Source organism: Myotis nattereri (genome assembly GCF_964212035.1).
Source record: "Myotis nattereri genome assembly, chromosome: 1".
Lineage (NCBI taxonomy): Eukaryota > Metazoa > Chordata > Mammalia > Chiroptera > Vespertilionidae > Myotis > Myotis nattereri.
Window position 1 is genome coordinate 10,892,045 of NC_138075.1, and position 125,358 is coordinate 11,017,402.

Sequence of the window (125,358 nt, forward strand, 5' to 3'; positions counted from 1 at the left end):
CGGCCCCCGGCACGCACCCGGGAGGCCCCGGCGGGGGCTAGTGCCCGCGCGCTCCTGGGGGGCGCTTTGCCCGGCTTCACGAAGACGCGCGCGCGCAGGGAGGCGCCACGTGCTGGGGCCCCGAGCGCGCGGAGGCTGCGCTCGGCGTTGGCGCGCCGCGGCGAACCCACGTGCGGGCAGCCGGGACCCGCCTTACGGAAGCCACCTACCGCCACGCACGTGCGGGCCGCCGCCCCTTCCCCGCGCCCAGCTCAGCCCCACTCGGCCCAGCGGGAACCGGATCCTGGTCCCGGCACCGCGAGGCGGCGCACCGGCCGCCTAGGGCAGCCGAGGGGCGGGGCCGCCCCCGTATTGTTCCTCCCCAGAGGCCGGCCCTCCCCTTCCCCAGCCCCGGGCGGGGCGCGGTGCCGCCGCAGCCGTGGAACGTGGGCTCGCGCCCCGCCTTTGTCTCCCGGCGGCTCGCGCCGTAGCCCCGGGCCGCAGTTCGCCGCGCGAGCCGCTCCGTGGACGCGGCGCGATGAGCTCGGGAAGCGGAGACGACGGGCGCAGCGAGGACGGGGGAAGCCTCGGGATGGACGTTACCGTCTCCGAGCTCATGGAGCTCTTTCTGCAGAGCCCGCTGGTGACTTGGGTGAGTGCGCCTGGCTCCCCGCCCCATTGTTAGTGCACCGGCCGCTCTCCCGCCCGCCTGCGGTCGCCGCAGACCCGACTCGCCCGGCCCCGGGCAGCCCCACGTTTCGGGGGTCTTAGCAGGTGTTTCGGGCTGGGGTCGGGGGTCCGTGTCCCGGGGTCCCGAGGCGTTTCCAACTCCAGAGCGGCGCGCCCGCTGCAGGACCCCGTAGCGCTGCCTGCCCTGAGAGTGGGTACACCTGTTCCCGCCGGGGCACTGGGCTGCCGGTGCAGGAGCGGACGGGGTCCGAGTGGCCCCCCGGCCCCTGTGGCTTTACCACTCGGGAAAAGGACTCACTTCCCCAGCATATCCTCGTGTAGTGTTTGAACCCGAGACCAGCCCAGCCGGTGAATGGCGGTGACGGGTGAGGGTGGGGGGAGGGGGGTGTCTTCGAGTGGGAACATGTGTACAGGCTGGGGTGGGTGCAGCGATTTCCAGTAGCTCTGAGACGTGAGAAATTGGTTGAAAAGTCCCTTCTATTTTTTATTTTCCCCCGCTCTGGGACGCTGGAGAAAAGTGGCGAGGAAGTTTTCCTCCTGCCGCCTCGCGGCTGTTGCCTGGAGCCGGGCAGGGAGACAGGCCCTGGGGAAAGGTGGACTTGGTGCCTACCGAAGCGTGGGTGGGGGTGGGGTGGGGTGACCCCTTCAGCCCACCCGGGCCCTCCCCGCCTTTGCCCTAAAGAGCTTCAAATGGGCGCGTGTGGGGTGACTTTTCCTGCCTTTTCTCTCCACATCCCCCTCCTCGCAGGTGAAAACTTTGGGCCCATTTGGAAGCAGCAACCACGACAACCTGACTATGTACATGGATTTAGTGGATGGCATCTTTTTGAACCAAGTCATGTTGCAAATGTAAGTGGTCTCCACGGACAAAGGACAGAAACAGTGCTTCTTCAGGAGGTTTGGTTTAAGGTCGTAGAGATGGAGCCTGAGGTTGCTATGGGAGGGTTCTTTGCACGTGGGGCCAATGGCATCTCAGTATCAAGTGCCTTTTTGCCGCCATTCGCCATTCGTTGGGGTAAGAAGAACTCCAGGACAGTGCAAGGTTGGCAGCTTGATTGATGAAGAAAATAGGGAATTGAAGGACTACCAAATACTTGAGATAGATGGTGCAATGAACTTCACACCACCTCATGTGATTTAAGCAACGAAATTTAAAAAAAAATAATGTCTTTAGGGAGCAGGGAACTGTAACGGACAGTGTCTGGTTACAGGAAGTGTCAGGGGTGGGTCGGGAGCATCTGTGAGTGACTAAGGTTTCACTCTTGGTTGGGTCGCCTGTGTTTCTGGGCTCTCTTTCATTTCGTCTTCCATGTTCAGTGGCCCCGTAGCCCGTGCCGTTGGTTAAGTCGCTCCTCATGAGCTGGATTGAAAGTCACTGCGTGAGGAGAGGCACAGGGAGTCGGAATGCCGTGGGACCGACTCGGAGCATGCCCCTTCAGCAGGGTCTTGGTGGAAGTTCTACTTGTTTGCTAGAATGTGTGACCACATCCTTTCTCTCGCTGAACTCTGCAGAGCCTGTCTGACTGCCGGCCCGCCACCTGTAGGTGTGGGCTCCTCCTGCTGCACTCTGCTTTTAACTCAGAAACGGCAGGGGAGATGCTGGAGCTTAGCGTCAGTGGCACTTGGTTCTTAGACTCTTGCAGGAAAAGAAAGCACCCTAGGGTTCTCTGGATCAATCCCTTATGCTCACCTGCAGCTACGTGTCAGGCTTGAGCATAATAAACCCTTTAGCTAAAGAGAATCAGCTTCCTTTGTGGCCCCCGCAGGAGGAGGAGGAGGAGGAGGAGGAGGAGGAGGAGGAGTTAGCTTTGGCATATTCAGAAAGTGATTTAAGTAGACTTACCTAAAAAGATCTGTTTGAAGACATTCCCCAAGAACATTGCTCCTTTTGTTTTAATGAGCCGTGTGGCATCGGGCTGTGGGAGAGACACTTCCGTTCTAATGGGGTTTTTTCAAAAGTACTACCAGTCGTACCAATCCTGTGTTTGATTAGATTCTAAAGGACACGTCAGTTGGCTTTGGCAGCACTTCTCCCAGAACGCTGACGACGGTGAGTTTTCTTGGGTTGTCTGGTGGTATGGTTGAGTTCTGGCAACTATTCCCCATTCCCTTAGAACCCCCCCCCCCCCCCAAATTACTGGATTCTCTTAGTGCGGTGGCCAGTGAAACTTCAACCTGTCCTTACCCAAGCTCAAGCCCAAGCCTGTTGATGAAAAAAATCAGCAGTATCCCCAGCATTTTCATTCAGCTTTCACACCCAGGCAGAGGGAGAACAAAAGCCTGGGGATTGTTTCTCTTTCTTCCCTGACCTTTGGAATTCCTGACGCTTTTACCACTTGCTTGTAAATCAGGAAAGCTTGTTGGACGTTCCTTTGAGAAATGCCAGCTCATTGCCCATCCACGCTGGGCCCGCGGCTAATTTCAGTTTGTAGGGCTTCTTGCCTCCTCCTTGAAAATTTCAAATGCTATTTTCTCCTCAGTGATTTGCCAAGGTAACCAGCCTAGAAGTGAGGGCTGACTAGTTTGGGCTTAAAGCCGTAAACAGGGCTTCTGGGTCTTTCTGGTCAGGGCCAGGCACAGAAAAGGGGCCACAGGGAAGCCGTTGGGGTGGCTTTCCAGAACGAGGACATCCAGGAGGGAGTGGCCCCAGCAGCACAGTGTACCTGTTGGTGCTGAGAATAACCCTGCTCCAGGTGTAGGAATGAGAACATTCGTTGCCTTTGGAAGTGGTGGGGATTGACTGGAAAAGGAGGGGTGCAGGAGAACTGGGAGGGGTAGAAGTTTTCTGTATAATGACTGGAGTATGTTTCATTTTTTAACTCATCAAGCTGTAACTTAAGATACAATGCATTTTACTCTATGTAAAAATTCCCTCAATTACAAAAAGAAAAGAATTCCAGCCCTAGTGTCAACACAGAGGGAGCCAAGCCAACCTGGGTTTGAAGTCCAGGTGTCTGTCTTCCTAGCTGCCTGATACCGGGCATGGCACTCATCACCTCAGTTTCCTCATCTGTGAAATGGGAACTAAAGTGCCTCCCTTAAGAGATGGTGGTGAGGATTAAACGGGATGATGTGTTAGCATTTAGCACAGTGCCTGCCACTTAGAAGGCGTTAGTGTCAGTTACTCAGTTAGGTATATACTGTCTTAATCCAGGAAGGATTTGAGGCATCCCGTATGCGTTGGGTTTCTTCCTTCAGTCTTTTCTCCCACATCTTATCTCCTAGATTGCTGGTAATTCTTAGCCTTTGCCCTCTCCCAGTGTGTTCTAGGGCAGAACTGGGCTCGCAGGGGAGGGGGGGGTTGGGGTGGAGGTTCGGGGGCGGGGGCACGTCCTAGCCCCACATCTGACACTGTACTTAAGCTAAGCTTGTGTTTTCACTTGTGCCAAATGGGAGAAATGTCAGCTACCCAGCAGGTAAGGCTGTTCTGCTGTACCACCCATGCTGGGAGCTTCGACTGTGCCGTTCACCTGCTTTGATCAGTTCTCCCCGGGGCTGGTAGGCCTGAGAAAAGAGAGCAGTGTGCTCACTGGCTTGCTGGAGCTCCGATAAGAGGCATGTTACCTGACACTTCAGAGCCATATGGAGGCTGCTGGGGCTCACGGGACTGCACCTGGGCATTGTCTCTGGCAACTGAAGAAGGCTGCGGTAGTAGTCTCCTGGCCCCGGCCTCCCGGTGAGGTGACATCAGTGCCGGGAAGCAGGAAAGCCCTGTGAGCTCAGCTTTCAGGGGAGGCCCGGTCTAGGAGAATTCCTGAATGGGAGTGAGGCGTTGGGTGGCGCGGATGGAGATGCATGGGAAACTTGCTGAATAGCTCCTCTGTCAATGCAGTCTCTGGGTACCTCCTGGTACCCAAGGGAAAAGAAGGTGTCTGGTTCACGGTGGACACATTTTTCACTGTCTCGTAGCAAAGTTACCTAGGAGCTTTGATTCTAGCATCAGGCAGGCAAGTTCAAATCCCCCCCTCTGCCACTCACTAGTTTTTCACTTTGAGCAAATTCCTTACTTCAACTCTAGATGCCTCCATTTCCTGCTCTGTAAGAAGGGGATGGTACTTTATAGATTTGGAGAGGATTAAAAAAGATCATGTATATAGAAAATGCCCAACAAATGTCATCATCGTTGTCATTAATGTGGGGCGCAGAACTCTGTGTGTGTGTGCGCGCGTGTGCTTGTGGGAGTGGACACGTTTGCTATGACCCAGATTGGAATCAGCAGGCCTTGATGTATCTCCCGCAGCACGGAGGGGAGGGGGCTACCCAGTCCCGGGCAGAGTGAGAACAGACCATACTCGGCTTGTTTTGATTTGGTTCCTAGTAACCTTCCTTTACCCTGAGAGCCTCAAAGGAGGGAGTATTAGTGATCGTGATAATTAGTTTACTTGCTCGCATAGTAAACGTCAGGGCTGTTGGGGAGTGTAGTTTCAGTTAGCGACCGCTCTTCAGAACTGATGGGAGAAGCAGAGATGGTCTGAGCCCAGGCCCCACCCTGGTGCGTGGAGTGTCTTCTAGGTGCGGCGAGCGTCCCTGTGTGTGCTGAGGCGCTGTGGCTCCTGGCACCCCTGGGGTGGTCCCCGTCTGATGTAAATGAAAGCTGAGGCGACAGTAACGACAAAACAGAAAAAGCCTTGCATGTTCCCTAAGTTCTGCTACGTTAAGAAGCACATTTGTCACTCTGAGAGATTGCTTGTTATCTTTTAATGTATCGTCGTCAAGGGAGAATTGCATCGTCAAGGTAAATCGTTTTGTAATGGTAGGTGCACTTCTGCAGCTGAAAGTGCCTTTGCCGTTTAAACTCTGAACGCCTCCTCTATTCCTAAATTAATTCCCACTGAACCGCTAACCTTTTTTTTTCTATGCACGAATGGCTCCATGAGGGACATGTAACGTGTAGCCTGGCCAGACTCTATTACTGTGTGGAGATAGTAAAAAAATGTTGTCACATGACAGTTGAAAAGAGGTCCTCTGGTTTCCCCACGGGACCCACTGACTATTTTAGGGGCTCTAGGGTGATTGAATAAGATCCCTGGCTGAGTATTGCACGTAATGAGTAAAGGGGTTCAGATACACACAGTGCAAGATGGGGACTCATAGTGCAGCTATCAAATATTCATGGCTGAGTTTAATTTAATTGATTATTTTTTTAAAATTAAAATGGTGCCATGTTAGGACTTCTGAAAGAACCAGCGCAGGAAAGATTGTTCAAACGGAAGACCTCTTCCTTCTCTTCAGCTAGGACAGTGGTCGGCAAACTGCGGCTCACGAGCCACATGTGGCTCTTTGGCCCCTTGAGTGTGGCTCTTCCACAAAAAACTGACTTCTGCGCATGGGCCACGAAGTTTCGATTGCACTGTACGTGCACGCCCGCACGTGGTATTTTGTAGAAGAGCCACACTCAAGGGGGCTAAAGAGCCTCATGTGGCTCGCGAGCCGCGGTTTGCCGACCACGGAGCTAGAAGATTGGCGGCTCCGCCACCTCCCCAGCTGCCCTTCATTGCTCCAAGTCCTTCTCAGATTTTTTCCTTGAGAATCTTTCTCTTCTCCTCTATTTTCTTTGATCTATAGAACTCTTCTCTGATCCAGCGCCGTGATGATATAAGCAGGGGTACGTTCAACCCGGGGAATGATACGTTCAGTGGCATTTACACGCCTGTTGGTTATTTCATAGCTTCATCCCAAGTAACAAAGAAGGCTGCAGCGAGGCTAGTTCCACCAGTGGTCCCATTGCTTCGGCACAATTCCTCAATTAATTAGCCAATTGTTCCCCACCTCTGGCTAGGCCAGTCAGTTCATTACTGTCATTTCCTTCATGGTAACGTTCAAATCCTGGCAAAGGGACCCCTGCTACATCCTCTTTCTTCACGCACATTTTCACGCGGGCTTCATTTACATTTTGGATAACTGCGGTGCTCAAGCCCCTTCCTGCTGTGAACTTGGCCTCAGAGCGAAAGGCAGCTTCTCTCATCACTTCCCCCCTCAGCGGTTTAGTCTCAGGCCCTGTAATCTCCAGGCTCCGTTGAAATCGAAGAGTTTTTTTTTTCTTTTTTTAAAAATATATTTTATTGATATTTTACAGAGAGGAAGGGAGAGGGATAGTTAGAAACATCAATGAGAGAGAAACATCGATCAGCTGCCTCTTGCACACCCCCCACTGGGGATGTGCCCCCAACCCAGGTACATGCCCTTGACCGGAATCGAACCTGGGACCCTTCAGTCCGCAGGCCGACGCTCTATCCACTGAGCCAAACCAGTCAGGGCGAGTTTGTTTTTCTTAAATGTACTTCCAGTGACATTTGAAATGATTTCTACTTGTAGTTTTGTGTTTTTTTCCTGTTTGTCAATTTTGTATTAATTATTGACTTCAAATGAGCCGAGTGTCATTGAGATTGATTTCTATACCAAACCCCCCTTCATGTATCGAGGGGGCGGGTTACCGCCGGAAGAGGAAGAGGCCTGCCTCTCTTCCATCAGACCAGCTCCCAGGAGGCTCAGCGCCCTTATCACAGGGCTAGGGTGACAGGCGAAACCATGAAGACAGCCCTCATTTGAATTCGACCTCCCTCCTGTGTCTTGGGACAGTAAGGCTGGGGGAGGGCTTTGTTAGGAAAAACAGGAGAGGTGGCAGCTGAGTTGTCCTGTTAGGTCTGTTCTCTTCAGATAGGAAACCTTCGTTATCACACAGAGACTGTTGAGACGCATCCTGTACAGACACAGATGAGTGAAATTATAAGTCGCTTGGTTCAGATGACTGCTTTCATCATGACCAGGCCGGACTTTTGCCCGAGAGCGGAAAATAAATGACGCTTTGGGGGTTTCCCACGTGCATCACTTGTCTCGCTATGGTTAGCATTTCCCGTAGGCTGTGTGGTACCCCAGATAGTGCCACGGACTGATGTATGTCTGTCCCGGTGGAATCGTGTCCCTAGAATGTAAACCACAGGCAGGATCAGCGTGAGACCGATGCTGGTGACAGAGGAAGGGAACCCATGTGAAGTAGAACATTAATGATGTTTATTGACTTAAGTCAGAGCATGGACCATTTTTTCCCCTTTTACTTTCTTGATGACTCATATTTTCGTGTGTTCAGCTTTTAACCTTGAAATATATTTTGGGGTAGGTTGTTGATTTTTACACTGTAACATTTTGGGTCTGCATTGCATTTGGTGGTGGTTGAGGGGTGCTGCTAGCAGTGGGAATGGAAATGCCATTGGTTAAGGGCCTGAGGAGGGTAGGGGCTTGTGGGAGCGGGAGTGATGTGTGTCGCGTCTCGGGTCCACAGCTCAGCAGGGGCGGAATTAGGGTTTGACTGGAGCCACCCTGGTTATAGCCCCACACTCACCTAGGCTTGGCGAGGACTGCCCGGCGCTGGGGAGGGAGGTGCGGTCAGTGCTGGGAGACGCCATTTCCATTCTCGCGTTTCTCCCCCTAGAGACCCCAGGCCGACTAATCAGCGCATCAACCAGCACGTGAACAACGACGTGAACCTCCGCATTCAGAACCTGACCATCTTGGTGAGAAACATCAAGACCTACTACCAGGTAAGGGCCGCTCTCTGCCCCCCAGGGGTCCTGTGCTCCTGGCAGTGCCGCCACGCAAACGGTTTCCCCACAGGAAGCCCGGAGGAAATGTGTTCACGGTCAGGCTTCTGCTTGCTGACAGCGGGTGTGTTTTCTCACTGGCATCTGTTTTTTGCATTGTGAGGAGGGTCAGATGTGAATTGCTTTACCTCATCCAGAGAATGTCGGTTGAATGGTGTGCAAGGCTTTGGGTCTGGTGCTGTGAGGTCCCCAGAGATGAGCCTCGGGTCGTCACTGTGGCCCCCAGCACCAGTCGCTCGGGGAGTGGCTGGCATGGGCACCGGGAGGGGCACCCTGATGTGGTTATCACCCACAGCTCAGCGCGTCTTTGTACAGCAGCAGTTCGAGGGGTTGCAGGAGATACGGGACCACAGAAGGGTTATGTTGGGGCAGGACTGTAATCGGCGAGCCTCCAGCTTGCAGACGGGAGCGCTGGAGTTCACACCGTGTGGAATGCCCGCCTGTCGGTGCTCACCACACCTCATTAGCAGAGAGTCCGGGGTAGGAGGACCTGATGGGGAAGGGCTGTTAAAATCCCCAGCCCAGCCTTGGGAAGGTGGGGTGAAATCTTTGATATTTGTGGTCTTTACATGGCCAGCGCTGATGCAATATGGACCGAAACTGCGCCTCAGGGCCCTGGCTTTCACACTTTTTCTGAGCACTGAAACTTCCCCCCTCCCCCCCATATGAGTTTTTTTAAGGTCTCAGGTGACACCCAATGACTCTGATTGACTTGGGGGTTGGGGGCCCCTGGTGCCTTCTGCTCAGCCCCCTCTCCCGTCAGGGCATCCCTGTGGGTTCCTGGGACCCCAGGGAACATGGTTTAAGAACCACTCAGTGCCCATCAACAAGCCCCAGATTCATGCCGAGGTTTCACCGAGATCCTGGGCCAGACACGGTCTGTGCTCATTCCATGGCCTGTTGGCCGCACAGCACCGTGACTCTCCGAGCAGCCTCTGGGAGGCTTACAACCAGCCCCATCCTTTCAGTTAGAAGTGCCAGCTGCGCTGAGGAGGGGCCGGGAGCCAGGGCGGGGCCTGGGAGAGCGGGGACTGTGGGACCGAAGTGGCTTCGTTTCTTTGTCTGAGGGGAGCCACACTGAGGGCCGGGCAAGCTACAGGCTGGGGGGTGTCAGCTAGCGCTGCCCTGTGACAGCCACGGGCAGGGGAAGCTGGGCAGAGGCGGTGGTGCTGCCCTGGAACTTGGGTCTGGGCGTGGAGGGGCTTGATTCCTGGCTGCGGGCACCATTCGTGGAAAGCAGGTGCTTTTGATGCTGTGTGCTGGTGCCAGGGAAGCGGATGGGGCCAACAGTGCAATAGACAAGAACCCTAACTCGGGCTGCATGGGGGGCATGTGGGAAGGCTTCTTGGAGGAAGAGGCACCTGAGTGGACAGATGGTACACAACGGAGTTTCCAAGATCGGTGGATTATGGGAAGGAGACAGGAGAAAAGGTGTTGAGATGGAGGAAGTCCGGGAGGCACAAGACAGTCCTGTCCTTTGTCACAGTCAGCACTTGCCCCAGTTGCTGGGACGAAGGCCTGTTGCTCCTGGTTTCAGATGAATCAACACCAGGGAGATGTCATCGTGGAACTCCTGACGGGCAGGCCTCCCGCCTCAGGTGTTGCTGGGAGGCCGTCGCCCCTCCCTTGTGGCAGCGATGAGGGCCTCGGGTGGAGGTGCGGTTTCTGAGGCTCTCCGTGAGCAGCCCGCAGTCGGGCTCGGTGCAGGCTGTGTGGCACGCACAAGCCGTCCACTGCTCCCGCGGCCTGGGGAGGGTGCACGCTGATGGTGGGCAGCAGCCCTGCTGGTCGGGCCTGGGCCGGCCAAGGGGGCTTGGCACTGCTGGGGACGTTGTCGAGTTGCAGGCAGTTTGCTGCTCTTGGGGGACTGTGTAGATGAGCTCCAGAGCACGGGAACCACTTCGGGAAGGAAAAGACGGCCAGTCCACCCTCAGGGCCCAGAGAGAATCGCGGTAGAAGGAGGGACCCTGCCTCCTAGCTCGGCGCCTGCGCTGTGGCTTCTGCGCCGAGGGCAGGGCTGGGGTGCGTGGCAGCCCAGCCCGGCGCCCAGTGTAAATGTTTGCAGAAGCACTTGCTAAAGGCCGCAGAGCATCCCCGCCGCAGTCCTGCTCACGCGGACCAAGCCTCCGCCGCAGGACGCTTGCCGCTGGGCTGACACCGGTAGGCGTGGGCAAGGTTGAGCTGTGTTGTTTTTTTCTTCTGATTTATTATAAAGTAAAGTCCTGGTCATATAAGTAGTACGTGCTTTTTATAAACGGCGTGGAAAACAAACAGGTAGCCAGAAAAAAGACCCACCCACGATCCCACCACTGAAAGGCAATCCCCGTGAGCAGTTTGAGCGTTTCCTCCCAGTGTTCCCATGAATAGTTTTTGTTTCACGCCGTCGTGGTCGTGCCTTGTACACAATCGCGTATCCTGTCTTTTTTCCCTCCCACCTGACATTGTGGCTGAAGCATAATTGGTCATTATTGTCAAGCGACATTCAAGCAAGTTTTCCAAAGAAGTGCTGCCCAGTGTCCCCTTTTGTGAGGGGCGTGGATGAAGTGAGATAAAACGTGCCTTACTCTGACCAGGGAGGGTGAGCGGTCATCCCCAAGTAGCGTGGGATGCCCTCCTGCCCCTGGCTTGTCAGTCAGACGCGTCAAGGTCACGGAATCCAGCCCTGGGCCTTGTTTGCCAGGCAGCGGCGCTCACCCTGTCCGTCCGTCCTTTCCTGCGGCACCGTGGGGCGGGGCAGTTAGGAGGGCCCGGGTCTCTCTCCAATAGCGTGGTCTTGTTGCGCAGGAAGCTTATGTTTTGCCCCTGAAAGCCTGTGGCGACCTTGTCCTTGACCTTTTTCAGAAGACAGAGGTGGGTGGGAGGCACACGGCCAGGCGCAGTCTGACCGCGGGTGTCAGCCAGGACCTCAGGCCTTCTCCTGGCCTGGGGCTTGGACTCCTCTGGGGTTGGGGCCAGGACTCTGCATTTTCAGAAGTTCCCCAGCTGCTGAGCCTTACCGTCCTTCCCATTAGGCTGGGAATCAGTGGGCTAGAGTAGTGGTTCTCAAAGGGGGGTTCCCAGCCCAGCAGGAGGGAACTTGTTAGAAACACATCTGGTCTGCATGTCTAACCAGCCCCTCCGAGGCCTGCTGTGGAGGTCCTGCCTCCGTCGTAAGCCCTGCAGAGGATGCTGCTGCGCCCTCACCTGGGAGCCCCGGGCTGCAGAGCGTGCCTGGTGATGTCTGGAAGAGCGCCTTCCGCCAGTTCCCCGAGGGCGGGGAGAGCTCGATCCTCCCAGTGGCTCCTCTGCATCACTTACCGCAGAAACACACCTCGTCGGCCCTGGGCAGGTGCGGTCCTTCTCTGGGGCTCTGAGTTCGCACCGTCAAGAAGAGGATGGGCCCTGGGAGTCCGATACTCCACGGCCCCACAGTGACCAGAGGTGGCCACGATGTAGAGTTATGACCACCTCAGGGAAGCTTTGTGTTATGAGTTCCTTGAACTTGGCTCCTCTGGCTTCTGGTCTCACCGTGGTTAGAAGGCGCAGCAGACCCAAACTATTGTTCGTTTTTCGGGGGCACCGAGTAGGCTTTTATTACATGTCAGCTGTTGCTATTAGCTGATGTGACTGTTTTCGTTGGGCTTTTAAAAACTTTTATTGTTGAGAGTATTACAGATGTCCCTCATTCTCCCCCTTTGCCCTCCCCCCAAATAGTGTTCTTGATCTCAGAAGAAACAGCAGAAGAAGTAGTCTGGGTTCTTTGTCTTCTGTGATCTGTTTTTTCCTTCATCGCTCTGAAGAATTGAAAATAAAACAGTACCAGTGTTTATCATGAGCACCTGTGTTATTCAAATGAATATGAACATATGTGAATATTTCTCTTGCCGTGTGTGTATACATATATCTGTGTACATATATGTAGGTGTGTGTGCATACATACGTGCAAGCATTACTGTGACATCTTCCGGTAGAACTTCCATACCTTGCCAGTACCTTTTCCCTACTCAGCCTTGTTTTTGAGACCTGTCAGCTCTGCATGGCCCTCATCTTAGATAAGCCTGGGCTGGCTACTAAACATGAGAAATATCTTTAGAAATGTGCAAGCTTGGTTTCAAAAATGAAAGACTTTTGTTCAAAAGTAAGAATAGTAGGAAGTGTACATTTGTACATTGTTGGTGGGGACGTGGTAAAGTCACGTAGCCCGGCCTCGTTCGTGTGGCCTGGAGGGTCGGTGGCAGTGAAGGTTGGCGGTGACAGTGGTCAGGGAGCTTATCCGCCACTTTGGCCGTATCTGCCGGTACCACCAGCATTTGCTTTGTGAATAACACATGGTATTAATTTGCAGGGGAGGGATTACTTGCTCTGCTTCTGACTTTAACGCTTAAGGAGGAGGAACGTGAGGTGGATACTATTGATTTTGTAGCCTGTATCTGTATTCTGAAGAGGAGTAGCCAATATAGAAGGGAAGGAGTCAAGAGAAAAAGGGGGGAGGAGGGATCAAAGTAAGATTTTGATCATAAAAATATTTTCTGATTGCAGATGGGGAAATATAAAGACGCTTAAATCCATTCATGGGTATTTATGCTTTCTGACGTCTTGTCCACGCGTATGTGTTTCAAGGTGTGGAGATCATTAATTGTAACCTTTCTTTCCTTTCACTGTGTAGTAAGCATTTTGCTGTGTCATTAAATACCCTTTCATAGTACGGATTTTAGTGTGTCCGTGACATTTTATCATATGGCTGTACCACTGTCTTTGATGCTGTTATTTCTGTCTCAGAATTATAACCAAGACTGCCATGAACACACTGGGTACATAAATTTTTCAACTGTTCTCGTTTCCTTAGGATCAATTCCTAGCATGGAATTCCTGGGTCAGAGGGCATGAATACTTTGAGGGCGTATGCCTTTTTTATAGGCCTTTGTTTTTCTCTGCTGGACGGTGTGACCGTGCCCTTGGTGCGTTGCGATGGCACCTGCGAGGTGCAGGGTTCTGGGTCCCTGCTGAGGGCTGATCCTGCCATGGGGAAGAAGGCCTGAGGTGATTTGTACTGTGTGTCTGGGCCACCGTGCTTGTGTCGGAGAGTGGCTGGATGCCGCTCTGGAATCGCCAGCAGGACAGCCACAGGCGAGCGGGCCCTGGTGAGAGAAGGCAGTGAACTGGGTGGTCCAGGACCAGAGAGACGCCCGTGCCCCCCGCCACCCCCCCATCCGTCCCCCATATCAGCCATGGGAGTCCTTCATCTGCCGTGGACCCGACCCAGGAGCGTGCTGTCCCCACTTGCCTGGGAATGTTTGCCTTCAGGCTAAAATCCAAGAGAGAGCCTTCCCGTCTGTGTGGGGAAGTGACCCTGAGGAGGGCAGTGGTCTGCGTGGACCCCTCCTTTCCTCTTTCCTTCCTCTCGCCTCCCGGCCTCGCATCCTTTCTACCCTGGAGTGATGAAACGAGGAAGCCACGGTGGCCTGGAGCGGTGGGCGTGGCTCACCCCCGTTCTTTTTCTTTCTGTCTCTTGTTCTTAAAGGCTGTTCTCCTGCCCGAGATGCTCACATCTGGTGGGTGGGAGAGAGGCCAGGTAGCCCAACTGCTGTAACCCCTGCGTGTGCACAGGACATAGGAGGGAGTTCCCCAGCCAGGGACGGGTGAACCTCACGGAGAGCTTTCTCAGGGGGGTGACCCTTGCTCCGAATCTTGAAGGATTGTCAAGGAGCTAGACTGGCAGAAAATGGGGTGCATGGGGTGTCCTGGGAGAGGAACAATACCTGCATACTATGGAGACATAAAACAGCCTGAAGACGAAGTCACTTCAGAGTGGCTGTGGGGAGCGCCTACGGGTGAGGCTGGAAAGGTGGCAGAGTTCCAGGGGGTGAGTGCCCTGCTAAGGAAGTTGAACTTCGCCCTGAAGACCTCGGGAGTCCTTGGAGAACCTTTACAAGGGGAAGTTTAAGAAAGAAATCATCGGTGCCCATAGTTAGAGTGGATTATGGGAGGAAGGAGGAGGAAGTCAGGGCAGGTGGTGGGGCCCTGGACCAAGGCGCAGGCAGAGGAGAGGGACTGAGTTCCACGAGACTCACGTGGGGCATTGGCCACGTGGGGGCGTGGACAGCAGCGTGCTCCGTGCCCCACCTGCGTGAGCATCTGCCAGGAGAATCCATCTAATCCAGTGATTCTCAACCTTCCTAATGCCACGACCCTTTAATACAGTTCCTCATGTTGTGGTGACCCCCAATTTCATTGTTACATAATTAAATTGAACATAATTAAAGCATAGTGATTAATCACAAAAACAATATGTAATTATATATGTGTTTTCCGATGGTCTTAGGCGACCTCTGTGAAAGGGTCGTTTGACCCCCAGAGGGGTCGCGACCCACAGGTTGAGAACCGCTGATCACTCGACAGCTGGGGGCAGGGCTCCCGGGGGCTGCGTGTCGTGGCTCTGGGCCAGCCGGACAGGCCACAGGCGGGGGCAGCTTTCAGGCCTGCCAGCGGCTTCCACACTAAGTGGAGGAAGGCGGTGACTCCTCACCTGCTGGCCAGGGACGGAGCAGACGGGGCTGGGGATGCCTGGTCACGTACTGCCTGGCCCCAACCTTTCCAGGGGCAGGTGTTTCTGCAAGACGTGAGCCCGCCAGGGGCACTTGCTTTCCTTTTGTTCTCTCCTTTGTGTGTTGAGAAGAAAAGCTGTCAGGACCTAGTGAACGGAGCTGAGAACCTGGGACTCAGCTCTGTGCCCCAGGCACCAGGTTGAGAGAGACCGCCCAGTGCCCGCTGGGAGCCCTGCGCTCTGCGGAGCTCTCTAGCCTCCTGTGAGGAAGGAGCTGCTGTCCCGTTACATGAGGAAGATAAGGAAACGGCCCCAGAAGCGACACGTTTTTGGGGCCTCAGTCACTTGGGGAAGCTTCTTTCTAAAACTCAGGCTCTCCACAATCACTGATGCAGGGGGGGCTTGCTGCCTTCTGGGGAGGTTGGCAGGATCCGCCCGACAGCAGGCGGCATGCACCCTGAGCCAGATGCCTCGCCTGCCGCGCCAGCCTAGGAGTGCCACTTCTGCGGGGGCTCCTGCTCGCCTCCCCCTTGTTAACCCGATTTCACGCCAGCCCAGCCCCAGAGGAAGGACTGGATTGCTTCAGGCACCTCTGAAACCAGCACTTCCGGGGTTGGGCCCAGGGTGGGACCCGGGGAGCAGCTGGCCCCAGACTTTACCCCGCACCCCCCAGAGCAGCCGGAAGCAGAGAATCAGGGCTAATGGCAGGGGCTGGGAGGGGTGAAAGGTGGGCCTGAGGTAATTAGCAGAGCTGGCATTCCGCCAGGCCATGGAGGCTTAAAGCAAGGAGATGGGGAGAGGGGGCTGGGGAGGAAGGAGGGTGTGTGTGTGTGTGTGTGTGTGTGTGTGTGTGTGTGTGTCCCTCCTCCTGGCCTGAAGTCCAACCCTGAATTGCTGGGGGTTTCCATTCTGTCCCTGAGCTGCCACTCCCTCCTTTGCCTGTATAGAGAGGGGGCAGCTCCAGAGTCTTACCTTTTGTGCCCAGGATGCCACCAGGGTCCCTGCGGGCTGCCCCTGTGTTGTGGTCTGTTCTGCACAAACTGAGCCCTAATGCCCAATACGCGGTGGCCCCAAAGACCCACTCAGATCCTCACGTTTCTACAAATCTGGACTTTCTCGTGTCTCTGATACGTGTGCCCTCCCCGTGTACTTACTTTTCACTTTTTGCTCAAGTTTTCTGTTAATTTGCAGCCTTTTGTTTAAAATAAAAAGCGGGCTGTTTTCGAGCCCGTCACAGAAGAGAGCAGCAAAGCTGTGTGGGGTTGGGAAGCTGGGCCGCCCACCATCAGGCAGGAGCTCCGCGTCGGCGCTTCGGGCAGAACGTGAGCTGAAGCCGTGACGGAGCAGAAGCTGCGGCTCTTTGCGGGAGCTCCTTGGCCTCCGCTAGGCCCTGTCCCCCACGCGTTCAGGACGGAGCGACCAGGTGCGAGGCTTGAGCGCGTCGCTGGGTGAATGAAGTTGCAAACACAGCTTCTCTTTCGGCATCCTGAGTGCCAGGGCGGTAGGAAGCGGTGAGAGGTACTACTTCCGTTTGTGACCAAAGGGAGGGAAATGGATGGGGCATGGATTCTTCAGGTTTTTAAAAAAGAAAAAAAAAATTGCCTCGCCTTTGCCTTGGGTTTTGGTGTTCCCTGCCAAGACCAGCGTGTTTGATGTTATAGCTGGTTTGTCAGAGGAGATCTGGAGAACCTGCCCGGGCAGGCTCTGCCCTCCGAGAAGCTGGCTGCGAGGCTCGCGTGGCTCATATCCAGGACTAATAACAGTTTTTGTTATTCATCTGTTCTTTTGGGAAAGGCAGAGTTTTCTGCTGCTTTGCTGTGGCGTTCGGGGACTTGGTCCTGTTTTTCTAGCGGTGAGGGGAAAGACAGTGATGAGGACGAGGTGCTTGTCTTCGGTTGGTGGGTTCGGCCAACACGGGGGCGGGGGTGGGGGGGCGTGTTGCAGAGGCTGCCCCTGTCTCCCGATCCTGGGTTTGTTGGTGCTATTTTGAGGGGGCGTGGAGCTTTCAGAAGGGCCACGAGGCTGCCAGCTGTAGGCTGCAGGGATCCCATTGGTTTGCGATTGGGTTGTAGCAGGTTATGCAGAGAGAGAGGGAGGGATGGTGTTCCCTCCCTCTCTCTCTGGGGGGCCACTCTCCGTGGGAGGAGATGGGGCGCAGCACATCTGGGGGGCCGTGAGCTGCCACCCAGCCTCCTGAGGAAGCGGTCAGGTTTGCTTTCTCAGCTGGGGGCCGGAGCTCAGCCCCTGCCCTGTGCTCTGTGGGGTGGCCAGGAAGGTGCAGCCAGCAGGGAAGGAGGAGAAGGCACGGGTGGAGGGGAGGGGCCAGAAATAAGGACGAGCTCCACCCACCACGTGGCTAAGCTGGGGCATCTAATTCTTTCAGGAATCCAGAAACTTGTGTGGCACTGGTACTAGCGAGGTGACCTACAGTGCATCCATCATTCAGCTCTACCTTGTAGGTTGTTGTGAGGCACAGATGAAGTCACGCCGGGTTTTTGAATCAGCGAACCGTGGCTCACTCTCGATCCTAGGCCCATTCTGCCAGGGGAGGGCCGAGTCCCTGTGTAATGGAGGCTGGGGAGACAGGAGTACAAATCCGAGCACGGAGTCAGAAAAGCCACGCCAGCCGATCTGCTTACGAGGCAGGAGGGACAGGCAGAGGGCTCCTTTGAGCTCCTACTCAGACTGTGGCCTTGGGCACCTTCATCTCCAGTGACGAGTGCCTGCCTCAGGGCTGTGGGGAGGGATGACCAGGGCCTGGTGCAGGTGCCCATGCCCATGGTGCCTGCCCGGCTGGGCAGAGGGGGACGTGGGCAGGCCCCCTCCCTGGGCCCTGCTGCACTCATCTGTTAGTGAGCAGATGATGGGAGGCCCTTCCAGGAGTTGCCCTCCGTGGTTGGGATTGGTCCAGTACCCACACACCTGTGTGCTGGCCTCCCGCCCCCACGGAGTTCTCCTGTACCGCGAGCTTTTGCTTTACGCTTACTGTGTGCTCGCAGCGGAGCGGGTGTCTGAGGCACGGTATCTCTTGGAGGCCTCAGGGTTTTATCTGCCGCAGCGTGCAGCTCGTGAACAGCAGGCCCTGCGTCTGTGTCACCAACGGGGAAAGGTGTCGGCCCTCAGCGTGTGTTGGTGACAGGAGAAGCCATGACTCACAGGAGTAAGTAGTTCAGAGACTAAGTCATTCCATTCAGAAAGTACATTGTTGTTCCGGTCCGAGGCCGGGCCCTCTGTCCAGGCTGAAGTGGCCTTTCCGAGCCCCTGGCCTGTTGAGTAGTCGGAGGGCAGGGCCTTGCTTTAGTCACGCTGTGTCCCTTGAGTGTCTGACACCTGTCAGGTACCCGGGACCTGACTGCTCTGGGGACCTGACTGCTCTGGGGGTCACGGGGGCACAGGGACGGAGATGCCGGGTGGGGGAGGGGGCTGGAGCCTTTGAATCCCACTCTCAGAGGCTCCCCTGCGGCTTTCACACCAACCTGCAGGCTTCTCATGTGGTGTTTGCTTTGTTGATGGAGATGCCATATGTCAGGTACAGGAGGCTCCGTCCCTGGGGGGTGGAAACGAAATTGATTGCTTTCAACTTTGTCTAGCCAGCCTGGCTCCCTGGAGCTTACTACTGTTCAGGCTTAATGACTTTAAAACTTTAAAAATAAACGCCTCCCATCCAAACCCCAGCAACCGAACAGAATAGTCTGTTCTCCTTCCAATGGGAACGGGCTGCTTAAGGAATCAAACTCTGAAGCACTAACTGTTCTCCTAACCCCCTCCCCCACCCCATCTCACCCCATGATGCCTAGGACAGCATCAGCTGTCCATCTTGCAAATAGCAGGCCTCCCCAGAGCCGCCTCCCTTCCTCTGCACAAGTCGCCCTGACCTGGGACAGCGTCCTGACTCCTCCATGCAGGTTCTTTTTGTCACGTGGGGATGACAGCGGGACTGGATGGACTCCCTGGTGGTGGCGATTCAGGGCTCACATGGTGCCCACTGAGGGCTGAGGAGGTGGGTGTCTGGATGCGCTGTCACCAGGGTGGGGCTGTGCTCCCTCCTCCCGCACTCCTGCGCCTTCCCTGGGCACTTTCTTCTGCCCGTGCGGACGCTCTGAACCTGAGTCTCATCATCTTTATCATCATCCTCACCACATCTCTCAGCTCTCGCCTGCTTTTCTCTGTGTCCCACACCAGTTTGCAGGCTTCCTCTGGGCAGAACTCTGGTGGGTGGCCTTTGCCTCCACCCCTGCCCCCCACCCTCACCCCCGGACTAGGAGCCCAGTAATTGCCAGTTGAAGGGTCGCCCTAATACTTGCTTGGGTTCCCGAGCCTTGCTGTGGTCCCATGAACTGTGTCCGAAAGAAGCAGTGCGACTGGCCCAACACCCCTGCCCAGGGCGTGTGGCAGCCCAGTACCCGGCTGGGAACCCCCGGGACAGGGCAGTGGGATGGGCTGCCCTCTGAAACGTTCCTACTTCAGCCCTGGCCGGTGTGGCTCGGTTAGTTGGAGCATCTGTACACTGAAAGATGGGGCGTTCGCTTCTCTCCCTGTCAGAAACAAACCTGGGTTGCAGGTTCTGTCCTCAGTTTGGGTGTGTAGCCTGGGGGCAGCCGATCAATGTTTCTCACATTGATGTTCCTCTCTCCCCCCTCTCCTCCCTCCCTTTCCTCTGCCCTCCCTCCCTCCTTTCCTTTCTCTAAAATATAAATAAAGGAACAAGTAAAATGTTCCTACTTAAATGCATCCCCTGTATTGAAGCTTTGGGACTTTATTGACCCTGGGATTCAAAGGGGTGGGATACATCAATTTCTAAAGGCAAAGCCACTTCGACAAGCCTTTCAAGCTTGTCCTTTTAAACTCAAACAGCCTTTTTAAACAGCAGGTAATTGGCAGTGTGACCAGCGAAGCCTTCCTCCTTTCTTTATCCCTTGGAAAGGATTCTCCTCTAGGTCTGGCCGAGGTCTCCACTGCTCTGGGGGGTCAAGTCAGGACCTCAAGTTCTGTGTCCATAACTACCCCCCACCCCCACCCCCAAATTTCCTGGGCTGGGTTTTTTTGGTGGGAGGTGGCACATGGCAGGAGCGGGTGATCCAGTGCACAGTTCATAGGCCATTTACATTCCTGTGTCTGTTTGAACGTCTCATAGGTACAGTCTCGGGAAGGGAGAGCTTGAGCCACTGGCGATGGCCCAGGTGGCAGGAGCGGGGTCAGCGGGGTGCAGCTGTCGCGGTGGACCCCGGGGGTGGGGGGCAGATGGAGTTGGGAGGTAGAATCCATGATAGGAGTTTGAAATCCAAGTCTATGTTCAGATTGGGTTGGAAAGAGTTTAGAAAGTGTGAGGGGTAAGTTGACTTTAAATTCCTGAGTAGACCAAAACTAAAAAAAAATAAGAGGGAAATGGTGTGCTCAGGAAAATCCAACTTTGCGTCTGTTAGATAGCGGCCTGATTTCAGAAGTCACCTTTGACTTTAAAAAAGCGAGGAGCTACATCCATAGTCAGAGCAGCATTACTCACAAAGGTGGGAGCACACAGGGCCCGCCAGTGGGCGAGAGGATTAACAAACTGTGGTGCACACATGCAGCGGAGTATTATTCAGCCTGAAAAAGGAAGGAACATCTGACACAGGCGGCAACACGGGTGACCCTGGAGGATAGCGTGCTGGCTGTAATAAGCCGGCCACGGAAAGATAAATATTGTACGAGTCCACATCCATGAGGTCCCTGGAGTGGCCAGATTCCTAGAAACCATGTAGCGTGGTGGTTGCCAGGGGCCGAGGGTGGGGGATGGGGAGGTATTGTTAACCCATCAAAACCAAAGCTTGGTTTTCCAGGATGAAAAGAACTCTGGAGGTCACTGAACCTGACTCTTAAAATCGGCGAAGATGGTAAATGTTAGCGTGTGTTTCATGTGGCTTTGTGTTAATGTGTATTCTCCCATAATGCCACCGGGAAGGGGGCGGAACCCCACGCCCTTTCTGGAGGCCTCGTTTGCTCCACTCTCCGGTGCAGGTGGGTGACCGGTGACTCGGGCCAAGGAAGCAGGACGTTTCCACTCCATTCTCTGGACTTTGCAAACCTCTGTGTCGATGTGGATTTTTTGTTTGCTTGTTTTCTAACTTATTCGGACCTGGGAATCCTGTAATAGAAGGAGACCGGCTGTTGACTTCTTGCATATGGGACCTGGAAGGTGGTTTGGTGGCACCTTCAGGAGGATGCGGCAGGTGTAGCTGTGGGCTGTCTCTCCTAGGGTCGGGCAGTGCAGGTTTGGGACAGCCAGTCAGCACGCCGAGAGGTGGGACTAGTGAGTGTCTGCATTACAGCCCCAGCGTTTTCAGCTGGAGGCAGGGGGTGCAGGGGGCGGGACTCAAATTAACACGGACACTTATTTCTGGGATGCCCGCTTGTGTTATTTCTGCATTTAGCACAGAGCGAGTGCCATGTTTCAGGTGTTGCTCTGACTTAGCCGGGTCCCCACCCTCTCGAATATGGTAATAAGAGGGAGATGCTAAAAGCATAAATTAAGAGGATAGAAGGTTTTTATGTCACGTATGGCTCTGTGCCAGACATGGGACTCAGATATTTTCTAAAAGAGTGAAGAGGGCATCTGATAAAAATGTACATGACATTAGTCATAAAAGGGGCTGAAACCCCCGCCCCAGCTTTAAACGTGGCTAAATGACATTCATGGCTGGTTGAGCAGGATCAGTCAGCCCCCCCCCCCTCCCCCCCTTTTGTCTTCTCCTGTTTGGTTTAAAGGAAAAACCTTTTCCCTTGGAGTCAGCACAGGGGTTTTTCCACCTCGAAGCAATTAATCTTAAGCCCTGACAGCCAGGATACTCCTGTTGGTGATGGATAGATAGTCCTGGGATCTGAGGACTTTTTAGAAGTTCGTGCTTAAATCAAACCAGGATTAAACTGTCAGCCACAGAAGCATCCTTTCCCCTTGAAGGCTTTTGGGCCTAGGTCCGTGACTTCAGCTTTGAACTTGGGATCACATCGATTTAGAAAAGCTGTTGGCAACTCCTCCCCCTGACGAAGCCGGGGCGGGTGAGGAGGCAGGCAGTAGCGGGGTCAGGACACACAGCTCCCCTGTTCTTGGAAGGAGGGGGATGGAGCCATTTTTTTTTTTCCTTTCTCGCCTCACCTACCCCCACCTGGCCCATAAAGACCCCATTCTCCTGGCCATTAGCTGTTGAGCCCTTAAACTGACTTACTTGGCCTCGTCCACGGGGAGGACAGGAGTGCCCCCTGCCTACCTTGGTTTGCCTGGATCTGGTGCTGGCCTGGCATCCAGGCTAACGTCCTGCCTTCCCGCCCGCCCCCCCCCCCCCCCCCCCCAAGGAGCTGTGACTAAGCAGAGGCAGGAACCTGGAGGCTTCCTCCCTGCTTTCTATTCTTATCACATAAGTGATAGTAATCAGAATAAATCTTTGCAGAAAGAGAGAGAAGGCAGATGTCCCCACACCATCCTGCCACCTCCGCACATGAAAGTGGCTCATAGTTCATTGTCCTCCGGGCCTGTGGCCCTTTCCTGGGAAGGGAATCTGTGGCTTTTGTGGGAACAGCTGAGGGCTATTAATACCCGAGGAAGCCCTTTTACACCAGCCCAAAGGGGAGGAGCCGACGTCTCTCCCCACGGGGGCTTCTGAGGTACAGCCGCTGTGAGAGCAGAGCTGTCTTTATTTGGTTCCAACGTCATGTGCTGGAGTGGATCGGCCCTTTTTTAGTCATTTTCTGCGTTTCACTAGCGGCTGACAGCTTGCCGTGTGTGTTTCTTGTTTACGGATGAGTTTGAGAGCTGACTGTGAGCATCAGAGCTAAGCCCCGAGCAGCAGACGCAGTCACGGTTGCTCTTGGAGGTGACAGTAGCTTGTGTCTCACAGGGAAGGCCAGGGGCCCTCAGCCAGGATCTCGAGTCGCTGTGTGTGTGACAGAAGCCTTAGCCGGGGGCGTTTCCACGGCAGGCGCTGCCTGGTACCTGCCTGGACCTCCGCGTGCAGGAGGCCAGCGTGAGTCAGCACCAGGGCCTGGGAAAGCTGGGCTGAGGCGGACTGGGGCAGAGGGATGGGGAGCCTGGCTGGGGGGTGGCTGTGGCCACACGGTGGGTAATTATAGCAGACCTGGGCCCCAGCTCCCATGTGCCATGACAAATCTGATCACAAGTTGGTTGGGACTCCCATACCCCCCATTCTCCCCCACACACCCCTGGGGCCAATGAGGGTTGCTCCAGAACAAGTCCTGATGGCGTGTGGCTGGTGTGAGGGGTGGCCCAGGGTGGTGGTTCTGTCCCCTGCGCGCCCCACCCCGCAGAATGAGAGTCTGATTTAAGTGGTCCAGTGGGCGTGGGTGTCAATATTGTTGAAAAGCTCTCTTAGAAGCTTTAATTAGATGATTCTGGCTGGTAGCCAGGCTGAGAACCACTAATCCTGTTCAGCCGGCAACTCATTTTACAGATAGGAAAACACAAAGACAGGCCATCGAGTGGTTTTCTTTTGTCCCTTCGGCCGTTGGAAGAAGGTGCGTCCAGGGCTTGGGGTCCCAGCGCCTGTCCACTGAGGTCGCTTCCTCCCCTCCTTGCCTTGCTTCCCATCAGGCGTGGATCAGGGGTCTCCGTGCACGGGGGCGGCTCTGGCTGGCTTGCGGATTGCGGACAGGTCACCTGGAGACCACCTGAGTCTGCTTCCTGTGCCTCTTCCTAGCCCAGTGGTCGGCAAACTGCGGCTCGAGAGCCACATGCGGCTCTTTGACCCCTTGAGTGTGGCTCTTCCACAAAATACCGACTTCTGCGCATGGGCCACAAAGTTTCAATCGCACTGTGCATGCGCGCCCACACGTGGTATTTTGTGGAAGAGCCACATTCAAGGGGCCAAAGAGCCGCATGTGGCTCGAGAGCCGCAGTTTGCCGACCACTGTCCTAGCCTAACCAGACAGGAAAAGGGTGCCTGGGTTTTCATCTGGCTTTGGAACTTTGGAGGAGTTAGAAAGAGGGCCCGCAGACACGTGTATGTGCTCACGTGCAAATATACACAAGCTCTGACACGAGTCTGCTGGCTGCATTTACTGTGCTCACTGTAGGTTTGTCATAGGAGAGGGAGAGAGAACATTCAGTCATCAGAAGATGTATAAGCCCTGACTGGTTTGGCTCAGTGGATAGAGCGTCGGCCTGCGGACCATAGGGTCCCGGGTTCAATTCCAGTCAAGGGCACGTTACCTCGTTACCTCGGTTGCAAGGCTCCTCCCCAGCCCGGGCCCTAGTCGGGGTTCGTGTGGGAGGCAACCGATCGATATGCTGCTCTCACATTGATATTTCTCTCTGTCCTTCCCTCTCCCCTTTCACTCTCTCTAAAAATGAATGGAGCCCTAGCCCGTTTGGCTCAGTGGATAAAGCATTGGCCTGCAGACTGAAGGGTCCCAGGTTCGATTCCGGTCAAGGGCACATGCCCAGGTTGCGGGCTCGATCTCCAGTGTGGGGCTTGCAGGAGGCAGCTGATTAATGATTCTCTCTCATCATTGATGTTTCTCCCCCCCCCCCCCACAGCTCCCTGCCTCTCTGAAATCAATAAAAATATTTTTTTAAAAAAGAAAAAAATTAATGGAAAAATATCAAGTGGGGATTAAAAAAAAAAAGATGTATAAAACGTGTTAGGTAGATGGTTCTATTATTATTACAGATGAGAAAATGAGGCCCTGGGATGTGAATGGCTTGCTCAGGGTCACATACAGCTGGTGGGTTGTCAGACCTGAAACGGGAGCCCAGGCCTTTCTGCTCTTGGTGTGGTGTTTTCTCATGTGCTGTGTGGCCTCTGGTACAAAAATGCATGTGGGTGATTCTCTAGATAGACAAGGAAGTGGGTGGAGATGTGCCATGGGCAGTGAGCCCTGTGCCCAGTCCAGTAGGAAAACAGGCCTTTAGTGCTTCGGAATACCCGGACCCCTGTTTGGCACACCCCAGACTACCCAGGAAGGGCAGAGCTTCTGGCTTCAAAGCCACCACACCTGGTGACCGGAAGCCCATCTGCAATCACAGGTTTCCTGTGTGACACGTGGGGTGGAATTCCCACCTCAGATGGCTGGGCATGCAAGACACCTGCCCCTTGCTGGCTCCTGCCCAGCGGTGCCTCAGTGAGGCTGCGGGAGGCACCCGCCTTTGTGCTGCGTGCCTGGGTACCGCTGACTGTCAGAGCTGGAGGACCTGTGGGCTGTGGGCCCACGGGGGTGGGGTGGGGGGAGGTGCAGCTACCGGGGCCTTTCTGGTGTTCAGGTTCCTGGTGTAGGTGGGACTAGAGAACTCTGGGTATCGGGGGGAGATGCAAAGGACTCTGGGACCTGACGGGTAACATGTGTTGGTAGACTTTTCTTCCCCAAGGTTGTTAGAAATGTCCAGAGTTCGAGAGATAAACTTCCTCGTCAACTGACTGCACTTTGCACCCGGCGTTCTGTACGTTGGGGTCCTGCAGGCTCGGGAACCTAAGCCTCAAAGCAAAACCAGCCCAGGGTGCTGTGTTCCCGTGGACCTGTCCCTGGGTCCGGAGGGAGGGCTTGTGGTGCTGGTCTCCCATGTGGATCAGTAGAAAGAGCTCTTGGGAATCTAAGTGATCACGTCACATTGCTTCATGTGGAGACGTTACTTTGAAAGAAAAAGAAACAGTTTGCCTTTGGAGACCATATTGTCCTTTGATGTTGCGTGGATGGTGACCTACGAGCAACCCCATGCTGTGGATTTGAGGGGCGGGGCTTGGGGCTGTGTGACCAGGGAAGTAAGGACTGCAGGGCCCAGAGTGCAGCATGTGCCTGGTTAGCGCCACACCGACCAGCCTAATTCACTGGCTGGCCCTCGGAGCCACTGGGAGTGCAGGAGGGAGCGGTGGGTGCAGGTCGGAGGGGAGCGGGGGACTGCCCTTTCTTCCCTGTGCTGGTACATTGTTCCTTGCACAGTAGTCAGTCAAAGGGAGCGTCTTTCCCCTGAACACACATGGATGATCCGCATTGCTTGGTTTTGATGCATCAAGTCCCTTATCTCAATCTTACTGAATGTCCGAGTGCACAGGCGTCCCAGGTGTGCTGTCCTCAGAAGCTCAGAACGTCTGCCCAGGCTGCACCAGTGCCCTGGGTCCCCAGATGTGGGTCCTCAGAACGTCTGCCCAGGCTGCACCAGTGCCCTGGGTCCCCAGGTGTGGGTCCTCAGAATGTCTGCCCAGGCTGCACCAGTGCCCTGGGTCCCCGGGTGTGGGTCCTCAGAATGTCTGCCCAGGCTGCACCAGTGCCCTGGGTCCCCAGGTGTGGGTGCTCAGAATGTCTGCCCAGGCTGCACCAGTGCCCTGGGTCCCCGGGTGTGGGTCCTCAGAACGTCTGCCCAGGCTGCACCAGTGTCCTGGGCCCCGGGTATGGCACTCCAGAAGGCCTTATGAGCCCCGGGGTGCACAGTTGGCCTTCAGAGCAGAAGCAGAGGGTACTGCTTATCTGCAGGATTTACAGCATCCCCTGTTACTGGAAGTTTACACGCATAGATGAATTGTTTCTGTCTCACTGTGAGAAATATGGGCCTCGTGTGGTTCGGGGCGATTGCATGTCAGTGGTACGTCCCGTCCATTGGTGACTTGGGCTCTCCTGTCCCCTCATGCAGCCCACAATAACGTGGTTTATGACCTGCAGGGGTGCTGTCTTTTCCCAGCGCTTCGCGTCCAGGAGAATGGAATGGCGCTGTTCCCAGGGGTGTCCGGTTTCCCGCCACCATTTACCAAGCCCCACACTGTCCTTAAGCAGCAAGAACTGGTTTTGCAAAGTAAACGGACACCTCCATACCTCCAGGTCTCCTCCTCGAATAAGGATGTGGCGCTTAATAAGTTACTGGCCCTTGGAGGAAGCAGCATGACCCTTCTCCTCCCCACCCCCTTCTCCTGGCTCCTTAACACTTGAGCAAGCAAGGAGAATGAGGGAGGGCCAGCCTTTCCTTGGCGGTGGGGCTGGGGAGGAGGGCTTGATCAAAGAAAGCCGGTCTTGCCTGGAGCCCACGCAGCCCCTGAAGTTCCTGGCCGACCCCCCACTGGGGCCCGGCAGGCCTGGGCTTTAGGCAGCTGCCTGAGAGATGAGCCTTCCTGCTAAACTGACTGCTTGGGGCGCCCGGCAGAGGCAGGGCACAGGGGTGCCCCTTTCACCCCATTTCCAACTGTGAGCTGATGATGGGAAGAGGGGGCTTCTGCAGGCAGCTTCTCCTGGGTCTGGCAGAAAGGCCCTGGGGCTTGGCAGCGTGCCAGGTGCAGAGGGGCGCAGTGGAGCACGGAAGCCAGAGCCCTGGCGTCCTGCAGCAGGAATCCGGCCTCGGACTGTGGTCAGTGTAGGCGGAGCTGCGAGGAGGGAGGACAGCCGGCCTCGGTAATATGTGATGGCTCTGGTGGCTCACAGCACCCTTCTTAGGACAGGTGGGGGGTGAGGAACTCGGGCTCCCCACAGGAAAGTCCTGCACCCGTGACTCGGTGCGGCCATTGTGTGTTGCAGGCGCGACATTTTCCGAGGTGGGAGCAGTTGCCCTCAGCAGGTTAAACAAAGGGTGGATCGAGGCACACCCTGCTTCCTGTCCTAATTTTTAGCTCATTTTCCGCGCTGGACAGGGTGTCTGGCACTTACAAGAGTTGCTTGATTTCTCCACCAGCCCTGTTACTACACCTTGACATGTCCTCAGCCCCCAGTGTCTCATTCTCTTTGGCCAGTGGTTAGAGTCACAGAGGAGAAAATGGAAACCTGCACGGGGCTTGCAAATCAGAAGCTCCCCCCCCCCGCCCCCCCGCCATGTGTCTGTCTGCAGGGTTCACCAATAAGGATTCTATATCCGCACCCCCCCCCTCCTCCCCTCCCTCCTGCTCCCCTGCTCTCCCACTGCTGGCCGGCCTACGTCCCAAAACATACTGTGCTTCACTTTAAGGAGCACATAGGGAAAAAATGCTTAAAGCATGTCATTGTGGCTATGTAAGAAAATGCCAGTGTTCCCTAGAGGGATTCTGATGGAGGGTGAAATGACATCATGTTGGAGTTTGCTTTAAAATTCTTTTTGTTTTATAGCAAAGGGAAAGAGAGGGATGAAGCACATCTTGCTCGTTGTTGAATTGGAGCGATGGGTATAGGGGTTTATTGTACTGTTCTCCCTCCTTTTGTGTTTTTCATTTGAAACTTTTCACTATAACATTGTTTGAAAAATGTATAGGGTTCTCCTGGAAACGTGCCCGCTTGTGTACCTTTTTGGTGCTCTTCCATAGATTCTTTACCTGCCTGGAGACGCATGTCCGGCTCCCACACTAGCACTGGCTCTTATGTCCTCGCTTCCTCCCGCTTGGTGAACACGGATGGGCTTCTTTATGTAACGGTTTCTGAAAGCTTTTGGTGGGCTCATCCACCCCAAGGTGCCCAGAATTCTACCAGTAACATTTCATGCAGGTTTTTGAGTACTTAACGCTTCAATAGTAATAGGAGTTTTGAGTTTATTGGACAAACGTTTATTGAGCATCTGCACATGAAGACAAAAACATGAGGACATGAATGATGTGGGGGGGACGACTCTGCTGGTCTCAAGATCCCACCGGAAGCTGGGAGGTGAGCCCCAGGAGGAGGGCCCCTTCGGGGTCCCACCAGTAGCATGGAGGTGCTGTCTCCCAGTGGGCCTGTGCAGTGCCAGCCGTCTCGCCTGTTCTGATATCCCATAGCACTTACCTGCAGCCCCAGACCCCTTTGCCGTTACCCTGTTCTCAGGGCAGACCGTTCTCCAGTAATGAAACTTCTTACGGGCAGAGAGAACTCAGGTTTTTTCCTGTTGGTTTCCAGCAGGCCCATGCCCATGGGAAATGGGGAATGAGTGAGGCACTCCAATGGGAGGCCCGAGCACGGGTGCAGGGACCAGACCTGGCTGTGCAGGCCATTGCTGGCACCTGTCCCTTTAGCCCAGAAGGAGAGCAGGTGCTAGAATGGAGCAGAAGGGGGTGAGCTCACACTCGTGGCACCGTGAGCGTCTCGCTCACATGGGCTTGCTATGAGGTGGCACATGAGTCGGGGGCAGTAAGTAATGAGTGAGAAAACACCAGCCATACCAGACCAGTCAGACTTCGCAAAGGCTCATCTGTGGGCACATTCCCTGGCCCTGGGTGACGAAGGCTGGGTCCTGTACAGACTGGCCTGGATCTCTGTGTTTCTGCTCTTGACTCTGCACTTGACCCAGTGGAGGTGTCCTCCTTGGTGTAACCCTCTGCCTGCAGTGTCATCCTTGCCCCTTCAGCCTCTCCCTCCGGCAGGAGTTGGCCTGAATGGGAGGCCTTGGTGGAGGGGCACCGGTTTCAGAGTCGGGTTGACCGGAGGTCAGGACCCCCACAGGAGTTTGTGATGCTGGTCGGTGTCTGCCCCCTGTGAAGGGGGCACTAACACAGGGAGCTGGGAAGGATCCAAGCGCTTGGTGAACTCGGCATCCAGAGGGAAGGCAGGCTGTGCCGTCGCTAGAAAACAGTCTGGCTTCCACGCCTGAAGTTCACCATCCACGTGAGCTACGGCCCAGCCAGTTTCAGGCCCCGGCGTGCACCCGAGAGACACTCCTGCACGGACCCGGGAGACTTTGTGCAGGAATGTTCACAGCGTTTCTGGTCACAGCCGCCAAGCCTGGAAACAGCCCAGATGCCCGTCAACGGGGACTGGATGAATACGCCGAGTCGTGGCCACACAATGGAATATTATACAGCTGTCCAAACACGTTAGCGACAGCAACGTGCAGCGATGTGGATGGGTTTAGCAGTAGCATAAATATGAGGCAGAAAGAGCGGGGGCTCCCAAAGGTTACACGCAGCACTATTCCTTTCCTTACAAAGTTAAGAGCAACTAAAATAAATGTACTTTTTAGAAGTATTTACCGATCCAGTAAAACTGTAACAAAGAGAGTGAGGGAGTGTGTGCTTTTTTTTTTAAAAACCATTTTTAGTGAATTTATTGGTGTAACATCCTATATACTAAAAGGATAATATGCAAATCGACCGAATGGCAGAACGACCAGTTGCTATGACGCACACTGACCACAAGGAGGCAGACATTCAACACAGGAGCTGCCCCCTGGTGGTCAGTGCACTCCCACAGGGGGAGCGCCGCTTAGCCACAAGCTGGGCTGATGGCTGGTGAGCCAGCAGCACACCTCCGCTGCCGCGCTAAGGATGTCCAACTGCTGTCAGTTGGACATCCCCTGAGGGCTCCCGGACTGCTAAAGGGCGCAGGCTGGGCTGAGGGGATCCCCCCGAGTGCTTGAATGTCGTGCACGGGGCCTCTGTGATTCAAGTGGATGGTGTCTTGGATGGGAGGAGTCGGTGGTGGGGTTGGGGCCCCATCTAACTGTTAGACAGAAGTTATTGTCAAAGTCCGAGCCTTTGCTTTGGGTGCTGGGTTTGCCGGTGGTTGTTACAGTGTGAGAAGTAACTAATTGAAAATGAGCCGTGTGTGACCACAGATGAGTGTCAGGAGCCAAGGATTATGATTAATAATTAACCCAGTTCTGTGCACGTTAGGCCCAGCACTCCTCCCTACCCCAGTCAGTTTTAGCTGGGGCTGCAGTGGCCCGGGGTTTACTGGGGTGGAGAGTGGTATACTTTTCCGTAGCTGCCCTCCCCCCTGCTTCTCTCTCTGCCCCGCCGCCTGCCCATCAGCTCAGGTCTCCCTCCGCAGTGCCCGCTGGCTGGAGTGACCGTGGCCACCTGGGGCTTTGCGCTTCCTTAACCACTTGCTTCCTATCTGTCGCACAATCGGTGCCTTGTTACAGAGGCCTCGCCCACTAATCATCCCTACATGTGTGTGTCTTTCTAATGAGATGCTGATTTCCCCGAGGCCAGAGGGCGCGTTTTATCCCTCTTATGTGGCCGATTACACCCCGGCTCCTGTTCACCCCCTTCTTCCTTAAGAGAACCCCAGCTGCCCCTCCAGCTAGACTCCACCCAGGTGGGTCGAGGGGGACGTCACGGGCTGTGTTGAGGGTTGCTTCTGGGAAGCCGTCTGAAAAGGAGGTGGCAGCGTGCCTTCCTCCCCTTCCTCCTCCTCCCTGCCCAGGTCCCTGACACCCTGAGGTGGGCCTCATAGTCTGCCTGTCTTCTCAGATCTTGAACCTTGTGTGAGTCACTATTTTTAGGTCTTCATTACTCTCAGATTACTGTCATTCTCAGGATATATCGCATCACCACCTCTGACCCCCGTGGCCCTAGCACGATGAGTACCTAACGATTGCACCACGCGTCCTGTGGGCTCACAAGGTCAGCAGGATCTTAAAGTGGCATCTGGACTCCAGGGAGCTGGCATTGGGTCCTGTGCTCCACTCACCGACAAGTGACCCGGGCAAGTCACTGAACCCCACTGAACTCCACTATTTCAGGGAGCTCGGGGCCGTGCCTGGGGGCACACCAGAGCTCGGCAGCCTGGATTGTCAGCTGTTGAGTGCTGTGTGCCCCAACACGCATTTCTGGAAGTGTAATTCTCACAAGGGAGTGTCTCTGTGCCTTCACACCCGCTCAGGCAGACATCACTAATCGATCGTGGCGCTCCGCCTCTGAGCCCAGATCTAGCTTCCGAATCCTCCTCCGAACGGCGCTCCATGTGGCCAGCACCAGCCACCTATGCCTGGCACACAGGCTTGAACCCGCCATAACCTCTGGTGTCACCGTGAGAGCGCCTCCTGCCTCCCAGGGCTTCAGAGCGGGGCATCTGACCACGGGGGCTGTGTGCGCACCGGGGACTGTTGGAAACGGCCTCAAAGATCAGGCCGGCCGCCAGCCTCGTGCTCGCGAGGACCGCACAGCCTGTTCCAGCTGCAACACCTTCCCATTCGCCGCCTTCCCTCTGCCTGGAATTCTCTTGTTCCGCCTCTCTCCTGGCTCACACCTTTTCTCCATAGTTTATTCAATGTCATGTATTGAATCGGCAGGCCCTCTTTGATCACCTGCCTGTATTAGCTTCCTTTTCCGTCACTCTTGATCGTCCTACCCTGCTTTATTTTTCTTCTTAGTACCCAGTCCTTCCTGGCACATGCACATGACATACTTACATGCTTCTGCATATCCCCACATCTGCCACAGCGTCCCCAGTGGTGGATTTGCGCTGGCTAACTGCGGGTGCGCCAGGAGTACCGCGGCCAGTTAGGATCAAGTGGGGTGATACAGACAGTATCTAGCCCAGCCTCTGGCTTATTAAACACTGCGATTAACGATCATTCAAAAGAAAGTGTTCTGTGTCCTCTGGAAGGGGGAAGGTGTGCGCAGTGGTCTGTCCGAGGTCCTCAGGCTCCTGTTCGCACCAGACCCTTCCCCCCTGCGGTCAGTCGGCTCAGTGTAGCCAGCAGTTGGTGAGCAACTGCTGTGAGCAGCACCTGCAGAGGCCTGGGGGCAGGGAGGGTTCGGGGTGAGCACGCCACAGCACCTGTGCCCGAGAGCCTGAGGTTCCCAGTCACCTCGAATGTGGGGTACAGAGTGCCGGGGTTTGGGAGGGCAGACGAAGAAGTGATCGTTTCCAACCAAGGGTCTTGGGTAGTGAAGGTATTGGAGGGGAGTTGCAAGGTGGAGAGCACGGCATTAGGTGTGAGGGGGAGGTCAGGCCACCCACAAGCTCCTGCCCACCCCCCAGTGTGGGCAGCTGCCTTGATGGCGATACCATCTGTTGAGATTTCACTTCCTGCTGTGATGTTAGTCATTATAAACTTGTCGTTTCTTAATCTCCCTCCCGTTTTTCAACTGTGTCCCGAGCCACCCTCCCCCGGTTTCCTGCTATAGAATAAACTCTTGGTGATAGAAGAGCCCTCCCAAGTTTCTTTGCTCTCTAGAGGCAGCCTGGTCATTTGCTGCAAACCCCCAAGATGAGAAGTGACCAGTTCACGGGATTTCGGTCTGCAGCTTCCGCGGAGGGTGGGGCGGCCAGACAGGCGGTAGCAGTCTTACCTCGCGCACTTGCCCACCGTGGAGCATTCGCAGTTCCCTCGGTGCTCACGTAGGACTTGACTGGCTGCTCTTCAGCTTTTCTTATTTCCCGAGTGCGGACTGTGTGGCTCTGCCCGCGGTTGGCATCTCACTCACCAACCAGGCACACCTTCCCCGGAGCCAGGACTGGCCCTCAGGGTTCCCAGCACTGCACCTGCCAGCCCTGCCCAGTCCAGGCCTTTCCTCTTGAGACCAGAGGGAAAAGACAGGAAGTGAGGGTGAGGAAGGGGCGGTCAGGCGCTCCTGTCCAGCCCTTCCTCCTGCCTCGTCCTAAGCCCTGAGCGAGCGAGGAGGAAAGGGTTTGAGGCAGCCGTGGGCAAACTACGGCCCGCCGGCCGGATCCGGCCCGTTTGAAATGAATAAAACTAAAAAAAAAAAAAAAAAAGACCGTACCCTTTTATGTAATGATGTTTACTTTGAATTTATATTAGTTCACACAAACACTCCATCCATGCTTTTGTTCCGGCCCTCCGGTCCAGTTTAAGAACCCAATGTGGCCCTCAAGTCAAAAAGTTTGCCCACCCCTGGTTTGGGGTGAGCCAGGGTAGGAGGATTTCTGTGTCCTGAGGAACCCCCCAGGGTGCACCCTCACGCCTTCCTTGATGGGTTTCACTTTTCTGACACCGTAGGCTTCCTGCGTTTGGGCACCGCTGAGCTGTTCTGAGCTGGGACCCTGAAGCAGGAGGCAGGCGTGCGTGTGCTCTCTGAGCGTCGTCTGGAACAGCCCGGGCAGGGCCACGTGCCAGGCGCTCTGCGTGGTCTCTAGGCCGGGTGTGATGCCTGCCCACCCGGCTCTGCAGACGGAGCACACGGTTCGAAGCTGAGGCCCAGCAGCAACAGGCTGGGGGGGACCTGCACAGGGCACCCCAGAGCCCTGCTGCCACCTGAGCAGGGTTTCTGGTCCTTCCCCCTGGACTGCAGCGGGCAGAAGGACTCCTGCACTGCGTGGGGTCATGAGCTGGGGGAGTGCCTTCTGCTCTTTCCTTTGCCTCTGTTGCCACCTCTCCCTGCCACCGTCACAACCCTGTGCATACACACACTCCTGGAGGGCACCTGCTCCTCTCTGTTCCCATTTCAGTGCAACACCACCTCCTGGAAGCCTTCCTGGGTTAGTCCCTCCCGGGTACTCTCTTTATCCCCTGGCTCAGATGTCTCACATCCCCTTTGTTAGGGCCCCGGACTTGCCAGCGGGTCTGTCTATTCCCAGGCTTTGGGTTCCTTGAGGACAAGGCCCAGCCCCATGCACACATCCTGGACACCCTCGCTGCTTCCTGTCAGTTTTGTTCAGTTTGTCTGTCTGCATTTCCTGGATTTGAGGACAGAGGTCTTGTCTGCTCACACCTCCACCTCCAACCAGCCATTACCTGCCACCCAGGTGGTGCCCAGGAGAGACAGTGGTGTAAGTAGGAGAATGGAAGGCTGCCCGCTGTTCTCCCTGCCCCCAGCCTCCTGCCTGGGGAGGTGGATTTGGAGGCCTGGCTGACTCAGGAACCTTGGTGCATTTCGTCCTGTGAGGTTCACACTATGGGTGATGGGGGTGGAGGCTGGCTTCCCTGCCTGCCTTTCCCTGCCCTCACAGGTCCCGGCAGGCTGCCACCCAAAGCCAGAGGCTCCCTGGCACACTCTGCCACTCCGACATGTACCCTGGGAGGGAAGCTGGTTACAGCACTGTGAGGCAGCGGGTATGCGTGCCAGGGGGTGCCTGTAGGCCTGGGATGAGTGGTGGGGTGAACAGAGGGGGCCACAGTGGCTCTTTCTATGCCATGTTACCCCTAGCCCAGCTACCTGATGACACAAAAAGGCCACGCTTATCCCATTGAGCTCTGTGGCCATGCCCAGGGCAGAAGGTACCTGGGGGAGTCGGCCTAGAGCCTCGTCGGCCTGACGAGGGTGCAGGGGAGCAGTTTGGGTCCGGTGGGCCCTGCCTGCTGTGAGCCTGCACTGTAGGTCCACCTGTAGGTCCATCTTGGCCCTGTGTGCCCTCCCCACCCTGCACTTCTCTGGCTGCGGTTGATGCCTGCTGTTCAGCCCTGCACCTTCCCTTGCCTGCCCATCAACAACACTGTTGACTTTTCCAGGAAGCTCAAAGAAAAGGGCTTTACAGCTGCTGGTTCAAAGTGTTAGATTCCTCACCACCATAAAATAGGGTTCCTCACATCAGCCCCAGCCACAGATGATGCTGTTTGAGTGGGCAGGCGGGGACAGGGTGCCCCAGAGCTGCCACCCTCCTTCCCCTGCACTGAAGTGTGAGGACAGGTCCACGCCTCTCCCATCCCTGGCCTGATCTCGCAGTCCTTCCTCACCCTTCCCTAAAGCCCCCACCGGAGGGTGGCCCTGGCCGTAGGAGGCCCTCAGTGGACGCTGGTGAATGGAAGTGAATCCCGGGAGATCTGTGTGTTTAGACCTGATCTAGATGGTTGCTGTGCCCTCACGGTTTTCTTCTCCTCAGTCTCCCTGCTCTATAGAGAACCTATAAGGCTCTTCTGGTCTTAAATGCCGATTCTTACCCCCCTGCTGTTGGCTGTATCTGTATGCAAGGGTGTGTGTCCGCCTGTGGCCGTGAGGGTCTCTGCTGCAGGTGGCCAGGCTCAGATTTGCCGTGTGAGGTGGCTCCTGGAGCACCATGTATGGGCAGAAGGAGATGAAAGCAGCGCCCCACCCCTGCTTCCGGGGCTCCCTACCACCTCCCGTGGTGCAGGGGCTCAGAACAAGCCCTCCTAGCATCAGATAAGTCGGCCGCACCCACAGAGCAACCCCAGGCATCACACCAGCCCTAGGGGGAGGGTGGCAGGCGCTCATGGGGACACTTGAGGTGTCCCCCAGTCCCGTCCTGTTGGGTTTCCCCTGGGTTCTTCCAGGACGCGTGGGCACTGCCTGTTTTCAGAGTTAACCGCTCTATGTCAGTAACTCTGTAAAGATCTGCTGTGCTCCTCTGTGCCAGCCCCAGGTCCCCAATTCCAGCCTCCCTCTTCTTAAAGGCCCATCCTTAGAGACAGCCTTAGTCCCTTTACAGATGAGGGTATGGCTCAGAGGTCACACAGGAAGCAGCTTTGCCCTCCCGTGGTGGTGTGTGGTGGTGGCATTAGAGTTTCCAGGGGCTCCTTCCCACAGATCTCCTCCTCCTCTCCTCCTCTTCCTCCTCCTCCATCAGCTCAAAGGAAATATTTGTTTTCCTTTCTGCGAACAAAGAATGGATTGGGTTGGGTTCTGAACGCAGCCCTGAGGACCTGCAGTTAGAGCAGTGGTCCCCGGAGGGGGTTTTCTGATGATGGGGAGCTGCTGCCTTAGATGGCTGGGTCCCGGGATACTGTGTGGCCTAGTTAGGGGAGCCGGGGCTCCTGGGCTTGCGAGGCTCGAGCAGGTCTCGGGCCCTGGGGACCCCAGATTAACTGGAGAGAAGGTGGAGCAGATGGCTCCAGTCTATCAGCGGTGCTCCCCGACAGCCTCTTAACACGAAAGCACTTCATTACCCACTCATTTCGCCGGGGCCCCGCCCGGTGCAGGCGGGAATGCGGTCAGCCACAGCCCTTGTCCTGATGGATTTAAAGCGCATGGCCCCATGGGCCGGGCTCCGAACAGACGGCCGAGGATAAATCATCAGGCTCACATCCCCTCTCGGCAGCTAAATTAGAAACCTGTGCTCTTCGTGGAATTTGCTGTGGCGCTTGGTCTGGGGGTCAAGTCTCCGCTGTACTCAGATGGGTGGTACGGTGGGAGGCGTGATTGGTGGGGCGGGGGCAGCAGGCTTAACTGCCACGGTCACTGGGCGCTGTGAGGCAGATTGGCCCTAGGAGGCAGATTGGCCGTAGGAAGTGCCGTGGTTTGGCCATCAGAGGTCGGTGTGGTCCGGGGGACAGCTCACCAGCCTAGAGTGTCCGCTCCGGCCGTGCGCTTGGTCCTGCCATGAAACACCACCACCAGCACTGTGCTGCGGTTCCCTCAGATGGGACATCCTAGCCGTTCTCCTCTGACCCCCTCACGTGTGTCGGGCTGAGCATAGAGATGGGACCGTCTCTGTGGTTGGGGGTGTTTGCCTTGGCCAAGGCCAGGCAGCTCGGCCAGATCCGGTGGGAGGTGTGGGGTGTGTCACCTGGAGCGGTGCGAGGGGATGGCATGGCGTACGCCCCAGGGTGCGCGCAGGGGGCCCTGACCTCCTGGTCTCTCTGTGGGTGCCCTGTGGGTGTCAGCCTTTCAGCAGCCCAGGGGCTTCTCCCCTCAGCTGGGAGGGCCGGTGTGCAGCTGTCATCGCTGTGAGGTGTGAGGTCTCCTCCTCATGCAGGGCATCCCACAGGGCATGGGACGGGGCTGGGATGGGGAGGCGTTCCTGTCTGAGACTGCTGCAGGCCAGGAGTGGAACATGAACCTCGCTTTCAATCCTGGGCTCAGAAAACTCGCGTTTGGGATTTTACCGGTGGAAGCATGGTGTCTCCACACCAGCATCACCGTTCTCTCTGGGGTGTTTTTAACTTGTGTTCACGTCTACGGGCTGTGGCATCTTCGGGCTTCTGCCTGGTGGCCGACGTGCCCGCCGTCACGGTCAGGGGCAGAGCCGCTGGCTTTCATGACTTGGTTCCCTCGCTAGTGTGTGAGAGAGAAGACATCTCTTCCCAAAACAAGACACTTATGTTTCAAAAACTTAATATAAATTTTGAGGAATATTTTCTGATCAGTCTAATTTCATCAGCTGTCACTATTAGCAGCGCTTTGCTGCCTCTGAGTGGGAAGTTGATTGACAAGGCAAAATGTGAGAGGAAAGGAAATCATATGAGATGAAGGGCTTGAAGGGTGGCTGCGTGGAGGAGGTGGTCCATACGCATCCCAGCTCTCTCCTTCACCTGCTAGGCTCCTCGGCTGCCGCCTCTCTGGAAGCCCTGGGCTCCCTGGGCAGCGTTTGGTCGTGCTCCTTGCTGTGCTGCGCTGACACCTGTGCTAGGTGTCACCTGTGCTAGGATTGTGTGCCTGCCTGCCTTCCTGGCGAGGCTGAGAGCTCTTTGCTCACAGATGCCGTGTGAGTGCGGGGGGCACGTTCCAACCTGACGCCCTCGTGTTTCTGATGTTCAGTAGTGGCTCTGAGAGCGTGGCTAGGCCCCTTGTGTTTGTGTGGCTGTGTGGAAGGCCCGTTGTGTTGTCTGGACCACCTTGATCTCCTCGGCAACCGTGAGCATCACCTTGCACCTGGAGGCCTCTGCCGGGTGTCTTAAGTTTTCTGGGCGTTCCCTCTCATTTACTCTGCACTAGCAGCTCCTATGCAACCCCCACGGAGGGTCATTCCCTGGACCTAAACTCTGGCCTTTAGCAGCATTTATTTTTCCTTCCCAGCAAAATGTCAAGAGATAACATTCCATGTCATTTAGGGGGAGAAAAAGTTTCTTCCCGTTTCTTTATGAAATCATTGTTCTTAACCCAACAATCCCAGTGTTTGGAATGGAAACAAGATAACCTTTGCCGGGCACACACACAAAAGTGTTTACACCCTGCAGCTTTAACAGGACCTGGCACTTCTTCCACCAGCGGAGAAAACGGCCTTTCTTGTGAGCAGGCGCAGAGGTCAGCATGGGCCCTGGCAGGACTCTGAAGCCTTTCAGCCAGGCCCCTGCATCGCCTTAGGTGTTGGGTGGCACTGGGATCCCCGAGCCTCTGTCTCAAGTGGCTGGTGCTCTGGGAACCCTTCCTCCCAGCCCTCTGCCGTAGCCCTGAATGCAGGGCCCAGGGGAGCAAGCATCTGGCACCGTGGGCACAGCGAAGCCGTGGACCTGGGTGCCCGTCTCGTTTGCTGTGGGTGGCAGAGAGGCCCCCTCATCCACGATCACTGGGTTGTTGTCAGGTGTGCGTTTTGCGTGTAACCAGGTGCCTCTGGAGTCTGCTCCTGCCTCCCTCCCGCATTGTCCTCTTGCCACTAGCGGGGCTCGACCACCTACAGAGCCTGGAAGGGGGCACCCCGCTGTGTGCTGCACTCTCCCCGCGGAGTACATCTGTACCTGTCACGACGAGACCATTCCAGTGGGAATGTCTGGGGGGTGTCTTCCTGCCACTCGCCTTCCTGGTTCTGTTCCTGGACCTTCTCTCCCCGGTGACACCTGAGAGCCAGTGCCCCAGGCCTGCAGACTGGCCCCCACACGCCCCATTCACCCCCATTCACCCTCGGTTGCCTCCAAGGTTCCCGATCAGGAAGATTCGGAAGCTGGGAATCTGACGGTGGCCGGCTGACGGGGCTTGTTGACACCTCTGCCGGCACAGATGCAGCCCTGGGGCCCGCCAGCTGGGGTGACAGACGCTTCCTGGGGAGTGTCCCGGCCTGTCCCCTCCATCCTAGACACGTGTGGGGTCTTGTTTTGATCGTGACCGCCCCCGGGGAGACACTGGGATGGATAAGGTCCTAGACTTACGTTTGCAGCCTTGGGTGGTGTACGTTACAGACACTTTCCAGCCCCCTGCTGCTGAGAAGCCAAACGCATCCACCCGCCTCTGGTCCATTTTTGTGACTTTTCCTTTGATTCGTGTGAAGCAGTTACCGGCGGGATAAATGCCGTTGGTCCGGTTTCATTCATGAATAGGAGAACCTGGGGTCTCCCAGCATCTTGGATTAGGATCCACGAGCAAACGTGGTGCAAGCCCACCCTGGCTCACAGATGGTAACCCCCCCGCCCCCCCCCCCCCCCCCCCGCTCTGTGGGGAGGGGGCGTCTCCAGGAGGCCGAACTTCAAGCCTGACTCCTCTCTGCTGCCTGAGCCAGGACACAAGGACCGGGTGACAAGACAGGCTGCATGGAGGCTTGTGTGTACCCTCGTCCCTGCCTGGGGATGTGACTGCCTTTGTGAAGGCCTGGGGGGCACTAGGAGGGGCCCGATTCGAGGGGGCGGGGGTGTTCAAGCACACCCCGGGGCTTGCACTCTCCGGCCTCGCTCAGCCCCACCCCATGCCAGCAGCCAGAGTCAGCTGCGGCCTCCACAGTGGCTTTCTGTTCCCAGTGCCAGGCGGGAGGGCCCACTCATCAGCAACCTCCTCACGTCCCCGCTAGATGGAGGGCCTGGCCGGCTGCCCTGGAGCCCTGCCACCCTGAGGGGACCCGTTAGCTGGGGACCGATGGCCACCAGGTCCCTCGGCACGGGTGTTGGGTGCGTGACACCACCGGCCACATGTGGCTGTCGGGGTCTCCCGATGCGGCTAGTGTGACCGAGGCGTTTTTCATTTAAATTTAGAAAGTGGTGCTCGGTTCAGTTAACGGGACGCTTTTCAGTGTGTTTGGGAGAACTTGGGTATGCGAAGCTACTTCCCGCATCAAGGGTTTCCAAGGAAAATGTAGTGTCCGAGTTGAGATGTGCTGTGAGTATAAACGACACACTGGATTTCAGAGACTGGGTGTGAAGCGAGAATGTGAAGTGTTCACGACTTCCTGTCGATTGTCTGGTGAAGTGGTAATACTTGGGGTATGTTGGTGTCATTAAAGTATATTATTATTTTCACCCGTTTCTTTTTACTTTTTGAGGGGAGCTACTGGGTCATTTGAAATTACTGTCTCCCATCATATTTCCACTGCCCTGGACACTCACACCCCTGAGCCTGCTTTTGCTGGCGATGTGGGGAGGCGGGGGAGGTCCAGGAGGGGGTCCTAGAGTGGGTCGGGCCACAGGATTATATCTTAAGAGACCCATGCTGTTTTGAAAGGAACACATTTTAAAAAAACACAAAATATAGTTTGTTCATAAAACATAACTTCTTTTTTCTACAATTTACTTTCAGTTTTATTTTGTGTATTGCAAACATCACTTCTTAACTGCACAAGTGACACATATTTCTTGGGCAAAATTAGCAAGTACTGATTAGACAAAGTTGAACACACATGGGCTTCCTAGCAGTGTTTCTGCGGCTTTGGCTTAGGTCAGTGGTCGGCAAACTCATTAGTCAACAGAGCCAAGTATCAACAGTACGACGATTGAAATTTCTTTTGAGAGCCAAATTTTTTAAACTTAAACTATATAGGTAGGTACATTGTTATTCACTTAATTAGGGTACTCCTAAGGCTTAGGAAGAGCCACACCCAAGGGGCCAAAGAGCCGCATGTGGCTCTCGAACCACAGTTTGCCGACCACTGGCTTAGGTGATCGGTAGCACAGAAAGACCGCTGTGCATGATCGCAGCGACCTTCCAGGTGTGCACCCACGCTGTGCCTCCGTTAGAAACCTGTGCCCTTCGCACGCCCTGAGCATGGTGGGGCTGCTGCGCCACACACACAGACAACGACCAGAAGGGACTGAGGGTGGCGGGGCAGTGGTAACAAGCGGGTCTTCTAGAAGTTGGGCTGAGCGTCGAGCTGTGTGTGAAGGCGGGCAGAGCCTCCCGGACTCAGGGCTCACCTGGTGGGAGTCCTCCCTCGTGCTGGCTGAGCAGCTGGAAAGTGGACTGTGTAATCCTTTGGTGAGCCATTCACTTAAAGACCGTTTTTTTTCATGTTGAATTTTCCCAAGGCCAGAGGGAGGGCTGAGGCTGTTACACAACTCAGACCTCTGTCCAGCACAGGCATGTACCCACTGACATGTTTAAGAAAACATTAGCCATCTCTGATGTGACATGTGACCCCAGGTAGCAAAGAAAAGCTTTCTCCAACACCAAGTGGAGAGGGGCCCGGTGTGTTGGGAGTGGGGTACACCTCATGTTTAGCATCCCTTCCCCCCAATTTCCCCCAATTTCCGTGAACAGGAGCCACGGAAAGATGTTAAGAAGGGAGGATAAAGTCAGTGCACTTACTGTTTGATGGCGCTGGCATCTCCCGGCCTGCGTGCCCAGGCCACCATTCTAACCTGATGATTCAGAGCGAGAGTTCTGGGGTGTTCTGCTGGGCCGATTGCGTAATCGTCCCCCCTTTCTGTATCCGCGCTAGCTGGCAAGGTACTGAATGCAGAGAGCTTCAGCACGTTACGCAATCGAGTGAGTCCTGAAAAAAGTTGGCAACATTTTAAAAAGGCGTAAGAAGAGCTTTTGTTGGTGAAGAATTTCTATAGCGACCACTTTTTTTTTTTTTGGAGTTTTATTATTTATTTACTTATTTATTTTATTGTTTAAAGTATTACAACTAGTAGTACATATGTCTCCTTTTCCCCCCCATTGACCTCCTCCTGGCTTCCTCTACGCTCCCCCCCCCCAACCACTTTTGTAAGGCCAAGACCGCTTAGGAAACCTACCCCCTTACTTGTCTTCTGTAAAATTAGGTTTCTATCTCCCGATTTGTAAACAACAAGGCCCATCTGGAGGGGGGAGACGACCTGCCCTGGAGGCCTCTGGGGAGGCCGTGGTGGCCAGGGTGCATGCGGCACACTCCTAGGCGGGCTCATCAAAGGCCCCCGACACGGGGCATGACTGATGGCTGGTGCTGGGCCGGCTTTCAAAGACCCTTGGTGTGAGGACCAGAAGGCAGCTCGTTTCCCGCGCCACCTCCCTGACGGGCGCCGATTAGCTGTGATTTATCCCTCTCCCGGGGAAGCCGCCGCTGTAAGCAGGAGGAGCCTCCGCAGTTAGCGTTTACAGCGTGTACCGGAGCCTGGAAACCTGGCGAACGCAGCATCCCGAATCATCCGTGACAGAGACCCCGCAGCATCTCCTTAATTTTCATTCTGTACTTTTAATTGCACAAGCAAACCATGCCATAAAAATAAAGCCATCTTCTAAAAAGACTCTCACACCTGGTCCTGCTGTCCTGGCGTGTAACATACCTTCTCCCCCAGGTCTCTGTACGTGTGCAGACATAATGTGCATGTAGTTACGATCGGGGCAGACGTAAGCTGCCTTTGACCTCTCACATTTGTTTGTGTCCTAACTGTTCCTTCCTGTTACATAGCAGCATGTCCGTAGTGACCTTGTAGTGGCTCCGCACGCATCCAGTGCGTTCTGTTCATCATCCTTTATTTTTGTTTCCTGTTGTTAATGGGGTCTTTCCTCTTTGTTTCTGTAGGAGGTTCTGCAGCAGCTGATCGTAATGAACTTGCCCAACGTTCTGATGATTGGCAAAGACCCGCTGTCTGGTGAGTGGAAGCCGCCCCCCGGGTGCTTGGCCTGTGCCAGTGGCTCTGGGCAGCTGTTGGGCACAGCGCTCCAGCTGCCAGTTGGGAGCCGGCACGCTGAAACCACGTGACCGGTGCGGTGGGATTTTAAAGGGTGGGCTTATTACCCTGAGGCAGGAAGCCAAGAGCACATATCTTCCTTAAGAACGAATCCATGGCCACTGCTTCGGTGGGCTCAGGGGCCGGAGTTGTATGGTGGCCTCGGGGAGGAGGAGGGGAATCTCTTTTCTACAATCCATGACGCTGTAGTGGGGCGGGTACCTTCTGGGAAGAAAGTTAGAATCTGTTGAGGGAACTCGAATCTCTCCCTCGGGGACCCCGTGATGCTCTTTCAGTCTGCAGTACGTCTCACCACTGCACCTGAGGCCCCAGAGGGCAAGGGCTCCGAGTCCCAGGCTGGACACTGGCTGGACCTTGAGAGACCGATTGCAATGTGCTCCTGGCCATCTTCCAGAGCGTCGGAGCTTCATTTGCGCTGGTCCGGTGGCTCCCGCACCATGGCTCCTGGCCACCCGCTCCCAGGCTCCAGGGACAGACGTCCCGCGGTGAGGGACTTCATTTGTCTGGCGGAGACCTTGCTGGGTGCTGGGGCCTCCTGGGGTAGGCCAGGGCGTGCAGAAGGTCCGCCGCGGGAGGGGCTGCTGCAGAAGGAGCAGCTGCCCTCTGTGGCCGGCTCTCCTCATGCTGTCACTGGGGCTGGCCGTCCTGCTCCTGACGATGTGACGGCGGCTAGAGTTGCCTTGAGAGGGAAGGGGGAGTGTGCCGAGCGGCTGGCCAAGGACGTGGCTCAGCGAGGAGCCGCTCTAGGTTAGTGTCACAGCCCTGAGACCAGCAGCAGCCGCTTCGGGGGCACCGGGCCAGGTGCGCCTGAGCATTATTCCTGTTGCTGGGGGGGCAGGGCTGGGGGGGGTGCCTCCTGAGCCCGCTGGCTGGCGTGTCTGCCTTTTGTCTGCATGCGCGGAAAGGAAGAGGTTTTGTTGACCTCCGGTTAGTCCTCCGCTCGGCTGGCCCAGGAGCCTCACACCCTTGCACGTTGGCTGTGCTCCCGGCCGTGCACACCCTTCCTCCACACAACCCCCCCCCCCCCCCCCCCCGCCACCGTTGGGCCATTTGCTTCCCGGCTTTATTTCCTGGTCCCCCAGATGCAGCCCATCCCAGCTGCAGCCCTGGGGCCCGGGACGGCGGGCCTCTCGCAGTTTCTACAGTAACTTCATGAAGTCGGGGTCTGCTTTGCTGAGCAGAACTGCTGCCCCCTGATTTGGTGGGAGCTGGCATTAAGGGGAGAGGAGAGAGGTGCGAGAGGGGTGGATGGTTCAGGCTCATCTCTGCTCTGCCGTCCGATCTGGAGGTCGCTGCGTAAGGTGACGGATCTGGAGGTCGCTGCATAAGGTGACGGGAGGAAGGCCGAGGAGGGGGGCAGGGGGACACCCATTCTCGAGCCCTTGGTGAGCCCACCACGTGGTGGACATGGCACATGTACCACAAAGTGGGAGTGGAAAGATGCTTGTGGGATGTGATGTGCCACCCCCATTACAGATGAGAAAACGGGCTCACAGGGTGGAAGTGACAGGCCCGGTCCCTCGGTCTACAAGCAGAGGCGCTGACTGAAATCTGCTCTGTCCCACCCCAGAGCCTGAGCTCCCCCGTCTGAGTCCACGCAGACAGGCCCGTGTTCGGTTGAACTCTAGGCGACTGCCTACGAAAGCAGCGGTGGGCCTGGTTCGACCTAATATTCGATAAACATGTCATCCTCTCCCACCAGCCGCCCTGCCGCCTCATCACACTGCAGAGCTCGGCTACCTTCCTGTCGATGCCTCCTCTTCCCCGTCCCTGCCGGCGTCCCCACTTCCTGTGCCCTCTGGGGACCCCCGATCCACCAGGCACCTCCACACCAGCCCTGGCTCCAGTCCTCCCTCGGCGGTCTCGGTCCCAGCCCCTTTGTGACCCACGCGGCTGTGGGAATTGTTCATGTTGGAGAACACAGGTCCCCTCCTGCGGTCGGGCACTGAAGGGAAACATCTGCAGAGATGTGGACCCTGATTTGAAAAAAAACAAAACGCCGCTTTGTGAAGGTGTCATTTGCATACCATGAAATTTACCCACTTTAAATGTACGATGTAGTGGCCTTTTCCATAAATGCACAGAGTTATGCAACCTTCACCGTAATCCAGTTTCAGGACATCACCGGGAACCTGATTTAAAATTGTGACAGGTGAATAGCGTGCCGCCCGGGGTGCCCAGCATCGCGTAGAAGTGACAGACATCAATCAAAGACGCTGTGGCCCTGCTCTGAGGAAGTGGGAGATGAGCCAGGGAGTGAAGGAGGGATGCCGCCCAGGCAGCAGGCTCGGGGGGAGGGCTGCCTCACCGTGATGTCGGGTCCAGAGGGACTTGAGCTGGACGCGCCCGTGGGGTGGTTAGGACGGGTCCTGGGGGACAGGGGCTCCCAGAGCAAAGGAGTTGGCAGGTCCCCCAGCGAGATGATGCAGACCTGAGTGCCAGAGGCAGAGGGACGTGTTTATGGGGCAGGGCTTTCTGTTTGACGTTTTAAAAATAGACGTGTGAAGCATTTGGGGTTTCTCTGTAAATAGAGAACGGAGTCGGTTTCTCTCTGCGTGTTGCTGGGAGGCGGGCGCTCTCACTGATCCTGCCGCACGCGTGTTGGGAGCATGAGGAGCTCTTTCCGCGAGTGTTGACAGTGTCCTGTCGTTTATAACGTTTCACAGTTTTTGGTTATTTCTTGTTTTTGGCAAATCACCACAGTGGAGTCCGGTGCCAGGGGCGGGACAGATCCCAGCAGAGCTCCTGGCCCGCCCCTCCCCCTCACACACAGTGGCACTGAACGCCTGAGCCGCCAGGCATCGTCCCCCTTCCTCTGTCTGAAAGAGCGAGATGTCGCAGCGCATACGCTTACAAGGTTTTCCGGTGTGTCTCCCGCACCCCCTCACCCACCGGACAGGAGGCTGCTGTTTACCTCTGCCCGGGACTGGAGGGCAGCCCGTGAACGTGAACAACCCTTCGTACACGTTACATCAGCGGTCACCGGCCTTTCGGGCCTCACGGACCCCCAGTGGGCCATGGACCTCCAGTGGGCGACCGCTGATTTAAACTGCTTTTAAGGTCTCTGCTCAGTGCCTGCTCCTCTTGGCCCCAAATCCTCACTCCCCTTTCCTGTTTTGAACCTCGGGTCGGCTCTGGATTTCCTCTCTGACCATGCGTGGTCCAGCTCTCTCAATGGGATGTCCGTCCCTGGGGAAGCATCTCTCAGTGGGATGTCTGTCCCTGGGGAAGCGTCTGTCCGGCACCTCGTTACTGTAGACCCCACTTCTCGGAGCCCGGCTGGGGGTCCGGCAGGACCCTGCAGTGAATACCATTGGGACCTCTGAGAGTGGCCTGGGGTCCCACTAATGCTCTTCGTGGTCTGGCCCTCCGTTCTTCCTGTCCTCCCTCTTATGGTGGTTACAGGAGGGCCTTCGAGGGACAAAACACCTCGAGGAGTCAGAGCCTGAGTCCACAGAGGCGGCCAATGGCCTTCCTTCACAGCTCAGTGCAGGAAACCAGAGGGCCAATTCCTGACCCTCCCAATAGACCGAGGCCTTTGTGCCTTCCTCCTCTGAGCAGGCTGCCCGGCCAGCGGCTCAAAGGGGAGCTCAGCCCAAGCTCATCCTCCAGCTTTCGTTGTCTGATGCCCACCTAGCTGGTCCCGGGGTCCCAGAGGTGAATTGGCTGTCTCTGCTACAGAGCCCCGAGCCCGTGTGAGGGCAGGGAGGGGAGAAAGCATACAGAACCAGCTCTGTTCCAGGGTGAGAGCGAGGTGAGCACGCTGTACACAGAGTGCAGAGCAGGTCATGAGTTCTGCCTGGGCAGGGCAGGAAGACTTCCTGGAGGAGGGGCCGTGTGACAAGCAGAGAGCAGAGGGAAGGAGTCCAGGTGGGAGGAGCTCAGGAGCGGAGATGTGCGGGGAGTCCCATGGGGAGCTGCAGGCTCAGGGCACAGGGAGGGAGGCAGTCTTCTGCGCCGGTGGAGTTTAGGTTTCAGAGGCTGGAGGGGAACGGAACTCCTGACGCTGCTCGGAACTTAATGTTTAACCCTCACAGTGTTTACTTGTCAAGAGTGTCCTTGAAGTGCTTTCCGGGTCCCATGGAAACCTTCCCTCACAGCGCACACAGCACAGCTCTGCTTTCTGGTGACCGGCTGGGAACCCAGAGACCCGAGTGCCCAATGGTTTGCTCCCCGGCCCTGTGGCAACCAAGGAAGGCGGCTCAGAATCTGATTGGTTAGGGGCAGTCTTTTTGCCGCTGAGAGTGTGCCTTTAAAAAGCCACAGGGCTGTCTTCCTTCCCCTGCCGTGGGCCTGGGGTTCTGCCCTCCCCGGTGCCCTGCTGGCCCTGTGACCTGCTGGGTCCAGTGTCTCCCGTGGGGGCTAACGAGCATTATGTCCTTTTTCCCGGCCTTACCCTTTTCACTTCTCCCTAACTCTCTCATCTCAACTCTCTAAGATACATTTTTTTATTTTTGCATTTGCAAAAATCTAAGTTCCTTTGAATGAGGAAGAAAAAGTGAGAGAGACGAATCCTCAGGCATTCGATCCTATCACCGTTTCCTGTCTCATCCTGGAGGGAGCAGGCTCAGAAAAGCCCCGAAACGCTGTTCCCAGTGCGGGGCGTGCGGCCGCTCCTTAGCTCCTGCGCTGCTGTTCAGTCCGCCCAGAAGGCAGGGCTGCCGGCGCTGGAGCCAAGAGCCAGCGCTCTGCTCTTCGAGGAACGCGGAAAGCTTGCTTAACCCCAAGGCCAGGCGAGCGTGGCAACTCGGCCAAGTGCCGGCCTTGTGAGCGGCCCCTGGGACCTGCCTGGATACCAGACGTTGTTTAGTCAACTTCTCAGCGGTGCCCGTACACAGAGCAAATGCTCCCCGGCTGCGGCCGCTCGCCATGGCTTCCGGCAGGACTGTCCTCTGTGGCCGGCTGAGGAGGGACCAGATGCTATTTGTCAAAGGTCTCTCTGTTCCCGGCAATGTTTGGGCTTTGAGTTTTCTGCGTGGGGGTTGGGAGGGACCCTTTTTCAGATCGTCCGCCACCACCTCGCCTACAGCCGGCACAGCCCCTGGGTCACGGTCTGCACTCTTGTGGTTGAGTCTCCTTTGCTGACCTTCAGTTGTTCGGTGCGAGGAGGCGGATTCGCTCTCGGCCTCTGCGGCGGGCAGGCCGGTGGGTAGGGAGTCATTCTTGGTGGTGACCTGTCTGTTTCAGATTGTTCTACGGGATGTGGGAGAGCAGCCTTCCGTCCTCCGGCAGAGGCTGGCCGTTGCCACGCGCAGCGGTGCTGGGGGCGGGGTGGCAGCGTTGGTGCGGGTGACGGACAGACGCTGGGATAAGGAGGCCGCCGGCCTGGGTGCACTCGGGGGGCCCAGGCACCATTGCCCACGTGACTCGGTGCCGGCCAAAGTCTGCGTTTGGTAAACGTTTGTTGAATGACTAATTAAACAAATGGGAGTGCCTGCTTATGTTCATGCTGTGGGGGGCCGCCTGTGTGGCGTTCTTGGTGGAAGAAATGTAGGCGAGGGTTTCCCAGGGTTGCGGTCCAGGCTGTGAGGTGGTGTGTACAGGTGCCTGCCTCGTACCCCATGGGCCAGGGTGGGCATGAAGGGTCCCCATGCGCCCACCTATGAGGAATTTGCTATCCACACTGTTCTCAGCAGTGCCCATGGCACTAACTCAAGGTGGCCCCGACTTATGCGATCATAAACGGCTGTTCTCGTTGTAAGCAGGGCCCCCAGGAGGGCCCCCAGGAGGGCCCCCAGAGCTGTGCCCGTGGGGTGAGGCTGGGATATCGTTACTCAGGAGACATACACACGGGGCCATGGCCATGTGCAGTGCAGTGCAGTGCAGTGCTCTCTTTAAATCAGCGAGGCAGCGCCGTAACCGTCCTTATGAGGGATTGGTTTTCACATACGAGGCCAGGAAAAGCGTGCTGAGTGGCTGACTAGCACCTAAGTCAGAGGAAAGCAGGATGTAGGATTAGTAAGAAGATACATATATGCACTGACTTCTCACTTAACGTTGCCTGTAGGTTCTGTGACTTTAAGTGAAACTACGTATACGGAAACCAGGCTTACTCTAGGTGAATTGATATAATCAAGAATTAAGTTACTACAGCATCTCACCATCGTTATAATGAAGTGGCGTTGAGTGAAATGACATTTGAGGACATACGTGCCATTCCTGTGCCCTTCCCCTGGGACTCGATGCTGACAGTTCACGTCAGCCCGTCCGTCGGCAGACGCTGGTGAGCTGCTCCCTGGGATCGGGAGCTGGACGAGCTGGAGCCCCGCCCTGGAAGGAATGTCCATGGGGGACGACAGTTTCGGGAGGAAGCGGGTAGGAGAGATTAGGGGAAAGCAGGTGGGGACAGATCTGGGGCCAGATCTCAGTGTAACAGCCTGTTGGGACCCCGTTCTTGCTTGTAAAAGGGAGTAAATCCAACAGTAGCATGTTCTATTTAAGTGCAGCGATGGTCTGTGGGAGCGACGGACACGGAGGAGGGCAGAATTAGCCACTGGATTGGGTTAGCACTTCCGGGTGTGAGGCTTAAACCCTCAGCCTCACTGTGGACTTGCAGATCCTGGGCCTCTGGCTGTGGAGAGCTGAGGTAGCCAGGGGGAGGCGTGCCTGGGCCTGTGTCTCTCTGACCCTCCCTGCAGCTGGCTCACTGTGCCCGCTGACCCCAGACCCCAGCACAGCAGTGTGTGCCCCTTGGGGCAGGAAGAGCCCCCTCTGGGAAGGGCTGTTACCTTTCTTTACCCGATCCCCACCTTCGTACCCAAGTGATCGTGTACAGACCAGATTTATTTTCCGCACCCAGAGACCAGGAAGTGAGAACATGCAAAAGTCTGCATCTGAGAGAATCGAAGAGTAGAACCAAAAAGGGGGGCCGCTAGGGATCGTGGACCTGGCCCCGAAGCTCGGTTTTGTTCCACGCGATTGGCAGTGGCCGAGAGCGCTGTGTTCAGGACCCAGTGGCTTCAGGCCAGGCTCAGTGAGAAAGTGGTGTGGTCGGCCATGTCTGCCACGGACTGGAGATGAGGAAGTCAGGGAATTGTCCAGCGCTGATCTGACCCAACCTGCACATTTTATAGCAGCGGTTCTCAACCTATGGGTCGCAACCCCTTTGGCGGTCGAACGACCCATTCACAGGGGTCGCCTAAGACCATCCTGCCTATCAGATATTTACATTACGCTTCATAACAGTAGCAACATTACAGTGATGAAGTAGCAACAAAAATAATTTTATGGTTGGGTCACAACATGAGGAACTGTATTTAAAGGGCCAGAAGGTTGAGAACCACTGCTTTACAGGTTGGTGTGGCTTAATTGTCCGCCTTGCAGCACAGCACGCGTGCTAACAGGTGGTTTCCCTTCTGTGGGAGCTGAATGCTGCAGACATCTGTAGCCTCTGTGCAGCTTAGATCAGCATTCCATTTCTGCTCAGAAAGACGGGGTGAGTTTCTCTGTGTCAACACTCCAGGAAGCAGGTAGTAGAGGAAGTAAGGTTTTTCTTAGATTCAGCCGGTAGCTCAGGCAGTCGTGGGATTCCCCGAGTTGTGAGGTTGTGGGTAGATGATGTGGAGGGTGCCTGATGTTGCCTAACCTTCCCCCACCCACTGTGACTCATTCAGCACCGAAATCCACGTTGCTTCATACCCTGCCCCCCATTTCTCACTCTAAAAACCAACTCTAGTAAGCAAGCTTAACCACAGAGCGCTTATTTATTTATTTATTTAACGTACTTTATTGATTTTTTTACAGAGAGGAAGGGAGAGGGATAGAGAGTGAGAAACATCGATCAGCTGCCTCCTGCACACCCCCTACTGGGGATGTGCCCACAACCAAGGTACATGCCCTTGACCAGAATCGAACCTGGGACCCTTTAGACCGCAGGCCAACGCTCTATCCGCTGAGCCAAACCGGTTAGGGCCACAGAGCATTTATAATTGGACAAACACCATGTTCTCTTACCTCTGGGCCTTTGCATGGGCTGTTCCCGTGCCTGGCACGCTCTCGCTCACCTACCTCCTAACCTCTTCACTTTGGGTCCCAGCTCAGAGGCCATTTCCTTTAAGAAGCCTTGCCTGACTCTCACTGCAGACTCCCGTCCTCCTTCCAGGTTCCCTCGACATTTTTTCAGATTTTGCTCACTGTTGATTTTCTTGGTCTGAACGCAGAGGACTGTGTTGATTACGACAAAGCTCCCAGCGGCCAGAGCACATGGGTGCCTGGAAGGGAGCTGTGTGTGCGTTTGTTTCTCCTTTGACTGCTTCACTGTGTCACTGAGCCAGTCTCATTGGCAGGGACCCAGGAGAGAGTCGTATGTATGTTTTGAAACTATTCAAAACCCACAATCTGGTAGATTGATGAAAATAGCAGTTCTTCTTATTCCTGAAATTCTGTTGAGAAATTGGGTGTCAGCCTTCCGTGAGAAACGAGGGAACTTGTGCTGCTCCTTCTTTCTCTCTTTTTTTATATGTTTCGTAGGAATCGTGTAGGGATGAAAGTCACAGGGTGCACTTGTGATCAGCACGTTTTTATTCACTCGGCCTAGTGAGAACAAGCACAGCGCTGCTCCCCCGGAATGAAGATTTTTCTAAAATTGACTCTCCACCTAGAAAACCGTGTTCCTTCCTCTGTTATAAAACTCAGCAAACAGGAATTCCATATTTTTCTGATGGTGCGCTGGATCAGATTTAGGCTTGCCTTGATGCCTGCTGGGTGTGAATGAATGAATGAATGAGTGAGTGAATGAATGAATGAGTGAATGAATGAATGAGTGAGTGAGTGAGTGAATAAATGAATGAATGAATGAGTGAGTGAGTGAGTGGCTCATGGCTGTCACTGTGTGTAACTGCAGGGTGCCAAGGGCGCGGAACCCTCTGCTCTTTCACTGAGCAGCCTCGGACTGGAACTTCGAGCTCCTGTACGTGCGTGTGTGGTGTGCGTGCAGGGTTTCTGGTCTCCTCCTTGTTTATCCTCTTCCTGTCAGCAGTGCGCCTGTGCAGTGCTTGTTCCCACTTTCAGTGCGGTCTTCCTCTGCTGTGAACAGAATTCATAAAGATTTCCCGTATGAACTCTGCCTTCTGTGTCCGCTCTTCTCTATTCTTTTTTTTTAAAATATATTTTATTGATTTTTTTACAGAGAGGAAGGGAGAGGGACAGAGAGATAGAAACATCGATGAGAGAGAAACATCGATCAGCCGCCTCCTGCACATCTCCTACTGGGGATGTGCCCGCAGCCAAGGTACATGCCCTTGACCGGGAATCGAACCCGGGACCCTTCCGTCCGCAGGCCGACGCTCTATCCACTGAGCCACACCGGTCAGAGCCGCTCTTCTCTATTCTAAAAACACTGGCCACTAAGGTGTTGTTTAGCATCACTTAGACCAGTGGTTCTCAACCTTGGCTGCACATTAGTGTCACCTGGGAATCTTTTTAAAATCCTGATGTCTGGGCCTCATCCTCCGGAAATTCTGTTTCTTTGTTACGGGGTGGGGCCCAGAAATCAGGATTTTAAAAAGATTCCCAGGTGATTCTAATGTGCAGCCAAGGTTGAGAACCACTGCCTTAGATTAAAGCACTGAGAAACGGAGCCTCTGGGAGGGGATTGGTGGAGTGAGTTTGTGGCCTTTGTACGCAGGAAGTATGAGACCATCACAAGTGACACGTACATGTTGTCGGGGTTTTCTTTGGGATACTTCAGCCGAACATCGATACTGGATTACGGGGAGGTGAGGGGTGGGGTAGATGTGCAGGATGTTGATAACATGAAGCTGGGGGGTGAATCCCGGGGATTGTCCGTCTGAAACGTTACACGAGGAAAAGGGAGCGTTGTGTGCAGCCTCATCTTAGAGCCGACGCAGTGTTTCCTGCGGATTCGCCTCTCTGCCATTGGGCTTGGCTTCCCACACACACTAAGAAGAGGTGCTGATGTTGAAGTGCGTGGAGCATCATGGGAAGATACTCATGATATATTCGAGTGGAAAAGGACCACGAATAGTTATGTACAGAATTCCCATTTGGCTTAAATAATATACAAGCCCATATGTAGGAAACAGATGGCGTGTGTCCACCCAGGTCGAAATCACCGGGGCAGAAACGATCTTTGTTTTTAGCATCTCTACAGCACGCTGGTGTGCCGCTGGTGAGGTACTGTGAACAGATGAGTCTAATTCAGTCTGTTGCTCTTTTGATTTAGGGAAGAGTATGGAGGAAATTAAGAAGGTGCTGTTGCTGGTGCTGGGCTGTGCCGTCCAGGTATGGCATGGGCAAGGGTGGAGGGGGCCTGGCCGTAGCCGTCTTGTGTGTGGGTTTGTGGGGATAGACTCCCCCTTAGTGAGTGAGGTCGGAGGGAAGCTGACACGTCCCAGCTTCCTGAGCGAAGGGAACACTCAGTAGGTGGCAGCCGATTCTATACCAGGGCACCTTTGGCAAGAAGCAGGTGGAGATTCCTCAGCCCAGGGTGCCTCAGCAAGTCTTCCCCAGTATAGGGACACCTAGAGCGAAGAGCAGGAGCCACACACAGCCTGGGGCCGCATCTGACCCGCCCGTCTCGGGAAATAAACGTTTGAGGGAACAGCCCCACTGGGTCCTTCCTGTTCTGTCTCCGGCTGCTCTGCTCGCACAGCACCAGGCAGGCTGAGACTAAATGGCCCGCGGACGCTGAGATGTTTTCACCATCCAGCCCTTTGAAGGCAACGTTTGTCGCCATCTGGCTGAAAGCAGGGGTGCTTGATCTTTCCTTGTTTAAGAATCACCGGAGCTTGGTTAGCGTGCAGATTGCTGTGTTTCATCCCCCATGTCTTCAGCCGGACGGGGCTTTTTAAGAACAAGCACCCCAGGTGACTCTGACGTAGGTGATCGGAGCACTTGTGATCTAGAGAAACCTCAGTCTAAGGGGCGGTGGGGAGGACAAATTCTTGGTTACAGAGGAGGAAGCCAGGGGCTGGTGGGCAGGTCGCTTGGAACCTTTCTGTGGCTGTGGCGGGCTCAGGTTGCCTCACTCGCAAAATGCCTCCATTAACACGCGTTTCCCCGCAGTGCGAGAGGAAAGAGGAGTTTATCGACAGAATCAAACAGCTGGACATCGAGACCCAGGCCGGGATCGTGGCCCATATCCAGGAGGTAGGTGTGTGGCTGGCTTTGTGGGGCTCGGCTGTGGACCCCCACTCCCGTGTCAGCCAGGACTCTCCACCCAGGAAACGTTGAAAGACTCCATCACCCATTAGCGATTTTACTGATTTTAGGGTTCAGATACCACAGAAATATTGAACCTGTTTGGAAAGGTAGTCATCAGCAAGCTACAAGAAAATGGGGGTAAAAATTTGAAAATTTTTTTTAAAAATACCTCAATCAAGTCTTCTTTTGCCTCCTCTTCTTGCCTAATATGGACTCGGACTATTTTTAAGTGCTGTCAAGTGGTTTGGACTCAGAACGTGATTTACAGGCCCTGAAAATATATCCTGGCACATGTCGCCCTGCCTCACACGGTTGATCATCAGGGAGAAAGGTTCTCCGTTTCTGCAGGGACATGGCAGAGAAATGGCGGCCACCCCTTGGGAAGTGAGAAACTACCAAGTCCTAGAAGGGCTGTCGCTGTCGACTCGGCCCCTGGGGTGGGGTCGGAGGGCTCTGCACCAAGGACAGTCCCTCTGCCATGGAGCTTGGCAAGGTGGTCACATCAGAAGTGGTTTCCCTGGAAACCGGGCCTGTGGGGGCAGCACCGATCTGGAAGTGTATTTCCCTGACATCCTCCCCGCCTCCCTCCAGAAGAAGCCTATACTGTATGTTTTAATTATCTCGGGAGAAGTGGTTCAGCCTTCAGTCTCTTTGGACAGATGAGATGAAGGCATGAAAAAGACATGAGCAGGAGCACTTAGGAGCAGGTGTGTGACTGGCAGGGACAGCTGCACACAGCTCCCCAGGCCGGCACCGGGGACAGGCTGACGGGTCCCCAGCCCCCAGGCACCATGGGGTGATGGGCTCTGAGTCGGCGCTGGAGCCAGAGGTGGGAGCGGGCTTGTCGCAGTCGCGGGGAAATGAGCATCGTCGTAAATGCCCTTAGCCATTCGCAGCGGTGAGTGGCCACCTGATGGCCTGAGAACCGTTCTGCCTTTTAATTTTCCTTGTGTGTCCACCACGTGTTTTGAAAATGTATGTGTCTGGGGACTAGGTCTTTGCCACTCGCTGCCTTCCCTGCTCAGCCAGTAGGATATTTACAATGAAAGGGGGGTGGGATGCAGCCAGCGGAGTCCCGAGTGATTACACATTCAGGGCTGGCTGTGGGGACTGGGCTTCAGAAAACACTCAGGGACTCAGCCCCACAGGAGGCCCACGGAGGCAGCATGGGGGGGGGGGGCGGGGGGCGGGAAACAGGAGCCTTTAATAAGCTGCTCGTGGGACCGATGTGCCGCTGGGGTTGTGTCCCAGGATCCCCTTTCCAGACATCAGAGGCCTTTCCCAAGCATGGGAATGGAGCAGGCCTTGAGCCAGCCTGAGCCCCGGAACCGGGCCTTTAGGGTGCCTGGTACCAGGGGCTGGGATTTCTCCTGATCCTCCGAGATCTGCCAAACCCGACTTTCCCTTTGAGAGGCGGGGAGAGGTAAGGACATGGGTGTCACTTGAGAATGCGAAAGGCCCTGTTTTCTTGTGGGGTGTTTGTTGTTGTTGTTTGTCTTTTAAGTTATTTTCTACCTCCATTTACTTCTCGGGACAATGGAAGAACCTTTTTGGTGCACCTCACTGAGTAGATTCCCGTATGTGTTCCCCTTTTGAGGCCCGAATGCACTCATCCTCATCTTCCCACACGGAGAAGACGGGGACCGGAACAGACCTTCTGCCGCCTCTGGCTGGTCTGGGGGGTCAGGGTGAGAAGGGCAGGTGGGCAGTCGGTGGAGAGGCTGCCTGGTGAGGATCTGGTGGAAAGGGGACAGCCAGGTGGGCCTGCGCGGCCTGCGGGGAGGAGATACCGGCTTACCTGGAAATTATTATGAAATATTTCCCCGAAAAATATCAAGATTGTTACGTACCCAACATTCGGACATAAGCGTTTTAATATTTTGCCATCCTCGAGTTAGATTCTAAGGAGGAAGGCGCTATTCCTCTCCTCGCCCGCCCACGCCCACTCCCCAGGCCTCCCTCCTTTGTGTGATGGATGGTGCTCCACTGAAAACCTCAGAGGACAGCTTGGGGAGCGACTGCACTGTAGGGGGCGCTTGTGGTATGACAGTAAGCGTCCGCCCTGAACCAGGGGCAGCGCAGTGGTTTGTGTGCGTGAAGAACTCGGCGGCAGAGCGAGTGGCTGCACTTGCTAAGGAGCCCCCCGCCCGCCACGGAAACTTGGTGGCTGAGGGTTCATGTCAGTGAGATGGGTCATCTGTGGCGGAGTCGCCTGGGCCCCCGAGGCTGGGCCTGGGGCGGTGCTCTCGGGGACCCCCCAGCTGCTCCCTGCCCGGCCTCTGCAGCCCCTGACCGTGTGTGCCCTCAGGTGACGCACAACCGGGAGAACGTGTTTGACCTGCAGTGGCTGGAGGTCCCGGACGTGGCCCTGGAGGAGCTGGAGGCCCTCTCGCGGAACATGGTCTTCCACCTCCGGAGGCTCATAGACGATCGAGACGAGTGCAGGGAGGTGGGTTTGCAGCGGGTGGCCCAGCAGCCCCGGGGGGGTGAGGGGGGCAGGTCAGGGCAGGGCTTGGGCCCGGGGCCGAGTTACGGGCCGCGCTCCTCCTCCTGACTCTTCCTCTCAAGCCTCTCTTTCTCTCGTGGTCCAGTTTCCATGGGGCAGGACATGGGCACAGGCACCTCCCAGACACCTGTGTGAGGATCGACGTTGGGGTGGGGGCCCTGCTCCATTCACACGCCCCTTTTGGTCTCACTAACATACCCTCGCTTTTTAAAAACATGCGCCACCTTCCTCCTGCTTCCCTCCTGGTCTTGCAGTATCGACGGACATCTCCTTTGCTTCCGTGTTCTGGTCCTTTTCTCCGAGTCCTAGGGCGGGCACTGTGCCAGGCACAGGAGCACGCCAGTGAGAGCCCTCTCTGCCCGCCGTAGCTGATCGTGGACCTGACTCAGGAGCGGGACTACCTCCAGGCGCAGCAGCCGCCCAGCCCCCTCAAGTCCTCCAGCGCCGAGTCCACGCCCAGCCCGACCAGCAGCCTCTCCAGCGAGGACAAGCAGCACCTGGCCGTGGAGCTGGCGGACACCAAGGCCAGGCTGCGCCGCGTCCGGCAGGAGCTGTGAGTCCCCGGTGACCCGTTCTCTCTGCTCCTGAGCCGTGTGTCACCAACACATTTCTCACGCCTGGTTCACTGCCATGCGATGCAGCAAACGGGGCAGCTCACGAGCGCCCCAGAGTGCAGGCTCTGCTCCGAGCTCGGGCCCTGTGGCTAGTCCACTTTCTGCCCGCCCCCTGCCCCCCGCCCCCCCGGGGCCTGCCCAGGAGGGGTTCTGCTGGGCCTTCAGGGCTCCTGCCAGTCCAGACATTACAGACGGAGCAGCAGCCTGTGTTCACCCTCAGGCCCAGGGTGGGGGTTGAATGGCCGCACACTGGTGTGTGTGTTCTTGGCTGGAGGGAGGATGTGTCTCGCCTGCGTGGCGAGCCTGTTCCCTCCTTCCTGCAGCTGTGATGTCACCTTGCCCGTCATCTCGGGAGCTGCCCGCCTTCACCTGCCCGCCAGTGGGCCTCGCCGCCTGCCTGGCTGGGGAGGGGCGCAGTGGCTCCTGGGGTCTCCTTCCCTGTCCCGCACCCTCAGAGGGAAGCTCGCTGTCTGGCGGGTGTAGTCCGAGAGCAGGCATTGAAAACTTAAAAAAGACATTGGAGTCGGGAGCGATTCGCAAGCCCCACATGAGACTCCCTCCTCACGCCCAGAAGCCAGGTCCCCTTTCCTTTCCCGCTGGGGTCTCCCAGGGTGATGGGCTTTCCGGGTGCTTCCAGGGAGGAGAAGACAGAGCAGCTGGCGGACACCAGGCATGAGGTGGATCAGCTGGTGCTGGAGCTGCAGAAAGTCAAGCAGGAGGTGAGTGGGAAGCCTGTTGTGTGTGGAGGGGGCGAGGGGCCAGGACGCCCAGTAACCATGGCCCGAGGTCCAGGAATGTAACCGCGGGACCTTCCAACAAAGGCCTGTTTCCTTCCCGCTCAGAGCAACGCTGCCTGAGAGCCAGTTGTCGTGAGAGTTGCTGTGGGGATGACATGTTTCAGTGACAGCGTGTGGGGCCCCCGCGGGGGCCTGCACATGGAGCCGCTCGGCCGCCAGGGCCTGGCTTCTCCTGGGGCTGCAGGGACGTGGCCCCTTTCTCCCCAGCCCCGAGGGTGCCCTGAGCCAGGTCCCCTGCCTTTGCCCACCTCCCAGAACATCCAGCTGGCTGCCAGCGCCCGGTCCGCCCGCGCCTACCTCGACGAGCTGGACTCCCTGCGGGAGAAGGGGAGCCGCGTGGAGAGGCTGGAGATGGAGCTGATGCGCTTCCGGGAGAAGCTGAAGGACGCGGACTTCTACAAGGCCCGCATGGAGGTGAGCTTCTGTCCTGCAGGAGGGGGAGGAGCCGCGATGCCTCCCCAGCTGCCCTTGCACCAGGCCTGTCTGCACGACCCTGGGCCTCCCTCTGTGAGTGGCAGGAATAAGGTTGGGAATATGGTTGAAGGGCCCTGGTTCTTTTGGGATTTTTCCTTCTCCTACTTCATGCCATAGTGATGACCTTTATTAAGACTCTTGTAATTTCTGTGGCTAAATCTTGCCCAGACTGTTTCCTCGTCTATAAAACAGAGATAACTGTGCTAGTTCATGAGGTTTCTACAATGAAAGAGGTAAAATGCCTGGTATATGGGCAAGTCCGATGTTAAGCTCTCAGTGGCACAGCCTCCTCGGATCCCGAGGTTACGGGTCCATTCCGGGGAGGGTGTCAGGGCTGAGGCAGGGATTCTGGTGCTTTGGCCACTCACCCCGACTGCTTCAGGTCAACAGTGGGTGCGGACCCCTCTCTTCCGAGGGTTTGGGAATTTTGCCCCCTTCGCAGATCCCAGGGGTCAGAGGCAGTTTGAGGGAGCTGGGTGAAATCGGGGTGCCAGCTCATCCTGGGGGGCCTGTTGGATGGTAAGAAATCATCCCCATTGCCTGCCGGGAAGCCTGTGAGGGGCTGAGCACAGTCTGGGGTCACAGGCTCCCCCCCTGCCCAGCTGGTGGCCGGCAGGTGTGCATGGGGCAGGCTGTTTGGCCGGGGACCTCAATGTGCTCTCCTGCTGCGGACGGGCCCTGAGGCCCCTGGGCCGCGTGGCGGCAGGTGGGAGATGGCTGTTTGTACCTCCGACCCACTCAGGGCGGGTCTTTCCCCTGGAATGTGGGTGACACACTCGCCCTGCCCCCCTGTGGAGAAGGCGCCATGGATGCTGTGCCAAGGCTGGGCGGGTGGAGGTGGGAGGCCGCTTTCCGCTTTGTCCTGGGAATGGTCCGCTGGCCCTGCTGGTGATGAGAGGCATCAATCTGCAGCACAGACAGGTCCTGGTACACGGCACAGACAGGTCCTGGTGGCACAGGTGGGAGGGTCCCAGACAGTCATGTACAGGCTCCCCCAGACCTCTGCCTCTGCAGCCCTCCTGCACACCAGGACCGGACGCAGCCCCCACACCTCACCCTGGAACTGCCCCGTGGATGGGGGTGCGTTTCGGGGCCCTTGCAGGCTGCCTTGCTCAGTCACACAGACACGGCGACCGAAGGCCTGTGGGGCCCAAGCCCTGCGCCGGGAGCTTCCGGGCTTCTGGAAGGTTTCGCACGGGAACTCCTCTTCTGTATTCTCAGCTTTCATGCGTCTGGATGACACGGCAGTGTTTTTCACAACGATTAATAATTTTGCTGTCAAGTTGGTAATGCCTTAGGCCTGGCCGGTTTGGGTCAGTGGATAGAGCATCGGCCTGCGGACCAAAGGGTGTTCCGGGTTTGTTTCAGTCAAGGGCCTGTACCTCTGTTGCAGGCTCCGCCCCAGCCCGGGCCCTGGTCTGCAGGAGGCAACCAATTGATGTGTTCCTCTCACATCGATGTTTCTGTCTTTCCCTCTCTCTTCCACTCTCCTTAAATAAAAAATCAATGGGAAAATACCCTCCTTCCTGCTTGTGCCCCTCCATGGGCTCCAGCTCCCATCGTTGAGAGTAGTCTGAGCCGCTCCCTCTCCCCACCCCCCACCCCCCCACCCTGGGGCTCCGTAAGAGAACACAGGTCTGGAGCCCTCCAGCTGAGTTCAGGCCCCAGCTTCACCCCCTCACTGTGGCTTGGGGCTCATTCCTTCATTGACCCACGGCAGCAGCCTCTTCGTGTGTAGGAAGGGACTGTGCCTGCCTCCCCCTCGGGGCTGCTGTGAAGAGTTAATGTGCCAGGACAGAGGGCACCTAGTGCAGGGCCGGGGATGGGCAGAGAGACGGTGCCCAGGTAACTCCAGAGTCTGAGCAAACCCTCCCCGCTGCCAGGCTGTGAGGAATAGCAACAAAAACAAAAGAAAATATTAGTCATGTCTTAAATGTTGCATTAGTTTAATGAGTTACAAGAGAAAGCGTGTGGTTCATGGAGCCCAGGCCAGGCAGAGGGTGAGTCACACTGTTCTCGGGGCCCATGTGCCAGGGCCCAGGGAGCAGTGAGGACGGTGCTGCACTCGCGTCCTTAGATCCCGGTGGCCCCACCAGCCCCGCAGACTGTGCGCAGGCCCCGGTCAGCCCTGCTCGGCCCGATTCCCTGTGTGCCCCTCGAGCCCCCGAGGGGAGGGACAGGGTCTTAAGCGACTGCATGCCTGGGGCCTGGCGCACACAAGGCACTTGGTGGTCACCACACAAGGACAAACCCATCTCCCAGCAATGAAAACACTTGAAATCTGGGGAGAAGGAGGGGGAAAAGTCACGAGGTTTTGTCTCCTTCCAAATGGTGACGCTTCGGGTGTGATGGGCAGCGGGTCAGAGAGCCGAGGACGGTTCCCCTCCACTGGGGGACCAGCCGTCAGGCCTGGCCTGTGACGTCCTAAACGTGGCCCCTCAGCTGTTCGCTGGGCTGTGTCTAGCCTCTAAATAGCCTCCGGTTCAGTTGGGGCCAGGCCCTCGGCGGGGCAGGCTGGCTGTGGGCAGCTGCAGGGGTGTGGCTCCTCCCTTGTCTGGGCCAAGCCCTTTGCCAGCTCTAGGACCCTGGCACAACTTCTTGCGGTCTGGTCTCTCACTTCTGAGGTGGCAGGGTGTGCAAAGCAAGTTTAGATATTTGTGGCGCCTAATACACGGCGAAGGTTGATGCCACCAGGAAATGGAAACGTATTTGAATAGTAGCTGTAAGTCACTTTGTTCCACGCTGTATTCCGCTTCTGGACACTTGTCCATCCCTGCTTGTCTCCAAGCCTTGCGGGGCCCAACTCACTTGCCACCTCTGATTCCCCCTCATGGCGTGACTCAGCTGTCAAGTGTCACTGAACACTTCTGGGAGGCCCACGAGAGCAGAAAGGGAGTAGTCCTGCCCTGCGGGACGAGCCTGCGGGAGGGGGACAGGCCAGCTCAGTGTTGCCTCAGAGTGGGCACCGGGGGAGCCCGAGCATCTGACTCACCGGGTGGGACAGAGTGGAGTGGCAAGCACTCCTCAGAGGGGGCAACCCCCGCTGGGTTCTGAAGGCTGAGTAGGAGCTGGTCGTAGGCTGAAGGGCAGGCTGTGCTCTGGGAGCTCAGGGCCTGAGCGTGTGGTGATAGAGATGAGCACTGGTGGGTAGACTGGCTGGAACACAAGGTGAGAATGCTGGGGCCGCGGCCGCAGAGGGAGGGCCGGGTCTCCCTCCTGCTTGTGCCCCTCCATGGGCTCCAGCTCCCATCGTTGAGAGTAGTCTGAGCCGCTCCCTCTCCCTCTCCCCCCCACCCCCACCCTGGGGCTCCGTAAGAGAACACAGGTCTGGACCTCTCCAGCTGAGTTCAGGCCCCAGCTTCACCCCCTCGCTGGCTTTATGGCTTGGGGCTCATTCCTTCATTGACCCACAGCAGCCTCTTCGTGTGTAGGAAGGGACTGTGCCTGCCTCCCCCTCGGGGCTGTTGTGAAGAGTGAATGTGCAAGGACAGAGGGCACCTAGTGCAGGGCTGGGGATGGGCGGAGAGACGGTGCCCAGGTGACTCCAGAGTCTGAGCGAACCCTGCCCACTGCCAGGCTTTGATCAGATCTGTGTCCACTGATGGGAGGTCCACGGTTTCCCTCCTACCACGAATCTTGGGTTCTGGGCCCTGTGGGGAAAATGAACACGAGATGGAAAAGCAGCAGCTACCGCCCACTCCCAGTCGTTAGAACCCATGAGTGGGGCCAGCCTTGGGAAACTGCCCGCCGAGAGAAACGGTCACATCCCGTTTATGTGTCCCCAGACTGAAGGCACCTGGGGGAGACTCAGCCCCCTAAGACACCGAGTGGTTCTGGGAGGCTCCTGGGCGAGAGCGGAGATGAGGGGAAAGAGCTGAACGGCTCCCCCGTGTGTGCTGGGCCCTGGGACAGGAGTAAGTCCAGCAGACTCCTTCCATGACGGGGCCTGCGAGGGCCCAGCCATGGCGTCCCACACCCAGCATGTGCCTGACACCCAGAGGCCCATAGTATTGTTTGTTGTGCCTTAGCTCTCATTTCCAGGAAACAGCCGAGAGCTGTTGGTTTGCCAAGAGGACGTGAGTGAAATGTTCAAATAGGAACTGGGTATTGAACAATAGCTCACCCATAGCCATTTATTTCCAGGACCCAGATCAGAGGAGTGACTGTGGAATTGCGAGGCCTGGACTCGGCCCTGGAATATGGGACAGACTCTTAGGCCCACCCCTTCCTTGTTGAGCAAAGCCCCATACCTGTCAGCAGGCGCACTTGTCCAATAGACGAGGCTGTACATGTCAGACGCTCCAACACCAGGCCTGGCAGGAGGTAGACGCTGAAGAGGTGTTCCCTTCCCAAATTGAAACAGTGTCTTGATTCAGAGAGTTTTTCCATAGAGAACGTGCATCGGGCCTGGCCTAATGGAGAAGGGGCAGGTGCTCACAAGCGGAGACAGAACGTCCGCGGCAGCGTGTCACCCTGAGGTGCAGGTTTGGGTCCAGATGCCTGAAGAACGCGGTCCTCAGGACCCGGGGGCCTGGGTCTGATGGTTCTCGTGTATGTGTTTGCTGACCAGGAGCTGAGAGAAGATAACTTCACTTTGATTGACACCAAGTCCATTCTGGAGGAGCAGCTGACGGCGGCTCGGGCCCGGGTCGATAAACTGTACGAGCTGGAGAAAGAGAACCTGCAGCTGAAATCGAAGCTGCACGACCTGGAATTGGTATGACGTTGTCAGCATGTGTACGACAGATCGGGGCAATTTCAGGTGCATGTTGTGCCCTCTCTGACTTCCTGCTACTGGGTCGGTGTTTCTGCCGACGCCGTGACCCGCTAACTGCGGAGAGTTGCTTGCAAAGCTCGCCAGCCTGAGTGGACACCACTTAAGGCCCTCAAAACAGATAGGGCCTGACTGTTGTGTTGCTTTTCTGTAAGGATGGTTGTGCATGGGCGTCTTTTGCAAAAAAGGGCATTTGTGGTGTGGGTTGAGCTGTGATTTGGGAGTTCCTGCAGTCTTTCCAGGACATATGAGGCCTGCTAAGGGGCTGCAGAGCTGCCCGTTATCATATCACTTGCTTTAAAGCCCTGTGCTGTACGCCACTTTGTTTAGACACCACTCAGAGACATCGGGTGTCGTCTTCACCTAGGCCAGTGGTCGGCAAACTCATTAGTCAACAGAGCAAATATCAACAGTACAATGATTGAAATTTCTCTTGAGAGCCAAATTTTTTAAACTTAAACTATATAGGTAGGTACATTGTTATTAACTTAATTAGGGTACTCCTAAGGCTTAGGAAGAGCCACACTCAAGGGGCCAAAGAGCCACATGTGGCTCACGAGCCACAGTTTGCCAACCAAGGACCTAAGCCACTGGGTCAGCATTTCTTTTAGTGGCTGTAAGGTCTCCCAGCTGGGCCTGTGTTGGAGTCACTTCTGTGCAGCTGTGCTTTTGGAAGTGAGCAGGTGCATGGAGGCCCTTCATCCTGGGGGAATGAGGATGGATGCACGGGGGCAGGGCCTGTCCAGAGGCGGGCACGGGGGCATCCTCACCACTGCCCTCTTCCTGCACTAGGACCGGGACACAGACAAGAAGCGCATTGAGGAGCTGCTGGAGGAGAACATGGTCCTCGAGATTGCACAGAAGCAGAGCATGAACGAGTCCGCCCACCTGGGCTGGGAGCTGGAGCAGTTGTCCAAGAATGCAGACCTGTCAGACGGTAGGCAGAGCCCCTGGGGCCTGGGAGTCAGCCTGGCTGCGGCTTCTCCCTCATCCAGGGAGCTGAGCCCTTGGCTCTAAATCTCATGTGTCAGCCCATCGTCACCCCAAGTGAATAGGATTTTATTCAAGGGCCATTTGGAACTGTTTCATTGCAATTCTCCCCAAGGAGAACGTGAAGGGTCTGGCAGCCTTGAAGTCAGGTCATGAACTACAAAGTAAGTGTTGCCAGATTCTCAGCCCCCGTGCGGACAGTCCCGGGAGCTTCCAGATGACAGCACGCTGACGCCCAGAGGATGTCTTAGATCTGTCCATGGGGGACTGAAAGCTCTGGATGGCAGGAGCCTTCCCCAGTGGTCACTGACCTGCATTAGAACCGGCCTGGGCTGATTTCCTCCGTTCATGTCATCATCGGGCAGATGGGTGCAGTCTGTTCTCTGTCTCCCTGGGCAGGGCCTGCTAAGTGTCTGCTTCTCAGGGGAGCCAGGCCTCTTCCCCTGTCTGTTGTGTTTGCCCCCTCACAGCCCCCAGAGGAGGTGTGGGGTTGGCCAGGGGCAGGCAGTGCACCCGGCAAACAAGTAGCCAATCTCTGTGCTCAACAACATCTCGTGCACCTGAGGGTGCCGGCGAAGGTGCACTTAGATCTCTGCAGCGCACAGGAGGGCCTTGGGCTGGTTTGGGGGGTGGGGGGTGGGGTGCTGCTTTTCCAATTCTGATCAACATTCCTAAGCATCATGGAGAGGCTGTTGAGAGCAGCTGGATAGTCCTTCTCTTCAAGGGTCCCCATCAGTTCCAAACCTAAAATCAGTTCATTGAACTATGAATCTGTGTGAGGAGTCGGTTCTCTGTGATTTGGAGTCTCAGCACTCCTGGGACCAAGGTGGGCACAACAGGGATCTCTGCTCTGGGAGCTCAGGTTCATGGGGAGGACACCGCCCCCTTGTGGAACGCAGGAGTGGTGCGGCTGGCAGGGACCTCTCAGACCTGATGTTTCTGTTAGAGACCAGGGTGGCTGGTGGGTTGGGAAGCCCCCCTGACTCAGGCCCCCTGTGCAGTTTGTGAGCCCTTTCAGGTCAGTGCCCGTGACTACTTCTTGGTGTTCCCACTCCTGCTGCTTCGCTGGCAGCTCATGAGCAAAGCGTGAATGGACTTTTGCGTGGATGGTGTGGTGGCTTCTTGAGTCAGAAAGGCCTGGCTTCAAGTCCTGGCTCCTCCACCTGTTGGCCAGGTGACCTCCTTAAACCTCCGTTTTCTTATCTGCAAAATGGGGTAATGAAGCTGCCTCGCAGGATTGCTGTGGTGTCTCCTGAGAGGAGCCGGTGAAGCCTCACGCTGGGCCTGGCCCCCGGGGCACCAACAGAGGATGGCGGTCCCATCGCCCTTGTTGGATGAAAAGATCCCCATGGCTCTGGCTCTGGGGGTGCTCGTGAGCGCAGCGCCCAGTAGAGAACCACTGCTTGTTTTCCCCATAAACTGTTTTGTCCTCTCAAGAGCCTCTGAGGCGCTGGCCTTTAGGGAAGAGGAAATGAGGCTGGTCATCAGCTCCACTGCTGCACTTGGAGATCCTTCACCATCATTTCCCAGGAGCACAGAGCCGGGTGTGAGGCACTGAGTGAGACAGGAGGTGGGCGGGGTGAGTTGCAGGACAGTGGAGACGCATCTAATCCACAGAACCATACACTTAAAAATGTTACTTTTAAAGCGAATGCTGCAAAGGTGCCATCTGAATGAGCACAGGTTGTGACTTAGTGGAGTTTTCGGCTGTTAGTGTCATTGGTAGCCTTGGCAGGATGAAGCCGTAGGTGAGTTTCCATGTGTTGACAGCAGGCGTGTTTGTCTGTGGTGTGCACTGAGCTGGAGTTGGACCACGAAGGTTCATTTGCTCCACTGCTGAGCTGCCTGCTGCTTCGGGTCTTCAGTCTGTTCTGGCTTCTTCGGTCTGTGCTGCTGTCCTTGGTGGGCGATGGGAACGTCCAGCTTCAGGTGCTGCGGTGACAACTGGCGTCCCCTCTAGGTCCTTCCACTCCCGAGGGGGTGAACAGGAAGCAGGTGGGGTTCAGCCCTAGGAGCAGTGCAGTGTGATAAGGCTCCGGGTGAGAATGTGGCCCTGGAGGGCCAGGTGAGGGAGCACCCTGACCCCTCATACGTTCATTTACCTAAAGTCACGCACCTGCTTGTGGCAGGAAGGGGCCGAGAACTCCGGTTCTCTCGGGTCTGAGCTCCCTTTTCTGTTCTGCGTTCAAGCTGTTTAAAAGCAAAGGAGGCAATCTGCCTTCGTCTGTCTTTACCTTATGTTGATCTCGCTTAGACTTTCTCAAGCAATTTAGATATACTGTCTCATTCTTTTTTCAATGCAATTGTGAAAGCACAAAATGAAATCTGTCCGAAGGCCCTGTCCAGGGATGGTAAGTACTGGACATACTTGCCGCAGAGCCTCTACCACCTGCAGACACACTGGTCAATTATCACCCCCCACAAACCCCCTCAGCTGAGCCACCCAGACCCCCACCACTCTGGGGGCCGGCACAGAAAATGCCATCTCTTTGCCATCTCTGTTAGTCTCTGAAATCCCTGACTTGGTGGCCAGGTTAGAACTTGGTAAAAAGTGGTTCCACCAGTTCTACTATCTTCAGGTTTTGCATTGGCCTCTCCACCGTCACCTTCTTTCTTCTTAGCTCTGGGTTGCTTCCCTACCAGGCCCCAGCTGAGCCAGGTGCTGACAGCAACAGCACCCTGTGAGCAACGGAGGGCACCCAGCCGACCACCCCAGGCCCCTCAGACCTAGGGCTCAGGGTGATGGCCCTGACCCGACTTTGCTCTTCAGCCTCCAGGAAGTCGTTCGTGTTTGAGCTGAACGAATGCGCCTCCAGCCGCATCCTGAAGCTGGAGAAGGAGAACCAGAGCCTTCAGAGCACCATCCAGGGGCTGCGGGACGCCTCCCTGGCCCTGGAGGAGAGCAGCCTCAAGTGCGGGGAGCTGGAGAAGGAGAACCAGCAGCTCAGCACGAAGGTAACTGTGCGGAACATTCGGGCAAACAGGAGGCCAGGCGGAGCGCCCAGGTGTCGGTGAGGATGCACAGCTGGGAGAAATGGGGGATGCAGGGCAGCCACAGTGATGGGAGCGGGACACGAGTCCTCATGGAGCAGAGTCCCGAGGCAGCATGACCTGTCCCTGCAGCAGTGCGACCGGACATCTGTGTGTCTCGTTGCCTTCGCCTGTGCAGTGGGCATGACTCCTTAGCCCCCGGCCTCTTGGGCCCCACCCCTGCTTCCTCTCTGGGTCAGTTCCCTGTAGGAAACCATGGCAGCCCTGCTAGAGCCCTCGGGAGGCCTGTCTTGGCTCCGAGTCCTGGTAGAAGGGAGGGGCCGCAGTTCCCAGACCAGAGCTGTCCTGTGTCCGGTCCCAGGAGCCCAGGCCAGGTGGCCCTTCTGCTCCTCCCCCCTGTCCTCAGCCCGCTCGGGGCCTGGCTGCCTCTGTCCTGACCAGCGGGGCTGGTTTTGCTTTCTCCCCCGAGCCTGGCACGTCATGGGTCCTCCCTAACGTTGGGTGGATGGTGCGTCTCGGCCGTCAGCTGAGGACCATAGGGGACATGGCCCGACGCTGGCCTTCCTGGAGCCAGGGCACAGCCTTGGACACGTCCAGAAGGCATGGTCCCTCGCGGGCACCTGAGAAGGGAACAGGGTCAGCCAGGACACAGCTGCCCGGAGTCCCAGGCACCCTGGTGCCTGCTCGGCTCTCCCACCACCCGAGTGTCGCCAGGCTGTAGGCTGACTTCAGTCTGAAACGTCTGTGTAAACCATAGTTCCCGAAGTCCACGTCCTTCCCTGAGACTCACCACCCTTCTGTGGGCCTCAGAGAAGGCACCTTCCCTGCCTCATTTGTATCGATATCCTAAGTCCATTCCTTCAACCAGGAACCCTGATTTAGAGAGGAAGTGGGGCAGTCTTTGGAGGCCTATCAGGGGGACACCAGCCCCTGGCATGGGGGCTGCTGAGCAGGTCCCTGACCCCTGCATGCTCTGGGGACCGAGAGCCTCACCACAGGAGTCCTCGGCTCAAGCCTGGTGCCTGCCCGGGGAGGATGGGAAACCCCTTGGGGCCAGCTCCCATCCCAGCCCAGCGAGCTCTCCCTAGGGGAATGGAGGTCCTTCAGGGATGGACAGGACTAAGGGCCCCAGTTCCATGGCAGAAAGGACCAGGCGAAGAAAGATGGGGGGTGCCTAGCAGTGGTGGGTGGGACATGCGCAATCACATCTTCCTGCTGAAAGCAACAACAATCAGAAATGCCAAGGTTGGAATCACATCCCTTTCTCTGTGCGGGACGGGGCGGCAGGGGTGCAGCGTTAAGGGTAAGATGGTGGAGGGTTGGAGGACACACACCCCAGGCCCCGGCTGAGGGAGAGCAGGGCTGGGTCGGCCCATGGCTGTGCGTTGGGCTCTGCCGCGTCCTCACTGTGGGGCTTTGGGCAAATTGCTCGAGGACTCTGAGCCCCGTGCCCTTCTCTGAGGGTGAGTGACAGCTGCTCCGGGCCTTCCTCCTCGGGGTCGGCTCCGGGGCAGGCACCGCCCTCAGAGCAGATGCTGGTTCCCTGCTGAGCCCAGACCTGGTGCTAGGAAGCGGGGCTTCGATAAGGAAGGAGCAGAAAGATGTTCTCGCTTTTGAGGAAGACTCAGACACGTGGCCCGTTACAGTGCAACTGGCTATTGGCCCCGTCCTCAGGGCCCCATGTTGGGGGGCAGCGGGCTTGGTGTGCTGACGGTGATGTGAGGACACGACTGTGAGCCCCACTGTGCCCGACCCCACCCCCCCTCATGGAGAAGAAGCTCGCCTGGCTCCTGCTTCCGGAGGAGTATTGAGACAGTGCCCAGACCTATGAGATAAAGGCAGGGAGGGCCTCACCCCGGGAGAAATAGGCAGAGCCCGCATAGAGCAGCGATCCTCCTGGGAGCTTTGCAGACCCACCTGTGCCAGGCTGCCCCCCAGACAGGCCAGTCGAGCAGGCTCTGGGTCCTGGCTACTCACTGGGTCACGGGGTATCTGAGGGTCCTCCCCCCAGAGGGCCCAGTGGGGGACCTGAGGTCCAGGGTCTGTAGAAGCTCTAAGAACCACCTGGTCTTTGATCGTGGAGATCCACTGTGTTAGTTTTAGAGCAGTCACCCCAAAGCGGCAGCATCAGGGTCACAAGTCCAAATGCAGATTCTTGGGCGCCAGCCCTGACTGTCAGAAGCTCGGGGGGGGGGGCACTGGCACTCTCATAGGGGGTCAGCGATGGTTGTCACACCTGCCAGGTGTGTGCTGAGCACTTCCCCCTGACAGAAGCTGGTGGCCATGCCTGCTGCTTGCTGGTCCTGTCAGGGACACCCGCTCGTGGTCACATCATTAGCAGGGAGCAACCCTTTCCCCCTCCTGAGTTTGGTGTCAGTGGGAAGGGACAGCAGCAGGGGCCTGGCCTGGGAGCCCCACCTCAGGTCCCGCCCTAGGTACTGAGCCTGAATCTGCGTCCATCACGGTGTTCAGGTGTCAGGCACAGAGCGTGAGACGCGCGGGTTCAGGCAGTCCATGTTTAGGGAGTGGGCGTGGTGGGTCCTGCAGAAGAGCTCCGTGTTGGACCACTGATTGGGCCATCGTCCAGGCAGGACGGAAGGTGGTCTGGCCTGGGGCCGGCAGTGGGGGGTGGAGGGGAGCCGTATGGGGGACAAGGACAGGCCTTGGTGACACATTTACTTGGAGGGTGAGAGGAGGGAGAGAGATGGCAGAGGACCTCTCTGAGCAGCTGGGTGAATAGGAATGTCACCAACTGGATGAAGTCCCCGTAGGACATCCAGCAGGGAGTCCGCTGGCCCCAGGCATGTGGCCTGACCCTCAGGTCAGTAGTGGACAAGGCCTAAGACGGAAGCAGTGAGAGTGAACAGCGTGAGCTGGGAGGGAAGCTGACCGATTGGTGCCCATGACGTTTTTCTCTACCATGAGCTGGAAGTGCATGCCATGGGCTGAGAGGTGATGGTCAAGGGTGTGGGGAGCTCACTGCACCACCAGGCCTGGCCTGGGCAGCGGCTCAGGGACACCACCTGGAGCCAGACTTCCCTCTTCCCGCTCTGCCAGTCTTGGCAGTGGCTGTTGTGCCTCCCCAAGAAGTGGGCAGGAGGGCTTTTCCTTGAGAAGAGGCCTGTTACAGTGTTCTGTGGGGTGACAGGGTTCGGGTCTGCTGTAAAACACAGTTCACTTCCTGAAACTGACCTTTGCACGGCTGGGTCTTTGGCTCTGCAGATTGAAAAGTTGCAGATGCAGCTGCAGAAGGAAAAGCAGAGCAACCAGGATTTGGAGACCCTCAGTGAGGAGCTGATCAAAGAGAATGAGCAGCTGCACAGTGACATGGAGACCCTGAAGGCGGACAGAGCCAGGCAGGTAGGCCCTCCAGAGCGCAGGCCTCCCCTGGCGCCCCTGTCTGCAAGGGGGAGCGTCCAGGATCACAGCCGTGTCCTGGTCATTGATCAGTGATTCCTGGGTGACCAGTTTCCTCACCCAGCTGGAGCTCAGACCAGCAATCCTCAGCTGCAGCAGAGGGATGGGGACAGGTATTGCCTCCCAGGGACACTGGCCATCTTGTTTTTGATTGAGAGGACTTAGGGGGAGGAGAGGGAAGGTGCCCCTGGCTGTGGTGTGGTGAGGCCAGGGATGCTGCTCAATGTCCTGCAGCCCCTGGGACAGCCCCGCAGGACAAAGAACGATCCTGCTCCAAATGTCCAGCGTCACCCTGAGAACCCTGGCAAACCTCCAGGGTGGATTCGCCTGGCACTACAACAAGTGCCAGGGAAGGCAGCCCAGCGCTGGGGCAGCGGCTCAGTGATGCCACCCAGGGGCCAGGCTTCCCTCTTCCCGCTCTGCCAGCGTTGTCAGTGGCTGTTGTGCTTCCCCAAGAAGTGGGCAGGAAGAAGGTGGAGGGTGAAGAGACAGAGGGAAGGCCTCCCCAGACCCTCTATCGACATGTCATTGGCCAGACCCAACATGTGACTACCCCTAGCTGCAAGGGAGGCTAGTATCAAGTACTTGAATTTTTCAGCTTCTCTAGTAGAGCAAAAAGTGGTGGTTGGGATAATGCTATGTATAGTGAAGAGACAGGCCAGGGCCCCCTCTCTTGTATGGCTTATAGTCTAGAAGGCAGAATGATAGGTGACGAGCCAGGTGACTTCAGACGTGTGCTATTGAGGGAATACACGTGGGTCCAGGGAGAGTCTTGCTCAGTGCAGGGCATTTAGAATCGTGGTGCAGGGCTTCTTTGAGGAGCTGGCACTCACACTGAGCCCGGGAGGATGAGAAGGAGCCAGTGATGCTGAAGGCCGGAGGGTGGAGGCGGGTGAATATTCAAAAGCAGAGGGAAGATCATGTGCGATGTCTGCAGGGGGAGGGTGGCATGAGGAGCGGCCACGGGTGGGCGGCCAGCTCGTCGGGCCCCTGTGGACCAGGATAAAAAGCACCAAAGAAATCACCTTCGTTGTTTTAAGGGAGAGGAGGTGTGGTTTCTGTTTCTAAGTCGTCTGGCTGCTGTGCATGTGTTTTGACTTGAACTGTCTCGGGGGGATCTCCGCGCCCTTCACCTTGTGTCCGTATCAGGCCTCCGGGAAACGTTACGACTTCCTTCGGGTCCATGGTGGGGTGTCTTTCCAGGCCTACTCTTTAGTCCCCCAGTTTGGACCAAATCACCGAAATACGTTCGTGCAGCCACCTGTGTCATTTCCATTGTGTCTTCCTGCAGATCAAGGATCTCGAGCAAGAAAAGGATCATCTCAACCAAACGGTGCAGACGCTGCGGGAGAGGTCAGAGGTCAGCAGCGAGGTCCGCGTGCAGGACATGGAGAAGGAGAACAAAGCCCTCCACCGGACGGTGACGGAGACCAGCAGCAAGCTCAGCACGCTGGAGTCCGAGCGGCAGCAGCTGCGCCGGGACCTGGAGCAGGCGAGGGAGAAGGCGGCGCGGGCGGAGGGGCTGCAGAAGGAGATGCAGCGGCTGGAGAAGGAGAACGAGAGGCTGGCCAGGGAGGTCAGCTCCCTGACGACGGCCACCGAGAAGGTCGACACCCTGGAGCGCGAGAGCCAGGGCCTGTCGCTGGAGAACCGCCGGCTGCAGAAGTCTCTGGACACCCTGCAGAACGTGTCGGTGCAGCTGGCAGGCCTGGAGCGGGACAACAAGCAGCTGGACGAGGAGAACCTGGAGCTGCGCCGGATGGTGGAGGCCGTGCGCTTCACGGGCGCCAAGATGGCTCAGATCGAGCGGGAGAACCGGGAGCTCGAGCGGGAGAAGGAGGAGCTGAGGAGAAGCGTGGAGCTGCTGAGCGCCCAGAGCAAGAAGTCGGAGCGCCTGGAGCTCAGCTACCAGAGCGTGAGTGCCGAGAACCTGCGGCTGCAGCAGGCCCTGGCGCGGGAGCGGGGGGAGCTGGAGGCGCAAACCCAGGCCCTGCAGCGGGACCTGGAGGCCCAACGGCTGGCCAGCCAGCAGCTGGAGATGTCCGAGAAGGACAAGGAGGCCCTGCAGCAGGAGGTGGCCCAGCTGGAAAAAGACAAGAAGCTGCTGGAGAAGGAGGTGAACCGGCTGTGGCAGCAGGTGGAGTTCAAGGACACGGCCCTGGACGACGTCACCGCCAAGCTGTCCGCCGCCGAGAAGGAGAGCCGCGCTCTGGACAAGGAGCTGGCGCGCTGCCGGGACGCGGCCACCAAGCTGAAGGAGCTGGAGAAGGACAACAGAGACCTCACCAAGCAAGTCGCCATGCACACCAGGACGCTGACCACCCTGGGAGAGGTGAGCGGGGTGGGGTGCAGGCAGCCCCTTGAGGGGGACGCAGGGTTGACGTCCTTGTCCAGAGCCGCACAGGTGTGCCACGAGGGGTGTGCTTCCAGACAGAACTGGGACTGTGCGTGCTCCTTCGATGTCTTCCTTGGCTCTGAACAGGGTAGAGCCGAAAGGTAAGAAGAACCGGGTGAAACTCGGCTGCTCTCGCCCTGCCCGGAGATAACCACGGACTGTAGTTATCCCAGCGTTCCTCCCATGCGTATCCGTGCGCACACGCACACACACGCACACGCACACACACAGGACACCTACTCTCTGCATCCTAACCCTATTGTGTTTGTTACGGCTTTTTTTCGTTACGTTAAATAGGCTTTAAGCCACATATAATTTACTGTAATTATTTTTTTGGCATTTAGGCTGTTTTCTATTTTTTCTATTTAATTTATTTTTTCAACAACCATTTATCCCCGTTATGCCCTCTTTCCCCTCCTCCCACCTCCCTCCCACAATCATCGCACTGTTCTCTCATGTCTATTAGTTCTTGCTTTTTTCTTCTCTGTTTTGAGTCCCTCCACCACCTTCCCGAACACCCACCCCCCAGCAGAGCTGCCTGCCGGCTCTCTGTGCATCAGTTCGTCTCTGTTTTGCTTGGTAGTTCTATTTGCTCATGAAATTCCACATATGAGTGAAATCATACGGTACCTGTCTCTCTGACTGGCTTATTCCGCTTAGGATAGTGTTCTCCGGGTCCACGCGTGCTGTCGCAAAGGGTACGGTTTCTTCCTTTTATGGCCGAGTAGTGTTCCGTTGTGTGGATGTACCAATGGTTTTTAAGTCGGCACGTCCTCATCTTGATCCCTTGCTCTCCGTCTTCTAAGGTATTTGAATTCTCCTCCACACTTTCATGCCCTAGTTCAGTTCTCAGCCATCTCCTTCTCCTTTCACTTTTTACTTGTGTGTCTCCTCTCCCTTAACCAGGGCTCCGGCCCAGGGAGGGCAGAGTGGCCGGGAGCTGTGGGAGGAGAACCCAGGGCCGTGGGCTGTGGGGTTAGAGCTTGGACGTCAGCCCTCCTGGTTTCCTGCGTGGAGTCATCCCCCCATAGTGCCGAGGACATCTTCCCGGGCACATCTCTACCCTCCGGGCAGCTTTGGCCTGGGGGGGGGGGCGGGGGGGAGGCCTCCGCTATGTTAAGGAACACTGGACACGTACACCTTCACACAGATATTTCTTTCCTTAGGGTTAGCCTAGAAGTATAATTACAGGACCAAAGGGTGCGGCTTGTCTTACAGTTTCTTGGTAAATGGGTGGCCTGCTTCCCCAGAACCTTTGGCCCGGGCCACCTGGGCATTCTGCAGCGTGTTGGAGGGAATACTGTTCTGGTGCAGTTTCTTCCGAATGGCCCGACATGGAAGTTGTGTCTGAGTTCAGTGTGGCTGTTCCCAGGTGGCCCTGAGTGCAGCGCCTGGGGCACCAGGCTTCCATCCTGGGGCTCGGCCATCCCCTGGTGGAGTCCTCTCCTGGCTCCTTGGCATGTGACCAGTAGAGGAGAAAGAGAGTGAGTGAGAAAGACCACACTTCACGGGGCAGAACCCGGCCACACGGCTGAACCTAGCGACAAGGGAGGCTGGGAAGTGTGTTCCAGGAAGAAAGGGAAACAGATGTGGTGAGCACAGGTCTCATGCTCACGAGAGTACAATCCTTGCAGCTGCGACCCATAGCCCCTGCCTCTGTGAGCATGGGTTAGGTTTTGCTGCAGTAACAGGTAGCCCCAGAATCACAGTGAATCGCCATATCCAGGCTTGCTTCTCACAAGAGTCCAGGTGACTCTCCTGGAAGCCTGTCACCTATACTAGGACTCAGCCGCTTTGATCTTACGGCGCCACCATCTCAACACAAGGTTTGGGCGGTTGCCATGGCTGGGGAAAGGCCGCCGGCAGGTTACACACCGGCTCTTCTCAGCTGCGGCTGGGAAGTGACCCAGGTCATTCCACACACAGCCCATCGGCTGGAACCGGTCACTTGGCTTCACCTAACTGCAGGGTGGCTGGAGATTTGCCGGTGGGATGTCTGGGGAGCACCGTTCTCTGCCACGCAGGTGGTCCGAGCCTGCGGGTTTGGAGGGGGTAGGCATGCATGCAGAGAGCTGTGACACCAGGTAGAAAATTGTAGCTACTGGAGAGCTACAAAGAGGCGTGGGAGCAGGTGGACTAACTACGCCAACCACCTCAGTGAGAGCAGCACCCACTTTTGAAAAGTCAATCAAAACCAGAATTTAAAATGAAATCTTCCTCCTTTTCGGACTTGGTGTTTGTTCCAAATTCTCTGCAACGAGCATTTAATGACAGTCCTCCCTAGAGGAGATCATTAGGATGCGAACCTACTAATCAGAGATCGACGTAACAGTATTTCCAACGCACGTTTGATTGTGCCTGGAGCTCAGTGGCTCCATCCTGGCGCACGGCCATGTGGCCAGGCCGTCTGCACTGGCTGCAGGGGTGTGTTCACCCTTCTCTGTGCAAGAGGGGTTCACCCATCCCCATCAACCGCCTGCCCGGCCCCGGTGACTTGGGAAGGCACTGGCTCAGCCTTCCGAAGGGCCATGCGCTCCCTGCCCATGCTCGTCCCCTCCCTGTCCTCCAGGAGCTGGTGCTGGAGAAGCTGAAGAGTCAGCGGCTGACCGGCGAGCTGGACAAACTGGACCAGGAGCTGGAGAAGGTCGGCCTCTGCAAGGAGCTGCTGCTGCAGGACGACAGCAGCGACGGCGACAGGTGAGGACCCTCCCCGTGAGGTCTGCAGGCTCCGCAGCCCGTGCGCAGCCCCCGCGGGCGCCCCGCCCCAGCTCCAAGCTCTGCTCCGTCTTCACAGCCCAGGGCCTGTCGTCCTTCACATCTAGGTCCTCTTCCTGGAGGCTCCCAAGGAGGAGAGGATGGGAGACCCTTGTCCATAAAAGGCTACTTTTGCTTTTTTAATCAACGATTTTATTTTAGAGTAGTTTCAGGTTCACAACAAAATCGAGGGGAAGGTATGGAGATTTCCCGTATGCCCCCTGCTCCCCGCCAATGGTGCAGCCTCCCCCACCATCACCATCGCCCGCCATGGTGGCCCACTTGTTACCTGATGGACCTGCACTGACACGGCCGTAGTTTAATTAGCGACCACTCCTGGTGAGCCTCGCGTGGGCTTGGAGAGATGGATAATGACATGTCCATCATTGTGGTATACATGTTTTCACTGCCCTAACAGTCCTCTGTCCCACCTACTAGTATTTATCCCTCTCCAACACCCCAGCCCTTTAATTAAAAAAAAAAAAAAAGCTTATTGCAGCCTTTTCCTGCAGTGCTTTCCTACATGATCTCATTTTTCAAGGGAATCCAATGTCTTGGATTTTTTGCTGGACTTGTAACTGACGACATCCACATGCTAGATAATAGCACGGTGACCTTGGGCACATGGCCTAACCCAGTGATGGCGAACCTTTTGAGCTCGCGTGTCAGCATTTTGAAAAACCCTAACTTAACCCTGGTGCCGTGTCACATATAGAAATTTTTTGATATTTGCAACCATAGTAAAACAAAGACTTATATTTTTGATATTTATTTTATATATTTAAATGCCATTTAACAAAGAAAAATCAACCCAAAAAATGAGTTTGCGTGTCACCTCTGTCGCGCGTGTCATAGGTTCGCCATCACTGGCCTAACCTCTCTGAGGCTCAGTTTCCTCCTCTGTGAAAAGCCTGTGACGACTCCTCCCTGGGGCGATGGTTGTACAACTGCCCAGTGATGTGTGACGGTGTCGCAGGCGTGTCCCGGGTGGGCTCTGGCGGGATGGCCTGGGCCGCATGCTGCCCGGCGCCGAGGAAACCTGCCTGATCGGGGAGGGGGGTGTGGCAGCTGGGAGAGGCCGGGAGCTTGTGGGTGGAAAGGCAGACAAATGGTACTATGGCGTCTTTGTAATGTTCAGAAAATACAAGATCTTGGAGGGCAGGAATGAATTGGCATTAAAGACGACACTGGCCTTGAAAGAAGAAAAGATCGTGTTCCTGGAGGCTCAGGTGGAAGAGAAGGCCAGCCTGGCCCGCGAGCTGCAGAAAGAGCTCCAGGTGGTAAGAGCTGCCGCCGCCGGGGACGGGGACGGTGCTGGGTCCCGCCGGGAGGTCCCTGCCTCGCCCCTCCCCTCCCGGCGCCTCGCCCGGGCAGCACAGGGGCAGCCTGGGCGCCCGCCTCATGGAGCAGGTGTGGGTGAGCCGCAGGGTCGGAGGGAGCTATTTCGGATCATGCCGTCAGGGCTGGACAGCCAGAGAGTGAATCAGGTTTGGGGGGAGAGGAGGCGAGATCTGGGGACCCTGGTGAGAACCTACTGGAACGGGCGTGGGGCCCCAGACAGTCTCCTGGGCACCCTCGATGGGGACACACAGGTGCACAGAGGCGCATAAGGGCGTGCAAGTCTGCTCCTGGCGCACACGTGCTGTCCACATGCGTGCTGACCATACACGTGTTCTCCACACAGTGCTCTCCGCACACATGCACACAGGCACGTTTCTTGGTTGCGTGATTGGATAAGGAATCTAGAACAAAGCAATTCTAAAGCCGATAGGGGCTTTCTGACATCACCCGGTCCCTTTCCTCCCAGCGCACCTCCATCCTGGGGAGCGGACCACCGAGGCTCAGGGAGTGAGGAGACGGGCCTGTCGTGTGGCTACAGTCAGGCTGGGGCGGGATGGGGTCCCAGGCGCCTGCCCTTCCTGTCATCCTTGGAGGAAGGAGAGCAGGACAGAGTGGGTGTGCATCTACACCAGAGCTCCTGCAGGGTGTCCCCTTGTCCAGCCGCTGCGGGGGAGGGTGGGTGTGGGGGGGGCCGATCCCTGGCTGCCGCGGGCTCTGCGCCAGCCTCTTCCCGCCCCACATCTGCTTCTGTGCTCCTGTGCCCGCAGCTGAAGGAGTGTGAGCTCCTCAGGCAGAGCCAGGAGGGGAAGCACCTGCAGAACTCGCTGAGACACCCTGCGGGGACCCCGGCGGCCGGGCACCAGGAGAAGGAGGGCTGGGGGCCGAGCCACAAGGAGGCCACCATGGAGCTGCTCCGGGTGAAGGACCGGGCCATCGAGCTGGAGCGGAACGTGAGTCGCTGCCCCGCCCCGTCGCGCAGGCCATCCCCCTCCTCATCCTGGTGACACACCTCACGGGAAAGGACACCGGGTGTAGAATCTGCTGGCCTACCCCGGTCTAGCTGGACTCCTCTTGGTGTGTCCTGGCAGCTCCTGGGAGCTCTGGGTTCCTTCAGCCTTCCTCACGTAAGGGCGCAGTCACATTTCCGCTCGGTGACCTGCCCTCCCCTGCCCTTCAGACCTGGCCGGTCGCTCGCACGCCGGACTCTTTCCATCCCACTGTGCCGGGGTCGGCAAGCCAGGCCTGGCGCCTGCTCCTGTGAGAAGGTTTTATTGGAACAGACGTGCCCTCGGTTTACCTGTCGTGTGGGCAGGGCTAAGTGGTGGGGTAGAGACCACAGAGCTGGCACCCAAAATATTTACTATCTGGCCCTTCGCAGAAAAAACTCAGCCAGTGTATGTGTGAACCCCTGATTTTATTCCACCACCTGACGGCGAGAAAGCTGAGACAGTCTGAGGCTTGACCAAGGGCCCATGCTAGTGCGGTAGCCCATGGAACCTGGCGACCCCCGTGCCCTGGCTCCTGGCCAGGTGGTGGCAGATGGGAGGTCTTGGTCAGCCTCCTGGAGCACGAGCCACCTCATTGGCCGCGAGCAGCTCACCGAGACGCACTCTCGGGTGTTCACCAGGAAACTAAGGAAAGCAGAGCAAGGCCGCGCTTGCCTCTGCCTCACACTCACTCACTCCAGTTCCGGCAGAATCCCCTTCATGGGTGTTCTTTCTGTCTTGAAAGCACATACCCCCAAATAGGTGTGTTTTTCCCAATTGTGTGGGGTTTTTTTTCCAAGAGAGAAGTCTCTCACCTGGAGGACGCAGGCTTTGGCCCCCAAAGCATCCATTTGGAGGATTCCTTACAACTCAAGTACGTTTGCCATTTGCCAGGGGGTGTCTGACGGTCTCGTGCTTCCCCCTAGAACGCGGCCCTGCAGGCCGAGAAGCAGCTGCTCAGGGACCAGCTGCAGCACCTGGAGACCCAGAACGTGGCCTTCAGCAGCCAGATCCTGACGCTGCAGAAGCAGAGCGCCTTCCTGCAGGAGCACAACACCACTCTGCAGACCCAGACGGCCAAGCTGCAGGTGATGCGCAGGGCAGAGCACGGGGGTTGGGGTTCCGTGCGTCCTGTTGGGAACAGGCTCATTGGAAACGGGTGCGTCGCCTCAGGGCCTTTGACGGTGGCGATGGTTGGTGAGCCGGGTTCCGTGAGGGAGCATATGGCAGCGGCCCCGTCTGTTTCCCAGTCTCCTCCTGGAAACGTGCTTAGGGATGACTTGGAAAGGAGTCTCTGGGGTCGACTACGTTTGGCTCAAGAGTTGACCAGGCTTCTTTGCTGTCGGGCCCGTCGGAACCTTTTTAAAGCTACTGTGGGTCTTTCATCTCCACCAGGGAAGTCGGGTGTGAAGGGGCTCCTGGGCTGGCGACAGCATTGAGCAGAACTGGGCCACACAGGTTAGGGCGTTGGTTAATAGTTATGTTAACAGATGTGGGAACACACGTGATCGTTTATTAATGCCATGCCCGAGAAAAGTGTTTGAAAATATGTAACTCGGGGTCAGGGACAGTAAACAGGAAGCCGTTTGGCAAGGAGATTGGGATTTGTTCTGTTAAAATAGGGTCTTCGTTGGTAGTTTCGTTTTTGTTGTCTTGTTGCTGTTGTCGTGTCTTTGTCTGGCTTTGACATCAGGGTAATTCTGGCCTCAGAATGAGTTAGGACGGGTTTCTTCCTCTTCAGTTTCCTGATGGTTTTGGATGTTGGATGGTTCTGTAAATAGCAGGTTAAATTGGTTGGTCGTGTTGTTCAGATTTTCTGATTTTCTATGTATTTAACTTCTCATAGGCTTTTAACAGTCGTCCAGGAGGGCACCCAAGGTGCTTATCCAGAGAAAGGGCATGATTGGCCCAAAGAAGGTCACATGTGTGGGGAGGGCCGCAGACTCAGTTTAGCACCATATGATGGTCCGAGTCTGCCGGACTATCCCCTCAGGCAGGGCCGGGAGGGGGAGCACCTGCAGAACTCGCTGAGACACCCTGCGGGGACCTGGGTGGCGGGTCACTAGGAGGAGGACTGGGGGCCGAGCCACAAGGAGAAGGAGGGCTGGGCCCTTCCCAGCGCAGTTCCTTACGTGCTGGTAGAACTGTCCTCCGCACGGCTGGGGTCCGCCTGCCCTGAGGGTCCCTGCTCTTTTGGTGTCTGCACTTGCCCTACTCATCGCCTCCTCCCTCCGGGCAGGTGGAGAACTCCACCCTGAGCTCCCAGAGCGCCTCGCTCACCGCGCAGTACACGCTGCTCCAGAACCAGCAGGCGGCCAAGGAGAGCGAGCATGAGAGCCTGCAGAAGCAGCAGGAGCAGCTGGCGGCCGCCCACGAGGCCCTGCTGCAAGACCACGCGCGCCTGGGCGCACTCCACGAGCACCTGTCTGTGGAGCACGAGGCCCTCCTCGGCCAGCACAGCCGCCTGAAGACGCTGCACCGGTCCCTGGAGCTGGAGCACAATGCCCTCGGAGAGAGGTGCGTGCCGGGCTCCCCCAGGCTCCCGTCCCCCTTTGCTCTGGCCCCTCGTGGTTCCCCTGGATCTGCTGCTTCACAGGAGAGAAGTGAATGGAACGTCCCCCTCAGCGATGTGGGGTGGGTGCAGCTGGAGGCTGAGGGGCAGGAGGGTCCCCGAGGGGAGAAGGGTGTGCCCAGCTGATCCCGGCTCAGGGAAACCATGTGTCAGCATTGGGGTCCCTGCTCCCCTGGGGACTCGTGCCCCCTCTTCCTCTTCCCTCCAACCAAGAACAAGGTGGGACGTTCACCACAGCGGCCGATGTACAGGGACGTGCCTTGCCAGCTTCCAGGCCTTTTCTTCCTTGTCAAAGACTCAGAGTCTGGGCTTTTTTTTTAAATTTTGGAAACTTTTGAATATATGGTCATGGTTCCCCGTGGGGTAACGGAGGGAGGCTGCTTTGACAGGGACTAGAAGGGACCCTAGAGACACGTCGGGTGGAAGGAGGGGGACTTGGCTCCGGGACCGGAGGAGACCCCCAGAGCTGGCCCAGTGTCTGTCCCATCTGCCATCCTCCCGTTCTCTGTCTGGCTCCGCTCCCTGCCCATCCCCGCCGCCCTCAGCTCTGCAGAGAGAAGCCGCTCCTGGAGGCTGTGCAGTCTCCTGGGGGGTCCGTTCCGAGCGGGTGTTTTCCTCCTCAGGCACGAGGACCTGCTGAAGCACAAGGCGGAGCTGGAGGAGCTGGAGAAGGTACTGACCACCGAGCGGGAGGCCCTGCAGCAGGAGCAGAAGACCAGCGCCATTGCCACCAGCGAGAACCAGAGGCTGCGGCAGGAGCTTGACAGGTAACCGCCTCCGCCCCCTGCAGCGCCTCTGCCAGGTTTCATTCAGAGCAACTCACTCAGCACCCACTGAGCTGAGCTCAAGCGAGTCTCCTGGTGACGGTGTATTTTTACCAGCCCTGTCATGGTCACAGCTGGACGGTCACAAGGTAAAGGCACGCAGCTGGTGGCCGGGAGGGGAGGACTGGCGACACTGGGATGCTGCAGTGTCTAGGCCTGGTGACCTCCCCTGCACCTTGATGATGGTGATGATTGTATCGGGCGAGGGCCCCTTCATCCTCCACCGCCAGCCACCCTGTGAGGGACAGGTGCTCGGTCCCCGGCATTCACGCATTCCCTCTTGGTGAATTCACCTCCTCCCTGAAATGCACGTGAACCCCCAAATCGGCAGCCGTAGCCTTTCATGGGCCTGTCCAGAGTGGGAGATACTGGAGTCGCCGATGGGCACATTGCAGGGGAGGCTGAACAAGACCTTTGGCTCCTGCCTTGTTTCAGCTCTCACACTGCAAACCAGTGTCCCTTCTGTGGCCCACTGAGTGCCATGGAGTTCTGTTTTCGTGCTTTTCGGTGGCGATGTCGCTGTTTGAAATGGCCCCTAAGTGGAGTGCTGCAGGGCTGTCCAGTGTCCCCAAGTGCAAGTCTGCGCTGAGCCTCATGGGGAGTAAAGGAGCGGCATTTGAGACTCACAGGAAGCGGCAGGGACAGTTTCAGTGTCCACTAAATGAGTGTTCTCGGTGGTTTGATAGGACATCATACTGTGAACCATGAGAATTAACTGCGTTATTGTTATTCCTCTTTAAAAAAAAAAAACAGATGAGGAAAGAGGCTCAGTGAGATTCAATAACTTGCTCAAGTTCGTGCTCCTAGTCAGTGGCCCAGTCAGGATTCAATCCAGGTCTTGTCTCAACCCAGAGGCACGGCCACATGAAGCCTTCCTTCCCACAGCCTTGTCTAATATGTATTGGGGGCTACAGACTCAGGTGCCTCCAGGGCCAGGCAGGTCCAGCCGGTGGGGAAGGAGTGTCAGCGTCAGAGCAGACCCTGGTGGGGAACACACACCCTCTAAGGGCTGTCAGCTGGGGGGCAGACCCGGGCTGCCAGGTCATTCTTTTGTTTATGCTCCCCGCCTCCCCCCCTCCCCCCGCCTCCCAAGAAGCTAGATATCGAAATGTTGATGTGAAACTTAAAATTTTTTAAATGTTGATAAACTAATTAATTTACAAAAAAACTGTGTGAGCCAAACTGGACACATCTGTGTTCAAATTGAGTCCATGAGCCTCTGGTCATGTGAGCTTTCTAGTATAAATCGTCCCCCAGGAAACCCAGTTGGGTAATTATGATGAGATGATGATGATGATGATGATGATGATGATGATGATGATGATGATTTCAGTGGATTTACATCATACTCAGAATCTCATATTTTATTTATCTCAGGAGTTGAAATTAGAAAGGGGCTTGGAATTGGAAGAAGAGCTGGGCACAGACATAGAGTTTTCACTGTCGGTGTCCAGCAAAAATGTTCTGATTCAATGTTTTTTAAGAGTTTTAATAGGAGAACCCTTTTTTCCAAGTCGGCAGGTCCGCCAAAGCCTTACACAGAAAGGACTTTCACAGGGTGCTCTGCTGAAGAGGTGTCCGCGCCTGCCTGCCCTGTCCCCCCAGCCCACAGAAGTGACCGGGGCTGGCCTCATAGAACCCCAGCGGACCCAATGTGAAAACCGCTGATTTTGTTCAACCCTCATTCACACACGGAAAAAATTCAGAGAGGTTGTGGTTTTGATTAAGGTGCACACCTGGGACGGAGGCTGGGAGCGCTCCTCAGCCCTTGGCCCTGTGGCTCTCGCCCTCCAGGGCCAACTTCCTGCACCAGCAGCTGAAGGGGGAGTACGAGGAGCTGCACGCCCACACCAAGGAGCTGAAAACCTCGCTGAACAACGCGCAGCTGGAGGTGAACCGCTGGCAGGCCCGGTACGACGAGCTGAAGGAGGAGCACCAGAGCATGGACCTCTCGCTGACCAAGCTGGACCACCACTGCGAGGTGAGGCCGGGGCTGGTGGCTCAGGACATGGGCCTGTTCCCCGGGCGACAGAGTGGCTCAGCCAGGTGGGAAGGGGTCCTCACTGGCATCTGTGCTCCAAGACTGTGTGTGAGTGTCACACAGAGGCCGAGAGGAAGCCAGGGACATTGGAAGGGGACAAACCCCATGCCTGGAGTGGATGTGTTAGAAACACCTTTCACCTGACCTTTGCTTTTTGCAGGGTCAGGGCAGTGCATGGAAACAGCCAAGTACTGTTTCATTTCCGAACCCTCGGCTGAGCATTTTGCTGTGTGCTCACCCGTGTCCTCTCATTTATTTCTTGCAATGATGTTGTGAGCTGGGGTACCCATCCTCGTCCCTCTTAAGTAGTGGGTTGCAACCCAGTTTGTCTAAAGCCAAAGCTTGCGACTTTCCTGCTACACCAACTGGGATGATATTCTAGAGCAGGAGTTGGCCAGCCTCAACCCAAAATTCAGATCTAGCCCCCTGACCTGTTTTGACATATTTGTGAACCAGAAATAGCTTTTACAGTTTTCAGTGGTTGGGAAAAATAAAAAGAAGGATAATAATTGGTGACAAATGAAAATGATATGGCATTTAACTGTCTGTGTCCAGGAGTAAAGTTTTTTGTTGTTGTTGTTTGTTTTGTTTTTTAACACAGCCACACCCACACATGTACATTTTATCTCTGGCTGTTTTCCTGCTGTAATAACAGAGTTGAATAGCTGCAACAGAGACCACCACCCTGCCTGGAAAACTTAAAATATTTACTATCTCGCTTTTTACAGAGAAAGTGTGCTAGCCCCGCCTAGAGCAGAGATGTCCAATAGGAATATAATGCAGGCCAGCATACATAATACAACATTTTTTAAAAATTAAAGGAAACAGGTGGGATTAATTTTAGTTACATATTTTATTTAGCTGTTATATCTACAATAGCACAGGTAACCCCAAAAAGTTTATTAACGAGATTTTTAAAAAATGTTTTTGATTTCTTTTTGCGAGAGAGAGGAAGAAACATTGATGAGAGAAACATGGATCGGTTGCCTCCTGCACGCCCTCCTCCTGGGGATCGAGCCTGCAACGTAAGCATGTGCCCTGACCAGGAATCAAACCTGTGACCTGTTGATGCCTGGGACGATGCTCAACCAACTGAGCCACGCCAGCTGGACAGCTTATTAATGAGATGTTTTCAAATTGTTAAATCCCCAGAACCTGTTGTATACCTTTGCACTTACGGCACGTCTCAGCTCAGACCGGCTGCGTGTTCAGTGCTCAGTGGCCACGTGGCCAGTGGCTGCCTGAGTGGACGGTGCACTTGGCCGTCCCCGTGGCATTGGCTGTGTTGGTCATTCCCACGGGACACCGGAACGGCCCTCTTTGTGCACGTGGCCTTTTTCTTCTGGAAGTCGGTTCCCCGCAGTGGGACCGGGGCGCGTGGTGTCTGAGACGTTGTCCGTGTGTGTTTTAGCTGCTCTCCCGCCTCAAGGGGAACTTGGAGGAAGAAAATCATCACCTCGTGAGCCAGATCCAGATGTTGAATGAGCAGAACCAGAGGCTTCTAGAGCAGAACATGGAGAACAAGGACCAGTACCACGAGGAGCAGAAGCAGTACATGTAAGGGGTGTGGGCTGCCCTGTCCACGAAGGGGTCCTGGCTTCCAGCCCCACGCCTGGGCCTCGACATTCTGGGCAGAGCCCCCTGTCGCACTGGTGTCCCAAGGGAAGGGGTCAGACCATCTTCCCAGCACATCCTCCGTTCATTTTCCTGGAATGGTGCTAGATTTCTGCAGGTAGGGGTGGTTGGCTTTTCAAAGATACAGCCCACTGTCAGATGGTTCTTAATCTGCTTTTGGATTCAGTTCAGATTTAAAAATATGATGGCGGTAGAGTGGTGCCTAGGGAAGGAATTCAGATTGCGGGCCAAGCCCTTTCTGTGTGTTTTCCCTTAACAGGCTGGAGAGAGGGTCGTTGGTGCACCCTGGTTGTCCTCCCTCTGCCGACATGACACATTCCTGGCTTTGGCGTAGGCCCTGCGAGGTGCACAGAACCAGTGACCTGGTGGCCAGGAACTAGTAGGCGTGATGGGATGTGAGCAGAGCTGTGTGCACGGCAGACAGATGTTGAGGAGCTTCATAGAGGCCTAGAAGGAAGCATGGTGGTGGGAGTTGGGGTGCTGCTGCTGACCCGGATGGGGACAGGGCTGGCCGGTGCAGGGACATGGAGCACGGGTGGTCTGGATGCAGGGAAGGGGCAGGCAGTGGCAGGAGGGAGGCTGCAGCAGGCGGCGCTCAGCTGGGGAAGGCGCCCATGCCCAGCTAAGGAGTCGGGTTCACTGGGAAGTGAGTGTTTATGGGAAGCTGGTCTACAGGCCTCGGAGCTGCCAGGAAGGAGGGCGGGAGGAAGGGCCTTGGTGTTGGAAGCCTTGTGGTTGGAAGCCCAGTAACCCGAGATGCATCTTGTGGGCCCAGGGTGGTCTTCCCCCCTTGGTGCTGTGCTGCGGGACTGTCCTTCCTTGTGGTCAGGAATGGCTGGCCATGGGGGACAGAGGGACTTGGTCACAGTGAACCTGGGGCACTGTCCCAGCTCCCCGGGTAGCGGGGCGGGGCTGCTTTACTGTTCTCTTGGATTCTTCTGCTCGTCTACAGGTGGTTGCACCAACCCAGGATGGTTCACGTGGAAAGCCACACTGTAGTTTTGGGGTAGAAATGACTGTGGCCTGAAGTTGGCTCTCTGTGACGCAGCGGGTAAAAATTACCAGCAGAGGTTGGACAGGTGCCAACTAGAAGGGTCAGGGCCTGGTGCCCAGGGGGTGATCTGATGATGGTTTTGCATTAGACAGGCCTGCAGGAGGCCAGGGAGATGGCAGGCTTGCTGAGCCTGCTCCGAGCGGAGTCTTCCCCAGTCCTGAGAGGGTTGTGGTGCCTGCCCTCCGTGAGTTTGTGCGTCTAGGGGTGGAGGGTTGGTCAGAGCCAGACAGGAAAGCGCTCTAGCGTAAGGCCAAGCAGCACGGCGGTGGGAAGAGAACAACACAGACTAGAACAGCGCCAAGGCAGCGCAGGGTGGTCAGGGGCCTAGCAGTTGGCGAGCCATCACTTTTCACGGGCTCCTCACTTCACGGTGAACTCTCGGTAAAGCCCTGGTATTAGGTGGGACCTCGGCAGCTTCATGGCCGAAGGAGCCTGAGCAGCTGCCTCGATCGGAGGACGCATTTTCGAGCCAGGAAACCAGGATCTGAGCTGTCAGGGCCACAAGGACAAGGGGCCAGAACAGGACAGGAGCTGGCGGCCAGTGGGGGGCGCTTGTCCCCCGACTCTGGGACAAGGCAAAACCAAAGCATGCCATGCAGTCTGTTTCAGGAAGGCCAGGCTCCCTCTCCCAGTGAGCAGGGGTGCCCTCCAGCAGCCCCAGGGTTGCGAGGTGTCTCTGGTCCTTTCTGTGTTTGTGAAAATGTGAACTGATTGCCAACAGAAATGAAGAGATTTTTGCTTGCCAACCTGGGTTTCTGGAACCTTCTGGAAAAGCGTTCAGAAGTTCCACCACATCTAAAGCCGCGCTCGGTTTGCAGGGCCTGCGTTCAGTCCCACGTGGCACCCTGCGCTCCCTCTGGTCCTTCCAGGCCCGCTTTGCTCCTTATCTTCTCTGTCGGCCCCCGGAAGGCTTTGAGTTCGCTTCCGTGGCAGTGTTACCAGAAACCCAGCATTGGAACGGGCCGAGGTCAGAGGTCTGACTTTGCTAAATTGACTTTTTCTTTTAAATATATTTTATTCATTTTCTACAGAGAGGAAGGGAGAGGCATAGAGAGTTAGAAACATCGATGAGAGAGAAACATCGATCAGCTGCCTCCTGCACATCCCACTGGGGATATGCCTGCAACCAAGGTACATGCCCTTGACCGGAATCGAACCTGGGACCCTTGAGTCCGCAGGCCGACGCTCTATCCACTGAGCCAAACCGGTCAGGGCTAAACTGACTTTTTTAACCTTAGTGCCCTTCTACCTCCCTGAGGGCAGCCCTCTCCCCTCACTAAAGGTGTCGCTCGTCTGTGCCCGCAGGAGCCAGCCTTGCCCTGTGTCGGGCCCCGAGTGCCCAACATCCTGAGTTGAGCTGGCCGGAAAGCCCTCCAGGTTTCCGAGCTTGGGTTTCAGGGGGTTGGGGGTTTGTTCTCCTAAAATGATGCTCAGCCTGATCCTCGGTGCTTCAGCAGGTCTCCCTCCCTCACATATTAGGTTCCCGGAGCCACATCACGTGCTTCCGTCCCCATGTTCCCCCTCGGCGATCACGACCGTCAATGAGCACCGTGATGTCTGAGTCCCAGAAAAATGCCCCTCTGGGCCAGGTCCCAGGTTGGGCCGATGTTTTATTTTTAAAAACCAAATTGTTTTTTCTTTCTTTTCTATTTACAGAGACAAATTAAATGCCTTGCAGAGACAAAAGGAAAAACTGGAAGAAAAAATCATGGATCAGTACAAGTTCTACGATCCTGCTCCCAAGAAGTGAGTTGATTTAATGGCAGTAACTTTCACGAGTGGGGAAAGCTGTAGCATCTAGCGCAGTGACCAGTTTGTTGGGCCCGCACCTTCCCCTCTATGGCAGGTCCGCTGTGCGCAGGTCTCCCAGCACTGAAAGAATTTAGAGTTTCTTTCGGGCCCGCCGTCCGTACTCAGTGTTATCCTATGAGGGACGGCGAAGGCCAGCTGCCATGTCCTGTTGAAGGGGCAGAGAGTCTGTGGTTTACAGCCACTAAAGCAGGACTATCAGGCTGTGTCTCCAGGTTTCAGGACCTAGAAAGCCATGTTTCTGTTTTGGGAAGGAAGCGTGGGCTGGACTCCTGGGCCGGCACCCATGGCCTTCAGTCACAGAAACCTCTTGGTCTTCCCTACCTTCCTCTGGAGTCTCTACACCCCAGGGTGGTTCACAAACACGTTCCCTTCTGCAGAGCAGCAGCCCCGGTGGAGGGCCGGCTTGGTCCCTGTGGCTGCCGGCCTCCTCCGTGCAGCAGGGCTTCCCTGACGCGGGCCTGAGCCCCAGGAGCTGGGCCTTCAGCGTGTCCAGTCCCAGCCCAGCCTTGAGGTCATATCACCATGAATCCTGCAAGGGCTCTCTGTTGGCATCACCGAAGCACAGAATTTCCCACCTTCCGCCTGACCCTTCGGTTGACAGGGAAATGAGGCATCGATGAGGAAATGAGTTTGTGAGAGCGCGGTGCTGTTCTGTGGCAGGGCCAGGACTAGAACCCACGTGTGGTTCTTGTGACATTCGAATGCCTCCGTTTCTGGTTAGCTGCAGCGTATTACCCTTTAACGTCACTGTTTTTAATTCAGGTGGCCCACTCTGCCCTGCCCTGTTCCCCCTCACCCAGACTCCTCAATACCGGGAATGGGCAAAGTATGCCAGCCCATGTCACCCATTATTAACTCTGGCTGAAAATGAGGAGGTCCCTCACTCTTCCTGAAAACGGCATTTTGATGGAAAAGTGCCAGTGAACATAGATCAGCACAGCACCTCTCCCTGCACTTCACAGCCATCAGGAGCTGAGAGGTGTATTTGAAGTTCAGTTTCCCGAGAGGCTAGTGTGGGTTCCTGCCACAATGAACGCTTCTACCATCCCTACCACAGCTGCAAACTGTTCCTGAGCCCCACATCCGGTGATCGTGGTGCTGCCGGGGTCCAACCCCAGTGGGTCCAGGGGTCCCCAAAGGTGTGGACGGAGTCGGCGAAGAAGGAATGACACGGAGGCAGCGTTCAGTTGATCATCATAGCCGGGTTCTCTTGTCAGGGTCTCCTGCCAAATTCTGGTCTGGATCTCCAGCGAAGTTCTGGCTAGGATCTCCAGCCAGGTTCTGTGTCCATGTTCTCTTGCTAGGTTCTCCAGCCAGGTTCTCCAGATTCTCCAGCCAGGTTCTGTAGCCATGTTCCCTCGCTAGGTTCTCCAGCCAGGTTCTGTCCAGGTTCTCCAGCCAGGTTCAGTCACCAGGTTCTGTAGCCACGTTCTAGTCAGGTTCTCTTGCCAATTTCTGTAGTCAGGTTCAGTCCGGGATCTTTTGCCATGTTCTCTCGCTAGGTTCTGTCTCTAGGTTCTGAGGCCAGTTTCTGTCCAGGATCTTTTGCCATGTTCTCTCCAGCGAAGTTCTTCTGTCTCTAGAGAACGTTCTGTGTAGGTTCTGTCTCTCTCTCTGTGTCTCCTAAGTTCTGTCTGCTGTTGTCTTGTTTCAACTGTATTTATACCAGTTGATTCCAATCCTATCAATCTCTATTCCAAAGGTTAGGGCGTTTCTTATCTCCATTCCAGGGAGTAAAGATTATGTAGCTTAAGCATGATTGTTTGTAGTTGAAGTGATTAACTACCCGCCTGGCACTTAGTTAAGGAGTTTCATCCCCTCCCTGACTTCAGGGAAAAATTCCTACCTGGGGAAACAACCTTTCTAGGAGAGGCATCCCCTCCCTGACTTCAGGGAAAAATTCCTACCTGGGGAAACAACCTTTCTTGGAGAGGTGACCTTGGTTAAAACACACAGCGCTAAGGGGAGCAAACATATTAAGAACAGTATGCCATATATGCCAGGTCCTTTGAAACAGCAAGGATGGACCGGCTCCCGGCAGTGGTGCTGGCGAAGAGCACCAACCTTCTGAACCCCAAATTAACGGCCACTTCCCCGGCTGGTGATGGCAATCCCAGCTTGTGTCGGCGCACCCAGTGCCTACCGGAGGGGCAGCGAGGGTTGGCTGTGTCCTAAAAATCTACTTTTAATAGGAAAAACCACTGGATTGGAGCCAAAGCCTTAGTCAAATTAATCAAACCAAAGAAAGAGGGTCCCAGAGAACGACCGAAGTCAACCACAGACAGCCCTCCCTGGCCGCTGGAGTCCTCAGACGCGGCCTCGCCCAGTGCTGCTCAGCCTCCAAAATCGCAGCCGGAGCCCCCGGAGGCCACGCCATCATGCTCGAACTGGGTGGAAGAACGAGACACCACCAGTGTGCCTGTGGGAAAAGGTAAGAGGGTGACCGGGCTGCAGGCGGGCAATGAAGGGGAGGACCTCAGGTCTCCCTCGTGGACAGGGCAGCACCAATGAGATGGCGTGCTGGGTGTGCACACGTGTGTAGGCGCCTGAAGGGGGTGTGCTCCCCCCTTAGGTATGTGAACAGCCAAATAGAAAATATAAACCCACTTCAGTGATGTGGTAGTTTCGTCCCAGAACAATTTAGTTCCTTTAGCACGAGAAGCCTCGCCCATCACATACAGGTGGTGGGTCCTGGAATGTCCAGAGCAGATCTCCATACAGTTACCACAGAGAGAGCCCAATAGGGTAAGTTTTGGGGTTTCCTTGTATCTGCCAGGCCTGGGATAAGCCATTTCTGGAGGGAGATCCTGGTGCATTTAACACGTAATGGACACGTGCAAGGTCTTCAGCACGGCCTCGGGGGCTGAGCTCTCTGTCCCTCTGAAAAGCAGGTGCGGTTCTCTTCTCCCACCTTCCTGGCCTTGAGTCCTCCCAGCAGGGGGCGCTGTACCTGGACAATTAGGCCTGGGGTGGGAGTGAGCCAGAGGTTCCAAAATGGGTTTCTAGTTGATGTGCTGCATGTTTCATCGGATCTAAGAGGCTGGCAGTTGTAAGCTGTATGACTATGTGATCATAGAAAGGAAATGAATGGGTGGTGGCAGTGACTATTTTGTCAGAATTGCCACCTCGCCGACAGTGATGCGAGAGATGCTCGAAGCTGCATCCTGACTGCAGAGATGTAAGGTTTGGGGGTGAAATGTGCATCTTACAATTAATTAAACAAAGCCATCGTCTTAAACGTGGTTTCGTCTTCAAATTCACGTTTAAATATTGTATACATTATTTACCTACAAACCTGCCCAACAAGCCTCCTGAGAAAGTAAATTTTATGAAGGACACTAGGGCTTTCTGAGGACCAGGGCCGTGCCTGAGACTCGTGTGCTCTCAGCGGCTGGCGTCACAGTAGCTGACAGGGCCCAGGGCCTGTGCCAAGCCGCCTTCTGAGTGTGATGTGTGCACAAGCCTCTCCAGGTGGCAGTCACCACTTCCAGTCCCGGTGTGTCACTAGAGGCTAAAATGAGGTGTGCACACGCATGCCCACTGTTTGGGGACTAGTGCTTGCATGCCCAGTCTTTACAGCAGGTGAATTAGGTCAAAAGCTCACGTGCAGGGAAATGATCATGAAGCTTTCATACTGGCTCCTTAAATGTTGTGACATTTACCACCTCAACTTGTGTTATTGTCTAAGTTGACTTAATGACTATAATCAGCCTAATGGAGTTGGCAAACCTTTCAGAGAAAAAAATGCTTGACTGATCCAAACTGTCGTTGGGGTCCATGAATGAGCAGGTCAGTGGTAAATGTGAGTAACGGCAGCCGTGCAATGGTGCTTCCTGGGCTCAGCACCCTTTAGGCAGTTGGCCCGCTCTGTCTATCGCCTTTGGTTCTAACTGCCGGGTGAGGTCGGCACCATTCCTGTCCCCTGTTCAGAGCTGGGAAAGTGAGGTTTGCCAGGGTTAAGCACTGGCCCTGAGAGTAAGTGTTGGAACTGGGATCCGAACCCGGGTCTGACGGATACGGGGCCTGAACTTTAACCCCTGTGAGCACTGCCTGCACTTCAAGCTGCTTTGGTCCCTGAAGATGCTGAGCCCGCCTGGGGCCCCAGCATTGAGTAGTGGGTCCTTATCCTGTGGTGGGAGCTGTGGTCAGCAGGTGGCGCTGTGGGGAAAGAAGTAACCGAGGTTCCTCTATGGCTGTGGTTCTCAACCTTGGCTCATTCATGGACCCAAACGACAGTTCGGATCAGTCAAGCATTAGAATCACCTGGGAATCTTTTTAAAATCCTGATTTCTGGGCCCCATCCTCCGGAAATTCTGTTTCTTTGTTACTAATGTTGTAGCCCCACCCCATAACAAAGAAACAGAATTTCCGGAGGATGGGGCCCAGAAATCAGAATTTTAAAGATTCCCAGGTGATTCTAATGTGCAGCCAAGGTTGTGAACCGCTGCTCTATGAACTTGAATCCTTAATCAGAAATCAGGTGAATCAGTTATGTTCACATACATGACATGCTCAGAAAGTTAGACCAATTGTCTGCTCTGGTCAGACTAGAATTTAAAGGCCATGAAGGGGAGGTTTAGAGTAGAGGATGCGTAGGGCTCTAAATGGGAATAATTCTTGATGGAGAGGGTGTTTGGGTATCAAAAGGGTATTTTCATTATCTTCAAACTCATCCTGCCAGAAGAGGTTATTTGGGTGTAAGAGAATTATTAGTGAAGAGTTGGCGTAGGCTGTTTCATTACCGCCGGCCAGGAACATACCATGTGTCCCAAGGTCTTTGAACAGGAGCAGGAGTTAGTGTGTGGGAGCCACGTTGTCAGGAACCTGTCATTAAAATGGATGAATAAGAAATGCCAGGTCCTAAATTAATAAACATCCTTGTTTAATAATTTAACACATTGAAACTGAAAAATGGTCTAACACATCGTCTCCTAGAGCAATAGAGACTTCTCCTCATGTGCTAAGTAAAGCATTGGCACAAGGGTGCCACTGAATTAACTAAATGGAGTCGGAGCCTAAATGATTCACCGAGTCCTGATTCGGGTTGTGCCGTGGGTATTGTTTCCATCTCTCCTGGGCTGGACAGGATTCTGATTCCCAAGAACGTTCAGCTAATGTAGCGTCATTTGTTATTGTTCATTTCATTTATTGCTGTTTTGTGTTTTTTTTCCTTTCTCTCTTGGGTTATCCGGGGGACAACAATTTAGCAACTCGGTGCAAAAAGAGTCCCTTTTTGAGAAGCAAAAGCAAGGACAAAGACAAGTCTCCAACAGCCCCCCCGGCTTTCTCTAAACGCCTGCGGTTCTGGTCTTCCTCTGACATCCCACCCGCCTCTAACTACCCTCTCCCTTTCTCAGAAATTGGAGATTTCTAACCCTTTCCCTTCATCAGTGCCTTCATCATGTACCCTCCGTCATTTCTGAAATTCAAACAAACAAACAAAAAACAGTACCTAAAGGCCAGATGACCCATAGTGGACCCCTCCTCCTGACCCCAATTCCAAGCCAAGCTTAAAACAGCCAACGTGGATTCTGATTTCAAAAGAGAAGATAAGTTGTGACACCCTCCGGACGGTACTCCAGCGCAGCGCAGTGTTAGGGGAGCCTCGGGACAGCCACGCACAGGCCCGTGGCCAGGATGCCCGTGCCCAGTGAGTCCCCTGGCTGAGTGCTGCCCGCTCCCGCACCTGCAGGCTTGTATGTCATGCCGTGTGTCACGCAGAACTGATCAGCTGTCGCTATGCTTCCTAAAACGTACGGCCTCTGTAAAGACTTATTTTTAAGCAGCTGCATTTCAAACCGCTGCCCTTTTCCCCACTTCCCTTGTCGGAGCAGGGGATCGTTGGCTTGTGCAGATAAGTCCCTTTTTAGATGTGTTCTATGTTCTGAAGAATTTATTGCTGCACTCAAGCATTTTGAATAATTGGATGGGTGTTGCTGAGCCAGGGTTCAGCCCGGAGTGCCGTTTTAGGGCTGAGCTACGGTCCTCTGACGTCTTGGATGCTGCTGTGAGGGCAGCAGTGGACAGACAGAACATCAGCTCCCAGTCAGCCGGGAGCCGGGAGCGCTGGTCCACAGAGGCCTTTAGCTACTGCCTTGCTCTCTGTCTTCAGCCATCCTTGTGCCATCTCCATGCGTTTGCCATGTCTGTATCACCTCTGTGATCGCTTACATATTTCCCCTCGAATCGACTCCTGGTTTCCATTTAACTTTATTTTAAAAGGAAAGATGATTATCGGTACTGTAAATGGAAAACCAGTATCGCCATGGAAACAAGGTAATCATCAACGTAAATCCCTGACTACCGCACTGTTCAGTCAGTTGATGTGGCACTGACTTCGTCTCGTGCACCTGCTCTGGTTCCTGGGCGGCCACGTCCTGGTCCTCTGCCTGTCTTCCCAGCATGCGTTGGAAGTGTGTGGTTTCTCTGCCATTGCTGCTGTTGGCTCATCTCCGCCTCTCCTCTGCTCCTCATGTTCACTTCATGCAGTGGCTGCCTGTCCGATTCATTCCACCCGCCTTGAATCTTGCTTCTCATCAAGGTTACCTTTCAGAATCCAAAAGTTCTCTTGGTTTGAAGTCGTAAGACTTGGGTGCTTCACACTTGACCGTGAGTCCAGACATTGGCTGAGGGTCGGGGGTCAGGTCCTGGGCGAGTGTGGAGACGGGTCAGAATCCCGACAGTGGACACGGCTCTGGGTCCACGCCCTTGGGCGGCCTGGAGCAGGACGCTGTGCAGAACAGCCTTGTCCTAATGCTTCCAGAACTCCACCCACATTAACTTTTCAGTTGTATTTGGAGAGCCCATCCCCCTTTCCTACTAAGAGGTCGTTGAAGATCTTTTAGGTTTTTTTCCCAGTGTTGTTTTTTTTTAAAATTAGGATTTTATTTAACTTTGACAAGAATATATTAGTATGTTCACGGTAGGAAATTCAGAGATTGCAGAAAAGTGCAAAATACAAGGTAAAAATCTTCCTTGCGGTGATGAAGACTTCTTACACAAATGGTGGTTAGGGTGGCAATAAACAACTTTCTCAGATCACAAGGGTACACATCCTGGACCTTGAGGGCCCAGGCCACAGGTCTGGAGTGGCCCTGAGCAGACATCAGCCAGGGTCTTTTTAAATCAGGGATTTGAGTGCCAGTGTTACCCAGCGGGTGGGCCCAGTCGCTAACGTGTTCGACTTTTAGCAGCGTTTTGTGGAGCCTCTTGAGTTGGTCCTTTGCTAGTATTTTCTCCCAGCTTCTGGGGCTCGAACTGTGATCCATGGTGAGAGCGAGGGCCGGCCTCCCGGGGCCTCCAGCTCAGGCCCTCCCGTCCCCACCACAGCCCGTGAGACGCGCAGCCCAGCTTTCGTCCCTGTGCTCCGTGTGCCCTGCTGCCGCTGCTTCTAGGCCCCGGTGTGAGCACCCCACCTTGGCATGGGATGTTGCAGCCCCAGTACTCACTGTCCTCCTCTGCCCCAGGCCCTGGGGACCTAGTACCAAAGCGAGGGTCGCCACACGGAGGCAGCCTTGACCGCACGGATGCCTCCGCTGAGCCAGCCTCCAAGCCCTGGCCGTCAGAGCCGGGCTCCCGGGCCTGTTCATCCTCAGCCGTCACTACAGCTCCTTCCAGCTCCACCCCCATCTCCCGGCACCCAGGCCGCACCCAAGGTGAGTCACGGGTCCCTTAGAACCGAGAGGGATGAGCTTCTGGGGCCGGGGTCCTTCCGAAGAGCCTGGCTCTCGGGCGGGGGGGCCTCTCAGACTGAGAGGTGGTCAGCAGGTTGGTGAAGCTGTGGACAGGCTTGGCCTCCCTCGGACACAGGTTCAGACCTCAGCTCTGCCCACGGCGGTGTGACTTTGGCGGATAACTCCACCCTCTGGAGGCCTGGGCCTAAGCCGCTCACAGGAAAGCCCTAGAACCCCCCACCACTGCTCAGAATCGGTGGCACCAAGTAGCTCCCGAACAGAGGTGAACCAGAGCTTGGGCTAAAATCCGGCAACGTTCGAGGTTTATTCTCCTGGGAGGAGACTTGACAGGGTCTCTGAACTGGAGGTCGGTTGGTAGAGTGGAGAGCAGGTGTCCTCACTGAAAAACAAGGGGGTTCGGGGAAGGATTGACAGGTTGGGTGTCTCCAGGATGCCAGTAGCCATGGCGTCCGCACCTTAGACGTGTTAATACAATCCTTCAAGGCATCTGATTAGTGGGAGACGTTCCCAGCAGAGCAGTCGGGTCACATCTTGCCAGGGGAGGCCTGTGAGAGTTCAGGACCCCGACACCTAAGGAGAGCCCGCAATGCCAGAGACAAAGGGATGTGAGGGCACCGAGTCAGCGGTCACTGGGCAGAGACTTGCACTTTGAAACGCCCGTCGTTAGCATCAGAGCAAGCGAAGTTGCACGCTCTCGTGAAACCAGCAGGATGCTATAAAAAGGAACATTCGCGGGGAGAGCACTTGGAAATTTTAAATACTTAACAGAAAGGGAAAATGACACAACACTGAAAAAGAGATTCAGTTCATAGCTTAGAGATGGAAATATCTGAATACAGCGGAAAGAGCTGGCAATGATGGCCCGGCGTGTTAGAAATTAACGAGAACAAGAAGGGTTATTATTTTTCACGATCGTACCATCCACTGCACCCTGGACGCCATGGCATGCATAACCCTGGTTTGACAAGCCGAGCAAAGACAGGGTCCCTGCCCTCAGGGCTGCCTGGGTCGGCCTCAGGGCCTGGCCCCTTGTTTACAAATCAGAAACACCCTCAGAATCTGAGTTGAGTAAGCACTGGGCAGCCAGGCGGCCCTTCTATGCTCCTGGCCAGACACAGAGGGCAGCCACTTACTGTTGGGCGTCCGGGGAGCTGTGCCCTGTGCCGGCCAGGCAGCATGGTCCAGGTGGGCAGTCAGCAGACGGCCTCCGTCCCCCAGGCTCAAGCAGGAGCCGGGAGCACCACATCCCGTCGGATTTCCAGCGGCCAGTGTGGCTCCAGGCCTGGTCCTCCAGGCTGACCACGGGCTGTCTCGGCTTGGATCCCACCCTGAGCCAGAGCCCACACCTGTTCAGATGCCTGCGGAGCCTGCCCACAGGCCTGTCACACCGCACACCCAGCACTGCCCACAGCGACTCCCTGGCAGCCCAGTGCTCACGCTCAGGTGGACGCAGAACTGTGGCAAAGGGGAGACCCTGGTGTCATTTGGAGGGGATCCAGGGCTGCTGTCAGCAAGAATCTAGCAGGTTTGAGGCACAGGGCAGCTTAGTCCTTCTCAGGAAAGAGCAGTGACTGGTGGCCCTTGGGTTCCGGGCTGTGTCTGGTGAGGAGCTGCCAGTTCAGGGCTCAGTCTCTAGGGAATCCGCATCCTCCCTCCGCTGGTGGGTTCTTTGCTTTCCCTTCCTCCAGCCACGGGAGAGACCAGGCCCTGGGAGAGAATTGCTCGCAGGCCCCCTGCTTCTGGTGCAGCTCGCCCTGGAGTGGGGGAGGGGCTCCCGGGATACTGAGTCTCCGCTGCTTCTGCTGCATTGCCCTTGGGCCAGGACGCTGCTGCTTTCATTCAGAGTCCCAGGCATTGCACCTGCGGAAGCATGATTTAACGTTGAGTCAAATAGAGTCCGGAGGATGAGGCTGTGTCGGCAGGAGAAATAGGGGGAGAGATAGTACAGGCAGGTCCTAAGGGCACGGTCCACACGTCCCTCCCTCCCTCCCTCCAGGAGCTGGACACAACCATGACGCAGGGGCTGGGCCAGAGTCAGAGGTGGCTGTCTGGCAAGAGGCCCAGGTTCCCCCTGGATGTTCCAGGTCCCCTGACTCACAGCTGTATGTTCTCCGCAGGCTATCACTCAGATGACAGCCTCGGTGAGCGGTCCCTGGAGCTCGAGTTCGCCAACCACAGGCAGCAGCACGGTGAGTGGGCGGTGCGTGGTGCCCTTCAGCCTGGGTTCTACGACAGAACCCTGTTTCCATCAACTGTGCTTGTCCTTCAAGCTAAGGTCTGTGTGCAAATCTCATACACAAAGGAGGTGAAAGTGGAGGTGTTATGCTGGAGTGGGAACGGGGGACCCACAGCTCCTCGACACTCCTTCCCTGCCTCCCCTAGGGGCGGAAGCATGCAGCTCCTGCTTACATCCCTCCAGTGATGGGGAACTCACTACCTATCACGTGTTCTGTTCCTGGAGGCTCTGACTCCCCTGGCTTGAAGGGAGGCCTAGTGACCCCTGCAGACGACACTGATTGCAGGGGGCTGGCTCTACTGTCCTCACCTGGATTTTAGTGCCCAGAGCAGCTCCCAGTGGCAAATCTCACCTTAGAAAGTGTTAGAAACACGGGCCTCCGACTGAGGCCTGGTGGAAGTTTCCGCGGAAGGGATACCAGCCTTCTCAAAAAGCGAGCACTTCCTTCCCTCCTGAGGGTCCCGCACCCGCTCGGGCACAGACGTCATTGTGCACACGTGGAGGTGCACACACTGCGTGTCCTGGCCCCGCCCTCACCAGGGGGCCCTGTGCTGGTCTAGGCACAGTGTTCCCACGTGTGTTCCAGAAAGATCCATGCGGCAGTAAGGGTGGGCTTCCCCCCACCCCCCCAACCCTTCGCTTTCCCAGAGCGGCCCTTTTTGAATCTGGACTGGAGGTCTGCATGAGATTTCCTTTGTTAACAAAATTGTGTGAGGCCACAGCCCCCACCTCACAGACAGAGATGTTACAAGTTGCCGTTCTGCACAGCCCACTGCCCTCTGTGCACGGGCCTAGCACTCAGTGAGGCTGGACCCCTCCGGGGGGCGTCGGGGGAATCCCCGGGCCTGTCCTCCCGGGGGCTTTCCTGGACTGTGGCAGAGTCGCTTTGTGATGCAGTTGTTGTCCGATTGGATGGTTTAGTCTGGGTTAGACTGGTCATCGGCCCTGCAGTTAAGCGTTGCCATTTCCTTCAGGGTCCCGGCCAAGCAGCTTGGAGAGCAGCAGGAATGCGTCCAGTGACAGCTCACCTCTCAGCCTGAAGGGTAAGCCAGCCTTCCCTCCTGGGCACTTTTCAGTGCACTTGGATCTCCGCTCTGAGCTGGTGTTATTTGTGTAACTTAAAAAATACAGTTAGCAAGGTTCTCGGAAGCATGATGCGTTTGCATGCATAGGGCCACGTCATTCTGTTCACAGCTTAGGCCTGGGAGTTTTAACAGATTTGGGTTCAAATTTCTTCTCCACTGACCAGCTCCGGGCACCTGGCGAGCCACCCATCCTCCGAGTCTGAGCTCCTTGAGCTTCCGGATGGGGACGACGCCAGTGGTTATGTCCATAGGGGTCAGAGGACACGGGGTGACTGGTTCCTTTACAGCAGTGGTTCTCAACCTTCTTGGCCCTTTAAATACAGTTCCTCATGTGACCCAGCCATAAACTTATTTTCATTGCTACTTCATAACTGTAATGTTGCTACTGTTACGAATCGTAATGTAAATATCTGATCTGCAGGATGGTCTTAGGCGACCCCTGCAAAAGGGTCGTTCGACCGCCAAAGGGGTCGTGACCCACAGGTTGAGAACTGCTGCTTTACAGTGTTTACAGTTCGTTTAATGGTGCAGAATACGGTCTGTCTACACTGTTTGAAGAGTGATCTAGTGCGTTGCCTTACAGCTGTTGATAATTGAAGCTTGAGCAGAAGCTTTCCACTTCTTTCCCAAGTTATTTTGTTTTTAAATGCCAGCGTGAACTTCTAAAGAATTCCGGAATGTCCTTGACGTCCACAATGCCAGCTGGGGTTCCCAGGCAGGGCTCTGTTCCGTGAGCTGCAGGCAGCACGGAGCCCACGGGAGGCAGGCGAGCGAGAGTGGGAGACTGACGTGTGCCCTCTGTGTCCCCTCGCCCTGACACCAGGCTCCTCCGACCCGCTCCACCGCAGGCCCGAGAGCTTCAGCAGTGGGGACCTGATCCCCAGCAGGGACACAGCCACTCTGCCCCGCGACGCCGGCGCCCCAGGACGCACTGCCCTCGGCCGCCAGGAGTACCCGCCACCCCGGAACGGGCCTCTCCCCCAGGAGTGCATCCAGAAGAGGGGCGCGGCCCAGCCCCAGGCCTGGGTGCGGCCCTGCGCCTCCCCGAGCAGGGAGATGGTCACCCTGGAGGAGTTCCTGGAGGAAAGCAACCGGGGCTCCCCCACCGCTGTGAGTGACCCGGAGCTCTCTTCCCTCGCTCCCCCTTCCCTCGCTCCCCTCAGATGGACGGGCACCAGGGCACCAGAGGCAGAGACCTTGACAGCAAAGTCACAGAGAGGGATGGGGCCGGGGCAGCGCAGCCTGGCTGCAGAGCTGGCTTAGATGGGGGAGCACAGCCCCTAGCCAGAAAATGACCGTGCGCTGGCCGCCAGCCCAGACCTGGGAGGCTGTTTTCTCCATCCGACATGAGCGGCGGAACGTAATGCCAGCAGGAGAGTGGGAGGTGTGTGCCCACCCCTGGAGCATCCCTGCAGGGGGCCCGGCGCCCACGTGCAGTTAGGATCTCCCGCTCGGGGTGTGGCAGAGCTCGGAGCACCCGCTGACCCTGACTCTTCACTGGCAGAGGTTTCTCAGGGAAGGGCCAGCTGGTAAACGTTTCAGGCCGTGCAGTCTCTGCTGCAAACTCCACTCGGCCGCTGGGGCAGGTGGCGGGCCAAGGCGTCTATCCATGAAAGTTTTTAATCATTTAAAAATGTGAAAACCATCCTTCGCTCACAGGCCAGAGCGGCGAGCTGGAGTTGGCTCGCAGCGTGAGCTTGTTGAGCGCCGCTCTGCAGTTCTGGCCTGAACGGCAGCGGCCGTCGGAAACCCTCGTGTCTCGGGGTGGCGTTCCTGACGCTGCACGTGCGCCGTGTAGTCTGTGTGACTTCCTGCACGAGCTGTTGGGTTCCTGCTCGGATGAAGTTACAGTTGAGAGCCTGGGAGGATTGTAGGGCCCCGGTAATTCTGTCTCGTTCTCCTTAAACTTACACAGTTGAACTTTCTCTGGCCACATAGTAAATCCTACGGCCTGCTTTGGTAGAGCCCAGTGACACAGAATACAAACTACTTATTCAGTCGATGTTTATTGAGCAGGACTACATGTTAGGCAGCACGCATGATGCCTGCTCTCAGAGACACCAGGTAAACTAGTTCATCAGCAAATTTCATCACATACTTGCTTGGTGCCTAGTCTGGTGATTGGCCCTGAAAGGAAGTATATGCATGGCCTCTACCCTCCCGCCATTTCTGTTTCTATCTGCAAAGCACTATGCCAGGGGCTGGAGAGAAACAAAAGCCCTGCCCTCACTACGTTCACAGTCTGATGCTGAGGTTCTCAAACTCGGGCGGGTGTCATGCTCCCCTGGGCTGCCTGGACACAGGCTGGACCCCAGAATTTCTGCCTCAGGAGCTCTGGGGTGGGGCTTCCCTAGAATCTGCATTATGACCAACTTCCCAGACATTGCCCTATCTTTCTCAGCCTAAATGGGACCAAAACAACCTCACTGTAGGAGTTGGTTGTGGAAGCTGATGCTCAGCTCCTGAGATCCACTCCACCTTCCTCCACAGCGTGTCCCTTGTCTGCCCCCCAACTAACCTGACGCCTCCCCCCTTCCCCTGAGCAGGCCTGAAGGAAATGGTAGTCACAACAGTGCCCACACTCAACACCTCCACTCCCTGAGTGTTGTTGGCTGGGAGGGGGTGGAGGGGGTGTCATAAGAGGGGGCCCAATGGGTGGCCAGAGAGGGTGGACTCATGCAGATGGGTGCCAAAGATTTAGAAAGGATGAGAGAGGAGACGGCTGCAGAGTCGGACAGCTGTGGGTTCAAATCCCCGATCTGCCACTCTCCAGATGTGGGACCTGCTGGACCTCTGTCCGCAGTTGCCTTGCCTAGGAAAGGTGGTTTCAATCCAGCCTTGCACGGTTGCTTTGAGGATTGAATGAGTTGGGCGGTTGTCTTTGTTCTGCGCGTCCCCAGTTGTACCTGTGGTTTCTAGCATCGGGCCTGGCCCCTGGGAAGCAGTTGGTAAGTGGTCCCTGTTGATATTAATGACCACAGGTCTTCCTGTGCGAACGCCCAGGATGTGTGACTCCTAACTAGCACGTAAAGCAGCAGAGGGTGTCTCTCAGGTTCAGTGTCCAGATGTCTTCACGGGCCATCTGGCAAGTGCAGGGGGCTCCTGGGTTGCTGAGCCGTCCCGAGACTGACGCCGCCTGACACGGTTCTAGCGGCCGGGGCCTGCCTCCTTCCCCCGGTGAACGCTGACTCATCTTCCGCGTGCTCTCCCTTCCTTGCCTCTTCTCGTGGCCCCTCACCTCAGGAGACACCATGAGGCTCCCCCAGGCCGGGAGGCGCTGGCCGGGGCTGCAGTTACCAGAGCAGGGTCAGGCCTGTGCTTCTGGCTCTGCCTGCCCAGCGTGGTGAGGAAGGACGCTGGTTCTCTGGCCAGGGAAGCCCAGCCGGGCACCTGCTCAGCCGGAGGAACAGCGTGAAGGCAACAGTGGCAGGCGGCCACCCACGGCTCAGCCCTGCACTCCCCTTGGGGGCCCGCCTCGCTCGTTCCCACCACCGCCTTTCTCGGATCAGGAGAAAGGTTGCAACTGCAAAAGGCATTGTTTTTGTTTTTTTCATTTCTTTTTCTGAAGTTTTGTTGTCAATATACAGGAAGACAATGGATTTTTGCACCTTGGTTTTGTATCCTGCAACTTGACTGTATTTGTTTATTGTTTCTAACAGTTTTTTTATTTTTTTTTTATTTTTTATTGATTAAGATATTACATATGTGTACCCTCTACCCCCCCCCCCCCCGCTCATCCCCTCACCCCCCCCCCCCCGTTGTCCGTGTCCATTGGTTAGGCCTATATGCCTGCATGTAAGTCCTTTGGTTGATCTTTCCCCCTTACCCCCACCCTCCCCTACCTTCCCTCCAAGGCCCGACAGTCCAATCAATGCCTCTCCGTCTCTGGATCAGTCCTTGTTCATCAGTTTATGTTGTTCATTATATTCCACAAATGAGTGAGATCCTGTGGTATTTATCTGCTCTCCAGTTCCATCCATGCTGTGGCAAATGGTAAGAGTTCCTTTTTCTTCTTCCTCTTCTTAAAGAATACCTTTCAGCATTTCATATAATGCTGGTTTGGTGGTGATGAACTCCTTTAGCTTTTTCTTATCCGTGAAGCTCTTTATCTGACCTTCCATTCTGAATGATAGCTTTGCTGGATAAAGTAATCTTGGTTGTAGGTTCTTTTTTTTTTTAATATATTTTATTGATTTTTTACAGAGAGGAAGGGAGAGAGAGATAGAGAGTTAGAAACATCGATGGGAGAGAAACATCGATCAGCCACCTCCTGCACATCTCCTACTGGGGATGTGCCCTTCAATTCTGAATGATAGCTTTGCTGGGTAAAGTAATCTTGGTTGCAGGTTCTTGCTATTCATCTCTTTGAATATTTCTTGCCACTCCCTTCTGGCCTGCATGGTTTCTGTTGAGAAATCAGCTGACAGTCGAATGGGTACTCCCTTGTAGGTAACTGACTGTCTTTCTCTTGCTGCTTTTAAGATTCTCTCTTTATCTTTTGCTCTTGGCATTTTAATTATGATGTGTCTTGGTGTGGTCCTCTTTGGATTCCTTTTGTTTGGGGTTCTCTGCGCTTCCTGGACTTGTAGGTCCATTTCTTTCACCAGGTGGGGGAAGTTTTCTGTCATTATTTCTTCAAAAAGGTTTTCAATATCTTGCCCTCTCTCTCCTTCTGGTACCCCTATAATTCTGATGTTGGTACGCTTGAAGCTGTCCCAGAGGTTCCTTACACTGTCTTCATATTTTTTGAATCTCTTTTCTTTTTTCTTTTTCGGTTGGGTATTTTTTGTTTCTTTGTATTTCAAATCTTTGACTTGATTCTTGGGATCCTCTTGTCTGCTGTTGGATCTCTGTAAATTATTCTTTATTTCAGTCAGTGTATGCTTAATTTCTAGTTGGTCCTTTTTCATGTCCTCCATGGTCTCACTATACTCCTTGAGGGATTCATTAAATTTATCGGCGGTTTCCATAAAATTCTTGAAAAACCTTATAAACGTGGCCTTGAACTCTATATCCAGTCGTTTGCTTTCCTCCGTTTCTGCCATTTGTGACCTGTTTCTTTGTCTCCGCATTTTGGCTGCTTCCCTGTGTTGATAGAGTGGCCCTGCGCGCCAGGTGTCCTGTAGGGCCCAGTGGCTCAGCCTCCCCAGTTACCTGGGGTGGACACTCTTGGTGCACTCTTGGTGCCTTGGTTGTTGTAGGATCACTGGGAGGAATTGACCTCCAGGCCAATTGGCTGTGGGAATCAGCTGTGTCTGAAGTGGGAGAATGGTCCCCCTCTGACCACTGGGTACAGTGGCTCCTGGATCTAAGGAGGTGCTAATTCAGCCCCTGCCTGAGGCCACACAGCCGGAGCCACGAAGAGGCTCAGCTGTGAAGCAATGCAAGCCGCTGCGGGGCCTTGGGCCTTCTCTTGGAAGTTCCGGGTCTGCCTGGCTGGGCTGTAGTTAGGTACATTCACATGCAAAAGCCTCTGCCCCAGCCTGGGTGGGGCGGGGTCTCAGGGAGTCAAAAGGGCGGAGAAAGCAGCTATGGTGATTCTCCGCGCCCTGAGTCGCGCGTCTCAGTGTCCTGGTAACGGCTGCAAGCACCTCTGAGGGAAATCCGCCCTCAAGTTCGCCTGCTGCCGCCTGACAGAGCAGCCTCTCCCCGTATGTGTCCTGGGTCCCCAGAGACTCGCTGGAACCGGAGTTCAGAGCAGTCGGGAGCTTGTGATTCAAAAAGACAGCCGCGTCCTCAGGTGCCACCCCCTTTCCGCGCGCGCCAGCCGCCGCCGTACCTCTGCACTCAGCCTCCGCAGCTCCTCTGGCTCTCAGCGTGCTTTTCTTGTCTTCTAGTTGTAGAAATTACACTCAGCCAGCCTTCCTGTTGTTCTGGACGATGTTTGCTCCGTCCTTTGGGATATTTTTCAATTGTTGTGTGAGGCGACTATTTCCCGGTGTTTATCTATGCCACCATCTTAGTTTCTCCTCTAGCAGTTTTTTTGGTGGAGTTTTTAGGGTTTTAATGTCATCCACAAAAAGTGACAGATTGACTTCTTCCTTCCTGATTGGATGCCTTTTCTTTCTTTCTCTTGCCTTATTGCTGTGGCTAGGACTTCCAGCACATGTCCTTGTGGAGAGCGTGGACATTCTTGTCTTGTTCCTGATCTTAGAAAAGCTTTCAGTTTTCACCATTGAGTATGATATTAGCTGAGGGTTTGTCACATACGGCTTTTATTATGTTTAGGTACTGTCCTTCTTCTATTCCTATTTTATTGAGCGTTTTAATCATAAATGGATGTTGTATCTGATCCAGTGCTTTTTCCTGCAACTATTGATAAGATCATATGATAATGGAGTGTATTACTGCTTTTGCTGCATCCCAGACGTTTGGATATGGTATATTGTCATTCTCATTTGTCTCTTTACATATTTTGTTCTCATCTTTTATTTCTTCATTGCCCCAGTCATTTTTTAGTAGTATGTTGTTTAATCTCCATGTATTTGTGAGGCTTTTTAAAAAATATATATTTTTAGTGACTTCAGAGAGGAAGGGTGAGGAAGAGAGAGAGAGAAACGTCAGTGATGAGAGAGAATCATTTATCGGCTGCCTCCTGCATGCCCACACTGGGGATCGAACTGGCAACCTGGGCACTTGCCCTTGACAGGAATCGAACCCAGAACCCTTGAGTCTGCAGGCCGACGCTCTATCTATTGAACCAAACTGGCTAAGGCTATTTGTGAGTTTCTTTACTTCCTTTTTGCATTTGATTTCTAATTTCAAGGCATTGTGGTCAGAGAATATGCTTGGTATAATTTCAATTTCATGACTTGTTGATGCTAGTTTTGTGACCAGTATGTGGTCTAACCTTGAGAATATTCCATGTCCGCTGGAGAAAAATGTATAATCTGATGTTCTGTGATGAAAGGTTCTATAAATGTCAATTATGTCCCTTTGTCTAGTGTTTCACTTAAGGTCGATATTTCTTTTTTTTTTAAAAAAGTATTTTTATTGATTTCAGAGAGGAAGGGAGAGGAAGGGAGAAATAGGAACATCAGTGATGAGAGAGAATCATTGATCGGCTGCCTCCTGCACACCCCCTACTAGGGATCGAGCTCGCCACCTGGGCATGTGCCCGTGACCAGAATTGAAAATGGAACCCTTCAGTCTGCATGCTGATGCTCTACTGAGCCAAACCAGCTAGGGCAAGGCCGATATTTATTGATTGATTTTCTGTTTGGTTGATCTATCTAGAGCTATCAATGGAGTATTGAGGTCCTCCAACTATGATTGTGTTTTGATCTGTTTCTCCCTTTAGTTCTGTGAGTAGTTGTCTTACATATTTCGGTGTTTCCTGGTTGAGTGCATATATATTAAGAAGTGTGATGTTTTCTTGATGTAGTGTTACCTTTATCATTAAAGTGTCCATCTTTGTCTCTTGTTATCTTGAAATATATTTTGTCAGATATAAGTATGGATACACCTGCTTTTCTGTGGATCTTGTTTGCTTGGAGAATCATTTTCCACCCTTTTACTTTGAATCTACCTTTGTCTTTGTAGCTTAGGTGTGCCTCTTGTAGGTGATTGCCGGGGTCCAACCCCAGCGGGTCCAGGGGTCCCCAAAGGTGTGGACGGAGTCGGCGAAGAAGGAATGACACTGAGGCAGCGTTCAGTTGATCATCATAGCCGGGTTCTCTTGTCAGGGTCTCCTGCCAAGTTCTGGTCTGGATCTCCAGCGAAGTTCTGGCTAGGATCTCCAGCCAGGTTCTGTGTCCATGTTCTCTTGCTAGGTTCTCCAGCCAGGTTCTCCAGATTCTCCAGCCAGGTTCTGTAGCCATGTTCCCTCGCTAGGTTCTCCAGCCAGGTTCTGTCCAGGTTCTCCAGCCAAGTTCAGTCACCAGGTTCTAGTCAGGTTCTCTTGCCAATTTCTGTAGTCAGGTTCAGTCCAGGATCTTTTGCCATGTTCTCTCCAGCGAAGTTCTTCTGTCTGTAGGTTCTGTGTAGGTGCTGTCTTCTTTCTGTCTCCTAAGTTCTGTGTCTTGCTGTCTTATTACATCTGTATTTATACCAGTTGATTCAATCCTATCAATCTCTATTACAAAGGTTAGGGCGTTTCTTATCTCCATTCCAGGGAGTAAAGATTATGTAGCTTAAGCATGATTGTTCATAGTTAAAGTGATTAATTACCCGCCTGGCACTTAGTTGAGGGGTTTTATTCCCTCCCTGACTTCAGGGAAAAATTCCTACCTGGGGAAACAACCTTTCTAGGAGAGGCATCCCCTCCCTGACTTCAGGGAAAAATTCCTACCTGGGGAAACAACCTTTCTCGGAGAGGTGACCTTGGTTAAAACACACAGCGCTAAGGGGAGCAAACATATTAAGAACAGTATGCTATATATGCCAGGTCCCTTGAAACAGCAAGGATGGACCGGCTCCCGGCAAATTCCCCCTTTTTTATTTTTTAAAAGCAGGCATTAAAAAGAAAAACCCGAAATGCTCTCTTGTATCCATTTTAAGAGTAGGATTGGTGCTTTCTGCTATTACCTGAGGCCTGATCTATCACCCCAGGGAGAGCTTGCTAATCCTGCACTTTCCCGGGGTGGAAAGGCTGCAGTGGGGTTAAGGATAAGGCTCCTTGGGCCTACCTTCTCCCATGCCTCTACATTTACCTTTCGGGCACCTTTCCTTCCTCAGAAAAGCATGGACGTATTTCTTGTATAAAATGTTCCATCTGACTGGGAGTAACCTTAATTCCTCTGCTAGCAAGCATATATGTTAAAAGATCAATACAGAGTCTTTTTTCTTTAGACTCAGTATGGCACATTCTTCTTAATCTAAAGATCAATACAGAGTCTTCTTTCTTTGGACTCAGTATGGCACATCTTCTCAGTCTAAGGATCAATACAGAGTCTTCTTTCTTTGGACTCAGTATGGCACATCTTCTCAATCTAAGTTCTGTACTATCCACCTTCTTACCCTACTTATCTTCTATAGGGGGGTCTGTAGCACCCTGGTGGAGTCCTATCCGTCCCGAATGTGGGGGTTCTCAATGGGGGGGGCTTACCTAGGGGAATCCTGTTCCAGGGGTTCCCAAAGGTGTGGACGGAGTCGGCGAAGACTATCCACCCTCTTCCTATGGTGGAGTCCTATCCGTCCCGAGTGTGGGGTGCTTACCTAGGGGTCCCTGTTCGGGCGCCATAAGCCGGGGTCCAACCCCAGTGGGTCCAGGGGTCCCCAAAGGTGTGGACGGAGTCGGCGAAGAAGGAATGACACTGAGGCAGCGTTCAGTTGATCATCATAGCCGGGTTCTCTTGTCAGGGTCTCCTGCCAAGTTCTGGTCTGGATCTCCAGCGAAGTTCTGGCTAGGATCTCCAGCCAGGTTCTGTGTCCATGTTCTCTTGCTAGGTTCTCCAGCCAGGTTCTCCAGATTCTCCAGCCAGGTTCTGTAGCCATGTTCCCTCGCTAGGTTCTCCAGCCAGGTTCTGTCCAGGTTCTCCAGCCAAGTTCAGTCACCAGGTTCTAGTCAGGTTCTCTTGCCAATTTCTGTAGTCAGGTTCAGTCCAGGATCTTTTGCCATGTTCTCTCCAGCGAAGTTCTTCTGTCTGTAGGTTCTGTGTAGGTGCTGTCTTCTTTCTGTCTCCTAAGTTCTGTGTCTTGCTGTCTTATTACATCTGTATTTATACCAGTTGATTCAATCCTATCAATCTCTATTACAAAGGTTAGGGCGTTTCTTATCTCCATTCCAGGGAGTAAAGATTATGTAGCTTAAGCATGATTGTTCATAGTTAAAGTGATTAATTACCCGCCTGGCACTTAGTTGAGGGGTTTTATTCCCTCCCTGACTTCAGGGAAAAATTCCTACCTGGGGAAACAACCTTTCTAGGAGAGGCATCCCCTCCCTGACTTCAGGGAAAAATTCCTACCTGGGGAAACAACCTTTCTCGGAGAGGTGACCTTGGTTAAAACACACAGCGCTAAGGGGAGCAAACATATTAAGAACAGTATGCTATATATGCCAGGTCCCTTGAAACAGCAAGGATGGACCGGCTCCCGGCAGGTGATATATGGTTGGGTTTTGTTTTTGGATCCACTCTGCTATTCTGTGCCTCTTGGTGAATTCGGACCATTTACATTTAGGGTAATTATTGATGTATAAGGATTTCCTGTAGCCATTTTATATTTTGTTTCCTGGTAGCTCTGCCTCCCTTGGTTCTTTTCCTTTATGTTTCTATCTGGGGTTTTTGGGTGATATTCCATTCATCTTTCCTTGGTTTCCTCTTTTTTTAAGCTATATGTCCTAGTTTGGGGATTTTTGTGTGTGGTTATCATTAGGTTTATAAAAAAAAATGAAGTTGCATATATAACGTAGTTTTTGTTTTGTTTTGTTTTTAATTTCTTTATTGGTTAAGGTATTACAAATGTGTCCTCATCCCCCCATTAACCCCCAATAGTTTTTGTTCTTTTGAGTGCATCTGATTTTCATCTTCCTTTGCCAGTTCAGACCTTCCCCGCTCCCCTTTTATGTTTTTGTTGTCACAAATTATCCCTGTTTATGCTGTAAGTTTTTCTATGGTCTTACTCATAGTGTTGTGACCTTATGTTCTTTGTTTCAGGTAGAATAAGTCCCTTGAGTATTTCCTGCAATGGGGGTTTTCTGGTGATAAAATCCCTCAGCTTCTGTATGTCTGGGAATGTCTTTATTTCTCCTTCATTTTTAAAGGATAATTTTGATGGACATATTACTCACGGCTGGTAATTTCTCTCTTTCAAGCCCTTGAATATTTGGTTCTACTCTCTTCAGGCCTGTAGAGTTTCTGCTGAGAAGTCAGATGAAGTTCTGATGGGTTTTCCTTTGTAGGTCACTTCCTTTTTTTTCCCTGGCCACTTTGAGAATTTTTCTGTCGTTAATTCTTGACAGCTTCCATACCAAGTGCCTTGGAGAGGGCCTCTTTGGATTGAGGTAACTAGGTGTTCTGTGTGCTTCTTGGATTCGAGGGTCTAGTTCTTTTCATAGATTTGGGAAGTTCTCATCCACTGTTTGTTTGAATAGGCTCTCCATTCCATGCTCCCTCTTCCCTCCTCCGAATGCCTGTAATTCTAATGCTGCTTTTTCTGATGGAGTTAGAGAGGTTTCCTGGAGCTCTTTCATTTTTCTTTATGCTTGGGTCTCTTCTCTCCTTTCTGCATCATTTCTTGATTCCTGTCTTCAATATCACTAATTCTTTCCTCTGGTTGGTTCTGTTTTCTGTGCTCAGTAGTTCACTTTTAATCTCCTTAATTGCATGCTTCATTTCCTGGATTTCTGATTGGTTCTTTTCTGATGTTTCATCTCTTTGGTAAAGTACGCATTTTGTTCATTGATTTGTTTTCTGAGTGCACTGAATTGCCTGTTGTATTTCTCGCATCTCATTGAGTATTTTCAGAACCTTAATCTTGAAATCTCTGTTATTTATATCACATATTTCCATGTGTTCCAGCCTGCTTTCTGGGGATTTTTCATTTTCTTTCTAGTCATCCTCATTGCTGTGGTTCTCCATGGTATTTGCTGTCCTCCTTTGCTTATGCATTTATCTCTGAAGAGGTCTATTGTTTTCCAGTAGAGGGCACTGAATCTCTGGATTTTTTTTTTTTTTTTACCTCTGGGGTCTCCCAGTCTTGAACCTGCACAGCTCCCGGAAGACAGTACAGCCCTGCTGCTTGAGGGTGGGGTTTGTTTTGCCCTCACCATCATGGCGACCCCTGACCTCCAAGGACCCTCCTGGCCCTCACTCCTGCCTCTCAATTCTTTCTCTCTTCTCTGTAGGACACTCCTGGTTGCCGGGATGACCTGCTAAGTGACTACTTCAGAAAGGCCAATGAGCTCCCAACCATCGGAGGCCAGCCAGGCCCACCTGCCAGGAGAGAAGGGGCCAGGATGCCCACCAGCTTGGTGGCCCCCACCCTCAAGATGGCTGTCAGCACCTCGGAGGGGAAGCTGCTAAAGCCGGGGCAGTATGTGAAGCCCAACTTGAGACCTGCCGACGCTGAGACCCCACCCAGTGCCCCCCTGAGGCCGGCCCAGCCTCCCCAGAGCCTTTCTCTGGGCAGACCCCGGCAGGCCACAATGCCCCCAACCTCCCACACACCTGCCGGCCGGAGCACCTCCCTGAGCAGGGCCTTTAGCCTGGCCTCAGCTGACCTGCTTCGAGCCAGCGGGCCAGAGACCTCCAAACAGGACTCTCCTCTGAAGCCGGCGGGTTCTGAGGCCTCAGGGGGCAGAGAAACAGGCAGCCACACCCCGCAAAGCCCCATACCCCCCAGCTCCCACAGCCTGGCCCGGGAGAAGACCCCACTTGTGGGAAAGGCTGGTGGCTCCTATCAGGCCCCGGGTCCCCGAAGCCGACCACTGGACATGAGGCGCTTCTCACTGGCTCCCCCAAAGGAGGAGAGGCTGGCTCCCCTGCCACAATCCGCCACGGCCCCAGCCATTGCCACTGGAGGCGGTGGTGGCAGCAACTCTCAGCCCCACCACCGCTCACCAACTCCAGCCCCAGCTGTCAGGACTAGGCCCCCCACCCCCCAACACTCAGGGGAAGTGGCCACCATCGCGCCTGTCCGGGTGGGGCTCTGCCTCTCAGAGGGTGACGGGGCCCCAGGACAGGCCCACAGAGAGGGGCTCCCTGCCAAGAGCCCGGGCAGGTCTCCCGACTTGGCTCCCCGCACCAGCCGGGCCCCTGAGGACTTCAGTCGTGGGAACAACTCGAAAAGCATGCCGGCGTCCCCAGAGCCGGGCGGGGACCAGCAGACCGTGTGGTACGAGTATGGCTGTGTGTGACTCGTCTCCTGGCCCCGTAGCCCAAGCCTTAAAACTACTGACGCGCCTTCCGATGACCGTGGCTGCCTCTCCTGTCCGCCTGTGGTGCCAGGAGAGGGCTGTCGAATGAGGAAAGGGGTTCCCGTGTGCCTCTTCCATTTGTTCTGTTAGTGAGAACGCTGTGCCAAGGTGTGGGACACGTGTCTGACCCTCCAACCACTCGTATCTTTTGAACAAATCCACTTTGGCCTGGGGACGCTCACACTGCATTGACAAACCGACTTCCCCGAGGCAGACACTACATGAATGTGCCCCTTAGAACACCTGTTTGCAGTTTGACCTCCATGTAAGTGTGCGTGTGACGGGGAGCAGATACATGCTCTCAGGGCTGAGCCCTGGTCCGGAAACTCTACTCCCTCTCCCAGAAGCCAGATGATCCTAGGAGGAGCCCAGACCAGCCAAACTACAAAGACCTGGAGGCCCTGGGTGAACCCTAGAGTCAGGCTCACTGCTAACCCTGGGCGCTGCCGAGCCAGGCCTGGGGCCCCGTGCATTTCGCCACTGGGCCAAGGTGGCCTCAGGCTTTGCCTTCTCCAGCTGGCTCCTGGGGCCACACCAGGACCTGCCTCCCTGCTCACGTATCTAGAAACACTGGGTCTGCCCGGCCTCGGGGTGGGATAGAGAGAAGCCCTGCCCGCCCCTCCCAGCGAGTGTACATAGTGTGTACGGGTGGGGGGCAGGAGGGTGCGAGAGGCAGGTGCTGCCTGATTTGGGATGTGGCTGCAGCGCCCCAGTGTCCCCCCATCGAGGGTGAGACGTTGATTTATTTCTGAATAATTTCTGTGGTAGAAACCGAATTTCTTTAATATATTACATATATGTGTACACACATGAAATATATATATACTTTGATGGGGATCTACAGGATGTCCCCCCAAAAATGTACGCACTAACAGCTGATAGCTCAATTTTCACTTCTTTTCAGGTTAACATTCGAAATAATGGGTGAAGCCAGGCTAAGCTCTAAACAAAGATAACTTATGTGAGTCCCCCCAGACTCACATAAAAGATAAAAGTTTACGGTACGAAACCGGCAACGGTGCCTGGACCACAACTACTGTGACAGAGGAATCACCAACATCGAGAACCATTTCGTTCGGTGTTTGTGCTCATTCTCTCAGTACCTGCCCTCGATTCCTCGACTGTTGCCGGTTTTGTACCGTAAACTTCATCCTTTATGTATCCCCCTAAGAGGTCTGGTGGGTAAGTTCTTTTTGTTCAAAGCTTAGTCTGGCTTCACCCATTGCTTCAAATAAATTAAACCTGAAAAGGGGTGAATTAAGAGAGTTATCAGCTGTTGAAGTGTGTTTGTGTTCCCATGGGAATCACTCCTTTCCATCGGGAGTCTGGCCTCTACATTTTTAGGGGACGCCCTATATTTATATCCCACAGGGAGTCATTCTTTCCCGTCGGGAGTCTCACCTGCTGCTGTGGGCATTTGGCCGGCTTCCTGACACATTTTGTTTCCTGTTGTTTACTAAGGTGCTCTTCCTGGGATGTACCAACTTGGTGATTTGGGTTTTATAAAGATTTTCTCCTTTTGAGCTCAAGTACTGAGACAGAAATGGGAATGTTAACATGGTCGATTTTCGGAGTGCTTTGGGTTGTGTATTAAATAGCCATTGATTCTGGGACACAAGGACGGGTTTGTAATAAAATGAGATGTTGTAAAACTGAGTCCTAGTTTTCCTTGCTACTCGTCACTGGCAGTGCTGTCGGGGCGTTGGGACTACAGGCTCCCTGCTCAGCCCCCCAGTCTCCTCAGCCCCTGGAATCCACCAGCTCCCTTTGCCTGAGGTCAGAGAAAGGGAAAGCGAGGTTTCCTATTTTCCAGGCTTGTGTTTAAGTTCCTATAAGTCAAATCCCATTTAGATAAGGGATTTAGATCATAGCAGGAGCTTAGCTTAAAGTGATCCTTTGCTCTGAGTGAAGCATCCAGAAGGTGGTTGGAGACATGAAATAAACCATTGTGCCTCTAGGCTTTTCCCATCCACTGTTTGGCCCTCGATGGTGGACATGAGCTGCAGCTGTGGGAGCCGCCCACTCAGCGAGCTGCCCTCCCCAGTGCCTGGAGCCAAACTGAGCAGCGGCACCTGCAGGCCGCCTCCCCTGCGCCTTTGGCTTTTGCAGGGCCTGCCACTGGCCAGCCACCCCTCAGAGCTCTCAGCCTCTGTCCCCTGATTCTCTCCCGTCTGGGACAGCTCTTCAGGGCTCACACTTGCCAGTCGCTCTGTCACTCACTCATTCCTTCCACAACCACTCACTGAACGCTCCTGTGTGCTCACTCCCGGCTTCCACCGTGGAGGCAGCTCCCTCCAGGCCCCTCTGCAGGGCTGACCCACGCGCTCCCCCAGCACTGACCACTGCTGAGCCCCAGGCCTGAGGTCGGCCGCCTTAGACCTTCTGCCCGGGCTGCAGGCTTCCTCCACTCTCCCTGGCTCCTCTGGGCTCCCTACTTACCCAAGGACACCAGCTGTCAGTCACAGAAGCCAGAAGCCTGTGGTGCAGGCTGGACCCCTCCTCTCCCCACTTCCCACAGGTGATGGCTCCCCTGAACCTGGGAATGGGTCTGGAATCTGCCCGCCCATCTTAGCTGACTGTTCTCATCCCAGGTCCCCCCGACACCCCTGTCCCTGGGTCTTGGCAGGGGCTTGCCAACTGGTCTGCCTGCCTCCCACAACTCGGCCCCAGGGCACCTCTCGGCATCCACCCTGGGTGGCCTTCCTTTCTGACCCTCCCCTCCCTCAGCCTCCACACCAGCTGCAGCATTTCTTTGCGGTCTAGCCTCTCCATGGGCCACTTCAGGGTGCACCCAGCCCTCTATCACCCCCCACCCCTCCAGCCCGAGACAAGCTCGTACACATCCACAGCTTTCATTGCAATCTTCCCGAAGGTTCCAAACACCTCCAGCCCCAGCCTCTCCTGGGAACCTCCAGGTCTGTTCCCAGCTTGGATGTCCCGAGACACCTCCAACTCAAAATGCTCAGCACACGGTTCACCATCCTCCCCCACCAAAGCCTCTGTGCACCTCCTCTCATCCCCTCTGCCCCCTTCCCCCAGACCATGCTGGGCATCCCCCTCTCTCTTCCCCGTGTCCTATCCATCACTCCCTCAGCTGCTTCCAACTCTGATGTCTCGCTCACATACCCAGCCAACCCAGGTGGTGGGCCCCCCTGGGCAGTACCATGGGGTCCCGTTGCTGAGGGGGCACCCAAACCATGCCCCGGGGGGCTCCAGGGCCCCACCTCTACCCTGGCCTGGGAGCTGTGTGATCTGGGCGGTGGGAAACATCCAAGTGACAGCTCAGGGCCGAGGTCTGCCTGTGGAGAGGGTGGGATTGCCTGTGGCACCAGAGGGGTCTCCCTGGGAGAACAGCAAAGTGAGAAAATTAGAAAACGCCAGACAAACCTTGGGAAGGAAGCATCCAGCCAAATGTTTATCAACCAACCAGAGGGAGAGAAGGGACTGTGTTTATCTGTATGCACAACACACATACATACACATGTATATGCACATGTATGCACACAGCCCGTTGATTCCCTTAGAAAGCTCTCATTGATTTTGCCAAACAGGTGTATTGATAGCCCACCTATGCTTGCCCTCGACTGACAGATGAGTGTGGCTCCAACGTGAATGTTGGATGATGTTTTCTTTTATGTTGGCAAGTAAAGCGAGCTGACGGTGTCTGTGAGAACCTCACTCGTTTGCTCACGATGTGAGCGGCTACTCAATCAGTCCTTTCCTGAACGCCAGCCCAAGTCTCAATTTCTTGTAATGTACTCACGTGGTAATGGCTACAGACATGTTTTTAAACTGGAGATACAATTCACATACATTAATGTTCACCCAAGCCCTAGCTGGGTTAACTCCGTGGATAGAGCGTCCGCCTGTGGACTGAAGGGTCCTAGGTTCTGTTCAGGTCAAGGGCACATACATGCCCAGGTTGCAGGCTCGATCCCCAGTGGGGAGCGTGTAGGAGGCAGCCGATCAGTGATTCTCTCTCATCGTTGATGTTTCTATCTCTCTCCTCCCTTCCTCTCTGAAATCAATAAAAATATATTTAAAAAAAAAATATTCACCCAAGACACACTTCTGAGTTTAATCTTTACTTTGAACATTTCCCCCATCACTTTCTCGTCTAGAGACAGTAGACACTGAAGCAAACAAATCAAGCCCTGGTTTGGGAACATGTGCCAGTTGCTATGGTGTAAATATGTTCACCACAAGCAATTTCAAGCTGCCAACATGAAGTCCCTAACCCCGGAGAGGGAAGAGATGTGCAGGTGTGAAACGCGATCTAGTATCTCCTCCATGCAGACCCAGTAGGTCTAGACAACCCCAAGAGCATGGGCAATGGTACAGTGATTACAAGTGGCAGGTTCTGAGGATCTGTTACCTTTGTTTTTAATATAAATTATTTAATCGCAGGCTTACGTAAGTTCATTTTTAATGATGGCTGTGTTTAACACCTGGCTTTCCAATCCCTGGAAACACAGATGGGCTCTCACAAGCCAGCACAGGCTGGCTGCAGCACCGCAGGGGGTGGGCTGGGCTGACAGGGAAGGGACAACAAGGAAGAAGTGGCCAGCGCAGAAGGTGCCTGCCCAGAGCAGAGCAGCTGGCCCTCCTGGCCCCTGCTGGCATGTGGAGGCGCAGTGACCCCCCACCCACCCCCCCAACACCGGCACAGAGAGGCCACCTGGGCTGGGGCTGGAGGCTGGAAACTGCCCAGGCTTCTCTCTCCCCTGCCCTCCTTCCTCCTTGACCTTTTGCAGGGGGTAGAGCGGAAAGAGGGGCCTGGGAAACCATCACCTCGCATCTGCAGAGTGGGGCAGAGTGGAAGGCGGGCAGGACCCTGGGCGGGGAGGGTCCTGGCAGGGCTGACACGTGCGGGAGGGTAGCGGGTGGAGGGGGCGTCAGAGCAGGACTCAGAAATGGCATTCCCTTTCCAAGCTGTTTTCTGGCCCAGCCCCTGAGGTGGGGTTCACGCAGCCGCTTCGCGCAGGCAGGCTGAGCGCTGCAGAGGCAACACCGGCCACCTGCGTCCCGATCGCCCCTCCCACGAGACCCCGAGGACACAGGGAGGGGCACACATCCGCCCCCCCCCCCCACCCCCCGTGCCCCCGCGGGAGAGCGATGGCCCTGCGGAGCCCTCCTGGCAGCCGCGTCCTCCCGAGGCCCGGGGGCAGCTGCTCCGCGCCCGCGCGCCCGGCCTCCGCCCCTCCACGGCCTGCGGTGGCGGCGGCCGCGGGCCCCCCCGCACCACGCCCCGCCGGTGCTCTGGCCGCCGGTGCTCCCGCCGCAGCCGCAGCCGCGCCGCGTCCCTCCCCTCCTGCCGGCCGGCCCGGGCTCAGCCCGTGGCACCTTCCTCCGCCCGCTTCCTGCACCGGGACCTGGGAGAGGTGAGTGCGCCCGCCGGGCAGCTCGGACCGAGGCCGGGACAGCGGGGCAGGCGGCGGGGGCGGGGGGGGGGGGGCGGGTAGGAGGATGACAGCGGCGGACGCGGGGTGGAGGGACCACGGGCCTCCAGCGAGGCCCGCTCCCCAACACTAACTGCAGCTGGAAAGTGGAAATTCCGTCTGCGAGAGAGGGCTTGGCGGCCAGTGGAGGACGGAAGGCCTGGGAGGTAGGGCCCTTCATGCCAGGGACCTGCCGGCACGTGGGTGGCATTTGGGGACACAGCAAGCCAGAGGGGGCTGCCCTGCCCAGGGTGCCTGGGGTGGGGCACATCTCAAAAGTCCAACACTGTCCGGGTTCCCTGGGGACGTGACCGCACCTGCCTAAAGGTTAGGCCCACTCGGGAGGAGCCCAGGACCCACCCAGGGGGCCTCTCCTGGGCTCAGTGGCACCAGCCCGGCTGGGGAATGTCATCCTGCTCAGGGGTGGGGAAGGGGGGTGGGGAATGGGAAGGTGAGCAAACTGCTATCCACTGACTGTCTGCTGGTCCTGGTACTTATCCCGAATTATCTCCTTTAACTGTCCCAGTTCATCCCTTCCTTCTCTCAGCGCATGGCCCTCTGCTGGGCTTCAGCCCGCACCTACACTGTTCAGAGGGCTCCTTCTTCATCCACTGCACCATGCACACCACCCCCAGGAGCATTCCCAAGGTACCTCCTATCCCCTTGTAGGTTTCCGGTGAGAAGTCTCCTCTTTCAGGAAGGCCACCCTGACTGCCCTCCTCCTGATCAGGAGCTTTTGAACTTTGGGCTCCCACAGTGTGGCCCCTCCTCCCCTGCCCCCCTCCTCCTCCAATCATAGCTGTTGTCAAAGTATTGTAATTGCTGTGGTAATCCTAGTTTTCCCTTCTAAATCAGAGTTTCAAAAACGCCGCCATTCAATTTCACTTTATTACATATGTGGGGGAGGGAGACATTTTCCTTCCCCTCCTAGGCTCTTTAACTGGCCTAATACTTAAATCGGCACCAGACAGATTCACAAGAGAGAATAACCACATTTAGTTACAAATGTGTGCATGGGAACCCCATGTCCATGAGCAAGTCAGAGACCCCGCATCCACGAGGGGCTCAAAGACAGGAAGGGAAATGAGGTATGTATGACGTTCTGAGTTAAGAATGAGCCGAGGTGCCTTGGGGCTTCAGAGGGGAAAGGTCATTGCAGGATGATAAGAACAGATGCTCAGTAATTCAGAGTTTGCCTTACCCCAGAGATAGGTCACCAAAAAAAGAGTTATTTCTGGTGATAACTCCTATTATGGGCAAGGCCCCTAATTCAAATTCTTCTAGGTAGTTAAGGGGGAGGCAGATGTTTCTCTTGAGCCCACAGGGTCTCCATAGCCTTTAGCTCAGAATAGCCCCCATGCCACAGAGAAGGGAAAGAGACGGGTCGCATGTCCTCATATGCAGCCTGCCACCCCTGCGGGCCTCACACTGCTGGTCCTCTCTTCTCTCTGGCCAGCCTGTACTGGCCCGGATGCCCAGTGTGGCTCCCTTGAGGCTTCCCTGCTGTCTAGACTCCTGACGTGGGAGCTGTGGCTCCAGCGCCATCTCTTCCATGTCCCCTGAGCTCCTGCCTCCACCAGGCAGCCCTCCGGGGTGCTCAGCTCCTCTCCTCCATATCCACTTAGCCACACAACCCTGCATGACAAGGGGAGGGTGTGCAGGCCGCTCACTGTTCCCTGGCTGGCTCCTGCCTCTCTCCAGCTTTCTTTTCTTCCTGTCCAGGAAGGCACACTGACCAGACTGGCTCGGCCCCTGTCTAGCCAGCCCCTCTCCCCTCGCAGCGCCCCACCCCCAGCTCTGTGCGGGTTCTCAGACCTCGTTCTCTCAGACCTCACAGCCTCTCAGCTCGCTCAGCTCGCCTTCTGACCCAGTTCCCACTCGCCTTCCCCACTGTGGAGAGTGTGTGCTGGGGGTGGGGATTAGGCCGTGGACGTCCTAAGGGAGTGATCAGGCCCGTTGCTGAGGGGCCCTCGGTGCCTCTTTGTCCACAACTGGACCCAGTGGTCAATTCCAGGGCAAGAGGAAGAACCTCCACACGTACAGTCACGGTCTATTGCACTTAAGTTCACACACACACATTTCTAACCCTCACCTGAGGATATTTTTTTTATTACTTGAGAGAGAGAGAGAGAAAAAAAGACCATCAATGTGAGAAACATCCATCAGTTGCCTCCCGTATGCACCCCGACCAGGGATGGAACCCACAGCCTAGATATGTGCCCTGACTGGGAATCGAACCTGCAACCTTTTGGTGAACAGGATGATGCTCTAACCAACTGAGCCACCCAGCCAGGGCAAGTTCACTTATATTTAAATGGTAATTGTGTCCCACTCCCATAAGTGGCAAACAAGAAAACATAGAAAACCAAGCCGTGTTATTAAATTTTAATTAACACCTGTTGCCTGCAGACCAGCCTCTAGGTTACAAGGGGAGATGAGCAAGAATTAAGCTGGCGCTCAGCCCATACTAGCGCCCAAGTGAGACTTTCTCCTTCGTGTAATGAAATGGATTCAGAGGGAATTGGACAGGGAATAACAAACTATGTGATGAAATTCCCACCTGTCAGCACCTGCTGAGTGCTAAGTGCCACCGGAGCTCAAAGTGGTACAGAACAAACCTTCAGTCTATTTTGTGTCACCTGAAGGGCCACTTCCTCCAGGAAGCCCATCCTGATGTGCCCCCTTACGCTGCACTTCTGCTGTAACACTTGTCATGTGTTATTGCAATGGCATATTGGCTTCCACTCCAGAGGGTCAGCTCCTTAAGAACCACCGCCAGGTCTATCTCATTCAGTTCACTGCCCAGGTACCTCCCACAGGGACTAGAGCGCAGGCATTGACCCCACTGAGCCCTTCCAGCAATGTCTTTCCCTCCTCCTCCTCCTCCTCCTCCTCCTCCTCCCCGTCCAAACCCCACACCCTCCATCCTTCAACGCCCTGCCCTGCTGAGGGTCCAGCTTCAACCAGCTGAGCCCACCCTGAGCTCTCCTGCCCCTGAATATTCCATCTCTGGCCGTGCCTATGCCCAGGGAACGTTCGGCTCCATGGTCCGGGGTGTCCCTACACCTCCACAGGGCAAGCAGTACGGTGACACCGCAGTGACTCCATAGATCCTGGGGAGTGACTCACCGTGGCGCTTCCTGCCGGGAGGCAGCTGTGTGGGGTCTTGGCGGCTGGACGAGTTCCCTGTTGCTCTTGTAACAAATTACCACAAACTCAGTGGCTTTAAAACAGTGCACATCTATTCTCTTGCGATCCTGGAGCTCAGAAGTGGGGAGAGAATCCATTTCGTTGCCTTTTCAGCTTCCAGAAGCTGCCGGCATTTCTGGGCTCGGGGCCAACTCCGGTCTACGAAGCCGCAGGGGCCGCGTCTCCCCGGCCTGCATCTCTGATGCCCTCCCTCTCCTGCCGGCCGCTTTCAGCCTGGTGAGGGGTGTGGGCCCACCTGGGTAACCCAGGACCGTCTCCCCAACTCCAGATCCACAGTCACGCCTGCTAAGTCCCTTGTGTCTGCAAGACAACACATGCACAGGTTCCTGGGTTAGAACATGCACATCTCGGGGGGTGGGGAGGGGCATTATTCTGGCTACCACCACGCTGTCCCTGGTATCAGAGGGCCTGGCGCTGGCCGCATGTTAACAAGCTGGCATGCACTGAGCATTCACTCCGGGCCGGCACTGTCCTCGCACCTCACACGGCTCTCCTGAGGCAGGTGCCTGCTGTCATCCTCAGGGTACAGGGGAGGCGCTGAGAGGGGAAGCGCGCTGGCAAGTGGCAGAGCTGGTTCCGAGGGGCGCTGCTTCTCTGGCACCGTTATCACCCCCATGACACCAGCTGGCAGCCTGGAGGCCAGGAGAGGTCTGAGGCCCAGCACAGAGCGGGGATTCACCGAGATTTCTGGCGAGGGCCCTGTCCAGGTGACAGTTCTTTGCCAGTCCTCTCCCATTCCCATTCTTTCTCACAATTCTACTACCCACACCCCATCAGAGGCCCCAGGCTTATGCAGGGAGCCTCCAGGACTTCTCTCTAGGGGCTCCAGGCAGAGTCCTGGGTGCCAGACCACTCAGATCCACCCTGGCCTCACCCGGCATCCACACAGCCAGGTAATAGGAGTCCCGTGGGAGGCAAATCTTACAATGCACAACGAAGAAAGTGAATGCCATTTCCCAGCTCGCCATCACAAAAGCCGGTAGTGTACTGAGCCAGAGGGGCACACACAAGCCTTCCACGGGCCCTGATGAAGAGGGTGCCAGCGTTGGTTGCGCACTCCCCGGAATAGTTCTAAGAGTTTAATACTCACTAAGTCATCGAACACTCACCACACCCCTGTGAGATACATTTATTATCCCCATTTCACAGATAAGGAAACCGAGGCACAGAAAGGTCATGTAACTTTCTGAGGTCACACAGTCAGTGTAAAGCGCCAGGATTCGATCCATTCTCCATAAGCAGGGAAACCAAGGCAGAGGCTGGTCAAGGCTGGTTGAACAGCCCCAGCCTGGCCCACCCTACCTCCGTCGGCCAAGCCCCCTTTTGTATCTTCCCAGCCTGACCTGCTCCCTGTGCACCTGCTCCTGGGGAGAGGGCAGTGCATAGATGTCCGCCTGATTTCTTGAGAGCACATTTATATTTCACTAGAGGCCCAGTGCAAGAAATTTGTGCATGGGTAGGGTCCTTAGTGGCTGCCGGCTGCCGGCAGGAGCCTTTCTTCATTCCGTGCCACCCCCTGGTGGTCAGCGCACATCATAGCAAGCAATTGAACTCCAGGTGGGTCAAACTCCTGAGGGGACACTTTGCATATTAGGCTTTTCTATATATGACTCTTACACTGACCTTCATTATTAACCCCATTTTAAAGAAGAAGAAACTGAGGCCCGGGGAGGCTACATGACTTGCCAGAGCTCTGACAACCAGAAAGAACATCTGAGATTCAAAGCCAGATGTTCAGATGCTACCCCCCGCCTCCCAACTGCCTCACCCTGAGCAAGCCTAGCCTGAAGGCCTCCTCCAGGAGTCTGACTTCCAGCCAGGGATGCCACATGGGTTCCCCAGCTCTCCAGAGATGCCCAGGCTTCACCTGGGCTCCAGCTGCCTCCCCAGCAGCCGCAGAGCTTCCTGCCTCCCGGTGTCCTTATGGGAGGGGAAACGTCTTACTCAGGTCGTCTGATTAATCAGCTCAGGCCCCAGCCTGCTGCACTGTGGCTGATGCCAGAACTTGTTCTCAGACAAAACAACTTCTCTGTGCCTGAAACTGGCCAGGGAGGTGCTGGGCTCGGCAGTGGCGAGTATTTCTCAGCGGGAGAGCTGCCCGCAGGAATGAGGAGTTAGGAAGCTCCCAGGCAGCAAGCACAGGGCAGCTTGCAGGAGGAGGTGCAGGATGAGCAGGGACCGAGAGGAGCTGGCTCTGGAGCCCAGAGAGGAAGTAGGGACTCATTCTGCTTTTCGGGGGATAAAGAGATTTCCTCTGAGGCTGGCCAGCTGTGCTAATTGGAAGAATGAACTGGGAAGTCGGTGATTTTTTTTTATTTAAGTAGATCATCTGTGAGCCCTCTAAAATCTGCACGCATTGCTCCGTGAGTGTGAGTGTGCAGCGAAGACTCGCTGCTACCTCCGCTTCTATCGCAGGGGCGTCTTGGCAGGAAGCAGAGGCACAGGCAAGCAGGGTGACTGAGGAGAGGTTAACACAGGGACGGTTTTCAAGGTGATGCTTAAAGGAACCAAAGCAGGAGGAAGGAGGGGGGAGGGCAGTGCAGGAAAGGGACTGTGACAGGAGCTGGTGACTTCCGTAAAGGGAGGCAGCCACACTGAAGACACCTGGCAGGTGATAAGTACTCCCCGGACCCCACTCCCCTCCATCCTCTGATCCCAGTGAGTGCTTCCCGTTGGCCAACCCCAACAGAGGCCAGATGGCAAGGGGACCCGTGATGTAAGCGCTCGAGTGGGGTGAAGAGCGCATCTGAGGGGCCCGTATCGAGTCCTCGGCACACTCTGGCCTGGGGCCACATCCTCTCTGGTCCAGCCATCGCTGCCGTTTCTGAGCACCTGCCCTGTGCCTCCCTGGGCTTGGCTCTGGGAAAAGACAAATGCCAAGGCTGCAACCCCCCGAGAGCCTGGAGGAGAAGGAATGATATCAATGCCACTGACGCTGTGTACGGAGAAATCCTGACCGCGAGTCTGGAGCCCGGCCCGGTGCGGGAGGTGATTTTTTTGTGGGTAAGAAAGGCAGTTATTAGCAGCGTCTCAAACCAGCATTCCATGAGCCTGGGCCATAATTTGCCATTCTCTAGGAAGGTTCTGGAAAGCAATTTGTGCTTCATTTTCACCGAGAGAGCTGTGTGCTGTGTATAAGGCTGATGCTGGGTTTTGTTTACAAAACAACGAATTTGCTGCCCCTGCCAAGGATTGGACATCGTGACACCAAGAAACACAGCAATGAAGTGAATCTCTTTGCTTCTCCAAATCTCGCATTTTCATAGGGAAAGCGCAGCCAGAGGCGCCAAGCCTGTACCCACGGGCCAATTCCGATCTGTAACTGGTACAGGCGCCGTGCTGTTCTGTCTCTGAAGAGTGAAGCATAAATCAAAACGGTGCTTGTTTTAATTGAAGACTATTTAGACCAGCGGTTCTCAACCTGTGGGTCGCGACCCCTTTGGGGGTCTAACGACCCTTACACAGGGGTCGCCTAAGACCATCGGAAAACACATATATAATTACATATTGTTTTTGTGATTAATCACTATGCTTTAATTATGTTCAATCTGTAACAATGAAATTGGGGGTCACCACAACATGAGGAACTGTATTAAAGGGCCGCGGCATTAGGAAGGTTGAGAACCACTGATTTAGACTGTGAAAGGTTCTAGGTATCCTTGAACATCTGTAAAGAGACTGAGCTACAAAAAGAGAGGCAGGGCCCAGCTGGTGTGGCTCAGTGGTTGGGTGTCGACTCGGGAACCAAGAGGTCGCTGGTTTGATTCCCAGTCAGGGCCCATGCCCGGGTTGCAGGCTCGATCCCCAGTAGAGGGCATCTCTCAGCGATGTTTCTATCTCCCCCTCTTTGTCTTCTCTCTCTAAAAATCAATAAAACATTTTTAAAAAGGGAGAGAGAGGCAGGGAGACAGGGTCACCAAGTACTGCGCAGTGTCCCCCTCCCGGGACTGTAATGTGGCCGTCCTGGCAGGATTCACTTTGTAATCAGCTGTCTCCACGGCAGGCACCGTACCTGAGAGTCAGAACTCCGCACCTGGCAATGGATGACGCTGGGCTTTCAAACGCCCGCTCTTCCCCGGGGCGTAGGGTGAGGGGCATGATCCCTGCAGGAAGCAGCTTCCAGCCAGGACTCCGTGCAAGTCCTGGCCCAGGTGCTCAGAACTCAGCGGCGTTGAGACAATTCACTGACCCTGTGTCCTGACGTGTGCAAGGAAGAGAATAACACTGCTTGTTGGGATGGAAAGAGCCCTGAGGACAGTAAACACTACCAAGACAAGAGCCATAGATAAAGAGGGTATTTGGAGCGGACAGCACAATAACAGCTAACATCTACTGACCCTACTGTGCGCTGGGTGTTGAGCTGAGGGCTTTATTTAACTCAGGCAGTCATCTCAGCCGACTTTTGAAGCTGTGTCCCTGTTTCTCACACGAGGAACCCGGCGCTGAGGGTTAGGGACTTGTCCAGGTCACCTTACGAGTAGATAGCAGAGGTGGGATTCAAACTCAGGCACTCTGATGTTCAAAGCCAAAGTCTTAACAGCTGCTTTCAGTTTAGCAGTTTTTATAAAGCAGGCGTGCATCTCTGTGGCATGAATTGTTAACCTGGGAAACGCCATTTGTGAAGGTTTTGCAAGCAAAAGAGGTTGGTCCAGCCCCAGAGCAGAGCAGAGCCTGCTGGGAGGTTGCTGGGCATGTGCCCAGCAAGGAAAGCAAAATTCCAGCCTCGGCCACCTGCCTGCTGGCTCCCTCTGCCTCCCCCGCCCGGGTATCTTCTGCCTTCTGCCCACTGTCCATTTCCTTCCAGACACTCGCCTAGGGGCCCAGTCAGAAAGTG

At 55.3% G+C, this 125,358-nt stretch overlaps 1 protein-coding gene across 3 annotated transcripts; it reads left to right on the plus strand.

Annotated features, from left to right (window-relative positions):
* Window positions 1–556: 556 nt before the first annotated feature.
* On the plus strand, window positions 557–111,816 carry CCDC88C (coiled-coil domain containing 88C; the record flags this gene model as incomplete). Of its 3 annotated transcripts, none has more annotated exons than XM_081099746.1 (30): window positions 557–631; window positions 1,418–1,518; window positions 8,099–8,207; window positions 42,697–42,766; window positions 53,049–53,107; window positions 53,891–53,974; window positions 56,337–56,477; window positions 56,903–57,087; window positions 57,786–57,867; window positions 58,201–58,359; window positions 62,990–63,136; window positions 63,986–64,130; window positions 66,954–67,138; window positions 70,397–70,534; window positions 71,883–72,923; window positions 75,556–75,683; window positions 76,879–77,020; window positions 77,849–78,031; window positions 78,994–79,155; window positions 80,307–80,584; window positions 81,263–81,406; window positions 83,258–83,444; window positions 84,916–85,061; window positions 87,850–87,939; window positions 90,198–90,436; window positions 95,472–95,660; window positions 97,817–97,888; window positions 98,910–98,978; window positions 99,844–100,130; window positions 110,806–111,816. In XM_081099746.1, the coding sequence occupies 30 exons, from the start codon at window positions 572–574 to the stop codon at window positions 111,814–111,816; spliced, it is 6,033 nt and encodes a 2,010-aa protein (XP_080955872.1). The 3 variants fall into 3 exon arrangements, with proteins under 3 accessions (XP_080955872.1, XP_080955873.1, XP_080955874.1); XM_081099747.1 differs by having other exon boundaries at window positions 572–631; window positions 57,720–57,867; XM_081099748.1 differs by lacking the exon at window positions 98,910–98,978 and having other exon boundaries at window positions 572–631; window positions 57,786–57,879.
* Window positions 111,817–125,358: the final 13,542 nt, after the last annotated feature.